This window comes from Arachis stenosperma, chromosome 3 (genome assembly GCF_014773155.1).
Source record: "Arachis stenosperma cultivar V10309 chromosome 3, arast.V10309.gnm1.PFL2, whole genome shotgun sequence".
Taxonomy (NCBI): Eukaryota; Viridiplantae; Streptophyta; class Magnoliopsida; order Fabales; family Fabaceae; genus Arachis; species Arachis stenosperma.
In genome coordinates this window covers 35,468,916-35,613,094 of record NC_080379.1, presented here as the reverse complement: position 1 = coordinate 35,613,094, position 144,179 = coordinate 35,468,916, and the positions used below count along the sequence as shown (strand labels likewise).

General features: G+C 36.7%; 9 protein-coding genes and 1 non-coding gene across 23 annotated transcripts in view; 5 read left to right on the top strand and 5 right to left on the bottom strand.

Annotated features, from left to right (window-relative positions):
* Positions 1–98, bottom strand: part of LOC130965892 (putative lipid-transfer protein DIR1) — a 315-nt gene extending 217 nt beyond the window's left edge. Inside the window, exon 1 of the mRNA XM_057890651.1 lies at positions 1–98. This exon is cut by the window's left edge and continues 217 nt beyond it. Coding sequence (XP_057746634.1) covers positions 1–98 — 98 coding nt within the window.
* A 3,300-nt stretch (positions 99–3,398) lies between these two features.
* On the bottom strand, positions 3,399–8,390 carry LOC130967236 (proton pump-interactor 1-like). 4 transcript variants are annotated; one of them, XM_057892051.1, is made up of 8 exons: positions 8,270–8,390; positions 6,938–7,351; positions 5,934–6,122; positions 5,656–5,835; positions 5,351–5,545; positions 5,001–5,099; positions 4,353–4,856; positions 3,399–3,890 (listed from the first exon to the last, which is right to left on the bottom strand). In XM_057892051.1, the coding sequence occupies exons 2-8, from the start codon at positions 7,313–7,315 to the stop codon at positions 3,579–3,581; spliced, it is 1,857 nt and encodes a 618-aa protein (XP_057748034.1). In that variant the 5' UTR covers positions 7,316–7,351; positions 8,270–8,390; the 3' UTR covers positions 3,399–3,578. The 4 variants fall into 4 exon arrangements, with proteins under 4 accessions (XP_057748034.1, XP_057748033.1, XP_057748035.1 ...); XM_057892050.1 differs by having other exon boundaries at positions 8,183–8,385; XM_057892052.1 differs by having other exon boundaries at positions 6,938–7,320; positions 8,270–8,383.
* Positions 8,391–57,660: 49,270 nt separating this feature from the next.
* On the bottom strand, positions 57,661–57,768 carry LOC130972605 (small nucleolar RNA R71). Its single transcript, XR_009083764.1, has one exon. It is a non-coding gene; the product is annotated as a small nucleolar RNA R71 (small nucleolar RNA).
* Positions 57,769–72,984: 15,216 nt separating this feature from the next.
* On the top strand, positions 72,985–84,184 carry LOC130968453 (mediator of RNA polymerase II transcription subunit 25). Its single transcript, XM_057893734.1, has 15 exons — positions 72,985–73,461; positions 75,877–75,907; positions 76,425–76,488; positions 76,840–76,970; positions 77,990–78,199; positions 78,336–78,401; positions 78,801–79,008; positions 79,515–79,582; positions 79,695–80,546; positions 81,450–81,503; positions 81,622–81,650; positions 82,335–82,403; positions 82,515–82,599; positions 82,910–82,996; positions 83,084–84,184. Exons 1-15 carry the CDS (start codon positions 73,364–73,366, stop codon positions 83,699–83,701), a joined length of 2,670 nt encoding a protein of 889 aa, XP_057749717.1. The 5' UTR covers positions 72,985–73,363; the 3' UTR covers positions 83,702–84,184.
* A 13,894-nt stretch (positions 84,185–98,078) lies between these two features.
* Positions 98,079–103,368, bottom strand: LOC130969196 (uncharacterized). 6 transcript variants are annotated; one of them, XM_057894826.1, is made up of 8 exons: positions 103,204–103,346; positions 102,768–103,052; positions 102,094–102,590; positions 101,402–101,496; positions 101,177–101,299; positions 100,151–100,957; positions 99,236–99,455; positions 98,079–98,903 (listed from the first exon to the last, which is right to left on the bottom strand). In XM_057894826.1, the coding sequence occupies exons 3-8, from the start codon at positions 102,386–102,388 to the stop codon at positions 98,452–98,454; spliced, it is 1,992 nt and encodes a 663-aa protein (XP_057750809.1). In that variant the 5' UTR covers positions 102,389–102,590; positions 102,768–103,052; positions 103,204–103,346; the 3' UTR covers positions 98,079–98,451. The 6 variants fall into 6 exon arrangements, with proteins under 6 accessions (XP_057750809.1, XP_057750813.1, XP_057750812.1 ...); XM_057894830.1 differs by having other exon boundaries at positions 102,921–103,052; XM_057894829.1 differs by lacking the exon at positions 102,768–103,052 and having other exon boundaries at positions 103,204–103,368.
* Positions 103,369–104,368: 1,000 nt separating this feature from the next.
* Positions 104,369–106,960, top strand: LOC130965891 (uncharacterized). The gene is made up of 2 exons (XM_057890650.1): positions 104,369–104,717; positions 106,749–106,960. Exons 1-2 carry the CDS (start codon positions 104,369–104,371, stop codon positions 106,958–106,960), a joined length of 561 nt encoding a protein of 186 aa, XP_057746633.1.
* A 7,379-nt stretch (positions 106,961–114,339) lies between these two features.
* On the top strand, positions 114,340–116,302 carry LOC130965890 (phytosulfokine receptor 1-like). Its single transcript, XM_057890648.1, has 4 exons — positions 114,340–114,420; positions 114,584–114,792; positions 115,827–115,925; positions 115,981–116,302. Exons 1-4 carry the CDS (start codon positions 114,340–114,342, stop codon positions 116,300–116,302), a joined length of 711 nt encoding a protein of 236 aa, XP_057746631.1.
* A 6,179-nt stretch (positions 116,303–122,481) lies between these two features.
* On the top strand, positions 122,482–128,647 carry LOC130965889 (LEAF RUST 10 DISEASE-RESISTANCE LOCUS RECEPTOR-LIKE PROTEIN KINASE-like 1.1). The gene is made up of 2 exons (XM_057890647.1): positions 122,482–122,560; positions 128,106–128,647. The coding sequence occupies exons 1-2, from the start codon at positions 122,482–122,484 to the stop codon at positions 128,645–128,647; spliced, it is 621 nt and encodes a 206-aa protein (XP_057746630.1).
* Positions 128,648–128,817: 170 nt separating this feature from the next.
* Positions 128,818–130,171, top strand: LOC130965888 (LEAF RUST 10 DISEASE-RESISTANCE LOCUS RECEPTOR-LIKE PROTEIN KINASE-like 1.2). The gene is made up of 2 exons (XM_057890646.1): positions 128,818–128,932; positions 129,831–130,171. The coding sequence occupies exons 1-2, from the start codon at positions 128,818–128,820 to the stop codon at positions 130,169–130,171; spliced, it is 456 nt and encodes a 151-aa protein (XP_057746629.1).
* LOC130970078 (LEAF RUST 10 DISEASE-RESISTANCE LOCUS RECEPTOR-LIKE PROTEIN KINASE-like 1.4) lies at positions 129,449–135,149 on the bottom strand. 6 transcript variants are annotated; one of them, XM_057896049.1, is made up of 6 exons: positions 134,730–135,149; positions 133,882–134,096; positions 132,079–132,891; positions 131,871–131,963; positions 130,987–131,626; positions 129,449–130,883 (listed from the first exon to the last, which is right to left on the bottom strand). In XM_057896049.1, exons 2-6 carry the CDS (start codon positions 134,060–134,062, stop codon positions 130,868–130,870), a joined length of 1,743 nt encoding a protein of 580 aa, XP_057752032.1. In that variant the 5' UTR covers positions 134,063–134,096; positions 134,730–135,149; the 3' UTR covers positions 129,449–130,867. The 6 variants fall into 6 exon arrangements, 5 of the variants coding, with proteins under 5 accessions (XP_057752032.1, XP_057752029.1, XP_057752030.1 ...); XR_009081999.1 differs by having other exon boundaries at positions 129,456–129,899; positions 130,032–131,626; positions 134,730–135,143; XM_057896046.1 differs by having other exon boundaries at positions 129,455–131,626; positions 134,730–135,143.
* Positions 135,150–144,179: the final 9,030 nt, after the last annotated feature.

Genomic DNA, 144,179 nt, shown 5'->3' with positions numbered 1-144,179 from the left:
TTACATACACTAATACCACTTGCACCTTTCGTCATATTAGCGCTCATCAGTAATGCCGCCACCACCATTAATCGCAGTGCGACCCAACTGCCATCCATTTTTGCTCAATGAAATGAAATGCCGATGGTGATGGTGATGGCCAGTAAATATTGATGAAAAAGCGTGAAAGTGAAAACTGTGGGTATTGTTATTTAAAGAAGAGAGGATCGGAACTTGGTAGCCTCACGTTTATGGACCCGTGAATAAATGGTTTGGCGGGACCTTAAGGTCACGGGGTGGTCGGATTCTTGTTTCTGTATGTTGTCACTTCTTCGTACGTAAAGTGGTTTGATTTTGTAGTTCATGGAATTACACGTAGTAACAATATGTACAGGAAAAAAATTTAGGAAATTCTATATGCACCAAGCAACTAACTTTTTAAAAAAGTGAGCAATTTCAATAAGATGCTTAAAACGTTTTTTTAAGTTGTTTTTTATTAATTAAAATTTAATATATATAATCAATTAAATTATATTATTTTTTATTAAAATTTGATCAGATAAATTAATTTGACCGAAAAAATGATAAATTAAATTTTTTGAATTTATCTAAATTAATATTTTTTTTATAAAAAATGACTACAATAACCTTATTATAAAAAATGACTAAAATATTTTATTATATATTTTTTTTAATTTTAAAAACCTTAAATTCTAACCCTTTAACGACACAAAGAAAAAAAATTAAAATTTAGGATTCTCAATAAATATATATATAAAGAGTATTTTAATAATTTTTTTATAATAGAGATATTATAATTATTTTTTATAAAAAATATTATTTTAAGTTGGTTTAAAGTATAATTTATCAATTTTTTTACCAAATTAATTTATCTAATTTAATTTTAATAAAAATAATATAATTTAATTAATTATATGTATTGAATTTTAATGTGTTTTTTTACTATAATTAAAAGAGTTTTTATTGTGTTCAAATTTTAGAATTTTTTTAGTTAGGTTATTTCAAAATTTTTTTATAATGACTTTACGTTTCTTTTTGTTATATTTTACATATATTTTTTTTGTTGTTAGGTTTTTAGATTTTTTTTTCTGAATGTTTCTTATTTTTAGTTCGTTTAATAATTAGCTGTTGTTGACTAATATCCCAGTTAATTAGCTAGCATGATATATGTGGCTTCGGATCAATAGTTCTTGAAGTACAAATATATCGAGTGCAATTTCTTTTTTCTTTTTCCTTTTTTTTAAATGTATACGGAGCCCAAATTTGGGCTGCCAACATTAATTAATATTTTATTTTAAAAATATTTGAAAAATAATAAAAATTATATCCAAACTTAATAGGGATGAATGCAGATCGGATTAAATATAGACAAAATTTTGATCCAATCCGCACTAAAATTATCGGAGCGGATCAGACCCAATATCTGTATTTTTTAAGGTTGGATCCGGTCCGATCCACACATTTGTAGATCGAATCGAATATCGAATATATCCGCAAAACACTAAAATATTTTTAAAAGCTTATTTTTATTAAAAAAATATCAATAAAATTCATGTTTTCTATTCTTTTAAATATGTTTATTCTTAAAATAATATTAAACATATTTTTTAAATAATAAATTAAAATAATACAACATATATAATAATTATTAGTTAAAATAAAATATAAAAAGAATATTTACTTTTTTCTTTGTTATTTTTGCAGATATGCGAATATGCGGATACCAACATAAAATCCACAATCCGATGCGGATTTGATTCGAAAATCTTGCGGATCGGATCTATATCCACAATTTTTAGGTCAGATTTAAATAAATATCGCAGATATGCAAATCGAATCCGATCCATAAACACCCAAAAAACTAACACAAAAATACCTTTAAGTCATTGTCTCCTAGCAATAGCATTACCCATTTTATTCAGATTTTCGTGCCGACTCATACGCATTGCTTTCACTCTCTTTGGCATAACATACACGATTTCCGCATCCTCACTCCTTTTCATTCATCTCTCTCAAACTTCTAATATATCATTCATTCATTTCCCGTAATTGCAATAATGCGGCCTAACCTAAGTTGAATTAATTTAAAATTAAAATTTGTATTAAAATTGACTTATTAAATAAAATGATATCATTTTAAAAATATAGTATTATTTTAATAAAAAATTAATAAAATTTTATCATTTATATAATTATATTGATAAAATAATAAAAAAATATAAAATTCTAAATGATTAAGACTAAACATTGGAGAAGCAAATTTTATTTTTAATTTTAAATCACTATTTATGACATATAATTCTACAATATTATTATAAAACTCAACGTAAATACTCAATTCGATTTTTGTCAATTTTTACGAAGGACAAAGCGATCCTGTCTAAAAAAGTGAGACACTTTGATCTTCAATCTTATTATTTTAGGACAATACGATTCCTCTGTTAAAAAAATATGTTAAATAATAACAAAAGTTAGTTTTGTAGGGATTTTATTTGTATTTTGTGGAGGTTTTAAATTTCTACAAAATTCTTTTCAACAATATAACCAATTACTACCACTACCTTCTTCATCCTCATTATTATCACTCCTACTTCGGTTATTTTTATTGTGTAACCATACTTTATCATCATCATCATTATCTCCTCTACCGTCATCATCACCAATACTAATATTATCAACATTAAAGTTCTCTTCTTTCATTTCTTATTCGATGTTATTTTTTTCTTTAAAAAGTATCTGTACTACAATTACTTTTTTTTGCAACATCATTTTCATCAATGATTTTTCTTCACTTAACCACCATTGGTGAAGGAATTTTTCAAAAACAAACTTATTAATAGTTTGTGGAGGTTTAGAACTCCCACAAAGTACAAATAAAACTTCCTACAAACCTAATTTTTGTTATTATTTAACGGATTTTTTAACAGAGAGATTGTATTGTTCCAAAATAAAAAAGTTGAGAGTCGAAATATCTCTTTTTTTTAGACAATGATTGCTTTGTCCTTCATGAAAATGAACCCGAACCGAGTTGGGTGTTTACTCTAAAACTCAAAATTAAATTAAAATTAGAACTAACATTATATTAAAAATGCTCTAAGGCATGCTTTTTCTTCTTTTTACTTTCTTATGATATTCTCATAAAAGAAATATCTGAAATATCAAGCAAAATATGCAAAACCCTAACAAAAGAACATCTGAACGGCATGCAAACATTTTTTTAATGAATTGGATACAGCATCCCGGATCTGGATAGTGAAGACTATTATTGGATATTGGCTTTGTAAGTCCCAGCTCATAAGGAGGAAGGGAGGGAGGTGAGGTTTAAGAATGCGGAGGAAGACAATGATACTTTTTTAACAAAGTTAATACGTAGTTAACAATTTGTTAATTTTGTCAAACGAATTTTATCTTTCATAGGTAATAAATTAATATTATGGTTAGTTTTGTTAACATCTAAACATTTTATGGTCAGAAACGGTGATTTACCACTTCTTATCAAAATAAAAACAAGGCAAAACAAGTTGAGTTTGATCCAACATAAAAAACTAGATCACAGGCTCCTCCTAGGCCTAAGCTTCTCAGGGTAGCTGGTTGTATGTAAGCACCAAGAAGAGAAGAACTAGCAAAGCAGAAACTGCAACCCATGCCCAGTAATTGTTTGACCTTTTCCTCTTAAGTATCGCTTTTGGAATTGCTTCAGGAACCTTTGTTTTACTCCTGTATCTAGCACTACTCTCCTTTGCCACCTTTTCCTTCACTGGCACAAGACCTTCATCGCTGTCATTAACCTTCTCCTGCACTGTAGCCTCAGCCACTTCATCTGCAGGTCCCTCAAGATTGGGAAGAGTTGCTGAGCCCCCAGCTCCCTTCTTTGCTTTCTTCTCGCGATCCTACAGTAAATCAAGTGCGACTTTCATATTTTAATACAAAATTGTATATTCATGAATCATAAGAATCTTATTCATAAGCAAGATTGTAACATTTGACTTGAATTTAAATAAACTCTTTGATAAAATATAGTATTCTGTTTTCACTTTTTTCTTACAAAATATAGGAAACAGGAAACACTAAAAATAGAAAATAGAAAATGAAACAAAAACCAAATACGTACTAGGAAAAGAATTTTATAAAAAAAATCTTTACTTCATCAAAAGATCTTATACGAAAATATCTCGTTGAAAAAGATCTTTTTGAGAAACTCATCCAAAGGAGTCCTTTGTTAAAGTTTCATTTGACTGAGAAATGTTTAATAAAGAGTTTATTTCTGATTAACTCGGTTTTGCAAAGTAGCATTAAAACTAGTTATCAAGCATTTATATTAGAAAAAACAAAGGAATTAGATCAATCATCACCTTAAGCTTCTTTTCAGCTTCCTTTTGTGCTCTGGCTGCTGCTTTGGCTGCAGCTTTCTCTGCTAACTTCCTCTTCCTTTCCAAGGCCTGCTTTGCTTTTGCAATTTCCTCTTCCCTTTTAATTTCTTTCAACTTTGCGGGATCAATTGCAGGCTCTTTGTTCTCCTTTTGTGGTATTTCAAATTCATATTCATCAGCATAATCTAAACCCTTACTGTCCGGATTAGATTTCAAATCTCTAGCTTTGTTCTTGGTTTCTTTCTGAACCTTCTGTGTGGGCAGTGTTTCATGTGGAGAAGCCTTTGGCTCCTCTTTTGGCTGCTTTAAGTTCATTTTTGCATCAATATCAGCAGCTTTAGGTTCCTCCAGCAGTGGTTTTTCATCTGGGTTCCTCATCCGTCCATCCCTACTCAACTGCCGCATATCCAACGATGGCAGAAGTCGTTTCTCATAGTCATCCCTAAAAGCTTTGTCACTGCTCCAAAGTGACATAAATTTCTCGATCTAGTAACCAGGGGAAAAAATGACATCACAACCGTCAATCATCAAAGTCATCAAAGAAGGAAAAATAATTATCAGAAAGTTAAAGTGCAATCCCATTATTAATATCAGATGGTGCTCCGAAGAATTAATACTTTGCAGACAAACCTCTGTTTGTGCAAGTTCCTCAATAGCACTGAGATCTTTCTTTGCAGCAAGCTCCCGTGCTTTGTTCAGAATTGCACGACTTTTGAAGAAATAAGAGTTCTGTAAAATAAATAAATACATAAATAAATAAATATTCGTAAGTTAAAACGCAGAAAGTATCCAGCAATTCAACATCAAAGAAATTGTAGAAGATAACAAAGTTTGGGAACAGAAAATGAATAAAAAACTGTCTAATAGCATGCCCAGACACCCTAATGAAGGAACAGCAAAGAGGATGGCAATTATTTCATGAGTCAAGATAAGGATACATATTAATACCACAACAAGAATCACACAAAAGGATAACATACCCCTTCATCCCGCTGTTTTCTTAGTTCCTGAATACTCTCATAAGCTTTCTCCCTCTTCTGAGTAACATCTGCTAGTTCTTCCTGCAAAGATTGGATATCCTTGTCTATGGCTTTCACTGAATCATCAAGTTGCTTGATTTTGGACCGAATTGCTTGTCTCTCTTTCTTGGCACCATCTAAGTCCCCACCTATAAGCTGCAATTGAAACTAATAGCTAAAGAACTGTTCCAATAAGACAATTACAAATTTATAACAATCTACAAAACAAGATGTTCTATAGAGAAATGAAAACAAAACTCTCTCACCTTAACCTGATCCTGTATGACTTCTTTCTGCCCAAGAGAATCTTGTACTTTGGCCCTCATGGCAGCATTGGCAATAACTTTCTCCCTTGTCCCCTCAAGCTGTTTGATTTCTCTAAGGATTTGTTTCTCCTCGGTTAAAGGAATGCTTTCGTGTTGCATGCGGTATTTCAAGCTATATATCTGCATCATCAAAACATATACAGCATTATACTAGGATTAATTACAATAGAAAGAACTGATCCAATATGCATTGAAAAGAACATGGACTTGTAACATACAATATCATTCAGTTCCTCCTCAGATGAGCATAATCCTCCACCTCGACCTCCATTGTTACCAGTACGCAGCTTGCCAAGCGCCTGCTGCAGAGGTTCGATCTCTTTTATTTTTTCATCCACAATACTCTGAAATTGCTTGTTTTCATCCCGTAGGGACTTAACCTGAGTAATCAACTCTGCCCGTTCCGACTGCACAAATACCAAATATACAATTATATTTAGATGTAAATCGTGACAGACCTACAATGCCTTATCAACAAAAACATAAAACATTCATGAATGAACAGCCCATTGATGTGGTACGAAATCACCATGAATTTTCGCTTACGTCAGATAAACTTCCAAACAAGAACTTATTTTAACAAATGCAGCTTTCACACTCATTAACAATGAAATCTTTTTATCAACAGAAATTGATAGAATCAATAGCTTGGAATATCATTTTTACTATAAACGTCTGTGAATCAGTACCGCTACCATATAGTAAAGGAGATTCCACCAATAGCCTTTGTTTTCATGAGGGTACTATATTCTAACAATTCAAGTATTCAACTCAGTTGAATATACAAGTCAGGTAGGGATAAATAAATATCATGCACTAATTAGGTTAGATAACAAAGGTACCAGAGAAACCGCCCATAAAGTGCTAATTAAGTTTCAAATCAAAACTTGTATATTTTAGGTTAGTCCTTTTTTCCCAAAGTAGTTTGTTTCAGTCCTCAAATTACAAAATCGTATCCATTTTTTCCCTGTATTGATCCTGGATTCAAATTAATTCGGTCAACAGTGATGTGGTGAATAGTTACTCATGCTGTGGTCTTTAAAAATCCTGATACTACAAGTCATCATTCGATAGAATGACATAAATGTAGATTCAACATCATAAAAGCTTTAATCATAATCGGACAACCGAGAGACACGAGTAAACAAATTAAAATAAAAAGGACAAAAGAGCCCGACACAAATCTTATCACGCAACCATGACGAAAGCATTCTTGACTCACCCGCTTCACCCTTAGAGTATCGGTCAGCTTAATCCGTTGTTGATTTTTCTGGTTTATCTCCTTGTCAAGCTTATCAACTTTGGATTTAATGTTGGGATCATCGTACGGCCGACACCTTGCAAAATAAAAAGAGTGTATCATCTTAGGCGCAGGCCAATCTTCAACTGCGCCTTCTGGGACACCGGAATCTAAAACACCATTCCCCCGAACTTTAGCATATTCATCTCCATTGGACCCTAATTTTACGGGGTCAGCAACTACTGAATTTTGAACTAATTTCCCATGTTCCTTGTCACCCGACACAGATTTGTCTTGTTCGGCTGCGCCGTTTGCCACTTGCCCTTGAACCACCTCAAATCCCGTGACCTCAACTACCATGTCAACTACAGGATAACCTCACAAAACACAAAGAACCTGATTCGATAAAAAATACATAAAATAAATTAAAAAAAAAAGAACTGATGAATATGCGGAATACTCAAAGAATAATGCTACACATCCAAGTCTTTTTATAAACCAAGTCTAACCAAGTTAAACAATAAGACTTGGAATAATGCTAGCCATAACTGATTTTTGTTATGTTAAACCAACTTGGTTGGACTTGGTTAACAAGAAGACTTGGATGTGTAGAATTATTCATATTGAAAATCATGAATAATCCAAGTATTCAACTGTTTGATCCACAGGCCTAATGAGCAGATACGCAAAACCCATCAACCAAAACGAAGAATCTTACAATTCTTGATCATAACTACAAATTATTCTTTTTTAGGGGGAAATTTAAAAAAAAAAAAGCAGGGCAAGCCTTAAATGAACGATGAACACCTCATTCAGTGGAAAAACACAACAGTTCTATCAACTTGATCAGCAGCAATTAAATTTCAACGGTGCATGTCAAAATAAACAAAGGAATCAACATAGCATCATCACAATCTCAAACATGCAAAATAATTAACTAAGAGAAAATGTTCAATTTTAAATGTTTAAGCAAAGATAAGACCTCGTTCTATGAACAAAACCAAGCATGCAAAAATGCAACCCAAAATAAACGAGAAAATTAACTAGAATCAAAAACACAAAAACAAAAGCGCATGATCAGTGTACCATGAATGATCACACCACCACACCTGATACGCCCCAAAAAAGGCACAATCTTTGGTCACAACAGCTTCAGAAAAATGAAAATTTCACACGAGAGGATATAAAATAGTAATAATAAAAGGGAGCTACAACGATGAAACATACCAGTGTGGTGATGGAGTGAGATATAAGCTTAAGCACCAAAAATATTTGCTAAATAACCCTAACGAAAGCGACAGAGAGAAGAAAAACCGTTTTCACAGAGAAGACCTCCAAAATCCAAACTTCAAAGTAGTCAGATCTCTCTCCAAATGTGAAAGACTTAATCGAAACCGATGTTAGAGAGAGAAAGCCTAAATATATGCAATATACACTGCCGCTATTTCTGTCAACAAAATGCGTGTTTTTTTCTTTTTAAAATATAATTTTTGTTCGGTTCAGCAGTCGATTTCGCTATCTTTAATTTCTACACGACAGTGAAAAGGTTGGACTTCCGTTTTTCTCTTTACACTATTTATTGTTTACGGTTGTTTCATTATTTTTAATCCTTCATTTATTTTAAACTATCCATTTTTATCCTATTCAGGTAATTCCAGAAGAAGGGGGAAAAAAATCTTGTACGTTTTTATCACTTTCATGATTTTGCACCATGACATGGGAAATTGAGAAGAGAACTGTTCTTTTTTTTTTATTTGTTGACAATGAATTATTATTTAATAAAATTCTTTTAAAGTCAAAATTTTAAAAAGTCAAAAAGTTAGATTTCTGTTTTTTTCAACACTAGTTTAATTATCTTATTTATCTTTGAACCAAAATAGCATAAAATAATAAGACTTATATGATAAAAAGTAAAAAATAATTCATTTCTTATCTTATTATTTTTCTAATCTTCTCGTTTAATTTTTTTTAAATTACTTATCAATATTAGAGTCAACCCAAAATGAATATGATACACTCTTTTTTTTTAATTTTTTATATGTATTCATTAAATAATATATGAATCTTTGCTTTGCTAATACATGTTTTAAAGAATATATTTAACAGCACCAAAAAAATATATTTAATATAAGGTTTGTTTTTTTATAGATGGTATATTCAAATTTTAGAAAGATTTAGTTAAAATAGAATATAAATATTTCTTAAATTTTTCATGTATTTTTTTCACAAAAGATCTATTTTTATTCTAGGAAGCAGAAACACGTTTCAAAATTATTTTGGTGTATTAGATAAATTACACATAGAATATACAAAGAGACTCATTTGACTCCTGTGTCTTTTTATCTAAAAGTGTCTTATCCAAAGAAATATATATTTATCAAACACAATTTATTAAGTTTAATTTTTTGTCTAATTTTACAAAATTTAAAATTCTGTAACGAGTAAATCGGACAGATCGATAAAAAGACTATAATCGGACAGTAAATAAAACGAACCGTCCGATTTGCGTATTGAATTTACGTGGTGCGCATGCAATGGGTTCTTGATTGGTTTCGTTGTTTCTTATGTCCCGTTCGAGTGTCACCCCCTCCTTACAGCCATCATTTTCACTCTCATACACTATTCCTCTCTGCTTGCTTCCTAACTCCACAACTATATTCATTTTTAACCATTGTTGGACCACAAAACAACAGAAAAAAAAATCAAATACAATGTTAAAAAGATCAAAAATTAATCAGCCAGAGTTTTATATTGTTAATTATCTTGGACATTTAAATTATGTAAATTTTTATTTTCTAATATTTTGATTTAATAAAAATAATAGTAAAAATATTAGATTTTAGTAGCAATATTATAATAGAACTAAGTAGAGATTAGACATGTATGTATGATATTATTATTGTAGGGGTGTTAGAAATAGAGATTAAAGTAGAATTAGTTAGTTTTTATAAAGTCTGTGAATAATTTTGATTAATAATATATTATGTTTTGATTTGGAATGAAATTTATGATTATTGATTAATATGTTTTGGAATGAAACAAATTTATAAAATCTGTAGATATTATTATTATTATTATTATTATTATTATTATTATTATTATGTGTTGGAATGAAATTTTAATTAATATATTTTTGTTTTAGTTGTATTGTACTAGAAATAGAAGTATGAATTTAGGGTAATTTAAGTTAAGTAAAATAATATGAATTTAATAAATTATTTATGATTATAATAATTGAATTTAACATAATTTAGTGTAATTTAGACAATAAATTAATAAACACTAAACCTAAAATATAAATTTAATATATTATTTTATGATTAATAATAATAATAATAGAGGTTAAAAAATATATATATATTAGTTTTATAAATAATTTATCATTACTGAAATTATTCTGATTGTTTAGTTAAGGTTAATTAATTTTTGTTATAAGCTAATAAATATGAATATAGGATTTTTGTATAACAGATTTAGTATGTATGTTTGAAATACAATTATACTGGTAGTTATAACGGAAATGTGATATTGTAGGGTTCACGGATATTGATATATGACCACTTAAAGTCATCGGATCCGTACAACTAAATTGTTGAGGGGTATTTACGGGAGATTAGTTTTTATCATATTTCCCAGAATGGAGTCATCCAATGTCAGTCAACAATGATTAATGCTCTAATCGAGAGATGGCGGCCTAAGACTCGCACATTTCATTTTCCGGTTGGTGAACATACTGTGTCGTTGGAGGATGTGGCGATAATTCTTGGTATGCCGACAAATGGTCTTCCGGTTACAGGACTGAACATGAGTAGTTTTGAGGCCTTGGAGGCCGAGTGCTTGCACCAGTTTGGGGTTACATCGAGGAAGACAAACTGTAGATGAAGCTTTATAAAGTTGACGTAGTTTAGGGATTTGAAAGATCGCATAGTCTTGACTGATGATATTCACATTCAGATGTACGTAAAGTGTCGTTGTTATTTGGGACAATTCTATTTGGAGACAAGTCAGGTGCAGCGGTGCACTGAAAATTTTTGCCTTTGCTCCACAACTTCGCTGGGATCATACAGTTTAGTTGGGAATCGGCATGTCTCGTACACTTGTATAAATCATTGTATAGAGCAACTCGTGTCGACTGCAAGGAGATGGATAGTCCACTGACACTTTTGCTTATTTGGGCTTGGATCTGTCTACTATTTCTTGCGCCGATTTTTGGCAATCTCCGAATGTTTTCGATTGCAAATAGGTAAAATGAATTAATGTATGCGTTGAAAGAAGTACTAGGAATTGTATTTTATTTTTTACAAGATAAGTATTTTATTTTATTTTTCACCTGGATCCACGATCTCATAGTTACTTTCAAATTCCTCATCGCCATCACTATTATAATCTTCCAATTCAATATTTTGGTCCGCTTCAGATTGCTCGAACTCAATATACATCTTGATGCACGACATTCGGTGACTATTTTCAATATACATTGAAAATATTTCATGCATGCCCGCTTCATCCGTCATGTATTTGGTTTGAAATTAAACGAACCCACCAAACACAGATAAAGGATACCTGTACAAAATACATGATACTCTCCTAGATATTTGAGAATTTATCTTCTTACAAATCACACATTTTAATTCCTCAAATGACAATGCGAACGGAATAATAACATCTAATGGATTTTCACATACAAATTGAACTCCCTCATATGTTTGTGATAAAATCTGTTCATAACAATATATTTTCAAAATAACTCTATCATCTATGATAATATACGTATATTAAAGACTCTCAATCTCACTATTATTTTTTCTGAAAGAATGGAGGAGAAGAACGAGAGAAGAGGAAGAACATGATATGAGATTTGAAACTCATGATGAAGAAGAAGAAGAGGTGGGGAGTTCTGTGAAATTTTGGTTTATGTATACATAAACAAATAAATCGGACGGTCCAATTGTCTGCTGTCATTTCAAATTTTTTATAGAACACAGATCGGATCGTTTGATTAGTATTCTCTCGAATTAAAAAATTTTTCAAGCCAAGCAATTGGTGGGTCCGATTTCAGTCCACACCAACTTCTGCTTCACACAAATCGGACCATCCGATTTGTGTTCCTCTCTCTCTCAACAAAAAAATCGGACGGTCCAATTTTTTCTCCCTTAATTCTAAAAAGCAATGCTGTCACAACAGTGTATATCCCCCCAAAACTCCATAACCTAGCGTAACTCACATGTATAAATCATATCAATAAAAATTAGCCTAACTTCCACGTCCTTTTTCTATTTCACCTCCAAACCTAAGAAATTTGATCGATGGTACTTTTTCATCACCTGTGGCACCTTTACAACTAGGATCGAAGGCACGATTCCATCCAAATGACGTCACTACTCTTAGGTATTGGCATTGCTCCTCTACAACAAGTATCAACTGGGTCACTGTGTGACATTGTAGCTGTTTCCAAGTTTTGCTTATAATAAATACTTTGACTAACTAGACCTTTACTTTTAGATATGGTGATAATTTGCTAGTGGCGATTTTGTTTATTGAAGTATTTCCTTGTGTTGTTGTTCTCACCCAAATAAATAGTCAGCACACATTTTATTTTGTTGATAATTGCTTCTAGTCCTCACTTGTGATATTAATTTCTCCCGTAGAAATTTTTTTTTAAATTAGTATAAGATTATGAAAGATAAGCTATACTAGTGATCAACACGATAATGAAAAAGTAAAGATAATCTCCTATGAAAAATTGTAATAAAAAAGATAAAATTAAAAGCTGTGAAAATCTTGAGTTTGAATGTAAATATTACAATGTTTCATATAATGATTCTTACACTAAAATAAAAGTATAATTATTGAAGATTTTATGTTTCGTATAATGATTCTTACACTAAAATAAAAGTATATTTATTGAAGATTTTATGGAAAAGAATTAGATTTGTACAAAAATCTCATTTTTAAAACTTGAAGAACTTTAGAAATTTGACTGTAAAAATATATTATTTCATGAAAGTAAAAAAGGCAAAAGTAATTCCACCCTTATCTACTAATAATACAAATATAAGTGAATTTGATTCAAGAAAAAGAAAGGCTACTAAACCTTTAGTGAATACTTTAATATGAATGCAAGAGAGTTTCTAGATTTATATATTGTTAGAATTTTTTTTATTTGAGTTACTTTTCCATCTAGCAAGAAGTCTTTATTTTGTCAAAACTTTTTCTTATGTTGCCACTAATTATATTGTTGGTTATGTTCCTACTAGGTACTTATGAAAAAAAAAGCAACACATGAAAAAAGTGTTAAAGTTTACTAAAAATGCATAAAATAAAAAATGAGTGAGCATTGTAAGTAATAGATAGTATGATTCCCAAAGAAAGAGTCTTCTTAATTTTATAGTTGTTCTTAAAAGTGGACTTATATTTTTAAAACCTATAGATTATTCACATGAGAACAAGGTCAAAAATTATGTTGCATAAAGAATGAGAGAAGTGATCATAAAAATTGATGTCTTAAATATGGTGCAAGTTGTGACTGACAATGCACTAGTTTGTAAAATAACTATTTAATGGACCCTTGTTCATCTTTTGATTACCCCTATGATGTGATCATATTTGTTGTCTTTGTCGCTTTTAAAGACATCCATGTTACTCTACATTAATTCTGCGATTAACTAGAAGTTATAAAATGTGCATAAGAAAGGGGTTGAATCGTGCTTTAAAATCTTTTATCTAAAATAAAAACTTAAGAAGCTTTTCAAAAGGTAGCCTTACTTAAAGTTCTTTTAAAAAATATATACCGATATTTTAAACTTTTAAAAAGCATCTTTTAAGGTTTTAAGAGACTTTAGATAACTTTTTGAAATGGTTTCTTAGGTATCTCAAATATAACTTAGATACTTCCAAATAAAAGATTAAAAAAAAGAATAAATAGACAAAAATACACATAAAAGAGTTTGTCATGAATAAAAATACACACTAAAATTTATAAATACCAAAAATACACTCCAAAGACTGATTTTGATGGATAAAGTGCCATGTTGGTAGTGGATATGTAGGACTTAGGATGTGCTTTTGTCCAACAAAAATAATCTTTGGAGAGTACTTTGATATTTATAATTTTTGGTGTGTATTTTTATCTACTCCAAATTCTTTCTTGTGTACTTTTGTCCATTTACTCAAAAAAGAACTATAAATGAAAGAGATAGTGTTTACAAGAAGTACACAAGTGATATTTACTTATTTTGTCTAAAATGTTTGTGTCAAGTCCTTATGTATCCTAAGAATTTCACTAATAGAATGAGTGTAAAAATATACTATTTCCATAAAGCCTTATAAAGCTACAGTTTTAACTCATATTGAACCGCAAACATAATCTAAGAACCTTTGATTCATGTAACGACCTAACTTCTTGCACGTCTTGATCGTACTAGAGGCAAGGCGCCACCAATTTCCTTCGCTTAAACTTTAACTTTTATTAAATATAACATATGAGCCTGATTCGCTGTTAGAGACTAGTCATTTTTGGGGGATAATTTTTAAAAAAAATAACATATGAAACATAATAAGCAATACACAAATAGAATTAAAAGCGGGATAGAACATAAAAACAACCATAACACCAGGATAATCAAACATCTCATATATATGTTAAAAGTGAACAGTCATCTACTACCCAAACATATAAACCTAAAATTATTACCTCTGTCATAACTACATAATAGTTATATACATATATGTACATATGGCATTCCAAGAATGGGTCCATTAGCATAAACCAGTGCAAGAGTTTCATCCAATAGTCCATACTAGGCGAGTAGATGATCCATAGGCTATAGACGAGGCTCCGGCCCCAGTGGAACATTCATAGTCGGTGGAGGCTTGGAAACGTATACGTCATCTAGATCAAGCTCAAGAATCACCTTATTCAACGGTCGTGAAGGGAACGGGGGCACTGGTCCTCCTAGGTGCAACCAAAGAACTCGTAAAACATGTTCGGATTGAAATCCGGACTAACCAAGGGGTATTGAGGATCGCCCCAGATCAAATAACTCTCCATATATGGCTTCTTGAAGACAAAAGTCTCTAGTGGCTCATAAAAAGAACTCCTATTTTTATCTGCGATGAAAAAAAAAGGAAGGGGTGAGAACTTGAGGATCCCAGGAGGATTTCACACAGGTAAGGTCGTGTTGCTTATTTAGATAAATTCGTAGTTAGATACATTAATTACACGTTCTTTTTTTTCGTTATTCTAATCAATTACCGAGCACATGCATTCACGATCACAACAATCAATATCAATATATATTCAAAACACATACATATTTCATAAAGTACGGAATATATGCTACAAACATGGATGACAAATGTCTAGCTCTATATAGGTCATGAGCTCATGTGTCGATTGACTACCCGCAATTCGACATTACTCAGGCACAAGTTTCAGATATGGCTTTCCAAATGCATCAGCCTATGCATATAAGTCATATGGCCAAAGTCACATGAGTTTGACTTTCAAATAGCACGAATTTGTATGGCATAGTCACATCAGTTAACTTTCACCCTGTGCTATAATTATGCGTACATTTGAAAATAGTTCTCAGTCTGTGGGCATCTCCACCTTACAATTTCGCACTATACAAGTGGAATTAAGATCCTCAACTTGCAAGGCCCAATCAAACATTTAAATCCTCATGTATATTTTTTCTTAAACATTCTTCAATTTCTTCCTCAGTTATTCTTTTAGTTGCTCGTACTCTATTCTTGTTTCCTTATATTTTCCTTTTTTCTTTATTTTTCTCATTCATATCTCAACTAATCTTTTCTCAATTTCCCACCTTACACTAAATTTTTTATGAAGACGATATTTAAATCATAAGCTTTAAATTGTCTTTCTTCATTTCTTTTATTTAAGATTATCATTATGCTCCTAAATTTTTGTTAATATTACTATTATGTCCCTAATTTTTATAATAACTACATTCATATCCCTTAAGTTTTTTGTAATTACACTTTTACCCCTTCAACTTTTGTATATGTATTTTTTATCCCTAAATTTTTACATATTTATATTTTATCCTATAAATTTTACATGATTACCTTTTTATCTCTAATTTTTTATATAATTACCTTTTTGTCCTTGAAAAATTAAAATGACATTTTTATCCTCACATATTTTATTAAAGGACCATAATGTCTTTATGTCCTTAACTTACTATTTTAACTTCAATTTTTTTATCAAAAGACAATTTTACCCTTATTAACTTTTTACCTTAATATTGGACTTCATGATTAATCAACCAAGTTATCCACAACAATGTAAAAAATCAATTATATTCAAGTCAATGTAACTAATTTAATTCACCCAATCTAATCAAACATACATACAATTAAAGTAAAAATTTTCTAGTAGGCTAACCTATATTAACTAGAAAAGTTTACCAAGTTTCTCAACCTAATTCACAAATTCGTAACCAATAATCCATAATACAATGAAAAGTAGGTTATAGTTATGTCAATTTGTCAATATAACTATTTCAATTATAATTAATTAAGTCCAATTATGTAGCTCAAGACTAACCTAGGTCATATGTCCATGTCAAACAAATAAACTACTCTAAATCTAAGTTAGGCATTTTATCAAATATTAAGGAACATATTCAAACATAAACTTGCAATTAATTAAATTCTATTCCTATCATCGTCAAAATTGTAAGAAACTTAAAATCAATATCAAGAAGAAATATTAAATAATACCCATAAAAAAATTCTTTGTCAAACTTAAATTAAAGATTTAAAGTCAAGCACAACAAAGTAAATAAGAGTACGAAAATGAAAGTGCAACACAAAAAGAACTAGAAGAAAGACAAAAATAAGATTGATTCTTGCAATCACTAACAAAAATTAAATTAAAATTAACCTAAATTAATTTAATCCTAATTCTAGAGAGAGGAGAGAGTTTCTCTCTCTAGAAACTACCCTAAAATATAAGACTACATTACAATAAAGTTTTCCTAAAACATAAAACATATGCATATTGGTGCACGAATTTGCAATCCGTACAACTAACCAGCAAGTGCACTGGGTCGTCCAAGTAATACCTTACATGAGTAAGGGTCGATCCCACGGAGATTATTGGTTTGAAGCAAGCTATGTTTATTTTATTAATCTTAGTCAGGATACCAATAGAGTTCTTTAGCCTCGTATAAAGTAAAAAGGGCATAAAATAAATAGTTGTTACTTCAATAATAGAGAATATGTTGGAGTTTTGGAGATGCTTTGTCATCTGAATTTCAACTTTTCCTTGAAATCCTTTTCCCACACGCAAGGTTCCTTCCATGGCAAGCTCTATGTAGGGTGTCACCGTTGTCAATGGCTACTTCCCATCCTCTCAGTGAAAATGGTCCAAATGCTCTGTCACAGCACGGCTAATCATCTGTCGGTTCTCAATCAGGTTGGAATAGAATCCATTGATTCTTTTGCGTCTGTCACTAACGCCCAGTCTTCAGGAGTTTGAAGCTCGTCACAGTCATTCAATCCCAGAATCCTAATCGGAATACCACAGACAAGGTTTAGACTTTTCGGATTCTCATGAATGCCGCCATCAATCCGGCTTATACCACGAAGATTCTGATTAAGGAATCTAAGAGATACTCATTCAATCTGATGTAGAACGGAGGTGGTTGTCAGGCACACGTTCATGGATTTGAGGAAGGTGATGAGTGTCACGGATCATCACCTTCTTCATGTTTAAGCGCGAATGAACATCTTAGATAGAAACAAGCGTGTTTGAATGGAAAACAAAGGTAATTGTATTAATTCATCGAGACGCTACAGAGCTCCTCACCCCCAACAATGGAGTTTAGAGACTCATGCCGTCAAAGTATATAAAATTCAGATCTGAAAAATGTCATGAGGTACAAGATAAGTCTCTAAAAGTTGTTTAAATAGTAAACTAGTAACCTAGGTTTACAGAATATGAATAAACTAAGATAATTGGTGCAGAAATCCACTTCTGGGGCCCACTTGGTGTGTGCTGGGGCTGAGACTAAAGCTATCCATGAGCTGAGACTTTTCTTGGAGTTGAACTCCAAGTTATAACGTGTTTTGGGCGTTCAACTCCGGATCATGACGTGTTTCTGGCGTTTAACTCCAGACAGCAGCATGTACTTGGCGTTCAACGCCAAGTTACGTCGTCTATCTTCGCGCAAAGTATGGACTATTATATATTGCTGGAAAGCCCTAGATGTCTACTTTCCAACGCCGTTGAGATCGCGCAATTGGACTTCTGTAGCTCCAGAAAATCCATTTCGAGTGCAGGGAGGTCAGAATCCAACAGCATCAGCAGTCCTTTTTCAGCCTAAATCAGATTTTTGCTCAGCTCCCTCAATTTCAGCCAGAAATTACCTGAAATCACAGAAAAATCACACAACTCATAGTAAAGTCCAGAAATATGATTTTTGCTTAAAAACTAATAAAATTCTATTAAAAACTAATTAAAACATACTAAAATCTACATGAAATTACCCCCAAAAAGCGTATAAAATATCCGCTCATCACAACACCAAACTTAAACTGTTGCTTGTCCTCAAGCAACTAGATAAATAAAATAGGATGAAAAGAAATTAAGAAACAATAATATCTCAGAGTTTCAAGTGAAGCTCAGATTCTAATTAGATGAGCGGGACTAGTAGCTTTTTGCTTCTGAACAGTTTTGGCATCTCACTTTATCCTTTGTAATTCAGAATGGTTGGCATCCATAGGAACTCAGAATTCAGATAGTATTATTGATTCTCCTAGTTTAGTATGTTGATTCTTGAACACAGCTACTTTATGAGTCTTGGCCGTGGCCCTAAGCACTTTGTTTTCCAGTATTACCACCGGATACATAAATGCCACAGACACATAATTGGGTGAACCTTTTCAGATTGTGACTTAGCTTTGCTAGAGTCCCCAATTAGAGGTTGATGAGCGGATAATTTGTATGCTTTTGGGCATTGTTTTTAGTATGTTTTTAGTATCTTTTAGTTAGTTTTTAGTATATTTTTATTAGTTTTTAATTAAAATTCACTTTTCTGGACTTTACTATGAGTTTGTGTGTTTTTCTGTGATTTCAGGTATTTTCTGACTGAAATTGAGGGTTCTGAGCAAAAATCTGATCCAGAGACCAAAATGGACTGCAGATGCTGTTGGATTCTGACCTCCCTGCACTCGAAGTGGATTTTCTGGAGCTACAGAAGCCCAATTGGCACGCTCTCAACGGCATTGGAAAGTAGACATCCTGGGCTTTCCAGCAATATATAATAGTCCATACTTTGCCCAAGATTTGATGGCCCAAATCGGCGCTCAAAGTCACCTACAGAAATTCCAGCGTTAAACGCCGGAACTGGCATAAAAATTGGAGTTAAACGCCCAAACTGGCATGAAAGCTGGCGTTTAACTCCAGAAAAGGTCTCTACACGAAATTCCTTCATTGCTCAGCCCAAGCACACACCAAGTGGGCCCGGAAGTGGATTTTTATGTCATTTGCTCATTTCTGTAAACCTTAGGACACTAGTTTACTATTAATAGGACCTTTTGACATTGTATCCGTACCTTATGACCTCACAACATTTTTACACGTTTCTTTCCACAGTATGAGCCTCTAAACCCCATGGTTGGGGGTGAGGAGCTCTGCTGTGTCTTGATGAATTAATGCAATTACTACTGTTTCTTATTCAATCATGCTTGCTTCGATTCTAAGATAACACTTGTTCTTAATCCGGATGAATGTGATGATCCGTGACAATCATCATCATTCTCAACTATGAACATGTGCCTGACAACCACCTCTGTTCTATCTTAGATTGAGTAGTTATCTCTTAGGTTCTTTAATCGGAATCTTCGTGGTATAAGCTAGAACTGATGGCGGCATTCAAGAGAATCCGGAAGGTCTAAACCTTGTCTGTGGTATTCTGAGTAGGATTCAATGACTGGATGACTGTGACGTGCTTCAAACTCCTGAGGGCGGGGCGTTAGTGACAGACGCAAAAGAATCACTGGATTCTATTCCGGCCTGATTGAGAACCGACAGATGATTAGCCTATGCTGTGACAGAGCATCAGGGACGTATTTTCACTGAGAGGATGGGAGGTAGCCACTGACAATGGTGAAACCCTACATACAACTTGCCATGGAGGGAGCCTTGCATGTTTGATGAAGAAGACAGTAGGAAAGCAGAGATTCAGAAGATGGAGCATCTCCAAACTCCAACCCATTCTCCATTACTGCAATACAAGTAACCATTTCATGTTCTTTTGCTTTTTACAATCAATCCTGATAATTTCTGATATCCTGACTAAGATTTACAAGATAACCATAGCTTGCTTCAAGCCGACAATCTCCGTGGGATCGACCCTTGCTCACGCAAGGTATTACTTGGACGACCCAGTGCACTTGCTGGTTAGTTGTGCGGGATTGCAAAAGTGTTATTGCAATTTCGTGCACCAAGTTTTTGGCGCCGTTGCCGGGGATTGTTCGAGTTTGGACAACTGACGGTTTATTTTGTTGCTTAGATTAGGACTATTTTATTTTTGTTGGTTTAGAGTCTTTTAGTTGAGTCTAGTTCATATTTTAAGTTTGGTGTCAATTGCATGCTTTTGTTTTTCCGTTAGTTTTTCGAATTTGCATATCCTTAGTTTCTTTTTGATCTGTAAAAGTTCTAAGTTTGGTGTCCTCTTTGTGTTTTTCTCTCAAAATTTTCGAAAATTTAGTGTTTGATTTCTAAAAATTTTAAGTTTGGTGTCTTTTTGTGTTTTTCTCTTTCATCTTTTTAAAAATCAAATCTTTTTCAAAAAAATTTTTCAATCATATCTTTTTAATTGCTGTTTTCAAAATCTTTTTTTTACTAATTGATTCAGTTCTCAATTTACTTTGATCTTATTCTCTTTTGATTTTCGAATTTTCATTTTAATTTTCCTTTATTTTATTTTATTTTTTTCGGTTTTTCAAAAAAAAAAAAAAATAAACAAAATTCATCTCTTTGCAATCATTATCATTTCCCTTTTGTCCATTATGGACTCAAGTGGAATTAATCAGTCCAAGAGGACTCTGGGGTCTTATGCTAACCCCATTACAGCTGCATATGGGAGTAGCATCTGTATACCTCCCATCAAAGCAAGCAGCTTTGAGCTAAATCCTCAACTCATTATCATAGTGCAGCAAAATTGCCAGTATTCCGGTCTTCCACAGGAAGAACCTACTGAGTTTCTGGCACAGTTCTTACAAATTGCTGACACAGTACATGATAAAGAGGTAGATCAGGATGTCTACAGACTATTACTGTTTCCATTTGCTGTAAAAGATCAAGCTAAAAGGTGGTTGAATAACCAACCTACAGCAAGCATAAAGACATGGAAACAGTTGTCAGACAAATTCCTGAATCATTTTTACCCTCCAAAGAGGATGACACAGCTAAGGCTGGACATCCAAGGCTTTAAACAAGAGGATAATGAATCCCTTTATAATGCCTGGGAGAGGTATAGAGGTATGCTAAGAAAATGTCCCTCTGAAATGTTTTCAGAGTGGGTACAGTTAGACATTTTCTACTATGGGCTTACGGAAAAAGCTCATATGGCTTTAGACCACTCAGCTGGTGGATCTATACACATGAGGAAGACAATTGAAGAAGCTCAAGAGCTTATAGACACTGTTGCTAGAAACCAATATTTGTACTATAGCAATGAGTTCTCTCCAGAAGAGGAAGTCATGACAGTAGTCACTGACTCTAATCCTCAAGAACAGATAATGGAGCTTAATCAACAACTACTCCTGATGACAGAACAGTTAGCAGAATTTAAAGGGATGCTCCATGAAACTAAAGTTGCTAATAAGAGCATAGAGCTACAGTTGAATCAAGCAAAACAGCAAATATCTAAACAGATAACAGAGGAGTGTCAAGCAGTTCAATTGAGGAGTGGGAAGACCTTGAATAACACTGCTCAAAAGAGTAAAAAGCCAAACAAGGAACAAGTGACAGAGGACAACCAAACCACTGTTCAAAATCCCTCTGAGGACAGTAAGAGCCCAGAGAGGAATATTGGCGTTCAAACGCCAGAAAGGGAAGGAAAGCTGGCGTTAAACGCCCATTCCTTGCCCAGTTCTGGCGTTCAAACGCCAGAAAAGGGGGAAAAGTTGGCGTTAAACGCCCATTTTCCACCCATTCCTGGCGTTCAAACGCCAAGGGAAGATCAGACACCTGAGAGTGCTGACAGTAATCCCTCTAAAAAGGCTTCTTCAACCACTTCTGTAAGGAATAAACCTGCAGCATCTACGGTTGAAGAATATCAAGCCAAGATGCCTTATCCTCAGAAACTCCGCAAAGCGGAACAGGATAAGCAATTTGCCCGCTTTGCAGACTACTTAAGGACTCTTGAAATAAAGATCCCATTTTCAGAGGCACTTGAGCAAATACCTTCTTATGCTAAGTTCATGAAGGAAATCTTAAGTCATAAGAAGGATTGGAGAGAAACTGAAAAAGTATTTCTCACTGAGGAATGCAGTGCAGTCATTCTAAAAAGCTTACCAGAAAAGCTTTAAGATCCTGGAAGCTTTCTGATACCATGCACATTGGAAGGCACTTGCACCAAGACAGCTCTATGTGATCTTGGAGCAAGCATCAATCTAATACCTGCATCCACTATCAGAAAGCTTGGGTTGGCTGGAGAAGTCAAACCAACCAGGATATGCCTCCAACTTGCTGATGGCTCTATTAAACACCCATCAGGCATAATAGAGGACATGATTGTCAAGGTTGGGCCATTTGCCCTTCCAACTGACTTTGTGGTGCTGGAAATGGAAGAGCACAAAAGTGCAACTCTCATTCTAGGAAGACCCTTCCTAGCAACTGGACGAACTCTCATTGATGTACACAAAGGGGAAGTAACCCTGAGAGTCAATGAGGATGAGTTCAAGTTGAATGCTGTGAAAGCTATGCAGCATCCAGACACACCAGATGATTGCATGGACGTTGACATTATTGATTCTCTGGTAGAAGAGATCAATATGGCTGAAAGCCTGGAATCAGAGCTTGAGGACATCTTCAAAGATGCTCAACCTGATCAAGAAGAACTAGAGGAAGTAAAGGAATTTTCGAAAATTCCTCAGGAGGAGGATAAACCTCCCAAACCTGAACTCAAACCTCTACCACCATCTCTGAAATATGCATTTCTGGGAGAGGGTGACACTTTTCCAGTGATTATAAGCTCTGCTTTAAATCCACAGGAAGAGGAAGCACTGATTCAAGTGCTAAGGACACACAAGACAGCTCTTGGGTGGTCCATAAGTGATCTTAAGGGCATTAGCCCAGCTAGATGCATGCACAAGATCCTATTGGAGGATAATGCCAAACCAGTGGTTCAACCACAGAGGAGGCTAAATCCAGCCATGAAGGAGGTGGTGCAGAAAGAGGTCACTAAATTACTAGAGGCTGGGATTATTTATCCTATTTCTGATAGCCCCTGGGTAAGCCCTGTCCAAGTTGTCCCCAAAAAGGGAGGCATGACAGTGGTTCATAATGAAAAAAATGAACTGGTTCCTACAAGAACAGTCACAGGGTGGCGCATGTGTATTGACTACAGAAGGCTCAATACAGCCACCAGAAAGGATCATTTTCCTTTACCATTCATAGACCAAATGCTAGAAAGACTAGCTGGTCATGATTATTACTGCTTTTTGGATGGCTATTCAGGCTACAACCAAATTGCAGTAGATCCTCAGGACCAAGAGAAGATAGCATTTACTTGCCCTTCTGGCGTGTTTGCCTACAGAAGGATGCCTTTTGGTCTGTGCAATGCACCTGCAACCTTTCAGAGGTGCATGCTCTCTATCTTCTCAGATATGGTAGAGAAATTTCTGGAAGTTTTCATGGATGACTTTTCAGTATATGGAGACTCATTCAGCTCCTGTCTTAACCACCTATCACTTGTCTTGAAAAGGTGCCAAGAGACTAACCTGGTTTTAAACTGGGAAAAATGTCACTTTATGGTGACTGAAGGAATTGTCCTTGGGCACAAAATTTCAAGCAGGGGAATAGAGGTGGATAAGGCAAAGGTAGAGGTAATTGAAAAATTACCACCACCTGCCAATGTTAAGGCAATCAGAAGCTTTCTGGGGCATGCAGGATTCTATAGAAGGTTTATCAAGGATTTTTCGAAAATTGCAAAACCTTTAAGTAACCTGCTAGCTGCTGACACGCCATTTGTGTTTGACACACAGTGTTTGCAGGCATTTGAGACCCTGAAAGCTAAGCTGGTCACAGCACCAGTCATCTCTGCACCAGATTGGGCATTACCATTTGAATTAATGTGTGATGCCAGTGATCATGCCATTGGTGCAGTGTTGGGACAGAGGCATAACAAACTTCTGCATGTCATTTATTATGCTAGCCGTGTTCTAAATGATGCACAGAAGAATTACACAACCACAGAAAAGAATTACTTGCAGTGGTCTATGCCATTGACAAGTTTAGATCCTACCTAGTGGGATCAAAGGTGATTGTGTACACTGACCATGCTGCTCTTAAATACTTACTCACAAAGCAGGATTCAAAACCCAGGCTTATAAGATGGGTGTTGCTTCTGCAAGAGTTTGATATAGAAATAAGAGACAGAAAAGGGACAGAGAATCAAGTAGCTGATCATCTGTCCAGAATAGAACCAGTAGCTGGGGCGTCCCTCCCTTCTACTGAGATCTCTGAGACTTTCCCAGATGAGCAACTCTTTGCCATCCAGGAAGCTCCATGGTTTGCAGACATTGCAAATTATAAAGTTGTAAGGTTCATACCCAAGGAGTACAGTAGTGTGCAAAGAAAGAAATTAATTTCAGATGCCAAGTATTACCTTTGGGATGAACCATATCTCTTTAAGAGATGTGCTGACGGAGTGATCCGCAGATGTGTACCCAGAGAAGAAGCACAAAGGATCCTGTGGCACTGCCATGGATCACAGTATGGGGGACATTTTGGAAGTGAGCGAACAGCCACTAAAGTTCTCCAGTGCGGCTTCTACTGGCCTACTCTCTATAAAGATTCCCGAGAGTTTGTGCGTAACTGTGACAGTTGCCAAAGAGCTGGTAACCTGCCTCACGGATATGCCATGCCTCAACAAGGGATATTAGAGATAGAATTGTTTGACGTATGGGGAATTGATTTCATGGGACCATTCCCACCATCATACTCAAACACTTATATTCTGGTGGCAGTGGACTATGTATCTAAGTGGGTAGAAGCAATTGCTACACCCACTAATGATACCAAAACCGTACTGAAATTCCTCCAGAAAAACATTTTCAGCAGGTTTGGCGTCCCCAGAGTGCTAATCAGTGATGGGGGCACTCATTTCTGCAATAAACAGCTATACTCTGCTATGGTTAGATATGGAATCAGCCATAAAGTGGCAACTCCGTATCATCCACAGACAAATGGGCAAGCTGAAGTCTCTAATAGAGAGCTAAAAAGAATCCTAGAACGGACTGTGATAGCCCGGAGAAAGGATTGGGCAAAGAGCTTGGATGATGCTCTGTGGGCATACAGAACAGCATTCAAGACTCCTATAGGAACCTCTCCATACCAACTGGTGTTTGGGAAGGCCTGTCATTTGCCTGTGGAACTAGAACACAAAGCCTACTGGGCAACCAGATTCCTAAACATGGATGCACAGTTAGCTGGTGAGAAAAGACTGCTCCAGCTAAATGAGCTAGAGGAGTTCAGACTCAATGCCTTTGAAAATGCAAAAATTTATAAGGAAAAGGCAAAGAAGTGGCATGATAAGAGATTGTCAACCAGAGTCTTTGAGCCAGGACAAAAAGTTCTGCTCTTCAACTCTAGGCTCAAATTGTTTCCAGGAAAACTCAAATCCCGGTGGAGGGGTCCGTATGTGATTACAGGAGTATCACCATATGGATATGTTGAGCTTCAGGATATGGATTCTGACAAGAAGTTCATTGTTAATGGACAGAGAATCAAGCACTATCTTGAAGGAAATTTTGAGCAGGAATGCTCAAAACTGAGGCTTGAGTGATTCTCAGTGAAAGTCCAGCTAAAGACAGTAAAGAAGCGCTTGCTGGGAGGCAACCCAGTCATTAGAAAGTTGTATGAATTGCTCTTACAGAGGCAAGTATCAAAAATGAAGGAATTCACAGAGTTACAGAAGGATTCAGCTCAAAAAGCAGAGAAAATGAGCTTACTGGCGAAAAAATGCCAGAATGGGTACCATTCTGGGCGTTTAACGCCAGGAATGGTGCCATTTTGGGCGTTAAACGCCAGAATGGGCACCATTCTGGGCGTTTAACGCCAGGTGTGCAGCATCCTGGGCGTTTTGTAAAAACGCCCAGTGACAAAGGATTTCTGGCGTTTAACGCCATCCAGGGCACCTGGCTGGGCGTTAAACGCCCAAAAGGGGTAGCAAATGGGCGTTAAACGCCAGAATGGGTGTCATTCTGGGCGTTTAACGCCAGAAAGGTGGGGGGACCACATTTTTGTTTTCAACTCAAATTTTTTCAAACTTTCCTCTTTTTAACCATACTCTTCTACATAAATGCACTTCAACCTTTCATCATTCACTTTCAAATCTTCACAAATCAAAACCATTCTTCAAATCTATTTCAAATTAATCCCAAATCTTCTTCAAAAACTCACCCTTTTCTCAATTTCTTTTCATATCTTCTCAAATCTCCTTTCAAATTCTTATTTTTTCGAAATCTCTTCTCCCCTCCCTTATAACTTCACGTTTGGAACCCCCTTTACCCACACCATTCGAATTTCCTCTTCCTCTCTCTCTCTTCTTTCTTTTCTTTTGCTTGAGGACAAGCAAACCTCTAAGTTTGGTGTGCTTTTCCGTGATCACTAAGCCAAGATTCATCAATATCATGGCCCCTAAGGGAAAACAAACCAATTTAAGAGGCAAGAAAGAGAATAATCCAAAGAATCTTTGGAATCAAGAGAAGTTCTTAACTAAAGAACATGAAGACCATTATCACAAAATAATGGGTCTGAGGTCAGTGATCCCGGAAGTTAAATTTGATCTGAAAGAAGATGAATATCCGGGGATCCAAGAGCAAATTCGAAACAGAGGATGGGAAATTCTAACCAATCCTGAGACAAAGGTTGGGAGGAACATGGTTCAGGAATTCTACTCAAATCTGTGGCTGACAGATAAGCAGAGAATGACTGGAACCGCTTACCATACCTACAGAACCATGGTCAGAGGGAAAGTCATGTACTTCCATCTGGACAAAATAAGAGAAATCTTCAAGTTACCCCAACTGCAAGATGATCCTGACTCCTTCAATAGGAGGATGGTGAAAGTAGATAAAGGGTTGGATCAAGTTCTAGAGGACATATGCCTCCCTGGAACTAAGTGGATAACCAATTCTAAGGGTGTCCCAAACCAACTCAAGAGGGGAGACCTCAAGCCAATTGCAAGAGGTTGGCTAGAATTCATTGGGCGTTCCATATTGCCCACTAGCAACCGTTCTGAGGTCACCATCAAGAGAGCAGTGATGATTCATTGCATTATGCTTGGAAAAGAGGTGGAGGTCCATCATGTGATTGCTTGTGAGATCTACACAATTTCAAATAAGAATTCCACTGAAGCCAAATTGGCTTACCCAAGCTTGATTTCCTTGCTCTGTAAAGAGGCTGGGGTGAAGATGGGAGTAGATGAGTTCATACCCATTGAACACCCAATCACCAAGAAGTCAATGGAAGGACAAGTGCAAGACAACTCCATCAAGAGGAGGGCGCAGGAATTCCTCCCTGAATTCCCAAGAATTGACTACTGGTCCAGCCTAGAAGCATCTATCACCAAGTTGCAAGAGACTATGGAGCAACTGAAGGAAGAACAGCAGAATCAGAACTGCATGCTCTGCAAATTGTTGAAGGAACAAGAGAAGCAGGGGCGTGAACTCCAAGAGTTGAAATGCCAAAAGCTCTCCTCTCAATCTGAGGGAGCATCCACTTCTCAAAATCAAGGTTGTTGAGTTCTAACTCTGTGAAAACCTCTATCATTAGGAGCCTATTTTTTTTCGTTTTTCTTATCTTATTTTCTATTTTTTTAGTCTCATCTTATATCTATATTTGAGTCTTGTTCTTAGTTCATAATTAATAAAATTTATGCCTTAAAGTTATGAATGTCCTATGAATCCATCACCTCTCTTAAAAGAAAAAAATGCTTTAATCACAAAAGAACAAGAAGTACAGGGTTTCGAAATGTATCTCTGAAACTAGTTGAATTAGTTTGATCTGGTGACAATACTTTTTGTTTTCTGAATGAATGCTTGAACAGTGCATATGTCTTTTGAATTTGTTGCTTTGAGAATGTTAAAATTGTTGGCTCTTGAAAGAATGAGGAGAAAGAGAACTGTTATTGAGGATCTGAAAAATCATCAAATTGATTCTTGAAGCAAGAAAAAGCAGTAATCAAAAAAAAAATTTCGAAAAAAAAAGAGAAAAAGAAAAAGAAAAAGAAAGAAAAAGAAGGAAATAAAGTTGTGATCCAAGGCAAAAGAGTGTGCTTAAGAACCCTGGACACCTCTAATTGGGGACTTTAGCAAAGCTGAGTCACAATCTAAAAAGGTTCACCCAATTATGTGTCTGTGGCATGTATGTATCCGGTGGTAATACTGGAAGACAGAGTGCTTTGGGCCACAGCCAAGACTCATACACTGGCTATGTTCAAGAATCAATATACTTAACTAGGAGAATCAATAACACTATCTGAGTTCTGAGTCCTTATAGATGCCAATCATTCTGAACTTCAAAGGATAGAGTGAGATGCCAAAACTGTTCGGAGGCAAAAAGCTACTAGTCCCGCTCATCTAATTGGAGCTATGTTTCTTTGATATTTTGGAGTCTATAGTATATTCTCTTCTTTTTATCCTATTTTGATTTTCAGTTGCTTGGGGACAAGCAACAATTTAAGTTTGGTGTTGTGATGAGCGGATAATTTGTATGCTTTTGGGCATTGTTTTTAGTATGTTTTTAGTATCTTTTAGTTAGTTTTTAGTATATTTTTATTAGTTTTTAATTAAAATTCACTTTTCTGGACTTTACTATGAGTTTGTGTGTTTTTCTGTGATTTCAGGTATTTTCTGACTGAAATTGAGGGTTCTGAGCAAAAATCTGATCCAGAGACCAAAATGGACTGCAGATGCTGTTAGATTCTGACCTCCCTACACTCGAAGTGGATTTTCTGGAGCTACAGAAGCCCAATTGGCACGCTCTCAACGGCATTGGAAAGTAGACATCCTGGGCTTTCCAGCAATATATAATAGTCCATACTTTGCCCAAGATTTGATGGCCCAAACCGGCGCTCAAAGTCACCTACAGAAATTCCAGCGTTAAACGCCGGAACTGGCATAAAAATTGGAGTTAAACGCCCAAACTGGTATGAAAGCTGGCGTTTAACTCCAGAAAAGGTCTCTACACGAAATTCCTTCATTGCTCAGCCCAAGCACACACCAAGTGGGCCCGGAAGTGGATTTTTATGTCATTTGCTCATTTCTGTAAACCTTAGGACACTAGTTTACTATTAATAGGACCTTTTGACATTGTATCCGTACCTTATGACCTCACAACATTTTTACACGTTTCTTTCCACAGTATGAGCCTCTAAACCCCATGGTTGGGGGTGAGGAGCTCTGCTGTGTCTTGATGAATTAATGCAATTACTACTGTTTCTTATTCAATCATGCTTGCTTCGATTCTAAGATAACACTTGTTCTTAATCCGGATGAATGTGATGATCCGTGACAATCATCATCATTCTCAACTATGAACATGTGCCTGACAACCACCTCTGTTCTATCTTAGATTGAGTAGTTATCTCTTAGGTTCTTTAATCGGAATCTTCGTGGTATAAGCTAGAACTGATGGCGGCATTCAAGAGAATCCGGAAGGTCTAAACCTTGTCTGTGGTATTCTGAGTAGGATTCAATGACTGGATGACTGTGACGTGCTTCAAACTCCTGAGGGCGGGGCGTTAGTGACAGACGCAAAAGAATCACTGGATTCTATTCCGGCCTGATTGAGAACCGACAGATGATTAGCCTATGCTGTGACAGAGCATCAGGGACGTATTTTCACTGAGAGGATGGGAGGTAGCCACTGACAATGGTGAAACCCTACATACAGCTTGCCATGGAGGGAGCCTTGCATGTTTGATGAAGAAGACAGTAGGAAAGCAGAGATTCAGAAGATGGAGCATCTCCAAACTCCAACCCATTCTCCATTACTGCAATACAAGTAACCATTTCATGTTCTTTTGCTTTTTACAATCAATCCTGATAATTTCTGATATCCTGACTAAGATTTACAAGATAACCATAGCTTGCTTCAAGCCGACAATCTCCGTGGGATCGACCCTTGCTCACGCAAGGTATTACTTGGACGACCCAGTGCACTTGCTGGTTAGTTGTGCGGGATTGCAAAAGTGTTATTGCAATTTCGTGCACCAGAGGTGTCCAGAGTTCTGAAGCACACTCTTTAGCTTTAGATCACGACTTTAACCACTCAGTCTCAAGCTTTTCACTTGGACCTGCATGCCACAAGCACATGGTTAGGGACAGCTTGATTTAGCCGCTTAGGCCTAGATTTATTTCCTTGGGCCCTCCTATCCATTAATGCTCAAAGCCTTGGATCCTTTTTACCCTTGCCTTTTGGTTTTAAGGGCTATTGGCTTTTTCTGCTTGCTTTTTCTTTCTCTCTTTTTGGCATTTTTTCTTTTTTTTTCGCAAGAATTTTTTTTTCACTGCTTTTTCTTGCTTCAAGAATCAATTTCATGATTTTTCAGATCATCAATAATATTTCTCTTGTTCATCATTCTTTCAGGAGCCAACAATTTTAACATTCATAAAATTTAATATCAAAAGTATGCACTGTTCAAGCATTCATTCAGAAGACAAAAAGTATTGCCACCACATATAAATAATTAGAATTTTCCTTATTAAGAACTCAAAAAAATTAAATTGCCTCTTTATTCTAAAAAATCTACTATTTTATTCATGTTTGATGATGATGAGAAAAATAAATTATAACTTAATTGAAAATAAAATCAAAATAGATATGCTAATTACTACTACTCCTATATAACTTCTAAGGTAAAATCCTATAATAATACTATCACAGAGTTAAAGCTAGAATTAGAACTTAACAACCTGTATTTTGGGAAGTGGATGTTCCTCTAGTCTGTGGGGTGCTTGGTCTTTCAAGGAATAGCTTCTGACACTTTAGTTCCTTCAGTTCACATCCTTGCTCTTCCTGTTCCCTTAGATGCCATGATCTTGATGAGTTTTAGCTCAGTGATCATGGAAAATCACACCAAACTTAGGGTTTGCTTGTCCTCAAGCAAAAGAAAGGAAAGGAGAGGAATAGAGGGAGAGGCAATTTCGAAATCCAAAAGATATGATGAGTTGAAAGAGATTTGAAAAAGATTTGGATTAGAAAAAGATTTGTGTTTATGAATTAAGATACATTTGATATTTTTGAAAAAGGGATTTTAGAAATTAGGGTTTTTAGAAATTAGGATTAAACTTTTTGGAATTGAAGGATGATATTTTGAAACATGTTTATGCATGAAATCATGAATTGAAACATAAAAATTAGAAAATTTGTGAAGAAAAACGAATTTTACCTCCTCCCCACCATCCTGGCGTTAAACGCCCAAATGCTGCTTGTTTTGGGCGTTTAACGCCCAATTGTTGCTTCTCCTGGGCGTTCAACGCCCAGCTGTTGCTTCTTTCTGGCGTTGAACACCAGGAAGTCCTTTGTCACTAGGCGTTTTTCTGAACGCCCAGGACACTGTCAATCTGGCGTTAAACGCCCAGATGGCTACCCTTACTGGCGTTGAACGCCCAATGGGTGCTTCTTTTGGGCGTTCAACGCCCAAAATGTTTCTTACTGGCTTTTTCACGCCAGTGAGCTTCCAAATTCCCTTGTAACTCTGTGAATCCAATCAATTGCTATTTTACCTTTTGAAGATACTTTGACATATGCCTCTAAAAATTAGCAAAAATAAATAAAATTAAATTTTGTGAATGGCTGGGTTGCCTCCCAGCAAGCACTTCTTTATTGTCCTTAGCTGGACAGTGAGCTCTCATGGAGTCTCACAGATAATCAGAGCAAGGTTGGGACCTCCCAACATCAAACTTAGAGTTTGAATGTGGGGGTTCAACACCAAACTTAGAGTTTGGTTGTGGCCTCCCAACACCAAACTTAGAGTTGGACTGTGGGGGCTTTGGTTGACTCTACAGTGAGAGAAGCTTTTCATGCTTCCTCTCCATGGTTACAAAAGGAGAACCTTGTGTCTTATAGTTTGCAATGTCTGCAAACCACAGAGCTTCCTGAACAGCAAACAATTGCTCATCCAGAAAGGTTTCAGAGATCTCAGTAGGAGGGAGGGATGCTCCTGCTACTGGTTCTATCCGGGACATGTGATCAGCTACTTGATTCTCTGTTCCTTTTCTGTCTCTTATTTCTATATCAAACTCTTGCAGAAGCAACACCCATCTTATGAGCCTGGGCTTTGAATCCTGCTTTGTGAGTAGATATTTAAGAGCAGCATGGTCAGTGTACACAATCACTTTTGATCCTACTAAGTAGGATCTAAACTTGTCAATGGCATAAACCACTGCAAGTAATTCTTTTTCTGTGGTTGTGTAATTTTTCTGGGCATCATTTAAAACACTGCTAGCATAATAAATGACATGCAGAAGCTTGTTATGCCTCTGTCCCAATACTGCACCAATGGTATGGTTACTGGCATCACACATTAGTTCAAAGGGTAATGTCCAGTCTGGTGCAGAAATAACTGGTGCTGTGACCAGCTTAGCTTTCAGGGTCTCAAACGCCTGCAGACACTTTGTGTCAAACACAAATGGCGTGTCAGCAGCTAGCAGATTGCTCAGAGGTTTTGCAATTTTTGAAAAATCCTTTATAAACCTCCTATAGAATCCTGCATGCCCCAGAAAGCTTCTGATTGCCTTAACATTGGCAGGTGGTGGTAATTTTTCAATTACTTCAACTTTAGCTTGATCCACCTCTATTCCCTTGTTTAAAATTTTATGCCCAAGGACAATCCCTTCAGTCACCATAAAGTGACATTTTTCCCAGTTTAAAACTAGGTTGGTCTCTTGGCATCTTTTCAGAACAAGTGCTAAATGGTTAAGGCAGGAGCTGAATGAGTCTCCAAATATTGAAAAGTCATCCATGAAGACTTCCAGAAACTTCTCTACCATATCAGAGAAGATAGAGAGCATGCACCTTTGAAAGGTTGCAGGTGCATTGCACAAGCCAAATGGCATCCTTCTGTATGCAAATACTCCAGATGGGCATGTGAATGCCGTTTTCTCTTGATCCTGGGGATCTACTACAATTTGATTATAACCTGAATATCCATCCAGGAAGCAGTAGTATTCATGACCTGCTAGTCTTTCTAGCATCTGGTCTATGAATGGTAAAGGAAAATGATCCTTTCTGGTGGCTGTATTGAGCCTTCTATAATCAATACACATACGCCACCCTGTAACTGTTCTTGTAGGAACCAGTTCATTTTTTTCATTATGAACCACTGTCATGCCTCCCTTCTTAGAGACGACTTGGACAAGGCTTACCCAGGGGCTGTCAGAAATAGGATAAATAATCCCAGCCTCTAGTAATTTAGTGACCTCCTTCTGCACAACTTCCTTCATGGCTGGATTCAGCCGCCTTTGTGGTTGGACCACTGGCTTGGCGTCACCCTCCAATAGGATCTTGTGCATGCATCTGGCTGGGCTAATGCCCTTAAGATCACTGATGGACCGCCCAAGAGCTGTCTTGTGTGTCCTTAGCACTCGAATTAGTGCTTCCTCTTCCTGTGGCTCTAAGGTAGAGCTTATGATTACAGGAAAGGTATCACCTTCTCCCAGAAATGCATATTTCAGGGATGGTGGTAATGGTTTGAGTTCAGGTTTGGGAGGTTTCTCCTCTTCCTGAGGGATTTTCAGAGGTTCTATTATTCTCTCTGATTCCTCCAAATCAGGCTGAACATCTTTAAAATGTCCTCTAGCTCTGATTCGAGACTCTCAGCCATATTGACCTCTCTTACCAGAGAGTCAATGATATCAACACTCATGCAGTCATCTGGGGTGTCTGGATGTTGCATGGCTTTGGCAACATTCAATTTGAACTCCTCCTCATTGACTCTCAAGGTTACTTCCCCTTTTTGGACGTCAATGAGGGTTCGACCAGTTGCTAGGAAAGGTCTTCCTAGAATGAGAGTTGCACTCTTGTGCTCCTCCATTTCCAGCACCACAAAGTCAGTAGGAAAGACAAATGGCCCAACCTTGACGATCATGTCTTCAATCATGCCTGATGGGTATTTAATGGAGCCATCAGCAAGTTGAAGACATATCCGGGTTGGTTTGACTTCTTCAGTCAAACCGAGCTTTGTGATAATAGATGCGGGTATCAGGTTGATACTTGCCCCAAGATCACATAGAGCCTGCTTGGTACAATTACCCTCTAATGTGCATGGTATCATAAAGCTCCTGGGGTCTTTAAGCTTCTCACGTAAGCTTTTCAGAATGACTGCACTGCATTCTTCAGTGAGGTAAACTTTTTCAGTTTCTCTCCAATCCTTCTTATGACTTAAGATCTCTTTCATGAACTTAGCATAAGAGGGTATTTGCTCAAGTGCTTCTGCAAACGGAATCTTTATTTCAAGAGTCCTGAGATAGTCTGCAAAGCGGGCAACTTGCTTATCCTGTTCCGCTTGGCGGTGTTTTTGAGGATAAGGCAATTTGGCTTTATATTCCTCAACCTTAGTTGCTGCAGGTTTATTACCTACAGAAGTGGGTTGGGAAGCCTTTTTAGAAGGGTTGTTATCAGCACTTGTATGTGACTGATCCCCCACTGGCATTTGAATGCCAGGGGTGGAAGCTGGAGTGGCGTTAGACGCCACCTCCTTATTTGTTACTGGCGTCTGAACGCCAGAACTATGCTCCCTTTGGGCGTTCAACGCCGGATTCATGCTTGTTTCTGGCGTTGAACGCCAGGAATGAGCATGGGCTGGGCGTTCAGCGCTAGCATTATTCCTCTCTGGGCTCTGATTGTCCTCAGAGAGATTTTGAGTAGCCATTTGTTCATTTCTTGGCTTCCTGCTGTTTTGAAGTGAAGTGTTTAATGTTTTTCCACTTCTTAATTGAACTGCTTGGTATTCTTCTGCTATTTGTTTTGACAGTTATTTTTCTGTTTGCTTTAACTGTACTTCCATATTCCTGTTGGCCATTCTTGTTTCCTGTAGTATTTCTTTGAATTCGGCTAGCTGCTGAGTTAGAAAGTCTAATTGCTGATTGAATTCATTAGCTTGATCTACAGGACTGAGCTCAGCAGTTACTGTTTTAGCTTCTTCTTTCATAGAAGATTCACTACTTATGTACAGATGCTGATTTCTGGCAACTGTATCAATAAGCTCTTGAGCTTTTTCAATTATTTTTCTCATATGTATAGATCCACCAACTGAGTGGTCTAGAGAAATCTGAGCTTTTTCTGTAAGCCCATAGTAGAAGATGTCTAATTGCACCCACTCTGAAAACATTTCAGAGGGGCATTTTCTTAGCATCTCTCTGTATCTCTCCCAGGCATCATAAAGGGATTCATTATCTCCTTGTTTGAAGCCTTGGATGCTTAGCCTTAGCTATGTCATCCGTTTTGGAGGGAAATAGTGATTCAGGAATTTTTCTGACAGCTGTTTCCATGTCTTTATGCTGTTCTTAGGTTGGTTATTTAACCACCTCTTAGCTTGATCTTTTACAGCAAATGGAAACAGTAATAATCTGTAGACATCCTGATCTACTTCCTTATCATGTACTGTGTCAGTAATTTGCAAAAATTGTGCCAGAAACTCTGTAGGTTCTTCCTGTGGAAGACCGAAATACTGGCAGTTTTGTTGCACCATGATAATGAGCTGAGGATTCAACTCAAAGCTACTAACTCCAATGGAGGGTATACAGATACTACTCCCATATGAAGCAGTAGTGGGGTTAGCATATGACCCCAGAGTCCTCCTGGACTGTTCATTTCCACTTAGTTCCATGATGGAATAAGGGAGATGATATGTATGTTGATATTATTTATTTTATAGATGTGGAATAAATAAAATGGAATATAAAAAAAATTTGAAAATATTTTGTGAAAATTTTTCGAAAAAATTTGAAATTGAAATCTGAATTTTATATAAAAATTTCGAAAATGTAGTTTTAAAATTAGTTAGAAAAGATATATATTTTTTTGAATTTTGAATTTTATGATGAAAGAGAAAAACACATAAAAGACACAAGACTTAAAATTTTTAGATCTAATGCTCCTTATTTTCGAAAATTTTTGGAGGGAAAACACCAAGGAGCATCAAACTTAAAAATTTTAAGATCAAGACACAAGAAAAACTCAAGAACACCTTGAAGATTCACAAGAACACCAAGAACAAAAGGAAGAACACCAAACTCAAAATTTTAAGAAAACTTTAATAAAATTTTCGAAAATTATGAAAAGATTAACAAGAAAACACCAAACTTAAATTTTGGCACAAGATTAAATCAAGAAAATTTATTTTTGAAAAAGATTTTCAAAAGAACTGGTGCCCAATCATCAAGAATATAAACCAATACTCTAGCCAATTGGGAGTAAATGTAACACTTGTTCTGAATAGGTATATTCCTTTTGGAAAATTAATGCTTCAAAAAGAACACAAGTGAAACAAGAAAAGACACAAAATAAGAAAAACTCAAGATCAACAAGAAAGATAAACAAGAACAACTTGAAGATCAAGGAAAAACAAGAACATGCAATTCGAAAAAAATTAAGAGACAAGAAAAAGCATGCAATTGACACCAAACTTAGAACAAGACACTAGACTCACGAAAAATTGACAATTAATTAAGAAAAATAATATTTTTGAAAAGAAAATTTTGAAAAGAAACTATCCTATCAGAATTTAATGACTCTATGACAATAAAAATAAATTATTCCTAATCTAAGAAATAAAATAAACCTTTAGTTGTTCAAACTCAAATAATTCCCGGCAACGGCGCCAAAAACTTGGTGCACGAATTTGCAATTCGTACAACTAACCAGCAAGTGCACTGGGTCGTCCAAGTAATACCTTACATGAGTAAGGGTCGATCCCACGGAGTTTATTGGTTTGAAGCAAGCTATGTTTATTTTATTAATCTTAGTCAGGATACCAATAGAGTTCTTTAGCCTCGTATAAAGTAAAAAGGGCATAAAATAAATAGTTGTTACTTCAATAATGGAGAATATGTTGGAGTTTTGGAGATGCTTTGTCATCTGAATTTCAACTTTTCCTTGAAATCCTTTTCCCACACGCAAGGTTCCTTCCATGGCAAGCTCTATGTAGGGTGTCACCGTTGTCAATGGCTACTTCCCATCCTCTCAGTGAAAATGGTCCAAATGCTCTGTCACAGCACAGCTAATCATCTGTCGGTTCTCAATCAGGTTGGAATAGAATCCATTGATTCTTTTGCGTCTGTCACTAACACCCAGCCTTCAGGAGTTTGAAGCTCGTCACAGTCATTCAATCCCAGAATCCTACTCGGAATACCACAGACAAGGCTTAGACTTTCCGGATTCTCATGAATGCCGCCATCAATCCGGCTTATACCACGAATATTCTGATTAAGGAATCTAAGAGATACTCATTCAATCTGATGTAGAACGGAGGTGGTTGTCAGGCACACGTTCATGGATTTGAGGAAGGTGATGAGTGTCACGAATCATCACCTTCTTCATGTTTAAGCGCGAATGAACATCTTAGATAGAAACAAGCGTGTTTGAATGCAAAACAAAGGTAATTGTATTAATTCATCGAGACGCTGCAGAGCTCCTCACCCCCAACAATGGAGTTTAGAGACTCATGCCGTCAAAGTGTATAAAATTCAGATCTGAAAAATGTCATGAGGTACAAGATAAGTCTCTAAAAGTTGTTTAAATAGTAAACTAGTAACCTAGGTTTACAGAATATGAATAAACTAAGATAATTGGTGCAGAAATCCACTTCTGGGGCCCACTTGGTGTGTGCTGGGGCTGAGACTAAAGCTATCCACGAGCTGAGACTTTTCTTGGAGTTGAACTCCAAGTTATAACGTGTTTTGGGCGTTCAACTCCGGATCATGACGTGTTTCTGGCGTTTAACTCCAGACAACAGCATGTACTTGGCGTTCAACGCCAAGTTACGTCGTCTATCTTCGCGCAAAGTATGGACTATTATATATTGCTGGAAAGCCCTAGATGTCTACTTTCTAACGCCGTTGAGAGCGCGCCAATTGGACTTCTGTAGCTCCAGAAAATCCATTTCGAGTGTAGGGAGGTCAGAATCCAACAGCATCAGCAGTCCTTTTTCAGCCTAAATCAGATTTTTGCTCAGCTCCCTCAATTTCAGCCAGAAATTACCTGAAATCACAGAAAAATCACACAACTCATAGTAAAGTCCAGAAATATGATTTTTGTTTAAAAACTAATAAAATTCTATTAAAAACTAATTAAAACATACTAAAATCTACATGAAATTACCCCCAAAAAGCGTATAAAATATCCGCTCATCACATATCATTTTGAAGTCCTGTATATGTTAGCTTTACAATACCACTAGAATAATTTTATTTGGACATCTGTAACTCAAGTTGTGATCAAATTAGTATGAAGAGGTCAGGACTGATAGCATTAGCAATATTTTTGGCACTAATCTTGAGTTGTGAATTACACCTAAAATCATTGAGAATTAAAAAAATGTTCAACATAAAAGTTATAGTGCTTGCATTCTTCTTTTCAATGACTCTAGATTTTCTCCAATCCGATCATTATAACTTTTTGTGATACTTTTTTTCTTTAAACAATCCCCTGCATTTTAATACAGAAACTCAAATATAACTTGTCATGGGTACTCGTTGAATATCACACCAATTATATTCAAACAAAAAGAAAAATCCATATATTTTATGTAACATCATAATTGGAGGAGAGTATTCAAAACTAATTGAAATTTTATAAAAAGAGGAAAAAAACTTAATTCAATCCTAAGTAAATGTATGCATTTTATACTCAATAAAGTGGGTTGTATCACGCTCTAACACTTCACCAATGCCTTTAGAATCACCTCTAGCTACCATTTGAGGAGAAAAACTCGAAGGAAATCTTTGGAGAATCTAAATCGCAAAGCTTGGTGGGAGAGCTTGGAATTGAGGAGTTTAGATGAGAGAACACCAAGTTGTGTTTATCAACTATTGCACCACCCGTTACCACGACTATAGGGAGAAAAGGTGAGTTTAAAGGAGTTTAGAGAGAAGTTGATCAGCAGCTGCTGCTGTTGCCAGAGATTGGCCAAAATACTTGAGCCAGCAATCACTCAGATTGTTGGCTTTAAAGAGATAAGTTAACTTGTCTTATTTGCAATTAGAAGAATGGACATGGTAGGAACTTTTATATGATCATAAAAATCTATTGTGTATGTGTATCTTTAAGTAGTTGATGTTTGATATATGGTTGTATGTGCGAAATTGATGATTGATTATGATTGAAGCTGGTTATGTATGTAATTGAAAGTTGCTGAAATTAGAGCCAGTGAGGGTAAAACAAAGAAATTATCAGCAAAACCCTAAGAAGTTTAAGTTTGACTTGTTTTTTTTGTTCACCAAATCCTAGAATCCTAATTTGAGGTTGAATGATTAGTAAAGTGCTAAAAAAATTAGAATAGATGTAAGGCTATTTGGATAACATAAATAAAATTGAGTTTTTTTTTTAAAAATGAGTGAAATGCTAAACTTGACCCATTTAAAGTACATTTTGGATAAATTTTAATTGGTGGGATGATTGTCACAAAATAGGTTGGAGTTGAAAAAAGTAGAAATATGAAAATTTGGGGTATTGAGTTGTTGATTTTCAAAATTTAGGCTCAAGCATAATTTCTACAGAAGAACGAATGACTTTCATGAATTACTATTCTCAACCCAAATTACCTTTTTGCGTAGAACCAATTTCATTTAAAAGATTTATACATCTTGTTCATTTATGAAAAATTATAATTTGAGATGATAATTATAAAATTATTTATGCTAATTTGAAGTTGAACTACTCACTAATTCAGAATGCTATTTTACTTAGATTATGCAGCAACTTCGAATGTGCAAACATAGCTCCATAGTGATCTTATGCTAGTGGAACTAAGTCTTTTTTAACGATTTACATTTTTAGTTTAACTTTGTAACATTTGATTTTGATATAAAAATTATAGAATCAGTTATGAAACTTTGAGGACAGACTACTTACTAGTTTAAATGCTATTTTTCTTAAATTATATAGCAACTTTAAATTTGCATAAATAATTCCATAGTTATTGAATTTTGATGACATAAACTTTTTGTTAAATTTATAAGTATTTATTTTGATTATGAAAATTTTAAGCTAGATATATTGGATATGGATTTTTTTTATGCAAGTTAGAAGCTAAACTTGTTGATTTAGAAACAAGTTTGTCTTTAATTATGCAATCACTTCCAATGTACTAATAAGTTGTATAAAGTCCATTTTTTTAAAGGTGTATGTGTCTAATTTGATTATAGAAATTTTGAGTTGGAAATGATCATAGTGGAATTAATTGTGTAAGTTTAAAGTTGGACTATTAATAGACTTTCGTTGAAGAAGGGCCCACTAACAGCCCAATCACGATAAAGTACCTCATGAATTTTGTCAACAAGATCACTACCTTTTCTTAGCCTACCAAAAACTCTCTGAGAAATCAATAGATAAGACTTAAGATTGTCCGTTTCACATATTTTTTCTTTTAACCCACACTCCCAACCTAGAACCAACCCACGCCAAATTCCAAAAATATCACATCATAACAACCTTTCACCCACTCTCCATCACTATTCGTTATGAGACAACTATAACTTACAAAATGAACATGCTCAAGGACTCTTGCATCACTATTAATCTTAGCAAGATGAAGTGGTGGTGGCACCCATGAAGAAGTTAAAAAAGCTGGAATTAAATTTTTTTTATTAAAAAATTTTTAATAAATCTTATCACCTTGTCAATGTTCTAATTAGGGGTGTTCAAAATCGATCAAATTCGAACAAAACTGACTAACTGAACTAAAAAAATTGATAACCGAACAAACCAAAAACCAGAAAAAATGATTTTTGCAGTTTTTTGCTGTTCGGTTTGATTTTCGGTTCTGATAGGAAAAATCCCAACCGAATCGAACCGGTGTTATTAAAAGCCCTACTATAAAAACAACTTCCCTCCACAATTCCTCCTAGACCAACCGCAACCACCCCTCCTAGGAACCCTAACTTCCCTCAAGCCCTCTTTCAGTCTCTCTAGCACCGAATCTCAGCGAAACCTCCTCCTTCTTCTCTGCCATCAACGCCGTCGGATAGCACCATCGCAGCGGCGCGGCAGCGCGGCACGTTCCTCTCCCTCTCTCTTCTACGTAGGCTCGTAGCACTTCTCACTCTCCCTCATCCTCGACAGCTCCACACACCACCTCTCCCGCAGCTGTCCCCTCCACCAACCAACACCCGCCGTCGTCTTCGATGAACCGCAGCAGCACGCACCAAATGCAGTCGAAGCCGTCGTCGTTCGTTGCCTGTCTCTCGGTCGTCGTTGATCTGTCTAGCTCTGGTCTTTGGTACGTCGCCACGCCATCTCACTATGCTGCACCTTCGTCGTCCTCTGCAATGGAGCCTAAGTCTCAGGTTATTTTTTTGTTCTGATTCTTTTTTTTAATTCTGGTTTAGTCTTATTGATTCTAATTTGTAATGAACACTAGATTGGCTTGTTCTTGATTTTATAGTTAAGTTATTGATTCTGATTTTTTTTTAATTCTGAGATTTTTGTTCTGTTTTGATTTAGGATAATTCTGATTTAGGGTTGATTCTGAATTTTTTGTTTATTCAATGATAATGCAGGAAAGCGAAAGGTGAAAGAGGAAGAATTTGTGGAATTGGTGCACCACATGAATATTTTTGGAATTAGTTTGGTTGTATTTTTTATTTAGTTTAGTTCTATTTCTTGATTTAGTTTGGAATTGGTGCACCATTTTTTGCAAAATTTTTAGAATTAGTTTGGTTGTGTTTTTTATTTTCTGATTCAGTCTAGGTTGATTATTGTTCTATCTGGTTCTACAGTTTTTGCAAGAAAATTATTAATGATTTTAATTTATTGTGCTTCTGCTAATTTATTAGTGATTTATGAGTCAAGTTTATCATTGTTCCATCTACTTTTGTTGTTTTTGCAAAATTGTTAATTATTTTAGTACCCTAGATATGATTTGATGATTAGAATATGATATGTTTTCAAATCAATTTAAAAAATGAACAAACCAAATCGAACCATACCGAATTTAATTAGTTTGATTTGGTTCGGATGGTCTTAATAAAAAAAACCAAACCAAACCGAACCGTACTATTAATATAAAATTGGATCGGATGGCTTTTCCTTAAAAAAATCAAACCAAACTGCATTGCGAACACCCCTAGTTCCAATATCCTTTACCTTTAGCTCGATGTTAGAAATGTGCACAAAAAAGACAAAATTTGCCAGAAGTTCCTCCGGATGCCATGCATCAAACCAAACGGAATGGGACAAAGTTTCAGTGCACCAAGAGAAACCTTCCTTGATGTGGGCCATGATGTTAACTATATCACACTAAACACCAGAAGCATTACTTTGGACTTTGATATTAAGACTCATATTTCTATCTAAATACTTGGCTAGCATTATATGAACCCAGAGGTTGTCCTGATTAAAAAAGAATTGTCAAATTAGCTTTCTTAATAAGGCCAAATTTACACATTGAGAATCTCTTATCTCGAGACCACCAAACTTGCAGGGAGTTATAACCGTATTCCACTTCACCAAACTAAGACATCTCACATCTATTCATCCCTTCCAAAGAAAGGTCCTTATCATAGCATCAATCTTTTTCATAAAGAAAAAATGAAAAAGCAAAACTTGCATCTGATAAATAGGTAAAGAAGAAGCTACCGATTTGATTAAGCAAAGTTTTCCTACTTTGTTGAGAAGTCTACCTTTCCAACTCGTCATTCTGTCCTTGATCTTTTTAAAAGATTCCACAAAGGCTGTTCTAGACACCCTAGAGTACCTAATATTGACCCGCAAGTATTTATCCAAATCGTGAGTGAAGCGAATTTGAGAAACACCAGCTAAAACCTCTCTTCTTCTATTAGAAACTTTCTTAGAACAAATAGCTTTAGACTTATCTATGTTCACCTTCATCCCTGATGCCTTATAGAATAAATCCAAGGACTTCATGACATTCTGAACTTGTCCCTTGCTAGCCTTATAGAACAGAAGCAATTCATTTGTAAACATGAGATGAGATACTCTTGGACCACCTTTAGAAACCGCCATGACTTCCCACTGCCTAGACTCCACTTATAAATCAATGAAGGTGGTTAGCCTCTCCATGCAAAGGACACAAAAATAGAGAGATGAGGTTCCCCTGACAGAGGCTTCTTGGCTAAAAGCTCTGTAATTTATTCTCATTTCACAAAATAGATCAATTAGAAGCCTGAACACAATTTATAATAAGTTGATTGGTTAAGGAAGGAAAGGCAAAATAAGCAAGAGTATGAGTAATAAAATTCCAATAAACTCTGTCATACGCCTTCTTCAAGTCAATTTTGAATGCCAAGGCCCCTTTCTAGACTTGTTCTTCTTCAAAAAATAAAGCATCTCTTGTGCAACGATAATTTTGTCCGGAGAGCCTCTACCATGGATGAAACCTCCCTGGATTGTTCTAACAATGTCAAGGAATTGCCTTAACCAATTCACAAGTATCTTAATCATAATCTTGTAGATCACATTGTAAAGGTTAATAGGACAAAAATTCTTCAAAGCAGCAGAAAATTTGTTCTTTGGGATAAGAACAATAAGGGATTCCACCAAAGAGTAGCTAAGGGGTTCACCCAAGAAAGCATCCTGAACCATCTTCCATACCTCCTTACCCACCACGTCCCAATATTTCTTGAAGAAAAAAAATTTGAAACCCATTTGGACCGGACACCTTCAAATGACTCATGCTATCAACAATCCTCTTCACCTTTATCTTAGATACCAGCTTAGTGAGATTAGCAAAAGCCTCTTAACTAAGGGTATGCATGGGAACCTCATTAAGACAATGCACATCAACTTGCTCAGTAGAACAAAAGAGATTCTTGTAGAATTTCAAGACCTCGTGTTATAACACATCGGGATCTGATGACCAAGTTCCATCACTAATAATAAGATCATGGCCTTATTAGCTTTCCTTCTAAATATGGTTTTCATATGAAAAAAATTAGTATTCTGATCTCCAAACCGAACCCATTGTTCTCTAGACGTCTGGAACCAAAACATCTCTATTTGCGCCAGCACTAAATTATAAACCATCTGAATCTTCTCTTTCAAGAAGAGTTAGTTGAAAAAGAAGTTCCAGAAGAGAAGAAGGAAGAAGTAGAGCACGCCCCTCCTAAGCGTGCAGACAACCCATTCCCTGATTCTCTTGACACTTATCCTACCTTGCCAAAGGCTCCTGAATACAAGCCAAAAATGCCATACTCTCAGAGGCTTCAGAAGGCTTCCAAAGAAAAGCAGTTTTCTAAATTTTTTGATGTCTTCAAGAAGCTATAGATCAATATTCCTTTTGCAGAGGCTCTTGAGCAAATGCCTCTCTATGCAAAATTTATGAAAGAATTGTTGACCCACAAGAGGAATTGGAAGGAATAAGAAACAGTGGTGTTAACCAAAGAATGCAGTGCCATTATTCAACACAACCTTCCTGAGAAGATGCCAGATCTTGGGAGCTTTGTCATTCCTTGCACCATTGGAGATGTCACCATTCAGAGAGCTTTATGTGATCTTGGAGCTAGCATCAATCTAATGCCACTTTCAGTGATGAAAAAGCTTCAGATTGAGGAGGTAAAATTCACTCGTATTTCTCTTCAACTTGCTGACCTTTCTATTAAATTATCTGTGGGTGTTGTTGAGGATTTACTTGTTAAAGTAGGACCATTTATTTTTCCTATTGATTTTGTTATATTAGACATGGAAGAGAAGGTAAAATCCTCTATTATACTTGGTAGACTCTTTTTAACTACGGGTAGAGCTCTGATTGATGTGCAAAAGGGTGAATTAACCCTGAGGGTCAATGAAGAGCAGGTGGTCCTCAATGTGTTTGAAGCCCTCAAACACCTTAATGATTCTGAAGGGTGTATGAAAATAGATGTTATTGAACCACTTGTTCAAGAGATACTGAAAGCTGAGGTACTTGATGACATTCTAGATCCTATTTCTGAGTATGAATTAGTGGAAGTTGATGATTCACCACCCCAGAAAGCTATGGTTCACACGCCTAAAGTAGAGGAGGAAGCCCCAAAGCTTGAGCTCAAACATTTACCTCCTTCTTTGAAATATGTGTTCTTGGGTGAAAATGATTCATATCCAGTGATTATTAGCTCTTCCCTGAAGCCTGAAGAGGAAGAGGCGCTTGTTTCAGTGCTCAGGAGCCATAAAATAGCTCTTGGGTGGACCATTAGTAACTTGAAGGGGATTAGTCCAACCAAGTGTATGCACAATATCCTCCTTGAAAATGATGCTAAACCAGTTGTACAACCACAAAGGAGACTTAATCCAACCATCAAAGAGGTGGTCCAAAAAGAGGTAATGAAATTATGGGAAGCAGGTATTACTTACCCTATTTCTGACAGTCCTTGGGTAAGTCCTGTGCAGGTAGTTCCCAAGAAAGGAGGGATGACAGTGATCAAGAATAAAAAGAATGAGCTTATTCCTACAAGGACAGTCACATGATGGAGAATGTGTATAGACTACAGGAGGCTCAATACTGCCACAAGGAAGGATCACTTTTCCCTCTGCCTTTCATTGATCAGATGCTTGAGAGGTTAGCTGGTCATGCTTTTTACTATTTTTTGGATGGATACTCTGGATATAATCAAATTGAAGTGGACCCTCGAGATCAAGAGAAAACAGCATTCACATGCCCCTTTGGAGTGTTTGCCTACAGGAGAATGCCATTTGGACTCTTTAATGCACCAGCAACCTTTCAGAGGTGTATGCTTTCAATTTTTTCTGATATGGTTGAAAAATTCATTGAGGTATTTATGGATGATTTCTCTGTTTTTGGTAACTCTTTTGAATCCTGCCTTAAGCATTTATCTCTTGTCTTGAAACGGTGTCAAGAATCAAACCTTGTTTTAAATTAGGAAAAATGTCATTTTATGGTTACAGAAGGTATTGTTCTTGGACACCAGATTTCAAGTAAGTGGATTGAGGTTGACAGAGCAAAGGTGGAGGTAATTGAAAAATTACCACCACCAGTTAATGTTAAGGCAGTCAGGAGTTTCTTGGGTCATGCAGGATTTTATAGAAGATTTATAAAGGATTTTTCTAAAATTGCTAAACCATTAAGCAACCTGTTGGTTGTTGATGCTCCTTTTGTCTTTGATTCTGATTGCCTGCATGCTTTTAAAACTCTGAAAGCAAACCTTACCTCTGCTCCTATTATAGCTCCCTCTGACTGGGATCTACTATTTGAATTAATATGTGATGCTAGTGACTTTGCTATAGGAGCTGTTTTAGGACAGAGGCATGGTAAGCTTATACATGTCATTTACTATACTAGCCGTGTGTTAAATGATGCCCAAAAGAATTACATAACTACAGAAAAAGAATTATTAGCTGTTGTGTATGCTGTTGATAAGTTTAGGTTCTATTTAATTGGTTCTAAGGTTATTATTTATACTGATCATGCTGCTTTGAAGTACCTTCTAACTAAGCAGGACTCTAAACCAAGATTAATCAGATGGGTGTTGCTCTTTCAGGAGTTTAATATTGAGATAAAAGATAGGAAAGGGTCAGAAAATCAAGTAGCTGACCATCTCTCCAGAATTGAGCCTGAAGCAGGAGTACAACCACCCACAGCTGTGATTGAGACGTTTTCAGATGAGCAGTTATTCTTCATTCAGCAGGCTCCATGGTTTGCAGACATTGCAAATTACAAAGCCATGAATTATATTCCAAGGGAGTACAGTAGGCAACAAGTAAAGAAGCTATTGACTGATGCAAAGTACTACATTTGAGAGGAACCATACCTTTTTAAAAGGTGTTCAGATGGTATAATCCGGAGATGTGTCTCAGATCAGGAAAAGCAGTAGATTCTTTGGCACTGTCATGGGTTTGATTATGGAGGCCACTTTAGTGGTGAAAGGACAGCTACAAAGGTCCTTCATAGTGGGTTCTACTGGCCGACTCTCTTCAGGGATTCAAGAGCATTTGTGAAACACTGTGACAGATGTGAAAAAGCAACGAATCTCCCTACCAACCATGAGATGCCACAGCAGGAGATTCTTGAGGTTGAGTTGTTTGACGTGTGGGGTATTGATTTCATAGGACCTTTTCCACCCTCACATTCAAACAACTATATTCTAGTGGCAGTTGACTATGTGTCCAAGTGGGTAGAAGTTGTAGCTCTACCCACCAATGATGCCAGGGTGGTAATGAGTTTTCTTCAAAGATATCTCTTTAGCCGGTTTAGTGTTCCAAAGACACTCATTAGTGATGGAGGAAGTCACTTCTGTAGCAGATAATTGGACTCTCTTCTGCAGAGATATGGAGTCCATCATAAAGTGGCAACCCCCTATCACCCTCAGACAAGCTGATAGATTGAAGTTTCCAATAGGGAGCTCAAGAGGATTCTAGGGAAGACCGTCAATTTTTCAAGAAAGGACTGGTCTAGGAAGCTTGATGATGCTCTCTGAGCATACCGGACAACGTACAAGACTCCCATTGGCATGTCCCCTTATCAGTTGGTCTATGGCAAAGCCTGTCACTTACAAATCGAACTAGAGCATAAAGCTTACTGGACAATTAGGTATCTGAATCTTGATTCAGAAGCTGCAGGAATTAAGTGAATGCTTCCGTTGAATGAGCTTGATGAATTTAGATATTCAGCCTATGAGAATGCCAAGCTCTATAAGGAGAGAACCAAGTTATTGTACGACAAGAAGATTGCCATCAGAGTCCTTGAGTCAGGACAAAGAGTGCTTCTGTATAATTCAAGGCTCAAACTCTTTCCCGGAAAGCTGAAATCCCGGTGGTCAGGACCGTTTGTGGTTACCAGAGCTTCACCATATGGTCATGTGGAAATACAGGAAGAAAATTCTGACAGGAAATTTACAGTGAATGGCCAGAGGTTGAAGCACTATCTTGGAGGCAAGATCGATCGCTAGAGGTCCGCTTATTTGCTGAATTAGCAGAACTAACTGTCAAGCTAGTGACGATAAAGAAGCACTTGTTGGGAGACAACTTGATAATTTCGTATCCTTAGTTATTTTTCGTAGTAGTGTTTTTCTTATTTATTTGATTTTTATTGAGTTTTTACTGTTTTTCTGTCGTTTTATGTGTGTTTTGATCATGCAGCTATTTTAGAACAGGAACCGAACACTTCGAAAATTTTTTGCCTATCTTCAAGTTCAGAGTGAAAAAAAAAGAAGGGTGTTCGATGCGCAAGCATCCCTGACACGTGCGCGTCATGTGTGAGTTTGCACCACCAGGGAATTGACCCGAGAGTTGGGCCGGAGTGGTGCTGGAAGTGTGCCATGCGCACAAGCAAGACCACGCGTCCGCGTCGCTTGCGCATTTGCCCGACCACGCGTAAGCGTCCCTGACGCGCACGCGTGACCCTGGAAATCGGAGTAAAAAGGTGTTTGGCCAGAGAGTTGTGATGGCTTGGGGCTAGAATTGTGCTAGAAGCACAATCTTTGTCACGCGTACGCATCCCTGATGCGTGCGCGTCATTTTCACTTTGTCCCCATCCACGCGTGCGCGTACCTGACGCGCACGCGTCGTCTGTCTATCTAGCCCTCATACGCATCAACCCAAAAGTTATGCGTGCACGGGGCTGCTTTCACGCGATTCGCACAAACTGAGAGCACGCGGACGCATCCCAGATGCTTATACGTCGCTTGAACCTCATGTGACTCACGCGTACGCGTGCTGTACATGTACGCATCGCTCGAGCTTCATCACTTACCCAGCGCGCCGCCCTGTTTTCATTCTCTCTCTCCCAAATCCTAATTCCCTCTTGTTCTTTTGTCCTTTTATTCTTCTTTTCTCCTACTAATTGTTTTCTTTTTCCGTGTGTCTTTTTATGTCCCTCTCTATTTCAGTTATTCTTTGCTTGAGGACAAGCAAACCTTTAAGTTTGGTGTTGACGCTGCACTTATGGCTTTTCTATTTAGCACCAAAGGGAGATGAATGTTCTTCATAGAGGAATGAGATGGCCACTAGGATAACTGAGGTGGTTAAGTTCCTTTCATTCTATATTTCCTCCTGTTCTTATTATGTTATATTCCTGTTTTCTGTTTATTTTGTTATTGCATGATCAGTTATATCTTCAATTCCTAGGTTCTAATTGAATTTACTGTCTATTTTGTTATTTAATTTGCTTTAATGCTGAAAGGTGTCTCATGTATTGCCCACTGAGCTTGAAATAAAAAAAAGAAGAAAAGAAGTAGTGCATGAGAAATTGAGTTTAATTTTAAGAGTAGTCTTATTTACTTAAATGTGGTGGTATTATTTGTAATTCTGAATGTATGATATGAACAGTGCATAGTTGAATTTGAATAAAAGGATGTTGATGTATAAGGAACAGGAATTTAGAGAACTATTATGACTTCGCTGAAATTTATAAAAGTTTAATCCTTGAAGCAGAAGAAAACAGCAAAAGAAAAAAAATAAAAGCAAGGTCCAAGACTCTGAGCATCAATGACTAGGGAGGTCAGACATGATTAAAAGCTCAAAAAGTTGTTTTCCTAGTCATATGCTTATGGTATGATTGTGTCAAGTAATCCTTGAGACAAAACACTAAGAGTCGAGATCAAATGCATTTAACAGAGTATGCCAAAGGCTTTAAGCACCACTGTCTGGGAGTAACTGAAAGAAAAATCAGAACTTAAAGAGAGTTTCCCAGTTAAGTGCTTGTGGTATTTTTGTGTCAAGTAACCCTTGAGACAAAACATTTAAAGTCACGGCTAGGCTCAAGGTGCAAAGCACCAAAGAAAAGAGAATTAAAGTAAATTTTGCTGTGTTCAAGGATTAAACTGGAGTATAAAGATCAGAGAATTTATAATATGATCCGGATTCTAATTTTGAATGACACTAACATTCCTCTGATTCAAAGGAGAGTGAAATGCCAAAACTGTTCAAAGTTACAATGAATAAACCCCATTTTAAGAATAGACTTGAGCATGACTAAACTCTCACTTCTCATGCAAATTCACATCTTAATCATGCACTTATTTTGGTTGCTTGAGGACAAGCAACAATTCAAGTTTGGTGTTGTGATGCGTGAGCATCTTTCCTATCTTGTCCTAGTGAATTTGCATTTAATTTGTTGAGTTTAATCAAGAATTAATTATCCTTTAGCCACTATGGATGCTACTTTGAGTCTTGTACAATTCTGTTTATTTTAGGTAGCATTCGGCTGGATATAATGGAGTTTCTGCAAAAAAAAAAAAGAGAAGAAGACGAGTGATGCTGTCAATCCTGACCTCTCTGCACTCAAACTTGCACAAATGGAAGGAGCACAAGAATTAAAGGAGATGACCAGCGAGGAGCGACGCGTACGCGTGACATGCGCCACGTGCAGAAAAGGCAGAAAATGCTGATTGCTTTAATTAAATTCTGATTAAACTTTAATTTTAAAAATAGGAAAAGATATTATTTAGTTTTAAAAATTATAATTTAAATTTATTTGGATTAGATATAAAAGAAAAAAAAAGAAACTTCTCTTCAAGGATTCCATCTCATTCTGTAATTACAGTTTACCTGAATCCTATTTTCTCTCTCTGAACCATGAGCAACTAAACCTCCACTGTTAAGGTTAGGAGCTTTGTCTATTTGTATGGATTGATTCTATTGTTTTTCTATTTTAATTCATGTACTGATTTATAATTTAAGAATTGTTTTCGTTCTTTATTTTATGAAATTGGGTGGAACGGAAGTATGACACTCTTTCTAATTGAGTTCTTGTATAACTTGGAAAAGCTCTTTACTTGAGCAACAACTTGAAAACATATTCTCCTAAATTCTAATTATCTTGATTTAATGGGATACGTGACATATAATCCTCTTATATTTGGATAATTAGGATTTTTTGGCATAATAACTAGAATTAAACTTCACCCCCTAATTGGAATTAATTGACCAAGGAATTGGCAGTTGATGAAAGTTAGAGGAGACTAGAAATGTCTAAGGAATTAGGGTCTAGTCACCTATAGTTTGCCATGAATTAAATATTGCATGATTAAAATAAATTAATAAGAAAAGTCAATCCGTAAAATAGATAACTCTGAAGCCTTAACTGCCTTCTTCATATTGTTTTTCCCAACTTATTTACTTGCCTGTCTTTCTAATATTCTGAATTTACTGTTAATGCTTTTGAATCTTCAAAACCATTTTCTATTTGTCTGACTAAGCTAATTACTCAATTATTGTTGCTTGATCCATCAATTCTCGTGGGATCGACCTTCACTCACCTGAGGTATTACTTGGTACGATCGAATGCACTTGCCGGTTAGTTTGTGGGTTATAAATTCCGCACCATATTCCCTAGTAACATGTCCAAAGCAGCTGCATTTGGCATATACTTTTTTTAACAAAAAGAGCTCAACACACTAAAGAGGAGCAGGTAGGACTAAAGGAACGCAAATAAAAACACAAGACAATAGACACAGTAAAACAGGTTATATTCCATTGTCATTTCTAGCATTGTTATCAACAACTAAACGGATCAACACCACACCATTCCCTGTAACTAAAAAAATGACCTATCCTTTTTTCCATCAATACCTGTCTTTGAGTTCTGAAACACTCTGCTATTCCGTTCCAACCAAATGTTCCAAGTAGCCACAAAGAACTCTATCAACCACTTCTTTTGTTCAGAGTTACGACCAGGCACTCCAATCCAACTCTCAAAAAGCTCTTTGACAGTCCCCAGAATAGCCCAAGCTTTATCAGCACATGTCTACCAAGCACACCACACCTACCATGTAAACTCACAGCCAAAAAACAAATGATGCATATATTCTATTTCTTTTTTACACTGAACACAAATATTATCACTATGATGAATAATTCCTAGCTTACTTAGTCTCTCTTTAGTATTGATCCTGCCTATTAAGACAAACTATGCAAATAGTTCAACTCTTGGGAGAACCAATCCTCTTCATATGGTACTAGTGAAGCTGCAGCTTGTGATGTCCTCCGAGAGAGTCTCTTTCTACAACACTTGCACAAATGAATTAGTAGAAAAAATATCTGTTCTGTCAAATTTCCATATAACTGTATCCTCTCTACTAGATGATAATCATACTAGCTGTAACCGAACGTGAAGTTGATTGAGCAAGTCTAACTCCCATTGGAATAAATCTCTCCTCCGCTGAAAGTTCCACACCCACTCTAACCTATCCCAGAACCCACAGTCCCCTGTGACAGATCCTTGTTGATTTGAAACAAAGGAGAGTCTCGGAAAATTATCTTTCAAAGAGCCACTTTGTAACCAATCATCCTCCCAAAATTGAATACGCATGCCGTTTCCCAACTCCATTGACAAACCACTGATCATCATATCTCTTATCTATTGCTCCTTAATATTAAGCTGGCAAATATCTTTTCACGGGCCACCTTTTGACGGTAATGGTTGTTTTGACAACATAACATTTGGGTTCAAATGATTACAAGAACATACAATCTTCTTCCACAGGCAATCCGCCTTCGAAAAGCGCCACCACCATTTGAACAGAAGTGACACATTTCTGATCAATGCATTCCCCACCCCCAATACACCTAACTTTTTCGGAGCTTGCACTACCTCCCATTTCACAAGTAGTATACCATTATTTCCATCTTCTTTACTCCAAAAAAATCTTCTCTGTAACCTAATTACCTTTTCTATAACCACCTTTGTCATTTTATACAAGCTTAAGTAGTAAACCGACAAGCTATTAAGAGCAGATTTTATGAAAACCAACTTACCAGCTTTGTTAAGAGACTTCGCTTTCCATAAACTAAGCTTAGCTTCCACCTTGTCTATGGTCAGTTTCCAGGTCTTCACTAACTGAGGATTTGCACCTAGGAAAATTCCTAAGTACCTGACAGGTAAAGCAGCTTCGGCACATCCCAACAAACTACACATATTTGTCATTCATTCCTGCTCACAGTTAACCAAAATCAAGTTAGACTTATCAAAGTTAATACTCAGGCCAGACATCAACTCAAAGCAACGTAGAAGCCTTTTATAATTCACGAGTGTTTTCATTTTCTGTGGGCAAAATAAGATTGTGTCATCTGTAAATTGGAGATGTGGCAACTCTATGTTGTCCCTTTCCACCAGTAATGGAGAAATGCGTCTATTTCTCATTGCCTCACCCACCATCCTGTGCAAGATGTCAATGACAAGAGCAAACAGAAAAAGGAGAAAGAGGATCTCCTTGTCTAAGACCTCTCTCCATCCTGAACGGCTTTGATGGTGACTGATGAGCGGATAATTTATACACTTTTTGGCATTGTTTTTAGTATGTTTTTGGTATGATCTAGTTAGTTTTTAGTATATTTTTATTAGTTTTTAGTTAAAAATCACTTTTCTGGACTTTACTATGAGTTTGTGTGTTTTTCTGTGATTTCAGGTATTTTCTGGCTGAAATTGAGGGACCTGAGCAAAAATCTGATTCAGAAACTGAAAAGGACTGCAGATGCTGTTGGATTCTGACCTCCCTGCACTCGAAGTGGATTTTCTGGAGCTACAGAAGCCCAATTGGTGCGCTCTCAACGGCGTTGGAAAGTAGACATCCTGGGCTTTCCAGCAATATATGATAGTCCATACTTTGCCCAAGATTTGATGGCCCAAACTGGCGTTCAAAGTCACCCTCAGGAATCCCAGCGTTAAACGCTGGAACTGGCACCCAAATGGGAGTTAAACGCCCAAACTGGCATAAAAGCTGGCGTTTAACTCTAGGAAGAGTCTCTACACGAAAATGCTTCATTGCTCAGCCCAAGCACACACCAAGTGGGCCCGGAAGTGGATTTTTATGTCATTTACTCATCTCTGTACACCCTAGGCTACTAGTTTTCTATAAGTAGGACCTTTTACTATTGTATTGAGATATCGGGGTAGCTATCTTCGTGTTTTATGCTATCTTAGATCATTGGGAGGCTGGCCATTCGGCCATGCCTAGACCTTATGCTTATGTATTTTCAACGGTGGAGTTTCTACACACCATAGATTAAGGTGTGGAGCTCTGCTGTACCTCGAGTATTAATGCAATTACTATTGTTCTTCCATTCAATTCCGCTTGTTCTTGTTCTAAGATATCACTTGTTCTTCAACTTGATGAATGTGATGATCCGTGACACTCATCATCATTCTCACTTATGAACAAGGTGACTGACAACCACTTTTGTTCTACAAGCAACCAAGGCTCTAGTGAATATCTCTTGGATTCCTGATTGCACGATGCATGGTTGATCGCCTGACAACCGAGTGCTCGCCTGACAAACGAGCCAACCATTCCGTGAGATCAGAGTCTTCGTGGTATAGGCGAGAACAGATGGCGGCATTCAAGAGAATCCGGAAGGTCTAAACCTTGTCTGTGGTATTCTGAGTAGGATTCAATGATTGAATGACTGTGACGTGCTTCAAACTCCTAGCAGGCGGGGCGTTAGTGACAGACGCAAAAGAATCGATGGATTCTATTCCGGCCTGACCGAGAACCGACAGCTGAATTCCGCGTGCTGTGACAGAGCATATGCAATCGTTTTCACTGAGAGGATGGGAGGTAGCCATTGACAACGGTGAAACCCTACACAAGCTTGCCATGGAAAGGAATAAGAAGGATTGGATGAAGACAGTAGGAAAGCAGAGAGATGGAAGGGAAGGCATCTTCATGCGCTTATCTGAAGCTCCTACCAATGAATTACATAAGTATCTCTATCTTTATCTTTTATGTTATTTTCGTTCATCACCATATCCATTTGAGTCTGCCTGACTAAGATTTACAAGATGATCATAGCTTGCTTCATACTAACAATCTCCGTGGGATCGACCCTTACTCGCGTAAGGTTTATTACTTGGACGACCCAGTGCACTTGCTGGTTAGTTGTGCGAAGTTGTGTAATGCCATGGAATTGAGCTACCAAGTTTTTGGAGTTCATGACCGGGGATTATGAGAGTTGTGAAAAAGTATTGTTCACAATTTCGCGCACCAAGTTTTTGGCGCCGTTGCCGGGGATTGTTCAAGTTTTGAGCAAGCTCTTTGTCTGGTAACATCAGTGCCAAAATCCGGCAACAGCACCAAGTTTTTGGCGCCGTTGCCGGGGATTGTTCAAGTTTTGAGCAAGCTCTTTGTCCGGTAACATCAGTGCCAAAATCCGGCAATAGCACCAAGTTTTTGGCGCCGTTGCCGGGGATTGTTCAGTTTGGACAACTGACGGTTTATCTTGTTGCTTAGATTAGGTATTTTTTTTTCGAAATTCTTGAAGATGAATTCTAGAGTTTCATGATGATTTGTTGAAGTCTGGCTGGCTGAGAAGCCATGTCTAATCTCATTGGACTGAGGTTTCAACTTATCATCACAAGAGCTTGTTGATTTTTATCAATCTTGCTTTTGGAGCAGTGATCTGCTAAGGCTTGGCTGGCCTTTGGCCATGTCTAGTGTTTTGGACCGAAGCTTTCTTTGAAAGCTTGGCTGGCTGTGAAGCCATGTCTAATTCCTGGACCGGAGTCTTAGACTAGCATTGCACTGATTCCTGGAATTCTCATTAAGAATTTTGATACCTTTTTCCACTTAATTTTCGAAAAACACAAAAAAATAAAAAAAAATCATAAAACCCAAAAATTTCTTGTTTGAGTCTAGTGTCTCATCTTAAGTTTGGTGTCAATTGCATGCATTCATTCATGTGTCTTAGTGATCTTCAAGATGTTCTTGATGATTTCCGTGCTCTGATCTTTGAATTCTATTGACTTGAAGTGTTTTGTGTGTCTCATATGCATTCTCATTAGTGTCAGTAGTATACAAACTACTAAGTTTGGTGTCTGGCATGCATTGTTATTTGATTTTAGTTGCATTTTGATTATTCTTTATTATTAAAAATCCAAAAATATTTTTAATTTGTGTCTTTTCAAGTCAATAATACAGAGAATTGAAGATTCAGAACATACAGCAGAGGAATTGCACAGAAAAAGCTGGGCGTTCAAAACGCCCAGTGAAGAAGGACAGACTGGCGTTTAAACGCCAGCCAGGGTGCCTGGTTGGGCGTTTAACGCCCAAAAGGGTATAGTTTTGGGCGTTAAACGCCAGAATGTGCACCATTCTGGGCGTTTAACGCCAGGATGGCACAAGGGGGAAGATTTTGTTTTCAATTCAAATTTTTTTAAGTTTTCAGAATCTTTTCAAAATCAAATCTTTTTCAAATCAATTTTTCAATCAAATCTTTTTCAAAATCAATTTCTTTCCATTTTTTAAAGATACTTGCTATCAATTAATGATTTGATTCAACATCTCAAGTATGTTGCCTTTTCTGTTGAGAAAGGTTTAATGTTTGAATCATATCTTTTCTTGATAGCCAAGTTATTAATTTCTAAAATCAAATCTTTTTAAAATTGTTTTCAAATCATATTTTCTCAATCACATTTTTTTAAAATCAATCATATCTTTTTAATCACATCTTTTTCAAAATAGCTTTCAATCAAATCTTTTTGACTTCTAATTTCAAAATCTTTTTCAAAAATCACTTGATTTCTTTCCCACTCTTATTTTCGAAAATTAATTAGTGTTTTTCAAAAATGTTTTCAAAATCTTTCACTTAATTTTCGAAAATTACTTCCCTTCTCCTCACATCCTTCTATTTATGGACTAACACTATTCCTTAATGCAAAATTCGAACTCCATCTCCTTTGATAAGTTCGAATTTTCCACTTCTGTCTTCTACTCTTCTTTTCCTCTGACACTTCAAGGAATCTCTATACTGTGACATAGAGGATTCCACATTTTCTTGTTCCCTTCTCTTTCCTATGAGCAGGAGCAAAGACAAAAGCATTCTTGTTGAGCCTGATCCTGAACCTGAAAGGACCTTGAAGAGAAAGCTAAGAGAAGCCAAAGCACAACCCTCTTTAAAGGACCTGACCGAATTCTTCAAAGAAGAATAACACATGGCAGCCGAGAACAACAATGCCAACAATGCAAGGAAGGTGCTGGGTGACTTTACTGCACCTACTCCCGACTTCTATGGGAGAAGCATCTCTATCCCTGCCATTGGAGCAAACAACTTTGAGCTTAAGCCTCAATTAGTTTCTCTAATGCAACAGAATTGCAAGTTTCATGGACTTCCACTGGAAGATTCCCATCAGTTTTTAGCTGAATTCTTGCAAATCTGTGACACTGTCAAGACTAATGGGGTTGACCCTGAGGTCTACAGACTTATGCTATTCCCTTTTGCTGTAAGAGACAGAGCTAGAACATGGTTGGACTCTCAACCTAAAGAAAGTCTGGACTCTTGGGAAAAGCTAGTCAATGCCTTCTTGGCAAAGTTTTTTCCACCTCAAAAATTGAGTAAGCTTAGAGTGGAAGTCCAAACCTTCAGACAGAAGGATGGAGAATCCCTCTATGAAGCTTGGGAAAGATACAAACAATTGATCAGAAAATGTCCTTCTGACATGCTTTCTGAATGGAGCATCATAGGTATTTTCTATGATGGTCTCTATGAACTATCCAAGATGTCTTTGGATAGCTCTGCTGGAGGATCTCTTCATTTGAAGAAGACGCCTACAGAAGCTCAAGAGCTGATTGAAATGGTTGCAAATAACCAATTCATGTACACTTCTGAAAGGAATCCTGTGAACAATGGGACTAATCAGAAGAAAGGAGTTCTTGAGATTGATGCTCTGAATGCCATTCTGGCTCAGAACAAGATATTGACTCAACAAGTCAATTTGATTTCTCAAAGCCTGTCTGGAATGCAAAATGCACCAAGCAGTACTAAGGAAGCTTCATCTGAGGAAGAAGCCTATGATCCTGAGAACCCTTCAATGGAAGAGGTGAATTACCTAGGAGAACCCTATGGAAACACCTATAATTCTTCATGGAGAAATCACCCAAATTTCTCATGGAAGGATCAACAGAGACCTCAACAAGGTTTCAACAACAATAATGGTGGAAGAAACAGGTTTAGCAATAGCAAGCCTTTTCCATCATCTTCTTAGCAACAGACAGAGAGTTCTAAGCAGAATACCTCTGACTTAGCAACCATGGTCTCTGATCTAATCAAAACCACTCAAAGTTTCATGACTGAAACAAGGTCCTCCATTAGAAACTTGGAAGGACAAGTGGGTCAGCTGAGCAAGAAAATCACTGAACTCCCTCCTAGTACTCTCCCAAGCAATACTGAAGAAAATCCAAAAGGAGAGTGCAAAGCCATTAACATGGCCGAATTCTGGGAGGAAGAAGAGGCAGTGAACACCACTGAGGAAGGCCTCACTGGACGTCCACTGGCCTCCAATGAGTTCCCCAATGAGGAACCATGGGAATCTGAGGCTCAAAATGAGACCATAGAGGTTCCATTGGAATTACTTCTGCCATTCATGAGCTCTGATGAGTATTCTTCCTCTGAAGAGGATGAGTATGTCACTGAAGAGCAAGTTGCTAAATACCTTGGAGCAATCATGAAGCTAAATGACAAGTTATTTGGAAATGAGACCTGGGAGAATGAACCTCCTTTGCTCACCAAAGAACTGGATGACTTGTCTAGGCAGAAACTGCCTCAAAAGAGGCAGGATCCTGGGAAGTTTTCAATACCTTGTACTATAGGCACCATGACCTTCAAGAAGGCCTTGTGTGACTTAGGGTCAAGTGTAAACCTCATGCCCCTCTCTGTAATGGAGAAGCTAGGGATCTTTGAGGTGCAAGCTGCAAAAATCTCACTAGAGATGGCAGACAACTCAAGAAAACAAGCCTATGGACTTGTAGAGGATGTTCTGGTTAAAGTTGAAGACCATTACATCCCTACTGATTTCATAGTCCTAGAGACTGGGAAGTGCATGGATGAATCCATCATCCTTGGTAGACCCTTCCTAGCCACAGCAAAGGCTGTGATTGATGTTGATAGAGGAGAGTTGATCATTCAAGTGAATGAAGAATCCTTGGTGTTTAAGGCCCAAGGATATCCCTCTATCACCATGGAGAAGAAGCATGAAGAGCTTCTTTCAAAGCAGAGCCAAACAGAGCCCCCACAGTCAAACTTTAAGTTTGGTGTTGGGAGGCCACAACCAAACTCTAAGTTTGGTGTTGAACCCCCACATTCAAACTCTAAGTTTGGTGTTGGGAGGTCCCAACATGGCTCTAAGTATCTGTGAGGCTCCATGAGAGTCCTCTGTCAAGCTATTGACATTAAAGAAGCGCTTGTTGGGAGGCAACCCAATGTTATCTTTTATCTATTTTCTTTTGTTATTTTATTTTATTTTGTAGGTTGATGATCATGAGAAGTCACAAAATTAATTGAAAAAGCAAAAACAGAATGAAAAACAGGAAGAAAAACAGCACACCCTGGAGGAAGAACCCACTGGCGTTTAAACGCCAGTGAGGCTAGCAGGTGGGCGTTTAACGCCCAGTCTGGCACCATTCTGGGCGTTTAACGCCAGAAAGGGGCACCAGACTGGCGTTAAACGCCAGAAAAGGGCAAGAACCTGGCGTTAAACGCCAGGAATGGGCACCAGCCCGGCGTTTAACGCCAGAAAAGGCACAAAACGTGATTTTGCATGCCATTTGGTGCAGGGATGACTTTTCCTTGACACCTCAGGATCTGTGGACCCCACAGGATCCCCACATACCCTACCACTCTCTCTCTCTTCTTCACCAATCACCTCAACACCTCTTTCCCAAAAAAACCCCTCACCTATCAAATCCCTTCTTTCTCTTCACCACTCACATCCATCCTTCATAAAACCCCACCTACCCCACCATTCAAATTCAAACCACTTTCCCACCCAAACCCACCCTCAAATGGCCGAACATCCCTCTCCCTCTCTCCTATATAAACCCTCCTTCACTCCTTCATTTTCACACACCTTAAACACCATATCTCTCCCCTTGGCCGAATACAAAGCCATTCCCTTTCTCCTCATTTCTTCTTCTTCTACTCTCTTCTTTCTTCTTTTGCTCGAGGACGAGCAAACATTTTAAGTTTGGTGTGGTAAAAGCGTTGCTTTTTCGTTTTTCTATAACCATTTATGGCATCCAAGGCCGGAGAAACCTCTAGAAAGAGGAAAGGGAAGGCAAAAGCTTCCACCTCCGAGTCATGGGAGATGGAGAGATTCATCTCAAGGGTGCATCAAGACCACTTCTACGAAGTTGTGGCCTTGAAGAAGGTGATCCCCGAGGTCCCTTTTTCACTCAAAAAGGGTGAATATCCGGAGATCTGACATGAGATCCGAAGAAGAGGTTGGGAAGTCCTTACCAACCCCATTCAACAAGTCGGAATCTTGATGGTTCAAGAGTTCTATGCCAATGCATGGATCACCAAGAACCATGACCAAAGTGTGAACCCAAATCCAAAGAATTATCTTACTATGGTTCGGGGGAAATACTTGGATTTTAGTCCGGAGAATGTGAGGTTGGCGTTCAACTTGCCTATGATGCAAGGAGATGAACATCCTTACACGAGAAGGGTCAACTTTGATCAAAGGTTGGACCAAGTCCTCACAGTCATATGTGAAGAGGGCGCCCAATGGAAGAGAGATTCAAGAAGAAAGCCGGTTCAATTGAGAAGGCATGACCTCAAGCCCGTGGCTAGAGGATGGTTAGAGTTTATACAACGCTCAATCATTCCCACTAGCAACCGGTCCGAAGTTACCATAGACCGGGCTATCATGATCCATAGCATCATGATTGGAGAAGAAATAGAGGTTCATGAGGTTATAGCCCAAGAACTCTACAAGGTGGCGGACAAGTCCTCTACCTTGGCAAGGTTAGCCTTTCCTCATCTCATTTGTCACCTCTGTTATTCAGTAGGAGTTGACATAGAGGGAGACATCCCCATTGATGAAGACAATCCCATCACTAAGAAAAGGATGGAGCACACAAGAGACCCCACTCATCATGAGATCCCTGAGATGCCTCAAGGGATGCACTTTCCTCCACAAAACTATTGGGAGCAACTAAACACCTCCCTAGGAGAGTTGAGTTCCAACATGGGACAACTAAGGGTGGAGCATCAAGAACACTCCATCATCCTTCATGAAATTAGAGAAGACCAAAGAATCATGAGGGAGGAGCAACAAAGACAAGGAAGAGATATTGAGGAGCTCAAGCACTCCATAGGATCTTCAAGAGGAAGAAAGAGCCGCCATCACTAAGGTGGACCCGTTCTTTGATTTCCTTGTTCTTTATTCTTCTGTTTTTCGAATTTTATGCTTATGTTTATCCATGTTTGTGTCTTGTGATCATTAGTGTCTTAGTGTCTATGCCTTAAAGTTATGAATGTCCTATGAATCCATCACCTTTCTTGAATAAAAACGTGCTTAATTGAAAAACAAAGAAAGAATTGCATGAATTTTGAATTTTATAATAGTTTAATTATTTTGATGTGGTGGCAATACTCTTGTTCTCTGAATGTATGCTTAAACAGTGCATATGTATCTTGAATTTGTGGTTCATGAATGTTGGCTCTTGAAAGAATGATGAAAAAGGAGACATGTTACTGAGGATCTGAAAAATCATAAAAATGATTCTTGAAGCAAGAAAAAGCAGTGAATACAAAAAAAAAAAGAGAAGCGAAAAAAAAACCGAAAAAAAAGGGAAAGAGAAAAAGAAAGAAAAAGAAAGAATAAAGTTGTGATCCAAGGCAAAAAGAGTGTGCTTAAGAACCCTGGACACCTCTAATTGGGGACTTTAGCAAAGCTGAGTCACAATCTGAAAAGGTTCACCCAATTATGTGTCTGTGGCATGTATGTATCCGGTGGTAATACTGGAAGACAGAGTGCTTTGGGCCACAGCCAAGACTCATAAAGTAGCTGTGTTCAAGAATCATCATACTTAACTAGGAGAATCAATAACACTATCTGGATTCTGAGTTCCTAAAGAAGCCAATCATTCTGAGTTGCAAAGGATAGAGTGAGATGCCAAAACTGTTCAGAGGCAAAAAGCTAAAAGCCCCGCTCATCTAATTAATACTGATCTTCATAGATGTTTTTGGAATTCATTGCATATTCTCTTCTTTTTATCTTATTTGATTTTTAGTTGCTTGAGGACAAGCAACAATTTAAGTTTGGTGTTGTGATGAGCGGATAATTTATACATTTTTTGGCATTGTTTTTAGTATGTTTTTGGTATGATCTAGTTAGTTTTTAGTATATTTTTATTAGTTTTTAGTTAAAAATCACTTTTCTGGACTTTACTATGAGTTTGTGTATTTTTCTGTGATTTCAGGTATTTTCTGGCTGAAATTGAGGGACCTGAGCAAAAATCTGATTCAGAGACTGAAAAGAACTGCAGATGCTGTTGGATTCTGACCTCCCTGCACTCGAAGTGGATTTTCTGGAGCTACAGAAGCCCAATTGGCGCGCTCTCAACGGCGTTGGAAAGTAGACATCCTGGGCTTTCCAGCAATATATGATAGTCCATACTTTGCCCAAGATTTGATGGCCCAAACCGGCGTTCAAAGTCACCCTCAGGAATCCCAGCGTTAAACGCTGGAACTGGCACCCAAATGGGAGTTAAACGCCCAAACTGGCATAAAAGCTGGCGTTTAACTCCAGGAAGAGTCTCTACACGAAAATGCTTCATTGCTCAGCCCAAGCACACACCAAGTGGGTCCGGAAGTGGATTTTTATGTCATTTACTCATCTCTGTACACCCTAGGCTACTAGTTTTCTATAAGTAGGACCTTTTACTATTGTATTGAGATATCGGGGTAGCTATCTTCGTGTTTTATGCTATCTTAGATCATTGGGAGGCTGGCCATTCGGCCATGCCTAGACCTTATGCTTATGTATTTTCAACGGTGGAGTTTCTACACACCATAGATTAAGGTGTGGAGCTCTGCTGTACCTCGAGTATTAATGCAATTACTATTGTTCTTCCATTCAATTCCGCTTGTTCTTGTTCTAAGATATCACTTGTTCTTCAACTTGATGAATGTGATGATCCGTGACACTCATCATCATTCTCACTTATGAACAAGGTGACTGACAACCACTTTTGTTCTACAAGCAACCAAGGCTCTAGTGAATATCTCTTGGATTCCTGATTGCACGATGCATGGTTGATCGCCTGACAACCGAGTGCTCGCCTGACAAACGAGCCAACCATTCTGTGAGATCAGAGTCTTCGTGGTATAGGCGAGAACAGATGGCGGCATTCAAGAGAATCCGGAAGGTCTAAACCTTGTCTGTGGTATTCTGAGTAGGATTCAATGATTGAATGACTGTGACGTGCTTCAAACTCCTAGCAGGCGGGGCGTTAGTGACAGACGCAAAAGAATCGATGGATTCTATTCCGGCCTGACCGAGAACTGACAGCTGAATTCCGCGTGCTGTGACAGAGCATATGCAATCGTTTTCACTGAGAGGATGGGAGGTAGCCATTGACAACGGTGAAACCCTACACAAGCTTGCCATGGAAAGGAATAAGAAGGATTGGATGAAGACAGTAGGAAAGCAGAGAGATGGAAGGGAAGGCATCTTCATGCGCTTATCTGAAGCTCCTACCAATGAATTACATAAGTATCTCTATCTTTATCTTTTATGTTATTTTCGTTCATCACCATATCCATTTGAGTCTGCCTGACTAAGATTTACAAGATGATCATAGCTTGCTTCATACTAACAATCTCCGTGGGATCGACCCTTACTCGCGTAAGGTTTATTACTTGGACGACCCAGTGCACTTGCTGGTTAGTTGTGCGAAGTTGTGTAATGCCATGGAATTGAGCTACCAAGTTTTTGGAGTTCATGACCGGGGATTATGAGAGTTGTGAAAAAGTATTGTTCACAATTTCGCGCACCAGTGACCATTGATCAAAACCGACATAGACGTTGTAGTCACACATTCCTTCACCCATGTCCTCCATCTAAGACCAAAACCCATCTTTTGTAGCACGATATCCACAAAGCTCTATCTCACCTTGTCGTATGCTTTCTGAAAGTCTAGTTTGATAATTGCTGCCTACTTCTTGTACAACTTCAGCCATTGGACCATCTCAGAAGTAATGAAAGCACTATCATGTATTTTGTGGCCCTTTAAAATTGCAGACTGAGTCTTCTCCACTAAACCCGGCATCACTAAACGCATTCTTTTTCACAAATACTTTGGATATCACCTTATAGACACAACCAACCATACTAATTGGCCTTATGTCTTTGATTTCCTTGGCTCCTACAAATTTTGGAGCTAGCGTCACCTATGTTATATTGGCATCCGTTGGTAGCTTCTCACTTAGGAAAAATCCCAACACAACTGTAGTAAAATCCTGATCAATCTCACCCCAACATTTTTTTATGAAGTTTATATTGTAACCATCACTACTTGGCACTTTACTGGACTCATAATCCCATACTGCTTGTCGTATTTCCTCAGGCAATGGCATCACCTCTAATAATGCTGCCTCTTTGTCATCAATCTGTTTTACCAACCCATCACAGATCTTAATCATAGAGCATATTCCTGTCGATACAGATCTTTATAAAATCCTGTAATCGCAACCTTTATTCTGACCTGGTTCCGCACCAATCTGTCATTAATTACTAGTGAATCGATTATGTTGTTCCTCCTCCTAGCCGACACTATGTTATGGAAGTACCTAGTGTTCTTGTCCATACCTTTAGCATGTTGAGATCGAGACATGTGCTTCCAATGAATCTCCTTTCTGGCATACCACTTCTCACAATAAGTCACAAGAGCCTTACGTCTAGCCTCCACTGTTTCGTCATAACTACCAGCACTAACCATGTCGTCAATCTTCTTAATTTCTTCCTTAAACTTCTTTATCCTATTGTCTATGTGTCCAAAATTGTTCTTATGCCATCTCCTGAGTGGTACCGTCAAGGTCTTTAGCTTATTAGTGAAATGAACATCACCCATGTTCCTCTACTCATCCTTCACCATCCTCAGAAATCCTTCAAGTGTAAACCAGAAATCTAAGCTTCGAAAAGGTCTTAGACCCGCACTGAGCCTTGTATCTTCTAAAATCAATGGGAATGGTCTGATAGACCTCTAGGTCCTCCTTTCAACCGAGTATCTGGAAACTCCTCTAACCACTCCAAACTGATGAGAAATGTGGCTAAAAGATCAACCTCAAAAACATGTGAACTTTAGATTAGTTAGCGGTAAATCCACTAGCTGTAAATCTTGCACCCAATCCTTAAAATCTTCCACAGTTGCTGGTAAACTAACAGCGCCTTTTCTTTCCTCCAACCGTAGTATCTCATTAAAGTCTCCCATGAAACAAAACAGAACTTGACATAAACTGACAATATAGCTCAACTTCTCCCACATCACTAGTTTTTCACTTCGCACATGAGCTCCATACACCAGGCAAAATGCATAGTAAAAGTTATTTTTTGTCAGGAAACCTTCAATGCATAGCCAACCATCTCCTTTATAACAGTTCGAACATTTAAACAACAAATCATCCCACACTAATAATAAACCGCCAGAGGCACCTACTGATTCCACATAATCCTAACCCACCGTGTCACAACCCCATACTCATGCTACATCAAACTTAGTCACTACCTCCCTCTTAGTTAAAATCAGTCCTAGCATATTCAACTTATAATTTTTCTTCAACTCTTTCACCATACTTAACTTCCCATTCCCTCATAATCTTTTAATATTCCAACAACTATAAATCATTTAAAAGTATTTCTACACTCCTCGCTTTCTGCTTTTGTTTTGCCATCCTTCTTTTTGCCGCAATAACTTCATTCTGACTTTATAAAATTGCCATAATGTATTCTTTTTCATCATAGAAAACTGCACTAGACTCCACTGCTAGCTTCCATGTTTCCTTATTTTCTGTTAACTGTGCTTCCTGCGTAGCCCTCTGATCACCATTTTGATTTACATATTCTGTTTTTGTTTCGGATCCAACATCCTTTGTGACTCGTTCTGTAACCTTCTCATGTTCCGCAACATCGTCTTCACCTTCTACCTCTGCCACGTTGTTCCCTCTTTCTTGGAATTGCTTTCGTTGGCTTCCCTGTTTATCCCAGTTCATAGAGCTCTCCAACAACCCCTCTGCTTTAGTTCCCTAGTCCTGCCCCTCCACCATGTGTCGCTCCTTCAAGCTCTCGATGATCCCGCTGCATGGACCTCGAGCTTGGCTTCTATTCCGCGCTTCCCAACCATGAGGACAAGCCACGCCTCCCCTCGGCGCTAGGGAACGCAACTCGCACTTCATAGTCGCGGTGTGATTATCCTCAATGACCTTTGAACGTGGTACGACGCAGCTCATTTTGCACAAGCACTCGCTGTTCTAGAACGGATCCACTTGCCCCGGTCTGGACCCGCTGCAGAACGCCTGACCCGATCTTGCCTTCCTTACGTGTCTTTGCACTACAAGAAAAAACAATATTTGTAACAAAAAAATTTGTTACAGAAAACTGAAATTTTGAAACAAAAAGAATTTGTAACAAAAAATACTTGTTGCAGTATGTCCCGTTACAAAAAATTTTTGTAACAAAAAATGAAACTATTACAATACAAAGTAATATGTTGTAACGAATTTTTTTGATACAAAAACTGAAATTTGTTACAAAAGTGATAATAAATTTAACAAATAAACTCTTTTTTGTAACAATTTAGATTTGTGTTATAATATTTTGTTACAAAATACTACTTACTTTTGTAACATTTTTTATTCTTTTAGTTACAAAAATAGATTCATTTTGCAATATTTATTTAAATAATTGTTAGATCAATTAATTTTCTAAACATGCTAACTCAACATTTATATAATATATAATCATATAGATAATTAATATATCTTACATATAATTAAGACTCTTTTACAATAAAATAAATTCTATAAATTTAACTAAATACAACTTTTTCCTAATATAAAATTTGTATCATGTAAAATTTATTATCCTTGACTCCTAGCATGTTTCAGTCAATATAAAGCCTAACATGTTGCCATCAATTTTGTACCCCTACAAACATAAACAACAAAAACCAAAATTAGAAATAACATATAACACTATTTTCGTCCAAATAAAAATTAAGATAGAAGTTAAAATTAACTAATTCTTTGAGAATCTATTCTCAAAGTTTAAAACCAACTAATCAAGGATACATATTATCAAGAATTGACAATTCAATATACAAAACTTTGGCTAATTAATCATGTTCAATCACAAATATACTTGACCTGTTTTTCATGCTTTTACACTAAAAAAATTTCATACAAGGTAAGTGAGATTCATGTCAAAACACAAGAATAAGAACATGCAGAACATCCAAAAGTAACCAAATTTAATCCAAATTTAAATTACTTCCGTTGAACCAAATTTTAAACTCGTTATTTCTCCTTTCATCTCGTTCAAATTTAATCTAGTTCTTTGAAATATAACTATTTCTAGCATTCCATACACCAAATTATAGCATAAAAGACAAAATATCATACTTCTTTTACTTTACTTGGCATTTTTAGTTCTAGCCATGTTTCAAGTCTAACCGACTTCTCTTTTGTACTGAGTTTTTCATGCAAAACAAAATATATATACTAGACCTTATTCAAGGTTAAAAATATGTAGATAAGTTAGGGACACAAAGTGAAAGGTAATATTACAAACTATCAGAAGAAAAATAATATGTTATTTTCAATAACAATTATTTATCATAAAGCAGCATAATATAGGGACAAGATGCAAAGTTTCATAGTACACACTTAATAAAGGAAAAAAAGCTAAGAAACACACAAGTCAACATGTTTGTAATATCAAAGTTCTTTCAAGTAAACAAATAATGTAAATCACCCCCTCCTGGGAAAAAAAGACAACATCAAACAAAAGCTTTTTATCACTTGGTGCAAAGCAACCAAGGTGGGATAATTGATAGAAATATAAATGAGAACAGGAATAAGAATAAGACAAACCACATAATTTGATTCTTTTCATATTTTCACTTCATAAAGAAACATAATCATACTATAAAGTTTCATAAGATAGATTTGACTTGTGATGATAACAAAATCTATCATCTCACCATGATAACAATATATAATATATACTGATTACTTATCCAGTAACTTAATAATAAATTTGAAGTTCAAGATTATCTATCTTCAGAATTAGGACAGAAGAAAAGAGAAACTCTAACAACAAGATAATAGCTCACTTTCTACACGCACAAATGCACTAGGCGATATCAGATCAAGCTAAATACAACATTGAATAATTAAATAAACACAATACTGAATAAAAATAACAATAACAGTTCCATAATTAAATAAAAAATACAACATCTGAACAACAAGAACAGTTCCATAATTACTATACAACAAAATTATCTAAATTACTTATAATAGAGAAACCTAAGAAAATCATTACTCATAACAATAATTGTTTAATAATCTTCAATAATATTCACTACTCATCATTTGTAATAAATTGAATCACAAAAGAAATTTCGTCCTAAAAAATTTAAAATAATGAGAAACTTGATATCAAAATGGGAAAGGAAGGGTTGTCAGGGTTTACACACTCAAAGGCTACTTCCTCTTGCTGACGCAGAGAATAGGGAAGACGAGGAGAAGCGGCTGTGACACCAAGGAGCTATCCACGACGGCGACACCAAGGAACTATCAGAGATGGCGTCAAGGCTTTGGCGACGGCGGCCGGGTGGCGGCGGAGCCTAGGCGACAATGGTCTCATCCTTCATGGTCCGGTTTTTCTGTCACGGTGTCTCCTATCTCAACGGTGCTCTCTCCCTTGGCTCGACACGATGGCGGAAAAACGAGAAGCTCTTTGCATGCGGTAGTCCGGCGGCTTGGACGGCGACGATGGTGGCTGGGCGCAACGATGACTCCTCCGACAGCGGGCTCGTGGCAGGCACGACGCGCTCTCTCTCCTTGGCCTTTACTCGATGGCGCCTTCTCTCCTCTGGGTGTGACATGATGGTGCGGCGACAGTGATGCCCGCCGGTGCCGTCCTCCACTCCTTCCTCCTCTCCTTCTCTTCTTCCTCTTTCTCTTACTTTCTTTCTTTTATTTCTCGCTGGGTGTTTTGGAAAGGGAAGGGAAGAGTTGGCGGCTACTAGGTTTAGGGGGTGGGGTGCGTGAGTTGTATTAGGATTAGGGATTGGATAATTTAGGTATTTTCAATAAAAATAAGGGTAGTATAGTAACTAAAAATTAATTTTAATTTAATAATAATTATATAAAGATATTATTTTTAAATAAATATCCTAATTTTAAGAATTAGAGTAATTAAATTAATTATTCTTAAAATACTATTTTATTGTTAATTTATAATTATTTTTAAATAAATATTAATTAAGATAAAATTGAAAATAATCAAAATAATTTTTTTATTCATAAAATTTAAAATATTAAATTCAAAAATTTCAAATATTTAAGTTAAATTATATAAAATTTTTATATTTTTTTCAAATACTAAAATTTTAAATTATAAATAAAAAAATACCCCGTTTAATATATAAATCTTTAAAAATTTATTTTGAATAAATATAATAAATCATAAATGACTTATTATTTAATTTTTTAAATAATTTTAAACTCAAAGTATCATTAATTTGACTTAAATTTTTTTAGTAAAATAAATTTTTGAATATAAAATCTTAAATAAATATAATAGATCATAAAGAACTCATTATGTTAATTTTCAAAAATTTGAAATCTTACATTTAATATGTTGAAACAAAAATTTTTATTAGTTACAAAGAATCTTTGAATTTTGTGACAAATAAATAACTTGTTACAAAAATATTGTATTTTGTGATAAATTAATTTTTTGTTACAAAATATTTAGAGCTTTTGAAACAAATAGATATTTTGTTACAAAATATTTTGAATTTTTGCAACAATATAATCTTTTATTACAAAATATTATAATATTTTGCAACAAAACAACAATTCGATACGAAAGCCAACATAATTTGTAACAAATTTTCTTGTTGTTACAAAATATTCTTATTTTGATACAATAACTAATTATTATTACGAAAAAACCATAATTTGTAACAATTTTAAATTTGATACAAATTTTTTGTTATAAATGTTTCATTTTCTTGTAGTGTTTGTTGCATCTTCTCTCCACCCAACAGTCCATCACCTCTTAGATAGTGTTTGGTGAAGAGACAGAGACGGAAAGACTGAGACTGAGAGACAGAGACTAAGAGACAGAGATTGAAATAAATCTCAGTATTCTGTTTGGTACAAAATAAAAGACAGAAATTAAAACAAGAATAAAACTCTAATTTATTTGTATAAAGGATAAAATTAAAATTAATTAATTGAAATGAGGGTATTTTAGGTATAAATGTTATTAAAGTTTCAGTCTCCATCTCTAAAAATTTTAGTCTCCTGTGTCCCTACTTTTTGGAGATACTAAAATACTGAAATTTTAGAGACAAAGACATAAATTTTAGTAATAATCTCTAAACCAACAAACATGATACTGACTTTCAATCTTTCAGTCTCTGTCTCAATACCTCAAAACAAACGCTACCTTAATGACCCATCTATTTCAAACCTTTCAAAGGCCCACCAGCTTTATGGCCCAAAAAGAGGCTATCCTTGTATTGATGTTTGTGGCCTTTCTTATTTTTTAAACCCAAACTGCTACCATACCACCCTTGTACACCAGTTTCTAATTTTTTGCCCCCCATTCCCTTTCAAAGCATTCTTCTATCACTATTCTTTCAGACTCAATTTCCACACAATCATGAAATTCCTCATAATCAGCTTCTCCATTAATTTCTTTGATTTTGAACGAAATCGTTTTTCGTTCGTTGCACATGATACGGAATTAAATTTTCTTGATTGCATTCATTCAAAAAAAATATCTGGAGTTACCATTCTACCCTTATCTTCATCACCGTCTCTAGTCCGTGTCATGATGAGCTCAGCCGCTAGATCTCACACCGCCATCATCAACAACATTCTTTCGGCATGTGAACTAAAGCTTTCACACATTGGCCTGGCGCTTGCATTTTCCAAAAAATAATTATTTCCATATATCTCACGTCCCACCTCTTTTATAAAAACATCGAAGTCTCTAGTTCCTACAGTGATATGAACCCATTCCTTAATTACGTCAAATATACAAGTGTCAATTAACACCTGACGCTCTTTCAGACCCAGAAAATACGGTATAACGGATTGATTTTGTACTGCTTAGCCCAAGAATTTTACTGTGTATGCTGCTGTGCTGGGACTTCAAAACAAACCTACTGCACTTCCTGCAAAACCAGGCTTTTATACTTACAGCATGAGATTCGGAGTATCTGGTAGGACTAATAGTATGTTAGCTTATTCGTTAGCCCATTATAGCCTTACTTAGGAAAGGAATAAAACTAATTCAACGGTTCATCACACTTGACTACTTCCTCCCATAGACTGTCTATTGTGTTGAACGTCTCCATTGACCAAACATGTAAAGGCACTCCATAACACTCTAACCAAACTCTTCTAGTCTCAGTGCGTTCTGATTCCTCCCATCTCCATACACTATGAAAGAATTGTAGAAAACTATTCATTTTGAAAGTAAAAGCTTTCTCCGCATTCTTCACACTATCAAAAACTAATAGGACTTTGTATGCTTTATGCTCCCTGACTTCAACAACCTAAAGAAAGTTCTTACTGATTGCTCTCTGTAACGATTTGAAGTCGATGGCCATCGTCGTTCCTCCAACTAAACTCCTTAACAGCCAATCAAAATTCTCTTTTGCTACTGGTACTTCAACCTTCTTCATCCAACCATTCTCATGCGGGTCTTTCATAGACGTAATCTTCTTAGTTTCTTCCATTCTTGTAGGATTTTCACCTGTCCATAGTTGGTTGCTCCCCACATCAGTTCTTGCAATGTCCCTTTTGCGTAACCTGGTGTTCTTTCCCTCCATACTTAGCCTCGCTTATGGAAATTATCTTTCCCCTTATACTTAATGGTGCATTTCTACTATAGCTTTCATGGCTCTCCCTTTCATCGTATAACGAACAGACGCGAACAGGTAAACCTTTTTATTTTTCAGCTTTTAAGTTAGGTGAATGTCGTTGATGCGTCACGTCTAATGGAACAAGTGAAATAATTCATTTTTTGAGATGTCTTGTAGCAGATTATTAACAAAAACTAGAAAAAGAATCGTTTTTTAAGCGTTAATATTCTTCTCGATTCCAAACCCTAAAATCCTTTAGCTGTAAATTTCTAATTCTACCCCACTCCGTGTTCCTCTCATCTCTCTCACTCGTTCTCTCTCCCACTTTTGAAATGCATTTGGCACATACTAGGTGCAGATTTTCATATTCAATCTCGTAGACACTTTCATCGACACCAATCTTCTTAATTATTAGCAAATCAAGATCAATTTGAAAACATGTTCTTGCGTATTTTCTTTGTTTCACCAATTTGGTAGCTAAATCTCCCTAAACAATCCTGAGCATGGCTTCCTCGTCATAGTACCAAATGTTTAGATGTATTATGTTATAATATTAAAAGATATAAATAAGTTATTATATATAAAAGATTTTTTTTTTTTGAATTGATCGATTTCTAGTTTTGTTTGACCGATTTATTCGATTTTCGAACAGTTTTTAATAAAATAATTTTTATTTAATAACCAAATCGTATAGTCAAATGGTTTTCGATCTATGTGGTCTAATTTTGAGAATATTGATTAAAACACATTTATGTTGGAAAAAAAAAGACGTTTGTCACATCCTTTGCAGATGTGAATCAAAAGATAGTGTAACTAAAGTAGACAACAATTAAAGAAAACCAATATTTTGGTGTTCTCCCTCTTCTCCTTACTTGCACCTTCCGCAACCCAAAATCTTGTTTAGTTTCAGAAATTTTTAATTTAGGCAAAATTTCCAGAGAGAGTGAGGGTCACATTGTTGAACTCGTTGCCGATAACCTATTCAGCTTGTCTTATCCGGACCTGCTAGGCCCAGACGGAGTCTCACCGAAGGAGAGCTCGTCGGCCGCCTCGCCTGTCGGATCTACTGCGACTCGGCGGACATCACTTCCATTACCAAAACCCCCTCGTTCTCTTGAATTTTTTTGACCGTTTTACCCTTCCGAAAGAATGGCAGAGAAACAGGTCATCATAGTCGTCGAAAGCACCGCTGCTTTGGGACCCTATTGGGATACGATTCTCGTGGATTACATTGACAAGATCATCAGGTTCCTTGTCTCTGTTCCTTATAATGTTTTGTTTCTCTCTCTCTATTTAATCACAATTAGGGTTTCGTATTATTGTCTGGATTTGAGTATTTTATTACCATGTCTCAGAGTTGATTCTGGTTGATTGTTAATCCCGTTTCCCGCTTTTGATTTTCTTGCTTTTTAGTTGTTGGTTAATGGATGGTTCTTTTATGTATTTGGTTCCTTTTCGAGAGTGTGAAGCTATGGGTAACTGGTTTATGAGACTGGAGTTAGTTTTGAAGTCTCACACCGAGTAAGAATGAATTAAGTGAGGCAATATGATATGGAGCGTTCAGATTAATTGCTTTAGGGTTTGTTGTCATGAGTTGGTGTCAGTTCTGAGAGAGGAGACCATGGTGGGCTTTACAATTATTGGGACTTCAAGTGTAAGTGGTGAAGTACAACATTAGCTTAAAATGAATTAAATGGGGAGTAAATGACATGGAGAAGCCCACAATCCCGTTGTCACAAGGGTGTTTTTTTTAAATATTCGTCTTCAGAGTTGTCGAGAGGTTTATGCAGTATCTTTTATTGCTTGAGGGTTTTGATCAGCTTTATCGTGCGGCAATGATGGGCTATTCCTTTGCATGTTCCTTTTACGTTTAGTTCCATGAAAGTTTACAATAGTTTGTTTGGTTGTGTCATAATATTTGGTTTGCTTGACTCCATATAGCTTTTACTGTCTAGGCGTAGAAGTTCTTTCGAATGTCTTGCAATAATTACAGTTTAGGTAATTTTCAATGGAGAATCAAATGTGGTTTCATGGTAAGAGTGGCATGAGGCAAGGAGATCCTTGATCCTATTTCTTGTTCACTTTAGTGGTGGATCTTAGTTGCTCACTTGCTTGATCTCTAGAGCAGTGACAACTGTGTCAAATTTAGTGGTGTCAATGTCAGGTTTTAAAGGTATTATAATATCTGATTTGCTGTTTACTAATGACACATGTTCTTAGAAAATGATAAGAGATAACTTTTTGAATTCCCCCCTAAATTTATGTTCTGAGTTGTCCTTTGGATCGAAGATTCAGGATTTTTCTCTTCTAAAGTGCAAAAGTAGGGGGCTAAACATCACTAGATTATTTAATGGGTTGCACTTGCAGTGGAAAGTATTGATCCAATGGTGTATAGCTTCTCACTTTTGAGCTTATGATTTTGTGCACTTTAGAGGAAATCCAACAATCTATCTGTATTAAATCGGTGTAGCTGGTATTATATTGGTCTGCTCCTACTAAGGTGCAGGCAGATTGTTTAGCCATTATCGAGGACATAGATTGATGTTGTTTCTTACCACAGTGTTTTTTTTTCCCTTGATTATTTTTTCTCTCTCCTTGTGCTTTTCTGGCTCCCTTTTGGTGCGGTTTGGGGGGTTTCTTATATCACCTGAGTTGTTATTCCCTTTCTTCTGTACCTAATAAAATTTAGTTTAACTCAAGATTTCGAAATGTTGAGACTTTTTGTTCCTCTAAAGATAGCTTAGATGCAAAAGTAGTTTTATTTTATTAGAATATGTAAGAGAATCTACAAAAGTGGTTAAGCATACTTTCTTGGAGAAAGATCTTCTAAAGTGAGGAGATTGGTAAGTGAGAAAGTGAAGAGTTAGTCAATATTGAATTTGTAACTTTTATCACATGTGAGCCACACTACTTTGATTCAAAGGGTGATTAGACCCCCACTTTTTCACTTTACCAATTTCCTCAGTTTAGAGGATCTTACCATATTTGCATATATACAAAAGTCTTAAAGGGCTTAGCCTGGAGCCGTTAAATATCAAGTCATTCTTTTCCATTCAAACAAATCAATAGGTAGCATAGGTAGATAGTATATGGGCATACCGAGCTTCCTCTTCCCCGTGTCAAAACCCAAATAAATTGTTCCAAAGTCACAAATTCATGAAATAAAATATATATATATATATATATATATTTTAGTTTATTGTTCACTTTTGAATTAGGCTTTTGGATAACCATTCAAGTAAAGGGTGTCAATGTTAGATAATTTTTCTAGTGTGGCAATACATGATTAGATATTCTTTTAGATTGATGATACATACAAATGAAATCCTTTTTATTTTATTTTAACATTTTGAGTGGAAGTGGTCGATAAATAATGCCAAAGAAAGATTGGCGGTGTCTGATCGGAACCAAATATGACTCATTTATCAGTCTTGTAGTTATTTAATGTTTTTGGAGTTGACATTTTATGTTATAACTTAAAATAGCTAGGCTTGTTCCTCGCCAGCTTAAGATTGTGATATTCAATAGAATTCACCTTTTGCCTTAGTGGTTTATAATATCATTTTCAGTATACTCCTTTGCGTGGATTTTAAGTTACTTTAAAGGTTACACATCATAGGTTACATGATTGATACATTTCGCCTGTTGTGGTTTTGTTGCAGGTCTCTTGTTGGAACTGACTCCACTGGCCAGGTATATCATTTTGGTTTGACTAAAATTTCACAATCTTTAAAAAGGGAATAAAAGAAAAAAAAAATTAAACTATGTATTATGGAGAATAAATGAACTAGCAAATGTAATTACAACAAGAAATAGCAAAGAAATAGTAAAATGTGTATGGTACTTCACGAGGCCATTTCTTTCCCACTGTTACACTTGGAGAGGCCACAACTCTAGATTATAATCTGTGATTGACACCGAATGGAATATTTATTCATTGCAAAAGCAGCAAATCGATGCTTTCATCCTTGCCACATTATTCAATGCTTTGAACAGTACTTTTAAGTTTTGTTTTGATTAAATTTTCTAAACTTATTGCTGGATTTTCGTTTATGTTCCCAGTTACCTCATAAAATTGATTTTCTCTTAATCATGTTTATATTATTGTGTGCATTTCTTCGGCCCAATGGAAGTTAAAGTATTCCTTTAATCATGGCCAATTTTGATCTTGCGGTTGGTCTATTGATTTTATTTTCCCATTCATTTGCAGAAGCCTTCTGTATCCAACGTTGAGTTTGCCCTAGCCACCTTCAATACTCACGGATGTTATTCTAGTAAGGGTTGGATAATCTTTTTTTTTTTTTTTTTGTGTTCAGTGAATAATGTCTGTTTAAAAGCTGCTTATTAACTTTCTGCCGAATTATAGAATTAATCATGATGATGATGATGATGATGATGCTTCTTCTTAACCCCATGTTACATTTTCAAATAAACACGTAGCTAACAAAAAAAGAAGAGGAAAACATGCAAGAGTCTTTAAAATTTCAGCATTTTGTTTTCTTGCCTCAATAAAAAGTTAAACTAGAAGACGGAAGTCCTTGTTTTCTTCTCATCAATCCCTGTTAGCAATGAAAATAATTGCATATGAAATGAGCAGCTGCTTACATAGGCATCATTAAATGCAGGTGTCCTCGTGCAACGGACTGGCTGGACAAGAGACCCCGATATTTTCTTCCTCTGGCTATCAGCGATACCCTTTACTGGTGGTGGTTTTAATGATGCAGCAATTGCTGAAGGGCTTGCTGAAGCTCTGATGGTACGTATGCCATATACTATAGTTTCCTTTTTGTGTTCTGTCACTTTCCATTTGATAGGTGTATATATTTCTGATCTTGATTCATCATCTTTATTGTGTTTTGTTTTACTCCTAATATGTATAAATATGTCTACATATGTATTTGTGTGAGGACATGCCGGATAACAGTTTTTAACCAATTTCTAGTAATTGATTGCACCTTGAACTAATAGTGATATTATTCAGTTTAAATGTTTAATGTACATGAAGCAGAGAGTAAAATGTAAGATAGATAAAATGAAATACAACTACAGTGAAGATAGATTATTAACTTTTAACGTGTTAGGTGAAAAATATATTGCTTTCTAAATGTATTTTATAGTCTTATTAAAATTCAATAATTCATAAAATTCGTAAAACTTGATTGCAAATATATTGATTTAAATGATTAATTATTGAATGCATATGCAGCTTTCTTATTTTATTTAGCAATAATTTCTTAAAATAAAAGAATATTGACTTCTTGAGGTTTAATATGTTATTTAGAATTATTAAATATATTCTACTTTTATCTATGGATTTTATTCTGAAAGTCAATTTAACTTTATTCATTTCAGAACAATTTTAATTAAGTTTTGAGAAAAGCGATGTAATTTCTCATTGAATAGAATCTTATGAATTGAAACATCAATTGTATGTTTGGTTTTTATGCATGAAGCTTTATTTATTGTGATGTATTTTTTGCAATTATGCAATCAAGGGTTGTCATATTTTTTCTTCTCTTTTTTGATTTCTTTTATTTATTTTTTCCTTTCCCTTCTCTCTTTAATGTTCAATTAATGCACATAGATTGATATACATCTTTGGAAGAATGCCTTGGTTGCAGATAAGTTTAATCGTAAAGGCTTCAACAATTTCAGCTTCATTTCATACCCTGTATTTTTGCAATTATATAATCAAGGGTTGTCACGATACCCTGTTATTTATGAACTTTATGGACATCTCTATTGATCCTCTTACCCCAATGTGCGAATGTCTAGATGTTCCCAAGTTCTCAAGATGGTGGGCCCAATCAGCAAAATGTGGACATGCACAAGCATTGTATCCTTATAGCAGCAAGTAATCCTTATCCACTGCAGACACCAGTTTATGTTCCAAGACTGCCCAACATAGAGCAGAGTGAAACCATTGACTCAGATGCAGGGAACCGTTTATATGATGCTGAAGCTGTAGCTAAAGCATTTCCTCAGGTACTTATTGCGTTATTTGTTTATTTACATCTACTGTTTTAGTAATACACTTCTTGTTGCTATTGTTATGATTATTTATTTATTGTCCTTCTGCTGTTAATCTTTGTTCTGATGGAATGTGATCTTCTGCATGCAGCTTTCTGTTTCTCTGTCAGTCATCTGTCCAAAACAACTTGCAAAAATTAAAGCCATCTACAATGCGGTAAGGATGACATAGCATGGGTGTACTGTAATCATAATATGTCCTTTATAAACTAAATCAGTCATGAGTCTTAACTTTAGACTAATATAAAACATCAAGATGGTCTGCTTTCTAAACTAAAATTAGAGAGAATCAATAGTATAATTACAATATCAACTAATATTTCACATTTCGAAATGCACACTTCCTTAGTTATTGTCACTGCTTTCCATTTTGAGCACCGAATTGATCTCTTACAAAAGATCCTTAGTCCAGAGCAAATACATGTGCTGATGGCTAGATTTTTTAATTTTACCAGAGTTGTCCTCTTTTTGATTTGAGCAGACCTGATTAAATTAAGAAAGTGTTTTCTCCTGTGTGAATTTGTTTGATGTTTATTTTATTTCTTTGGTATTGGAGGGGAAGCGTAACAATAGAGCAGCTGATCCACCAGTTGATGTCAAAGTTAGTCATTTCCTTGTTTTAATATCAGAAAGTTTCAAGGAAGCACGCGCTGCTTTGAGTCGATCTGGGGTAACAAGCGTGCCTTCAAATCAGAGTCCTGTTAAAGTAGATGCAGTTTCTGGCATACCTGTTACAGGCGCACCACCGACTTCTATGCCATCAGGTATTCAGGATTCAATTAGCACTGAAAACTACTTTGCTTTCTGTAGTTATATTTCTTGTCTATCATGTCACATGCATAATTTTAAAGAACAACTAGATAAATCATAATACATATATCTGAAATTTTACTCTAATTCATTGATGTGGGGGCAAGGATAAAATTAGTCAGCTAGGGATCTGTTACTCAGAGGTTTCTGAGTTAGCTTTGGATCATCACTTCTTCATATTAGCAGTACCAGTTCAATTTTATAGATCAAATGGATCTGGATACGCTTTATACATTATCTACATCTAAAGGAAAAAGATAGGTTAAATTCTCCGTCAATATAGTATGCACTGTCTTCTCTGTTTGGTCGACAAGATCAGTCTGAAAATTTCTTGCCTTATGTATGCCATGTTTAAAAAAATGGGCATCAGTTAATAACAATCTTAAGTGGCTTGGTTGTTCTTTTGGTCTTGTGGTTGAAGATCTAGTATATTTATCATGATATTTCTATGAATTTTCAGTGAATGGATCTATCCCAAACCGTCAACCAATTTCTGGTGGGAATGTGGTCCCTGCTACCGTGAAAGTGGTAAACTTAACATACCAATAAGATTATAGAATTATATCTATAGTATGGTATTGTTTTCAGTTTTTCTTGCTTGTTTTTCAAGTGATCCTAGATACATATAATACTTCTACAGGAGCCAATTCCTGTAACAACTATGGTACCTGGACCTGGATTTCCTCATAATTCATCAGCTCCTCGTGCTACTGCTAATAATCAAGGAGTACCAAGCTTGCAGACATCTTCTCCATCTTCTATGACTCAAGATATTATGACAAGTAATGAAAATGCACAGGATACAAAGCCTACCGTATCCATGTTGCAGCCCATGAGACCAGTGAATTCTGCTCAGGCAAACATGAACATTTTGAACAAAGTGTCTCAAGCACGACAGGTGATGAATTCTGCTGCATTAGGCAGTGGAACCTCTATGGGAATTCAGTCAATGGGTCAGACTCCTGTTGCCATGCATATGTCAAACATGATATCCAGTGGGATGGCTTCTTCTATACCTGCACCTCAAAATGTATTTTCATCTGGACAGTCAGGAATAACATCAATCTCAAGTTCTGGACCTCTTAATGGTCCTGCACAAGTTGCACAAAACTCAGGTCTCAGTTCGATAGCTTCAGCCACTTCTAATATGGCTGGAAGTCCAAATATTGGGATCTCACAACCAATGGGTAATGTTCAAGGTGCTGTCAGTATGGGACAGCAGGCACCAGGTATGAGCCAAGGAAACCCTTCGGGAGCGCAAATGGTGCAAGGTGGAGTCAACATGAACCAAAATATGATTAATAATGGCCTTGGTCCATCAGTTGTCTCTTCTGGAACTGGCACAATGATTCCTACTCCAGGAATGTCTCAACAAGTCCAACCAGGCATGCAGCCGCTTGTGAACAACAATGCAGCTGCTAATATGTCTTTGCCACAACAGACATCAGGTGGTATGCAATCCACACAATCCAAATATGTGAAGGTCTGGGAGGTATGGCCATTACCCCGTTTTCATTTAAGCAAGTTTTTTCCTCTTTTTTCTTGTAAATTTCAGTATATATAGTGTGGAATAAATAATTTCATTTTATTTAGAAATAACCAAAAAAAAAATTTTGCATTTTCTATGTGAAAACCATTTTCTTCTCACGATTGTTGTAATCATTATCCATATGGTGGGCATTTTGAAGATTTTAGTTTGTATCTTTCAATGCTATGGTGTTTAAGTGCAATTGAGTGTAAGACAAGTAATTCACACATCTTAATTCCTTAGTTCTTTGTAATCACCTTAATTAGCATGCAATATCTTTTCATATGTCATCAAAGATTCAGTGATATTTACAAGGTCTAAACTACTATATCGAAGTTATTATATTTATGTTGTTTCTAGTTGCGGCTGATTACCAATAGAGTAAATACCCAATACAGTCCCTCTGTCAATTTTCATAAAGGAAGATGCGGTCCGTAACCAAAAACAAATGAGTCAATGACCCCTCACCATTCGCTTTTGAGACATACCTAACCTTTTTCACCCAAGAATATATAGAATGTAAGATCAGCATGAGGAAGAGAAACACTAACATAGAAGTAAAAATTAGAAAAGACACCCTACCACAAGTAAAGAGATTTAAGTTTCTTGGATACATTATATAGGATAATAGAAAAATCGAAGAGGATGTAGACCATAGGATTCAAGCGGGTTGGTTAAAGTGGGGGAGTGTGTTTGATATTGTGACAAAAAAGTACATCTAAAACTTAGACTAGGTATGTTATTTGGATTGGAGTGTTGGGTGGCAAAGGGTGAGTTGCTTGATATCGGGCGGTGGTGGCAAGTTTTTGGATTTCACTTTAGCTTTATTGTGCTTTGGTCAAAATTTAATAAGTGAAATTTTTGCAGGGAAGCTTATCTGGGCAAAGGCAAGGGCAACCTGTATTTATCACTAAACTTGAAGTATGTTTATCCCTATAGTCTTTTCCATCTCATTGTGGCAGTTGATGTAATTTTTTGGCATCTGGCTTCTTATTCACTTCGATTTTTTAACCTGATGTATAATTTCTTTGTCATACAGGGTTACAGGAATGCTTCTGCCTCTGAGACGTAAGTTCTTGAATTTGCTCTCTCTTCCCCGAATACCATTGTCCTTCATATTTTACATCCCGGTGTTGAGTTCCTTTTGAACTTTAAACTGAATTTTTAAAGAAGTCTTTACAACTTCATCCTGCAATTTATTTCATCACAAGTATTGAGTTTATCGGGGAAATATGTGGAAGACCATATGTTTACTAATAACACCCTCAAACTGATATCAATGTAATATCAGTTTTAAGGAAGAAAAGAAAACAGAATTGGAATTGCAAAAACTGGAAGAAATCCAAATTAGAGCACTATAGAAGCTCTCTCCCTAAGCCTATTCTCAAATGGATGCCTTCCTCCTGGCTTCTTCCGTCAGCCCTCTCATTTAATTCCACAAATAGCTTCTCATGCCAACTCCGGAGATTTGGTTACAGTTCATGCACCCACTACTTCCTATCTAAATGTGATTGCCTCCATTTACCTGTTATTTCCATACACTAGTAATATGTAGGTACCTAAAATACTCCCCGCTTAGAGAATCACTTTGTTCTCAAGTATTGTAACTACAGGGAATAATACAAAAACAACAACAAATTTAAGTTTTGCTTAGAGAGTGCCATGCAAATTTAAGTTTTGCTTGTTTGATTAAATCGTCATAAAAAACTTATTTTCAATAATTTACTGACCGATCACTTTTGGTTGTCCCAGGCTTGCAGCAAACTGGCCCCCGGTAATGCAAATTGTTCGGCTTATATCCCAAGACCACATGAATAACAAGTTAGGCTTCATTTAACTTATGTTTTGCTTGCGCATGTTCACGTCTGTAGGTGTATCTTACCATTTAACATTTTCTATGCGAATTTTTTTTATTTAAAACTGTGACATTAGGCAATACGTTGGAAAGGCAGATTTCCTAGTTTTTCGGGCGATGAACCCACATGGTTTTCTTGGTCAGCTGCAGGAGAAGAAGCTGGTAAGTTTTGCTTTCAAATATTAGTGAATGTAGCGACCTTCTAAGGCCTAGGAAATCAAGAAATATCTCATAATATAATATCGTAATTGTATCTCTAAAATATTAGTGTTAATATCATGAATCATGTCTTAGGATTAGTTTCCATCATTCTTTTTATTGCATGATTTGCCTTTATTTATGATCTAGACTTTCAGATCTCATAAATTTCCAAATTTAAACCATGCCAATAGATCTAGCCCACTAATTTCATAACTTTTGGATAGGAACTTATATTTGGTTTGATTTTTCTTCCCTCTTATTTTGATTTCAGTGTGCGGTTATCCAATTGCCATCCCAGACGTTGCTGCTATCTGTTTCCGACAAAGCTTTCCGCTTGATTGGGATGCTTTTCCCTGGGGTAACATTTGTTTCCAACCAAATACAAATGGAAAAAACATTTGTTTGTTGAGCTTTGAGCCTTTATTAAGATTTCAATTGCAAACAGGATATGGTTGTATTTAAACCGCAATTAACCAGTCAGCAGCAGCAACAAATGCAGCAGCAGCAGCAGCAACAAATGCAGCAGCAGCAGCAGCAACAGCAGCACCAACAATTGCAATCAGGACAGCATCTTCCACAGTTGCAACAACAGCAGCAACTTCCTCACATGCAGCAGCAACAACTTCCTCAGCTACAACAGCAACAGCCACAGCAACAGCAACAACAACCACAGCAGCAGCAGCAACTTCCCCAGCTTCAACAGCAGCAGCAGCAACTTCCCCAGCTTCAACAGCAGCAGCAGCAGCATCAACAGCTGCAACAACAACAGCTTCCTCAGCAGGTCCAGTTGCAGCAGCAGCAGCAGCAACAGCTTCCACAAATCCAGCAACAGCAACACCCCCAACTTCAACAGCAGCAACTCTCACAGCTTCAGCCTCAGCAACAGCTTCCACAGTTACAGCAACTGCAGCAGCATCAACAACTCCCTCAGCAACAACTTGTTGGGGCTGGGATGGGACAAGCATATGTTCAAGGACCTGGGCGGTCTCAGTTGGTTTCTCAGGGACAGGTTTCATCACAAGGAGGAACAAACATGGGTGGAGGAGGGAGCTTCATAAATTAAATGGCTCGAGTTTAGGCATAATTTGTAACAGGGTAGAATGACGCTTAATGATTCATGTAGCCGACCCAAACCAAACCAAGGAAAATATCTTTTGGGGACGCTATTTATATAGGTCTGGCAAGTCTTATTCTTAACCAGATAACATGTTAATAGTATATAACGAAAATTAAGAGCACGTTAGAAAGTTATTTGGAGGGTAATGTTAGCTGCTAAGTTGACTTGAAAATCGTGTTAATTATGAACCTAATTGACAGCAAATATTAGATGAACAATCTTCACAAATAATGCACAAAATGTAAATGTCACTCTTTTTTTTTTCTTGGACATGGTGAATGTTCCGCCTTAAATTTTTGGCCTGTCTATGTGTATTATGTTAGGAAGAAAGACCGTTATTCCAAGGTCTTTTTTGAGTTTGCTACTTATTCTCTCAATTTTTACCTACTCAGTCCCAAGTTTGAATAAGAGAGATTGGTTGTGTTAGGCTCTGGATAGTAATATAAAATTTTATGGAACCTTCATGACATGAATCAAATCAAATATAATATGGTGCTAAAGCTACGTCGTCCTTTACAAGACTGTAAAGGGACATAAAAAGAAATTGATTAATCTGGCTAATCCCTTTCGCTGTGTTTGAAATGAGAACGAGACAGAGATACAAAACATATTATATGGCTTCAATACGATGTAAAATGAGTAAGGGCCATTGCATTGATGTTTGGGTGTAGTATAAAATGAGCAATAGTTATCATTTATTGGGAACAAACAAGCGTAATTAAGTTAATTCACAAAATGTAAAGATAAATGCAACAAAAAGTTGGTTTGAGACATGTGATATAAGTACTGTTCCGAGGCTTACCTAGAACCGGATGGAGGTTGGGCTTGTTTGTGAGGCCCAAGCGCTAGAGGAGGGTGGTCTCCGACTTGGTTTACGTCTGGGAGCCTCCTTCCGACTTGTGTGTGAGAGAAAATGGGGGGTGGTATCTGCAAAGACACTCTGATGCCTAAGTCAGCATGGGATTAAGCAGGTTTAGAATGTATTGGAACTTAGAGATACTTGAGGGATGTCAGTGTATTTATAGTGGTGAACCCATAACAACCGTTGGAGTAGTTCCGCCTTTTAAGGGGAATAACCGTCCCTTTATCTTAGGGAAGTTGAGATATGGCTCCTGGAAGTGGTTAGAGATATTTTAGGGGCAGTTATCCTCTTGAGTGAGGGTTTATCTGCCAGCTAATCCCTCGTTCCCGACTTCTTTAGAGCAAGTCATGGTAAGCACCGACTTCGTAGATTGAAGGTCGGTGTAGGGTGAGGCCCAATCCTTTGGATTGGGCCTTTCGTTGGGTCCTGGGCCTTATCATTGGGTCAGGGTATGAACAGTGCCCCTACTCAAGCCCAATTTCTTTTAAGATTTGGGTTCGAGTATTCTACTCGGGGTCGTAACCGACCTAGGAGGGAACCGACGTGATCATTGGTGACTTTTCGTGGCTTTTGATTTTCACAGTTACGTCTAATCAAACGTCGCGCCTGTTAGAGGTTCGCGTAGGGATTGATTACCTTGGTAACGGTGCACTCATTAATGACCGCTTTTGTTTTTACCATTATGCCCCTAACGTGTTTATAAATACTTTTCCTCTCTTTCGTTGTTTCGTTTCTGCGATTTTTCGAATTTTCTTCTTCTCATCCGTTCGTGGGGCATTCCTTGTTTGAAGGCTTTCATCTACCTTATTTCCAGATAAAGGTTAGTCTTTTCTTCTCTTCTCTTTTTACAACGTGCTTTCTGTTTGCATGCTTTTATTTTTTAGAGAGAGAGAAGTTGATTCGTAGGCTTCTGTTTGATTCCGTACCCTCCCTTAGAGACCATGTTTTTGATTTTCTTTTCTTTTTCCTTTGTAGGTTTCACCAACCTTTTGATTCCGTACCCTCCCTTAGAGACCATGTTTTTGATTTTCTTTTCTTTTTCCTTTGTAGGTTTCACCAACCTTTTTTAGGAAAAGAAATGTCTTCCGTAGAAATTCTTGCTCAGTGGGTCGATGTCACAGTCTTAGGGGAGGAACCTTGGGTTGACACTGATTTTATTACCGATCTTTGCACTCGTCACCGGCTCTGCACCTCTGATGAGGATGAGCCGAAGTATGAACTGCTTGTCCCGGGTCCAGAAGACCGGGTTTGCTTCAGGAGGGCTTCGGAGGCAGTCCCGCCTAGGTGTTTTTCTTCCTTTCTCTGATTTTGAGATTGCTGTTTTACGTCACTGTCGTGTTGCACCTACCTAGCTTCATCCCAATTCCTGGGGCTTTCTGAAAATTTATCAGTTTGTCAGCCATGCCTTAGACTTTCTGACTTCTTTGAGGATTTCCTTTTTTCTTTTCCACATGACCAAGCCCTTCAGTGGGCAAAATAACAAGCAGCAGTGGGTGTCCTTCCGAGCTATACACGGAGGGTCTTCACCCTTTTTGATGAATCTTTCCATGCTTCAAAAATTACTTTTTCAAAGTTCAAGCCGTAGAGGGTCACCACCCCTTTTTCTTGGATGAGAATTCTTCTCCTCGCTTTTCTCTGTACTGGTTAGAGGCCTCCCCCTGTGAGAAATATGGTTTGGACGACCTGGATGGGGTGGAGGCAGCCGTTGTGGGGTTCCTCCGAGAAGTGTGGGGGAGGGCCCCATATTTGGATACCAAAAAATTTCTCCAGGGGTCGCCGACCTTTGTCCAGACACAACTAGGTAGCTTTTTTATTTATCTACTTTATTTCTGACTTGTTTTTACCGACTTGTTTCGCTGACTTTTTGGCTACCAATTGTTTTCTTACAGAGATGGCTCCTCGGCTTCTTCTCAGCCGCCCCCTCCTCCCCGACCTTCTCCTGAGCCAGAGAAGAAGAAGTGTAAGACTTTAGAGTCTAGCTCTTCTTTTGAAGGTGAGGCTAAGGTGGATGCTCCTGCGTTTATCCGAAAATACATCTATCCTCATACCCGTATAGGTATGGATGATGTTTCTATCCGGAACTACCTCACCATTCTGGCTCAGGAGAATATCAGGACGGCGGTGGTGTGCACCAAATTTCTTGATATTTTTGAGAAGACTCCTCTTAGCTCTTTGGGTTCAACCTCGAGGGTTGAAGAGCTAGAGGAGAGGTTTCTCATATATCAGAAACATGAGAAGGAGTTGAAGGAGGAGGTCGCTAAGTTGAAGGAGGAGAGGGATGGCCTTCGGGAGAAGGAGAGCAAGTTACAAGCCCAATGCAATATAGAGGAGGGCTTGAGGAAGAAGGCGCAGGAGAGTTATTTGAGTTTGTTCAAGGATCTCATGGAGGTGAGGAAGGACTTGTTGAATTCTCGAAATGCTTACGCCGAGTTGGAGGACTCTATTGCTGAAGGAGCCGAGGAGGCCTGGAGGATTTTTAAGGAGCAGGTCGGGGTCCTTGCTCCCGACCTGGATCTTTCTCCTTTGGATCCTGACAAGATCGTCATTGATGGTGCCATAGTTTATCCTCCTCCCTCACCTAAGCCTGTCACCGAATCCGATCTGAAAACTTGGGGGCAGAGGATAATTGAGTCCCCTCCTCGTTCCAAGGATGCTCCGAGTTCCTCGAAGGCTCACAGAACCTCCTCTCCGTCTCCTATGGATACTTCTCTCCCTGGACCTGATGGCGCTCCGACTGCTCTTCCTGACTCTGGTGGTGATCCGACTATTCCTGGTGGTGATGTTTAAAAATTTGTTGGCTATATGGGGGTCGGCCTGTGGGTCCCCTCATTTTTAAACTGTTTTTATGTTTGTGGTGGTAGTGGTCTGTTGACATTCCTCTTGGCCTTTTAAGGCCGTAAACAAAATATTTATAAATACCCTTTTTTGGATAAGGGTTTAAGTTACCTTTGGTGTGCATGCTTTTCTTTTGATACTTTAAAGAATTTTTTCGACCTTTTTTGAAAACCTTTTTCTTTGGCTTGTCTGTCCTCTTGAGCTTTTTCGCTTTAAGGACTTAGGACAGTCTTTTGGCTTTTTAATAGGTTTTTTGATCTCTTTTCCATTATTCCTTATACTCAACTTTGTCGTTTATTGAGTTCCTATGACTTAGGTTATTTTTGCGATGCATTTTTTCTTCTACTCGGTTTTTCTTTTCGACTTATGAGTCGGAATGTCTCCGAGTTTCTCACGATAAACTTTTATAACCTCTTTACACCGACTTGTACCTCGTCGTTTTATCCTGATGACCATCTAGGTCGGTTCATGGGATTTTCACGCTTTGTCGAGCTTAAGTCAGCGCGTTTCGTAGAAAGAAAGAAAAAGCGAGAAGGAATTTATAAGAGATATTGTAAAAGATATTTATTTATTTGGGGAGGTACTTTACTGCTACTAAGGGCCTTTGGTAGTCTATTTTCCCTTAGCCTCTACTGTGATGCCTCGTTAAAAACCCTTCTTAAAAAAAACCCTTTGATTTTTGGGAAAAAATCGTGAAGTTGGGAAAAGAGTACATCAGGGAGTAGAGTTCGCTTTTAACTATAGTACCTTTTCAAGTTACAAGCAAGCCACGACCTTGGTAACTCGGTGCCGTTTAGGTCGGTCACCTTATAATAACCTTTTCCTAAGACCTCACTAATTTTGTATGGTCCCTTCCAATTAGCAGCGAGTTTTCCTTCACCCGATTTGTTGACTCCAATGTCGTTTCTGATCAAGACCAAGTCGTTTGGGGTGAAGCTTCTTCGAATGACTTTTTTGTTGTACCTGGTAGTCATCCTTTGTTTCAACGCTGCTTCTCTTATCTGGGCTTGCTCTCGAACTTCGGGGAGCAGTTCAAGCTCTTCTTTGTGCCCCTGTATGTTTCCGATCTTATCATGGATAATCACCCTTGGACTTTGTTCGCTGATTTCTACTGGTATCATGGCTTCTACGCCGTAGACGAGTCGGAAGGGCGTTTCTCCAGTGGCGGATTGTGGTGTCGTCCGGTAAGCCCATAACACTTGTGGGAGCTCCTCAGCCCAGGCTCCTTTTGCATCTTGTAGTATTTTCTTTAGTCCTGCCAGTATGACTTTGTTGGCTGCCTCGGCTTGTCTATTTGCTTGTGGATGTTCCACTGAGGTGAACTGGTGTTTGATCTTCATACTGGCCACTAGGCTTCTAAAGGTAGAGTCGGTGAACTGGATTCCATTATCTGTGGTAATGGAATATAGTATCCCATACCTTGTGATGATATTTTTGTAGAGGAACCTCCGACTTCTCTGGGCTGTGATGGTGGCTAATGGTTCTGCTTCTATCCACTTTGTGAAGTAGTCTATTCCCACAATCAAGTATTTGACTTGTCCTGGGGCCTGGGGAAAAGGGCCTAACAGATCCATCTCCCATTTTACAAAGGGCCATGGAGAAGTTATACTAATTAGCTCCTCGGGGGGAGCCACGTGGAAATTTGCGTGCATTTGACATGGTTGGCACTTTTTCACAAATTCTGTGGCATCTTTCTGTAAGGTCGACCAGTAGAATCCAGCTCAGATTACTTTCCTAGCTAGCGACCTGGCTCCGAGATGGTTTCCGCAGATCCCATTATGAACCTCCTCTAGTACTTCAATGGTCCTTGAGGTCGGTACGCACTTCAACAATGGCATTGATATTCCTCTTTTATAAAGGATATTTTTCACCAGAGTGTAATGTTGTGCTTCCCTCAGGATTTTCTTAATCTCTTTTTCCTCTTTGGGGAGGATGTCAAATTTTAGGTATTCGACCAAGGGATTCATCCATCCGAGGTTTAGCCCAGTTACTTCTAGGACATCTCGTTTGTCCTCTATTTTTACCACAGTGGGTTCTTGGAGAGTTTCCCGGATCAAGCTTCTATTATTCCCTCCTGGCTTGGTACTTGCTAACTTGGATAGGGCATTTGCTCTGTTATTGAGATCCCAGGTTATGTGCTTAACCTCGGTTTTCGCAAAGTGCCCGAGGTGCTCCAGAGTTCTTTCCAAGTATCTTTTCATGTTTGGGTCTTTAGCCTGATACTCTCCATTTATCTGGGAGGTCACCACTTGAGAGTCACTGTATATCATCACTTTTGTTGCACCGACTTCTTCTGCCAGCTTCAATCCTGCAATCAGGGCTTCATATTCTGCCTGATTATTTGAAGCTGGGAATTCAAATTTGAGGGATACCTCTATTTGGGTTCCCCTTTCGTCGGCCAGTATTATGCCTGCACCGCTTCCTGTCTTGTTTGAGGATCCATCTACGTAAAGTTCCCATGCAGTTGGCTTCTCTTGATCTCCTGCGTATTCTGCTATGAAGTCGGTGAGGCATTGGGCTTTGATTGCTGTCCGAGTTTCATACTTTAAGTCAAACTCGGAGAGCTCTATTGCCCATTGAACCATTCTCCCTGCATCATCCGTCTTATCGTATGAGCTTGAAAGTAAGGCCATAGCCTCCGTGAGGCTATTACTAAGGAGTAAGAAAATTTCTCTAATTTGTGGTACCTTAGTTCGGGGCCTTGTAGAACTTTGCTGATGAAGTACACTGGATGTTGTCCGACCTCGTCCTCCCTTATCAGGGCTGATGCGACAGCTTTGTCTACTACGGACAGATATAGGACGAGATCTTCCCCAACTAGAGGTCGGGTTAGGATTGGAGGTTGGCTCAAGAACCTTTTGAACTCCTGGAACGCTCTTTCGCATTCTGGAGTCCATTCAAACTGGCATCCCTTTCTTAATAAAAAGAATAGTGGAAGGGATTTTAATGCTGATCCTGCCAAGAACCTGGAGAGGGCTACAAGTCGGCCATTTAGTTGTTGAACCTCCCTTAAGCAAGTCGGGCTCTTCATTTCCAGTATAGCTTGACACTTATCGGGATTGGCTTCAATCCCTCTTTGCGTCAGTATAAACCCTAAGAATTTTCCAGCCTCCACTGCGAAGGTACACTTTGCGGGATTTAGCCTCATCCCGTGCAACCTTATGGTGTCGAAGACTTGCGAGAGGTCTGTCAAGAGATCAGATTCTTCCTTAGTTTTCACTAGCATGTCGTCTACGTAGACTTCCATTAAGCTCCCGAGGTGGGGGGCGAACACCTTGTTCATCAGCCTTTGGTATGTGGCCCCTGCATTTTTTAGTCCAAATGGCATGACCACGTAGCAGAAATTTGCTCGGGGCGTGATGAACGATGTTTTCTCTTGGTATGGCTCATACATAGGGATTTGATTATATCCCGAGTAGGCATCCATGAACGACAAGTATTGATACCCCGAGCTAGAGTCTACTAGAGTATCAAAACTTGGGAGTGGATAAGGGTCCTTGGGACACGCCTTATTTAAGTCGGTGTAGTCGACACACATCTTCCATTGGCCATTTTTCTTCTTGACTAGCACTACATTTGCAAGCCATGTTGGATATTTAACTTCTCTGATGAAGCCGGTTTCTAGGAGTGCCTGTATTTGCTCCTCCACCACTAGGGCTCGTTCCGGGCCGAGCTTGCGCCTTCGCTGTTGTACAGGTCGGGATCCTGGATACACCGAGAGCTTGTGGGACATAAGCTCGGGATCTATCCCAGGCATGTCGGAGGCTTTCCAGGCAAAGAGGTCAGAATTGTCTCTTAGGAGCTTAGTCAACCCTTGCTTCAGGGTTTCCCCTAGGTTGGCTCCTATGTTGGTATTTTTTCCCTCCTCTTTGCCGACTTGTATTTCCTCGATTTTTCCTCCTGGCTGTGGTCGCAACTCTTCTTTGGCCCTTGCACCGCGGAGCTCTATGGTGTGAACCTCTTTGCTTTTTCCCCTCAGGTTCAAGTTTTCATTGTAGCACTTTCTTACCAATTTCTGGTCTCCCCGCACCGTTGCTACCCCCGCTGTTGTCGGGAATTTCATGCAGAGATGGGGGGGTGGATACCACCGCTCTGAGTCGATTTAGGGTAGCTCTTCCGATTAGGGCATTATATGCTGACCCTACGTCGATGGCTATGAAGTCTATACTTAGAGTTTTAGATTTTTCCCCCTTTCCAAAGGTAGTATGAAGGGGTAAGAATCCCAGTGGCTTTATTGGCGTGTCGCCTAGCCCGTATAAGGTGTCGGGGTAGGCTCTTAGCTCCCTCTCGTCCAACCCTAGCTTGTCAAATGCGGGTTTGAAAAGGATGTCCACCGAGCTTCCTTGATCTACTAGAGTTCTGTGGAGATGGGCATTGGCCAAGATCATGGTTATCACCACTGGATCGTCGTGTTCAGGGATTACTCCTTGCCCATCCTCCTTTGTAAATGAGATGGTAGGAAGGTCGGACGATTCGCTCCCGATCTGGTAGACTCGCTTGAGGTGTCTCTTGCGAGAGGACTTGGTGAGTCCCCCTCCCGCGAATCCACCTAATATCATATGTATATGTCTCTCCGGAGTCTGCGGTGGTGGGTCTCTTCTATCTGCGTCATCTCGCTTTCTCTTCCCATGATTGTCCGACCTTTCCATGAGATATCTGTCAAGTCGGCCTTCTCTGGCCAGCTTTTCTATCACATTCTTGAGGTCGTAACAGTCATTTGTTGAGTGACCATATATTTTATGGTACTCGCAGTAATCACTGCGACTCCCCCCTTTTTTATTTTTAATGGGCCTAGGAGGCGACATCCTTTCAGTATTGCAAATTTCTCTGTATACGTCCATTATAGAAACCTTTAGAGGAGTATAAGAGTGATATTTCTTGGGTCTGTCTAGACCGAGGTCTTCTTTCTTCTTGGACTCCCTCTCCCTTTCTTTTATCGAGGGAGGGTGCCCAGATCGCCAACTCGACTCTCTCAGTCTGGCATTTTCTTCCATGTTGATGTACTTTTCCGCTCTCTCCTGTACATCACTCAAGGAGGTCGGGTGCCTTTTTAATATGGACTGTGAGAAGGGTCCTTCCCTAAGTCCATTTACTAATCCCATGATAACTGCGTCTGTGGGCAGATCTTGAATTTCCAAACACGCTTTGTTGAACCTTTCCATGTAATTACGCAGAGGTTCCCCGACCTCCTGTTTAACTCCAGGAGGCTCGGTGCGTGTTTTACTTTATCCTTCTGGATGGAGAATCGCATCAAGAATTTTCTTGAGAGGTCCTCAAAGCTGGTAACCGACCTTGGAGAGAGGCTATCGAACCACTTCATCGCCACTTTTGACAGGGTGGTCGGAAAAGTCTTGCAACGTGTTGCATCAGAAGTATCATCCAGATACATCCGACTTTTGAAGTTACTTAAATGATGCTTTGGGTCTGTGATTCCGTCATAGAGGTTCATCTCAGGGCTTTTGAAGTTTCTTGGAACCTTTGCCCTCATTATGTCCTCGCTGAACAAGTCCTCTCCTCCAAAGGGCGACTCTTCTCGGTTGCTGCGGGAGTCTCGGGCTTTAAGGGAGGATTCAAGCTTTGTGAGTTTTTTTTCCAACCTTTTTCGTCGTTCTATTTCCTCTCTGAGGTTTCGCTCTGCCTCTCGTTGTCGTTCTAGTTCCTGTTCCAGTTGCTCCAAACGACCTTGGTGGCCGTGGACCAGCCCCATTAGCTCGGTTGCATGGGGTGGCCCTTCCTTTCCGGACTTTCATCCTTCCGAGAAATTTGCCTTTGGGTTTTTTAGCCTAGAGGTGTCTTCTTTATGCTGGTCGCTGGTTCCTTGATGAAGGGTCAGGTCTGCATCATTGTTTCTGGTATCTGGATTTTCTTGCTCGGAATCAGACGCTGTATGTCCATCTTCTGGTGAGTTGTCCGCCATTACTGGTTGATCTCTCGGTTCCCCGGCAACGGCACCAATGTTTCGGGGCTTACTTAGAACCGGATGGAGGTTGGGCTTGTTTGTGAGGCCCAAGCGCTAGAGGAGGGTGGTCTCTGACTTGGTTTACGTCTGGGAGCCTCCTTCCGACTTGTGTGTGAGAGAGAATGGGGGGTGGTACCTGCAAAGACACTCCGATGCCTAAGTCAGCATGGGGTTAAGCAGGTTTAGAATGTATTGGAACTTAGAAATACCTGAGGGATGTCAGTGTATTTATAGTGGTGAACCCATAACCACCGTTGGAGTAGTTCCGCCTTTTAAGGGGAATAACCGTCTCTTTATCTTAGGGAAGTTGAGATATGGCTCCTGAAAGTGGTTAGAGAGATTTTAGGGGCAGTTATCCTCTTGAGTGAGGGTTTATCTGCCAGATAATCCCTCGTTCCCGACTTCTTTAGAGCAAGTCGTGGTAAGCACCGACTTTGTAGATTGAAGGTCGGTGTAGGGTGAGGCTCAATCCTTTGGATTGGGCCTTTCGTTGGGTCCTGGGCCTTGTCATTGGGTCAGGGTATGAACAAGTACTTAGAGGAAAATATATGGAATTGGTAGATAGTATGAGAAGGAAAAAAAATTAACATAATATGCCTATAAGAAATGAAGTGTGTGAGAGCAAACGCAAAGGAGTTGGATACCTCTAATTTTAAGTTTTGGGATAAAGAAATGATAAAAAATAGCAATAGGTAGGCATTCACATGGATAACTAGTAGAAGAAGGATGTTATGAATGCTAAAAGGATGGACAAATGCATCATCTATTTTTAATATATAAAAATAGATGGATGAGTTTACCCATATTAATTTTGAAATATCTTGCTCCTTCTACTAATGCCATATCAACAATATCGTTTGTTTGGTAAAATTTTAGAATCAACTATTAAATTTTTGCCAAATTAACTATTATTTCGTAATCAACAAAAAAAAAATTATACGAAAGAAACTAAAAAAGACATTGAATTCATATCATATCATGATATTTATTATATCTTACTATTATAAACAATACAATAAATTTATAACCCCAATAATTAATTTATTAATTTCTATAAATAACTCATTAAATATAATAAACATCTATATTACAAATGTTATAATAATATTATTAATTAATCATAATAAATTTTACGTTACAAATATTCACATTCCTTACTATTTGAACTATTTATATAAGTCTCTTATCACTATTCCTTTAAATAACATCAAATTTAGCACAAGAAATTTATTTCCGAATTACACATCTCACATTTACTCAATGGAACATTATTCTTTGGATAATATCACCAAACAAACAGACAATCGGTTTATCAAAGTTTGCGTAGTTTGTCTATGGGAAACATTAACACCCACAAATGAAGAGGAACCTCTTTGATTAGAAATGATTATATTAGATGAAAAGGTACAAAACAAACATATTTATTGTATTTTTAAATTGAATTTATGAAAAAATACTTTAATTATTTGTGTTTTTTATACTTTTTATATTATTTCACAATACTTTATATTAATTATATTTTAATATCGTTAAAATTATGCTTCTTTCAATATGCTATTTATTATTTCTATTTTAATAACTTAAAAAAATAAATATAATCAATTTTTTTACTAATCCAATACTTATTTTAGGTTCAGAATTCAATTAAAGGTTTCTATCAAAGTGTTACAATAACTTTTGTATTATTTGATGGAAAATAAAAAAATTGTTGGGTAACTACTTCAAATCAATTGCCACTCCAAAAAAGTAATGACATTGAAGCACCACCCCAATTGAATAATTTGTGCAATCTCATACTTATATTTGAAGTCAAAGTAAATGATTTTAATCTTAAAGAAAGTTTTTAACAATACACTGTTGCTAAGACATTTGTTCCAATAAAAAATACTGAACCTATAAGAAAAAAAAATTACAGCAAATAAAATAGGTAATACTAAAAAAAATTACTTATTTAAGACTTTATTTTTATTTCTAATTTAAATTATTCATTGATTATAGGAACCAATTTTGCCAACACTAATATCATAGGAAGATCTTGTACCCATCAAGAGATTAAGGAAAAAAAAAATCATACAAATTCAAGACACATTTAAAAGTCCAACAACTAAAAATTTAAAACAAATGCCAAAGTCAAACTATTAAATAAAAATGTTATTTTGTACAACTCTAATATCCAAATCTTTTATATTATAAATTATTTTAAAAAAATATCTTTTAAATTTAACTGTAATTTCCACATATTTAATTTAATTTTATAAAACATAACAAATTTTAATATTTATTATATATTATTATTAATTTATCGTTCAGCGCAATGTACGAGTCTAATTTTAATTGCAATAAAACTTATTGCGATCTTGTGGAGTGCGAGGCCTTTTATTTGACTAGGGCCTATGCCCCACAAGTTGGTTTGGAATAACACCATAAGATAAGATTTTGAGAAGACAAAAAAACATTTACTCTAAGATATGTCATAGAAAGATAAAATTTTCTATCGGGGTCATGGTTTTATAGTTGTCAACACCATGGATAAAATTATGTTGGACTCTTCAATTTTTGATCTTATAAAAAAAAACTTGGTTTAAAAAGATAAACAAACATCTCATAATTTACAAGCCTAAGGAGATAAAACTGTTAAATTGATTTTCTTTTAGGTAGATTTTATAGTGCCTTTTATTCTTGTATTTAAATTGTCTAACTTGCTTTTATAAATAAAAAATAAAATATATAAAATAAAAATAAAATATTTAAAATTTATTAAATATTATTTCTTTGCCTTTTTTAATAAGTTAGATATTATATTTTAGACACCATAGCATTTACCTTTCTTTTATTAAGGAAAGTTGACCAAAAATTTTGCACCAATTATGAAATGATTCTGGTAAGTTTGAGCTTTGGACTATGGAGTATCCTAATCGAAAGGAAGACCCTGCCAAAATTTTTGAAATACCTTATTGGCCTACACTTAAAAAATGTGAAGTATCCTCATCTTAAGGGAGACTTGCTGAATTTTTTAAAAATTAGTTAGATATAGTAAAAAAGTATTTTTCTTTTTTTTTTTAATACTCTATCAATTGAAATTGTTACTTAATTCATATTATATTATTATGCTATCATTGTTATATAACAAAAATTATTTGAATCAGGATACATATTCAAATATAGTGCCAAAGAGCCATGTGATGGAAAGAGTGTGAATCAGTTGTTAGTGGTTGTATAGGCAGGCCAAGGAAGAGTATTGGTATAGCCTTTGATCTTGGCGGACCATATCGCATGCTCCATTCACTACTACACCATGCAGCCACTACTTCGGGGTTACTCCCTCGATTTAGGGGGGAGGTGGCGGTGGCCTTTTTGCAGGGTTACCACCCATCACGATGATCGATAAACTTCTATTTTATGATGATTTTTGGATAGAAAAACGTAGAATTTATCAACTTATCTTACATTTATTTATAGAAAATGTATAATTTTATGAATTTTTTTTAGTTGTGCTTAATTGTGAAAAATATACTTTTTATATTTGAAAATTGTCAAATTTAATTCACTCTTATTCTATTTTATATCTTAATATGTTTATTTGAGTGACTCAAAGTTTAGAAGACAATGATGACTTGAAGAAATGAAGAAAAAACATGCAAAAGTGAAAATTCATGAAAACGAAGATTAGAGAATTTTATGGTTGTGCGTACGCATGGCTTGTGCTTATGCACGAGTAGCAGCATGTGATTTACTTAAGTAAACATGTGGCTCGCAATTTCAAGCTCAATTTTGGCCCAATCCAACTCATTTCTGATGTATTTGAAGGCAAGACTTAAGGGGGGTTAACTAAGTAGTTATAGTAGTACTGTAGAATCATGTTTTAGGCCAATTCTAGAGAAAGAAGTTCCAACTTTTTTCTAAAATTTAGGATTTTTAGTTTAGTTTCTTCTTAGATTTAAGTTTTAATTATTGTTTTAGTGTAGTTTTCTTTACAATTCCTTGTTTTAGTATCTTAATTTGTTGATTTTACTTGTTAGTTTCTTTATTTTTATCAATTTTAGTTTATGAACACTTGTTTGAATTTTTTTTTTCTTTAATGCAACTTCATGTTTTCATGTTTGTTGTTGCTTGGAGGTGTTGAGGAATCTTTTCTTCGACTTCTGTGCTATGAGCTCCTCGAATGTGTCTCAGGAGTGAGATTTGCAAAAATGACTCCGACGCTCAAGTCAATATTACCTCCAAGAAATATTTAATAAATTCCTGATGGTTTAAGTGAGAACGATCTTCTTTCTGTCTCCTATTTGTCGTGTGTTTTGGAGTCCTGTCGAGATTTGTGCCTTTCGTAAAGGTTATGTGTACGGTTATTGATGAGGTTGGGTTGATTATTCAAAAAGCAGTTCTGAGGTATAACGTCATTTATCCAAGTTATTAGGGTACAGATCACCATGTAATCCATGTGATCAATTGAATTTTATTTCTAACTTAAATATATTTGTTAAAACTTAAAAGGAAATTCTATAAAAAGAAAATCAAGAAATAAGAACTTTAACAAAGTACCCAAGTCTAGTTTGGCCACATGATCAATAGATTTGCCATAATGATCATACTGAATCCTTTTGGTCGCACACTTGTAACTTGTTCATGAAGCTATACATGAAGAAAAATGTTAAGATGCTGCAAGGAAATAAATGAAGGTGGTATAGCTAGTTAGACAAGAACTGAAATTAATCAACAATATCTGTTCCCTTATGAAAGAAATCTACATTCTAATACAATCAATTGAAATAGAGAAAAACAGATACTCGGAGACATTACCCCTTAACACTGTACACCTATATGGAAGGTTAAAAACGAAGAATCACCTTTCCACATTACTATTTACATTCCTATCTTAGCTATTAGACTCAACTTACAACAAAGTAAGAGATGGTTGCAATGCTCTACAATCAGCCATCAGTTCTAGCAAAACAAGAAAACGTTTATACAGCCATTTCCACGGGTTCCCCGGCTTTACCGTCCGCCACGGAAGCGCCAAACGCCTCCGTCTCCTTGTTATCGTTATCGTTTTTCGCCGTCCTTGTTATCAACTTTGTCATCATTGTCATTAGAATCATCACCATTATCTTCATTACCAATGCTATTCATCTCGATCACATTATTATCTACTTCAGTATCTTTTTCTGACAAAAGATCATTATTATTATTATTATCATTATCACCATCATCATCATTGTTATCCCCATCTTCAGCAACACCCTCAACCTTTTCTTCAGCAAAATCTGGTTCATTAATAGTCTCGTCACTTGCCGGAACTTCATCACATGAATTTGCAGCACCAACAGAGTCCCCGTCTTTAGCTGGGGACGTGGAATGCTTCGTGTTAACGCCGTTTATGTCGAATATAGTTGAGGCTATATCGAGCTTCGGCTTAATACCAATCCACTTGTCCCCGGACCAATCTCTAGATATTCTTAGATCTTTCTTGCTTACTTTCATTACCAACCGTTCACCTGATATCAGAAGAATAACTCTATTTATAAAGGGGAGACAAATAATAAAATAATTTAAATTTTTTTATCAGATCCTACATGCATTGAGAACAAATTTTGACTGAATTGAATTGAATAAATATAGTTTAGCTCACAAAATTAGATAAGAGTCTATTGAATTATATACAAGATAGTTTCATCCAAGGACTTGATCACACAATTTTATTCAATATAAGGACCTAAGTAAAAACTTTTAAATTAAAAAGGCATAAATTGAGCCATACTATAAAATACTTTACATATCATTAAACCAAAATTTAAACAAAAAAAAATAGAACAGTAATATAGCATACCAGGAAAGTATGCTTGCACATTATCATCAACATAGTTATCAGTTTCAGTTACAACTCCCTCCCACCAGCCGTCACTCCACCATGCATCAATTGCAGTTCCAACCCCAATAACCAATTCTTGATCGTCGGAAGTTGGAGGAGCTGGCCTGATTGTTGATCGGCCAGGATGTCTCATCCCAAGTTTATCTGGCATGGCCAACTTGAAAGTAGGGATCCATTCCTAAAACATGGAAAAGATTAAGGTAACAGTGTTGAATTCCAAATTAAGATGTGCAAATGTAATGCATTGAAGGAAACTATAAAACTTTTGCTTTGCAATATATCATTTACCACTTGGTTCCATGACTATTTTTTTCACATAAAATTTTAAAAGGTTTTAATCATATCATACTCTAATTGAATTTGGGATTACAATCCTTGTCATTATTGGTCATGCCATACCCATTTAGCCTCTTTTCTTCTTCCCTAAAAATTTCAAATTTCTCATACTTCTGAACTAAGAAAAATCCAATCCCTCAACAAGACAAGCCTAGATATCTTCAGTCATTCTTTCATAGCATTACTTAGCAAAAGAGATCAAGGAAACTGATTCAAATAACATCCTTAGCACAGGTACTTCCATATATGAGTATGCAGATCCTTATCACTTAGAAGATTTATAACAAGGAGTGGTTTATTTCAGTTCAATTTGGACCCATCATTAGTCTAGCATAATCCACATGAGATAAAAACTACAATTATAAAAGAACATTTCTTTCCAGTTACAAGTTGCTGTAGAAGAAATAGAGCCTTAAATGTTCCTTTTGACCATGATAACAAACAGTAAATAGGAGCCGACCTTATATATGCCAACTATTGTAAGATTTAACCAACAAAGGAAACAGAATTTGGAGAACCACAAAAGCAGGACTATACCTCAAGATTTCCACTTCCATCTTCATCCTGAATATCATCATATTGGGCTTTCATCTGTTTCCGAGATACCTGCACAACTGTACACCTGAACCAGCAGCCTCTGATACCGCTATCCTGACAGAGGACCTCTATCTTGTCATCAATCTTGTATGTGACATTATACCAAGGTTGAGATTCAACTTCCTTCTGAGAAAACAATTTCCTATCTGTCCTAGAATTATTTACACCCTGAGAGTTTTTGTATACCATCATTTGCTGACTCCTAACTAACTTCCTAACTCCTTGTCGACCCATCAAAGACTGAGGAGTTCCCCTATCCCTTCTCTTGGCTCTGAGCTTTACATTTTCACCTGCACTCAACTCTTCATCTCCTCCTGCTAGGCTATTTCCCTTGAGGTTCAGCATAGAATCAAATTGCAAGCAAGAAAGAATTGGTTGATCATAGTAGCCACGCAGTTTACTCAAGTCAAAGGGCTTGACTTTGTTGCTCCTAAATTGCCTAAAGCACATATGTATTCTATCAGATGAAGTTGGGGAAAAGCAAGGCATGCATTTTTCATAATGTTCACGACTTAAGACCGCGGCAGGACCATCAATACACTCTGCACTAATGACTTGAGAATATGGTGTGATGAAAACTTCCCGAGGATGTGGATTTCGTATGGGAATCACACCCTTGACTTCCTGATTATGGTGAAACCACCTCGCTTTGACCTTTTTCTGCCCCCTCCTATCTTCATACATATCCTCTAAATAAGCAACATAATGATTCTCTCCCTTGCCCATGACAAAAACAAATGATTGAACCTGGAAACCAGAAAGGAGGCAATGATATATGTGATGTTATTAGCAAAGAGATATGTAATATTTTCCTCTATGCTAAACTCAAAGCACCAGATCCTTCTCTGTATAAATCTATAGAATAAAATATCAAAGGATGAGCAACAATACTTGAAACCTCAGTTCAAGTCCATTTTCCAATACTTTCATGTTTGTTTAGGAGGTGGATGGATGAGGAATACTTACAATTATTTTGATGCCATTCCTGCAAAAAGCATGATAATGTTTAAGCTGCTTGCCGCACGTCCACGCCACTCCAGACCAAACAATGTCAGACTTGGATAATTTGGAGTTTCGGGTTAGAAATCCCTGAGCAAGAGACGTGTGTATACATCAAAAATATTAATTACAACTGGAATTAAATGATATAAATAAAGGAAGACAAAGAAAAAGTAAACAAGAGGGATATACCTTGCCATTCTCTATTGGGGCAGGAAGACCAGTAATTTCATTGACACTACCATTTGTGGTATCATAAGCATGTCCTGAAGAATGACTAGGTGATCCTATGATATAAAAAAATATAAGTAAATATATATAAAAGAACAGAATATTAATAATCTTAAACGAGCTTTCACTATCAGTTTTACTATATGTGAGCATCAGCAGTTTTTGTTGAAGGGGTAAAACGAGTTTTATTAGAAAAAAAAGGAAATGGCACTGGTATAATGGTCTATTATCCTATACAACAGGAATAAGTAAGAACAAAACTATATTAGAGAAAAATGGCAGTGTTAAAAAGCTTTCAAAGTTCAGACTGCACATGATAGAGACTCCATATAACTCCAGATTAAATGACATAAAAAGCATTGAAGAATATAAAAACTATGAGAAAGATACATTTACATAGATACATGAATGAGTTTTATGCACTCATGCCACAAACAACAGCTCAAAGATTTGTATTGAAAGATATGCATCGAGTTGCCTTACACAAGAAAATATATATATATACATTAGTTCATGATTTTGATTGTAACGCAAAGTTGTAACATCCTTATTTTTCATTTTGCAGCTGCACACATACATTCAACCGACAACCACTAAAAAGCATCAAAATGATAGCAATAAGATGAAGTTATAGGCAATAAGTATCAATTTACCACTTCTATCTCCTTGAAGATGCTGCTTTGAAAGTGTTGACGTCAGCCAATCAACCACCTCTCTTCTAGATCTCCATTTGAAACCGGCAGGAACAGAACCTTCCTTCCCACAAATTTCCAAAAACTCATCGGCGACAACATAGAACATGTGTCTAACACTCCTCTCAGTGCCCACAACAGCAAGTATGGATTCCCCATCAGAATCCTTCAGGTAATAGTGGACCACACGGTTGCCACGCTCTTGGGAAACAAACTGCTCTTTCCATTCCACGAAACACCGGTCGGTTACAGCCATCTCGAAAGGAACTCCAAGAGGAGTGAGCTAATGCAAAAACCAGATTTGCACTTGAATTCAAAGCAATGGCAAGGGCTCCAAACCCTTTTGTTTAACTTGTCCAATAGGACAATCTTTCAGATCCAAACTCGTAAAGTAATAACCTTCTAGCATATTATCATCTAAACAAACCCAACACCAAAACAGCTTCAATCTCCTCACTCTACATAGCAAAAGATATCAAAGATAATTACTACAGAAAACAAATAACCTTTCAGAAACACTAATTAGAAAGATTTTCCCTTTCTAATGATATCCAACAAAAACAAGCAAAAACAAAAACAAAAAATCTTCTCTCATCAATCAAGAAGGGCTATGCAGTTAGAGAAAAACGAAACACCTTGTGAACTAAATTGACCCTTTTCTCTCAATACCAGAAAGCCTCATGAAGATGCATGATCCTCAGCTGAAACTGAAAGTTCTTTGAAACTTGACATGAGCCACAAAGCATATCAATCTAATGCATCTTCACAAACAGATCAGAGAGAAAAACCTTGAGAAAAACCGATCCAGGATCTGAAAACCCCAGGAAGCAAAAGGCTATTGGGTTTTTGGCTGCTCTAGAGCTTGTTGCATAAAAGGCAAAAGGGTGTCTGAAATTGCAGAAAGGATTGAAACTTCTTTTCTACAGAAGACAGTTATCAAAGACGTTGATGAGTGATCATGGGGTCACTAGAAAGAGGATCTTGGACTAAAAGAAGCTCAGAGAGAGCACGGAAGAGAAGAGAAGAGGGAATGAGGCTTGCGATACTGATGATGAAGAAGAAAGAGGATACCTTGAAATTGCCATAGACATGGAAAGTGAGAGAGTTGCAGAGCTGAGAGATTGTGCATCCAAAATGAAGCGGCAGGTTTTGGAAACCAGAAGAAAAAAGAGTGGGGAAGTGGTGGTTGGTTTTTGGAAGAATTAAGGTGAAAATAATCGGTTAGGTGTAAGATTTTGGTAGGGCAGTTAGATACAAGATGCTAAGTTAGATGTAACTATGTCAGAGTAAGACCAACCATTTTTTATTTTGTTTTATTTTATTTTTTACAGCATATATCGTCCATATGATATAAATTGTAAAGTAACCTTCTTAAGATGAGAATATTCAATTATTATAATGTGAAAAATTTACCATCTATAGGTAAAAGAAAACCAGCATATATCCGACTTTCATTGGTACAATTTTTAACTGTTTGGAAAGTTTTTTATTCTAGAAAAAAAATTCTATTCTGTTAATAAAATAATTTAATTTTTTAGTTTGAAATGCCTTTAATATATTCGTATAATTCTTTGATTTAGCATAACTTTTTAATGAGTTAAATTTTTTTCTTGTATAATTTTACGTTTGTTAAAGTCATTTTATAAATATTCACTTATAAATAAAATTATTTTTTACTATTTTAAATATTAAGTATAGTTAATGTAGGAATTGATTTGAAAATATTTTATTTGAAATAGTTGAATAGTACTTAAATAAATATTAGAAGTTTATATTTCGTCTTATATATGCAATAACTATTTTTATTTGTTCTAAAACATACAAAAAAAATCTCAAATGAATCAAAATCATTCATTTTTATTTGTTCTAAAACATAAAAAAAATTCAATTGAGCTGTTATTATAAATATACTTTAAATTTTGATATTTTTAAAATTTTTTAAAGTTTAGATGTTTTTTTTTTCTCATTTTAAGAAATTTTTTGTCTTCAGAATTCGATGGCATAAGTAATTCTAAAAGAATATTAAAAATGTAATAACCAGAAAAAAATAGATAAGACGTGGGACCACTCCTAAGTATATTTCTTCCTTCTCTAACCCTAGCCCCACACTCACTCACCTCTCACTGCCGCACACACCCTCACTCACCTCATACCCTCTTTCTCACAGCACACATACCCAGCAACAGAAAAAGAAAAAAAAAGGGAAAGAGAGAAGAGGGGAGACCGCGAGAAGAGAATGGAGGAGGAAGGAGGGAGGAGGGAGCTGTCCGTGCCGAGCCACCACGCGAGGAGAGAGAGAGCCACGCCTCGTCACCGCCGGCCTGGAGCTCGCCATTCGTGTCCCGTCGCGCCGCCGCCAACCGCGTCCAGCTCGCTGCCGTCGTGTCGCCATCAGAGGCCAAAACCGAGAGATGCGTCCGAGAGAGGGGACGAGCGCAAGAGAGGAGACGAGGAAGGACAGCCGCCGCGCCTTGTCTCCGTTGCTGCTGAGCTTCAACCGTCGCCATGCCAAGTCGCTGTCGCCATTGTTGAGATAGAAGAGAGAGCTCGAAGAGAGAGAAACAGAATGTGCGAGAGGAGCCATTGTGAATAGAGGGTTGTTTCGTCACCAATCGCCGTTCGAGTGAACCTTGGTTTCTAATGGAACTGTTGGTACCGCTGGAGCTGAACCGTTACTGTCAATAACCCAAACTATCGCAGCTCCACCTTGTCGCTACCCTACTCCAAATCCTACGCTCATTTGTTCCATTTTACTTCAATCCTCCTCACCTTGGATTTTGGCACTCCGGGTCGGTATCTTTGGTCCCTTGGGACCAAGTTGTAAGTAGACTTTACATTTATAATTGTTTGATTGTGCATCTATAATTATTTTGACTTATAGCTAGTATGATCTTTGAATTATACTCACTATATTTGTCTTGAATGATTTTAAATTGATTAGTATAATTGATAATTGATTTATTTAAATAATTTGTTTTTATGAAGTTTATGCTTTCGGAACTATACATGAGACTATATATATTTTTTTATGAAATTTTGTATTATTCTAAAATGTTTGATTTTACTTGAAAATCTGTTTTTGAAGCATTAAAGTAATTGTTAGTACTCACTTACTTTAAAGATTGTGAAATATGTTTGAAATTTCTTATAATTGAGAAGTATGATTGGAAAGATTTCTGATGAGAAAGTATAATATGATTTGATTTGATTCGATACCTTATATATTTGAAAGATCAAGGAATTGTTGTATTTGAAATTATATGTTTTGAATTGGTTTGGGAGGCTCGTATTAGAAAACCTTAGTTAACGGCGGTTATGACGTTAACTTAGATGCATCTAACTCAGACTCTAGCTAGCAGGGGTGTTGCTAGCCTAACGTGTAGACCACACGTTAGATCTGTTTTTCTGTTAGGACACACAAGAGGAAAGGGCTACCCATAGAGGTGAAGCCGCCCAAGTGTGGACTTTTGATTTGATTTCTGTATGAGAACTCCCTTATTGATTCACTTATTATTATCAACTATTATTTTCTAATTAAAATTATTTTGATATAATGTTTATATGGTCTCATGTCGATTATAGATGTATTGTCTAGTCACTGAGTTGCAAAACTCACCCCGTTTTTCTTAAAATATTTTTCAGGAACAATTACTTGTCTATGTGAGGCTTTCGATTCAAGATGTACGATCTGCAATGAGTACTTATTTGCTGACATTTTTTAGATGTATATATGCTCCATATGACATAGACAGGATCCAACTATTTTTAATTATCTTAATTTTGTTATAAGTGTATATTTATTTTAGAACTTGTATAATATTTGTAACTTTCTTATTCAACTTATATTTGAATCGGTTAGGCTTGCTAGGGGACTATTTCCCCGAGCGCCGGTCATGGTTCATTTTAGGTTGTGACAAAAAATGAAGACCAATCATTCTAAACATAACAAAATTCTAAAAAAATATTGAAAATAAAAATAATGAATCCCTTAGCTTTTTATAAAATGATCTTTTAGTAAGCTTTAAAATTGAATGCACCAAAAACTAATTAACAAAAGACTTATGTCAACTGCATGTACACTATTTTTTATCTCTAAGAAAAAAAACTTATATATTCTGAATTTAAAATGAAAATGAAATGGTGAATTTTCGCCACTTATCATTATCATTCAACCACAATCATGGTTATGGAAAAAAGTAGCTAAATTCTTTCTTATTATATAATAGTTGTTTCGAGGGTTATCCAATGCATGAAATCGACTCCGCAATATTCGCACAGATAGACCGACAAGTACATCGGATTGTCCAAATAATACCTCAGGTAAGTGAGGGTCGATCCCATAGAGATTGTTGGTTTGAACAAACAATGACTATCTTGTAGACCTTAATCAGGTGGATAAAAAATATAGTTTGTCACGAAAACGCATAAAAGCATAATAAAACAGAATTACTTAATTGTGTGAAATCAATGATGAGAGAACGGTTGAGGTTTCGAAGATGTTTCCTCCTTCTGGATCAACTTTTCTCATTGTCTACTCCAACTTCTGCTGATTCATTCCATGGCAGGCTGTAAATGACTAACTCTAGGTCAGTGGTCATTAATCTCCTCTGCTTCAGGTCAAACGCGGGGTCAGCGGTCATCCAATCTGAACGAGGGTGAAGCTCTAGCAGTCCATTCCCTTAGTGATCCTACTCAAACCGCCACAGACAAGGTCGGATCTTCTGGATCAGAAAACGCTGCTCCAATGATTCTAGCTTATACCATAAAGGCCTTAATCGCCCCATACTTCGGCTGCACTGATGTCTCCAAGTACCCAACGAAATTGTAGATTAGCTGTCTGATAGATGTATAATCAAGCTTGTGGTTCAGTATTATCCCGTTAAGGACTCGCAAGAACCCATGTAGAATAGGGATGACGGTCAAGTTACACTCCCAATTCATTAGGACGAAGAACGAAAATACATCTTAGAATAGAATCAAGCATATATTGAAATAGAATAGTGATATTATTAATCCATAGAAATCAGCAGAGCTCCTAACCTTAACCTAGGAGGTTTAGTTGCTCATAGCTTATAGAAAAGTAATGTAAAACGTGTAGAGTGGCCAGGAGCTAAAGGTAGAAGATCCTAAACATTGGTGACTTCTCCTATTATACTAATCTGATAACTAAGGATTACAGAAATAAGATAAACTAGTCTTGTAGTGCGAAAATCCACTTTTCGGGTCCACTTGGTGAGTGTTTGGGTTGAGGTTGAGTGAATCCATGAGTTGATACTCTCTTATGGGTGTTGAGCGCCAGCTTGGGACTCCTATTTGGGCGTTGGACGCCAGCTGCTCCCTTTTGGGCGTCCAACGCCTGGAAAGGGGTAAAGAACTGGCGTTGAAAGCCAGTTTTGAACCTTCATTTCCAGAGCAAAGTATAAACTATCATATATTTATGGAAAGCCCTGGATGTTAGCTTTCTATAGCCGTTGAGAGCGCACCATTTAGACTTTTGTAGCTCGAGAAATGCTCCTTCGAGTGTACGGAGGTCAGATCCTGACAGCATTTGCAATCTTTTCTCTGTCTCTGACTCAGAATTTTGCCAAAGCTCCTCAATTTCAGCCAGAAAATACTTGAAATCATCATAAAATACACAAACTCAAAGTACAATCCAAAAATATGAATTTTGCACTAAAACCTATTAAAATAGAATAAAATTTAAACGAAACATAATGAAAATTATATGAAAAAATGATGCCAAAAAGCGTATAAATTAAAATATCCGCACAGTATTACCTGAAACGTTGATTTGAGCCTTAATGTGATGTTTAGGTCCCTTTGTGTAGCAGCATCCGACTTGTTAGTGCCAAGGTGCCGCTTGTCCGAGTTCCTCGAGAGAAAGTGGGGGGGGGGTGGTACCTACAAGAGACTCTGATGCTTAAGTTAACAAGAGCTTTAAGCAGGTTTGAACGTAAATTATACCTGAGGGGTGTCAGTGTATTTATAGTAGAGTTGATAACCACCTTTGTTGGAATAGTTCCATCTTTCATGATGGATAACCATTCCCTTTACTCGGGGAGCTTGTTAGAATTTTTCTTTTAGGAAGATAAAGATAGTTGAAGAGATTTGGAGAGGCAGTTACTTATTCAGATAAGTACAAGCGGGCCCTTTCGCTGCGTCCAACCTCTTAAAGAGGTCGGGTATTCGGTAGATCAGAGGCCATCCTTTGGGGTGGGTCTTTTGTCTTTATTGGGCCTGGCTTTGTTTATTGGGCCAAGGTATGAACAGTGCCCCTGCTTGAGCCCTGATCTTTTGTAGGTCGGGCTCAAGTGTTCTGTGACTTCTGTTTAGATGTCGGGTGCCCCTTTCTATAGAGGTTGGGTGTTCGACCTGTCTAAAATTTTAAACGTTGCCTTTATTTAAATGAGGGGCTGAATTGGTGCGGTAGTTTTCTTGATCTACGTGCATGATTTAAAGAGGAGTTAATGCGCCCGTTACCATTTGTTTCCTATAAAAGCTTCGTGGCCTTTCTTCTTCTTCCTTTCTCCATTTCTGAAGTTCTTTCCATTTCTCTTTTCTTCGTGAAGAATTTTCTCCTTTCTTGATTTTTTATTTACTTTTGTTACCAAGGTTTTGTCGCCAGAAGGGGAACGTTTGTGTTTAACTGCAGCTTGACGTGCCCCTCTTTCTTTTGATATCTTCGTTAAGGTTAGTTTCCTTCTGTCTCCTTTATGGTACTTCTTGTATCATGAAGCTACTTTTAGTAATGGTGTGGATGTTGATATACTTTATATTGTTGATTCTTTGAGGTTACTTGCTGTCTTGTTTTTTTGCTAGAAAAAGCCTTTTCTTTTTCGTTTTTGGGGCTGGTGCAGAGCGCTTGGGTCTAAGAAAAGGCTTCCTTTGTTGGATGATTGGTATCATTCTTTTGTTGGTGTTGGGTCTTTTGGTTTTTCTAATCATTGTGGAACTTTATGAGTGTCACCATTTTGTCTGTTTATACCTGTGATGCCCCCTAATGGTGTCACTACGACGTGACAATGTCACATGGGAGGGATAGCTTTTGGTTTAGAACAATTTTGAAAAAATGGCTTTCTTTGATTTTTCTATTTTGCCCGACTTCTTTTGGGTGATGTCTGAATTCTTCTAGTAACGACTTCTTTACTTTGTATTTGTAGGTGTAGGTTTTATATCTCATTCTACCGTTCTAAGCATGTCGACTAAGGTTCATTCTAGTCTCTTGGCCTAGGTGGATACCCCTATTTTTTCTTCTGTTCCTGTAGTGGATAGGGAGTATTGCGAGGCTTACTGTAGATACCATAGGATCTGTGATAGTAGAGAGGATGAGAAAAACTATGAGTTGGTAGCGCCTGACCCTGAGGAGAGAATTTGTTTTCCTCCTTTAGATAGATCGGAGTGCCCTTTCTTTTATGCTTATGACTGCTTTTTTACTAAGCTGGGCATATCTCTTCCCTTTACTGATTTCGAGACAAACGTCTTCTGGTCCTGTAATGTAGCCCCCTCCTAGCTTCACTCTAACTCTTGGGCCTTTTTGAAGATTTTTTAGCTTCTATATTGAGAAGGCTTCATGATTTTTCTTCCGCGCTGTTCACGGTAGAAGGTGTTTTCCATTTTTTATGACTCTTTCCATGATTTTAAAAATTATTTCTTCAAGGTCTGGATTGTGGAGGGTGCCCAACCTTTCTTTTTGGATGAAAATAACAAGCCAACCTTTTTCCTTTTCTAGCAAGAACACCCTGTAGTGACCAAGTACACCATAAATAGTTTAAACGAACTTGAAAAAGCATTTGTAGACGTGTTGCAAGAGTGTTGGGCTCCTCACTTGGACGAAAAGAAGTTTTTAGGGACCCCAGTCAGCTCTGGTCCGAGTTAGGTAGTTTTCTGACCTTTAACTTTGTAATTCTTTTTTAGCTACTTTTTGGTGCTCCTAACGCGTTTTCTTCCTTTGTAAAAACAATGGCTTCCAAGACCTCATCTGTGAAGTATCTTCACAAGACCAAGAAAGAGGTGGTATCTCAGAGTCTTCAGGGCCAAGAGACTGATGGTGCTTCCTCCCGACCTTCTCCCCAGAAATCGGGTTCTGGCACTGTTACTTCGAGGAAGGTTATCCCTACTCTGGCTGTTCACTTAGTTTCTGCTGACTTGACCTTGGAGATTTTGGGTAATCTGTCGCCTTAGGGACTTCCTCCTAAAAAAAGAAGACCTCCGAGGAGCCAATTATTAACAACAAAGATTTTGACAGGTTTGCCTGGAGTGAAAAGAATATCCTCCTGGTGGACGAAATTGTGATCACATCAATGTAGTACTCTTTCTTATTGTATGGAATCATTATTATGGCTCTTTGCTATGTGTGGACACAACTCCGTTCAACTTAACTAGCAAGTGTACTGGGTCATCCAAGTAATACCTTACATGAGTAAGGGTCGATCCCACAGAGATTGTTGGTATGAAGTAAGCTATGGACACCTTGTATTTGTCAGTTAGGCAGATTAAATTGGTTTATGATGAGTTCGAAAATTAATAATAAACAGAAAATAAAATAGGATAGAAATACTTATGTAAATTAATGGTGGGAATTTCAGATAGGCGTGTGGAGATGCTAGAATCCTCTCGAATCTCTACTTTCTTATCACATTCATCCAATCCTTCTTACTCCTTTCCATGGCAAGCTGTATGTAGGGCATCACCGTCTTCAATGGCTACTTTTTATCCTCTCGGGAAAATGGTCCTATGCGCTATCACTGCATGGCTAATCGTCTGGAGGCATCACCCTTGTTGATGGCTACATCCCATCCTCTCAGTGAAAATGGTCCAAATGCTCTGTCACAGCACGGCTAATCATTTGTCGGTTCTCAATCAGGCTGGAATAGAATCCCTTGATTCTTTTGCGTCTGTCACTAACGCCCAGCCTTCAGGAGTTTGAAGCTCATCACAGTCATTCAATACCGGAATCCTACTCGAAATACCACAGACAAGGTTAGACTTTCCGGATCCCCATGAATGCCGCCATCTATCTAGCTTATACCACAAAGATTCTGTTGGGGAATCTCAGAGATATGCGCCTGGCCTAAGGTAGAACGGAAGTGGTTGTCAGTCACGCGCGTTCATAGGTGAGAATGATGATGAGTGTCACGGATCATCACATTCGTCAAGTTGAAGTGCAACGTATATCTTGGAATAAGAATAAAAGAGAATTGAATATAAAGTAATGGTAATTGTATTGAAACTTGAGGTACAGCAGAGCTCCACACCCTTAATCTATGGTGTGCAGAAACTCCACCGTTGAAAATACATAAGTGAAAGGTTCAGTCATGGCCGAATGGCCAGCCCCCTGAATGATCCAAAAGACCGAATGGTCAAAAGATAAGACGTCTAATACAATAGTAACTTATCCTATTTATACTAGACTAGCTACTAGGGTTTACATGAGTAAGTAATTGATGCATAAATCCACTTCCGGGTCCCACTTGGTGTATGCTTGGGCTGAGCTTGATCTATCCACGAGCTGAGACTTTTCTTGGAATTGAACGCCGAGTTATAGAGTGTTTCTGGCGTTCACCTCCGGGTTATGACGTGTTTCTGGCGTTTAACTCCAGACAACAGCATGTACTTGGCGTTGAGCGCCACTTTACGTCGTCAATTCCCGAATAAAGTATGGACTATTATATATTTCTGGAAAGCTCTAGATGTCTACTTTCCAACGCCGTTGAGAGCGCGCCATTTGGAGTTCTGTAGCTCCAGAAAATCCATTTTGAGTGAAGGGAGGTCAGAATCCAACAGCATCAGCAGTCCTTTTGTCAGCCTTTTTCAGAGTTTTGCTCAAGTCCCTCAATTTCAGCCAGAAATTACCTGAAATCACAGAAAAATACACAAACTCATAGTAAAGTCTAGAAATATGAATTTAACATAAAAACTAATGAAAATATCCCTAAAAGTAGCTTGAACTTACTAAAAACTACCTAAAAACAATGCCAAAAAGCGTATAAATTATCCGCTCATCACCTCCCTTACAGCCAGATAGCCATGAATGACGTGGCCATCCAGAGTCACCTCAACCATATGGCACGTAATTGTATCCGTATGGTGGGGGGTGAGTATTGCTCTGGCTAAGGAGCCGAAGAAGACTCACGTTCGTGCTATTCAAGCATTCCTTGATTCCGCCCGAGCTGAGGTCGAAAGGGTGGGTAGCCTGAAGTCGGAGTTGGAGGAGGAAAATGTCAAGCTAAAGTCTGACTTGGAGACGGCTCATGCCTGAGCTGTAAAAGCTAAGGCCATGGTGCTGATGGCAAAGAAGATGAAGAAGAAGGTTGAGGAGAGTTACTCCTGAACTTACGGGGAGTTGATTGGTATTCGGGAGAAGCTGAAGGCTGCCCGGGAATAGCCGGAATGACCATGCTGACCTCTAAGAGCATGTGGTCAGGGGAATGAACGAGATGTTCGAGAACTTGAAAGCTTAAGTTCAAGTTTTTGCCCCCGACCTAGATCTTTCTCTGTTCAGCATGAATAACATTGTCATTGAGGGGAAGATCATACCGGCTCCTGATGAGGATGAGGGGCCTCCTCTCAACCTGAAGACTTCTGCTCCTCCGGCCGGCTAAACTTTAGAGGTCTAGCCCAAGGTTCAACCTAAGGTCATTGTCGTGGAGACGCCCCCTGCACCTACTGTTATCCTAGCTGTGCCAGTTTCCATGCACCCTCCATCTTCACTTGTCGAAGGAAAATATGCTGCTACGAGCGAGAGATTCAACCCGCTCGTCGGTGAAAAATCTTAATTTCTTTTTCTGTATTGGAATGACCCGACCTGTGGGTCCTTATAACACTTAATTGTTTGTAATAGTTGGTAGCTTTCTTGAACACTTTTGCTTTTTATTTTTAGTTGTTTTCACAACTTTATAAAATAATGTTCAAAGTTATTCTCTTTATATCTCAAAGAACTTTTTCGGCATTTAGAATGAAGTTATGTCTTTGTAGTTGAACATGGTTTGCTTGATTTTTAGGTCTTAGCAACTTTGTTAGATTATGAGTTATTAGTTTCCTTCTATAGTTCCGACATCGAGTAGTCGGGCTTTATTAAGTTACTTTTATAGCTCATTTTTTGTCCGATCACGCTAAGGTTGCTTTATACAAGTTGTTTATATAAGTTCTTACATTAATTTGTACCTCGTCGCTTTATCTTGCCGACTATTTTTAGGTCGGGCAATGGTTTTTGTGGTTTGTCGAGTTTAATTAATGCGTTCTAAATTGAAAACTTTTGGAGAAATGGGAGTGAAAGAAATAGGAATTTTTAGTAGAAATTAAGAAATTATTTACAAAAATCTACGTGCTAGGGGCTTGAGTACCCCTAGCCCTTGTGCTGGTGCTTCATTAAAAATCCTAAAATCAGGGAAAAAGAGTACACCTCTACGCAAGGTTTACTGTCTAGCTGTAGTACCTTCTCAGGTTACATGCATGCCAGGACTTCGGGAGCTCTCATCCTTGGAGGTTGGACACTTTGTAGTAACCTTTGCCTAAGACCTCTACTATTTTGTAGGGTCCTTTCCAATTGGCAGCCAGCTTCCCTTCTCCCAATTTCTGTACCCTGATGTCATTTTGGATCAGAATGAGGTCGTTGGTGTCGAAACTCTTCTTGAGCACCTTTTGGTTGTATCTTAGGGCAATCCTTTATTTTAGAGCTTCTTCTTTAATTCAAGTTGTTTCTCGGACTTTTGGGAGGAGGTCAAGGTCTTCTTTTTGTGCTTGGACATTGGCTCCTTTATTGTAGAATATTACTCTAGGTGAATCTTTGGTTACTTCTATGGGGATCATGGTCTCCATTCTGTAAGCGAGTCGGAAGGGTGATTCCCCTATCGTGAAATGTGGGATGGTCCGATATGTCCACAAGACCTGAGGTAGCTCGTCAACCTAAGCCCTTTTGCGTCTTGTAATCGGCGTTTCAACCTAGCCAGAATGACTTTGTTGGTAGCTTCAGCCTGTCCGTTGGCCTGGGGGTGCTTTACCAATGTGAACTGGTGCTTTATTTTTAGGTCGGCTACCAAGTTCCTAAAGGTTGAGTCGGTGAATTGGGTTCCATTGTCGGTGGTGATGGAGTGGGGGACTCCAAACCTTGTGACAATGTTCTTGTACAAGAATTTCTGACTTCTTTGAGCAATAATAGTTGCTAAGGGTTCTGCCTCGATCTATTTAGTGGAGTAGTCAATCCCTACTATGAGGTATTTGACTTGTCCTAGTGCTTGTAGAAATGGTCCGAACAGATTGAGACCCCATTTTGCAAATGGCCATGGCGAGGTAATGTTGATGACCTCCTTGGGTGGCGCGACGTGGAAGTTGATGTGTTTCTGACACGGTGGGCACTTCTTAACGAACTTGGCTGCTTCCTTTTGTAAGGTCGGCCAAAAAAAGCCGGCTCGAATCACCTTTTGTGCCTATCAAGTGTTTGATAAATGGTCAGGGGAAGAAGTCTTATGTGTTTGATGTTGGAAAGGATATTGGTCAAAGGACTTGGACTAAATCTTGTGATGCTGAGGTTACGGTGGTAGTGAAGCATGATCGGATCAAAAGTGGTGACTTGATCAATGAGTTTGGTGCAGCTATGAGTGAAGGGTTTGTTCTTGATTGGAACAGAGCTGTGGATTGTGCTGAGTGCAAGCTTTCTGATGGGTATTGTGCATATAATGGAGCTACTAGGAAAACTATGTGCATATGCGAAGATAGCAGAATTATTGCCAAAAGTTGAAAAAAAGGTACGCTATTTTCAGATTAAATTTTTAATTACATCTTAAACCCCAATAATGTCTTGAACCACAAGATCATGCAAGTGTAGCAACAAAAGTACTTTTCAAGATGTTAAGATAAGCAATGATATGTTGAGAAAAATACTAGGTATTAATCTAAATTATTTTATTTGTGAAAATCATAGAAAACTGAAATCTCTAAATAAAGTTGCCACTGAAAGAAAGTACAAAGTAGCCTTCATTCCAGTGATATACATATATTTATGGACTTAGGAAGGCATTGTGTACTTTTGTGGACTAAAAGTATTGGTGTTTACATGTGCAAAATGTTTTGCTTTGAATCTTGGAACTATTGAACGACATTAATTCGCTCTTGGTCTCACTGTTACAACGACAGGTAATCACTGGACCAGACTAAAGAAAGTCATTATTGGTAATACATCCAAGGGTTTCCTTTCATATTTTTCTTTTATGGTAGTTTCGTATTATATTGGCCAGAATATTCAGAAATCATCAACTCTTCTCCACTAAGGAATAGTAAACAAGTGCTAAGGATTAAGAACATTTCTCTTATTTTCTCAAGTATGAAAAAATTTAAATTTTTATATCCTTTACAATACTTTTTTCTTAAATTGGAGATAACATTCAAAATCGCATATCAGTTGCTTTATGCATGGCAATGGACATGACTCTTTAGTAATCTGAACATTTGTATCTTACTCTTTTACTCTTTTACTATGGCATCTGTCCACGTCAACTAGTTTTTCAATTGTTCACATTAAAGGCGTAGACCATGAAATGGTTTCTTTTAGTTTCAAGCCAAATATCATAACTTTCTTAAAGGAAGATCCCAAAAGTATAACAGATTACACTTATTTATTTTGATTTTTCTTTCATAACAAAGTTTATACAATTAAAAGCATTAGATGTTCCTCTAATTCCTTATTTGCTAACTAACAGGTGCTACAGCAGCTGCAATAATTGCAGGATTGTTGAGTATTTGTTACTTTATATACAAGATACCAAGATGACAAGAAAGATACAGCTTTCTGACAAAAGGTAACTAAGATATTGAAACTTTCATAAAAAATCATGGTGTGTTAATTATAAAAAGATATAAATTCTTTGATGTGAAGAAAATGACCAACTCCTTCAAAGTTAAACTAGGACAAGGTGGTTTTGGTGTTGTATACAAGGGAAAGTTATTCAATGGTTTTAATGTGGCCGTCAAAATGTTGAATCCATCCAAAGAAAAGAGTAAAGAGTTTATCAATGAGGTAGATAGCATTAGTAGAACTTCTCATGTTAATGTTGTCACCCTTTTTGGATTCTGCTTTGAAGGCCGCAAGAAAGTTCTTATTTATGAAATTATATCAAATGTTCCCTTGACAAGTTTATTTACAGAAATAAAGAAGTTGAAACTACTACATTGTTGAGTTGGGATAAGCTGTATCGAATTGCCAAAGGGATAGCTAGGGGGTTAGAGTACTTACATAGAGGATACAACACTCAAAATTTACATTTTGACATAAAGCTGCATAATATTCTTTTGGATGAAAATTTTTGTCCTAAGATATCAGATTTTGGACTAGCAAAACTGTCCTAGGAAGGAAAGTCTTATTTCTATGTCGGATGCTAGAGGAACAATAGGGTATATAGCTCCAGAAGTATGGAATAGACATTTCGGCAAAACTTCTCATAAATCTGATGTTTATAATTACGGAATGATTCTTTTTGATATAGTGGGAGGAAAGAAGAACATTAATGTAGAAGGGAGTAAAAAAAGTGAGATATATTTCCTTGATTGGATATACAAAAGGCTTGAGTAAGGCACTCAATTAGGACCTAAAGATGGAGAGGTGGCAATAGAGAAAAATGAATTGGTTAAGAAAATGATGATTGTGGGTTTATGGTGTATTTAAACTTGAGTTGAAGTCATCACTACATCTAAGAATTTCAAATTAATCAAGCTTCTACCAATAGGAATTAAAAATTAAAGGTCTTTGACCAATAATAGATATTGCTTAATCATTAACACAAGCCTATAAATTACTACAAAATTAGACCTTATAAACTTTTAGACTTATAGATATGATTTATTTATAACTAATTTGTAGAAATAAAATTCTCAAAATAGCAAACCTTATGCTATATATTATTTGAAAAAAATTGAAGGGATCAGAGTACCTTACAATTGGTCGTCTAACACTTAGGGGTATTCGTGGTGTGATTTGAATCGGTTGTAAATAAAAAACTCATCCGGTCCGAACACTAATTTTACTTATAGTACGATTTGGATTGGATGATATTTTTTAAAGAATCTGATCAAATTCAATCCAATTTCAAGTGGTTTGGATTAGATTAGATTTGCGATTTTGTAAATAAAAAAAATCAAATATATAATTATATGTAGCAAGTCTCAACATCAAATTTTAAAGAACCAATAATGACATAACAAGTCTCAACAATATCTTGAAAAACTGCCAATAACATATCAATAGAAATAAAATTATGGGTTAGTTAAAATAAATAAATAAATCTCATTTTGAATCCAAAATATTTATTAGATAATAATAATAATAATAATAATAATAATAATAATAATATAAAATTATAACAAATTGAACATATTATAAGTAAAATTGTAAATATAACAATAAAACAACAAAACCATAGCACATTGTATGTTTTAGATTGGACTAGATCAATTTTGATGAGTAGATCTGAAATCCAATTCGATCCATGTGTTTTGCGAAAAATAGAATCTAATCAAATCCAAATTAGTGCGGTTTTAATCAATTTTCGATTTGGATTAGATTGGATAAACGATTTAATTTGGATCGGTTTGGATTTGAACACCTCCACTAACACCAGAAGAGACTTTAACATTCACATCATAATTAGAGTGATCTTTATCATCATTAGTTTCTTCTTGTTTCTCTTCCTTCTTGTTTTTCTTCTCTTTCGACTCCTCTTCTTCTTTAGAAAAGCGAGGAGATGGATTTGTAATGAAAGCACGTGATGACGATGCCTTCTCTTTGTTCTTTTTCTTGAGATTCTCAATAATTCTTGATTTTATGCTTCAAGAATACAAAACTCACTCAAGTTTATTTAATTAAATATGACTACTCACGTGAAGATATCTTCACGTAAAAAATCATTAAATAGTTACTCAATTAATATTTCTTAAATCACATGAATTGAAATATATTTGATATATACTAGCTTTTTTTACCATACCTGGCATCAAACTCATTAACGTAATCACGCACATGTTCGAGGCTCTCCAAAGTCTCCCAAGTGTTTGATACGTCCTCCCATCCAGTCCTGTTTATATTTCACCACATACATATATGAAATATCCATTTGATCATGTGAGTCACCAAAAGCAATAAACAATAACAATCTAAAAATAGAGAAAAAGAAAAATAGGTCCTTGACATTTTATCCTGCGAATATTTAAGTCCCTAAAGATTAAAAAATATATTTAAGTCCTTGACTTTCTCAAACTTGGACACCTAGATCCCTCCGTTCATCTGGATTTACGAAATGTAATAGAGGTGTCTGACGTGGATATTGTTCTGTAGAGGTAGTCGTCACGGTGACCCACGTGAATGGTATAAAAAGGTAACAGGACAAAAAAGCCCCCAATGCTCAAATGAGGTCGTTTGAGTCTCCACCTTCTCCGAAGCTCGTTCTATTGGTTCTCTGTATTCCCTATGAACTCTAAAGTATTACTATTTCAATAAGAGAAATCACAGCAAAAGGTAACAAAACCCCAAGAATTCTAATTAGAAACTCTCCCAAGATTCTCCTAAACGAGTTCCAAAAACCAAAGCAAGAACCAATTTTCCAACCTTAATTCAAAAATTGAGAAATTGAAAATCAAGAACAGGGTAGAAGGCACAACCATAACCCAGAAATGAATGCAGAATCAACTCTAATCCCTAACTACTAACACTAATGGAGCAACTATGGAATCTGCTGAAGACAAAGGTTAGATGGTGTCCCCATCGTTGTCAGTGCCTAAAAGGCGTCCTTGTCGAAGGAAGAAGGAGTAGACGAGGTGCAACTTGCCGTTTGTAGAAAGAGAAGATGTCTCCTTCATGGAGTCTTCAATAAAGTAGAGCCAATCGAGGCATCTTCTCATCGCAGTAGAGGCAGCGACAATGAGCTCAGAAGATGGCGGCGGCAATGTTGAGGGAGAATAGTGTGGGCTGCAGTTGAAAGAAAGATGATTGCGGCAATGTGAGGAACCACGGATTGAGAGGAGGAGTGAGTGATGAGAGTGTAGTATCGTCTAGGGGGTTAAGATGGACTTCAGAGTTTTTTGTTTGTTTTGATAAATGGGGGCAGTAAAGAAGAAGCTTGGGCATTTTTTTTAGGACGAAAGTGTGAGTTTGACTTTTGATCTTTCTTTAGTATTTTTGGAATTGTGTTCAAAGGTTTAAGGCTGTATAGAGAATATATATATATATATATATAATAACCAAAAGGACAAGTTTGGGGAGGGGATACTGAGTAAAACGACGCTGTTTGACAGTTTTAGTATCTAGGGACATTTTTGTCCCTAAACTTTTTTCCTAAACTGTCCACATCATACACCGTAATAGCCACGTCTGCAGAACGGCGTCCATGTTAGACTTTTCCATTACATTTCACAGCTCTAGATGGATAGCAGGATTCAGGTGTCTAAGTTTTGAAAAAGTTAGTGATTTAAATGTATTTTTCAATTTTTAAAGACTTAAATGTCTGCGAGACAAAAAGTTGGAGACTTATTTATCCTTTACTCATATAAGTATAATAAAATAAAATAAAAGAGCATTAATAATAATCATAAGCACTAACCATTTGAGCATGTACTGTAGCTTACCCTGTATATGACATTTCCATATTCAAAGATTTTGATTAGATCATGATAAATCAATAGATAATGATAACATACACCATAGTGATGAAGAATAATATATTAATATATAATAAATTAAAATAAAAGAATAAAAAACTGTATCCATATTCATCATCAGATTCATTATTCTCAAAAAGGTGACAAAGTCTCCAATCAGTCACACATAATATTTTTTTGTAAAAAAAATATTCAATGAACACAAAATTAAAATTAGCAAAAACAAAAAACCTTAATCAGTAATCTCATACACACAAATATATGATATTTCAAGTATTTTTTTTTTCACAGAATAGTTAACTTTTAAAATAATTAAACATTCAACAGTAGAATAAGTAAATCTGTTATGATAATATAATTAATTTATTTTACAATAATATATAACCAATTTGGTTCTATAAACATCAAATATATATTCTTATATGGCAGATAATTGATAAATAATTTTTTATATTTTCATATAACATATTTGATTTTCGATTATATATATATATACCCTATTAATAAGATGAAAAGAATATGCATATACCTTATGAATTCTCTTACGGCATATGGAGTGGATTTCATAAATGCGATCATCATTATTTTTTTTTGGTGGCATTGTTGATTGTTCTCACTCACTCTTAACTCTTTAGTATAACAACTCACCGATAATGTATGAAGACACCCTTTTAATGTGTGGATTTAGGCCTTAATAAGATTAACATCTAATGCATTTTCCAAATTTGGTAATATTTATGTATAAATAGTATTTTAATAAATGCGTATCTTTTCTCATTTGTCATTTGGCAATTTGTTTAAATGTATTTCTTTACCGTCTGAGTTGTAGATATGCATAGATGCTAAATATGGAAAGATATATTTTTTCTTATTAATTTACAAATATGTCAAAATAATTTATCAAATAATTCATCGCTTAATAGGAGAAAACGCGTCCGGATTTATTTTCATGTTATTATGTTTCATATGTAACCAGATCATCTCACAAGTGTTGAATATAATACTACAAGAAAAATGTTGATTACCATTAGATTTATCAGTGGAATAACAAAAATAATTTCACCAGTAAATTGGTTACCGTTAGATTTTGTGTGGATACAATCCAAGGTATAAACCTTGTTGGTAATTGATTACCGACGGATTTATTTTTTCGATAGTAATTGGTGGCGAAATTAGCATCAAAATATGATGTTAAGGTTACGAAAATCTGATGCCAGTTACTATCGAAAATTATCCGAGGTTAAATTTTACGTCAAACGATGTGACTTCGCCCGAGTAAATTTGGCAGTGGATTTAGTTTTTTATTACATTGGATGATCATTATCGTTGAATAATTCCGACGATAAATTCGATAATAGGTTTAATGTGTTTTTTGAACCTATAATGGACCCTAATAGTTAATAATTGATAATCAACTCCCAATTAATAAAGAATAAATTAGTAATTTGTTTGAAAACAATAATTTATATATGATGGAAAATATCACATATATAGAATAAAAAAACAAAGGAATAAGATGTTGTTAAACTAATCAAAACAAAGTCTTAATGACTATGGAGCCTGATAATCATTATTGTCGTAATTAAAACAAGGCATGCTCGTGACAGGTCAACCTGTTGTCATCCCTATCTGAAACAATGTAATTATATTACAATCTAATCAAAGTTTGATAAAGAAATACAAACGATAGAACTAAGGATAGCGTGCATTATAATTATATGATCTTATTAAATAAAGTTTAAAGATACAACAAGTAGTTATGTATATTTAGGTTAACATTATTCAAATTCATCATCATCTTCGTCCTCTGATTCATTATTTTTTTCTTCACAGATAATTTTCTGATTATCGAACTTGTCTTCTTCTTCGTCTCTATCGACCCCCTCTTCTTCTTGAACATCATCATCATCATCTTCCCAAGTTTGGCGCCATCTCCCTTACTTTAACCATTTCGTCCAACTCTTTTCAATTTTAAAAAAAATCTCTTTGATTCGTTCCCCACCCATCCCCTTGACAGTTTCCCTTCCCGAAATCCCTCCCCAATCCCATCTTAACTTCCTTTTACCTTCCCCAAACTCCTGTCACTCCCATCACACGTCCCTCTCTCCTACTCCCTTCTTTGACCAAACCCTTCCACCAACCCAAATCCCCAATCGTACCTCACTCCACTCTATATATATACCCCTCACCGCTCTACATCTCATACCCACACAATTTCCTCTTTCTCTTTCTATTCACAAGAAATGCCAAGCCCCTTTTCCCCTTCTTTTCTTTTCTATTTCTTTTACTTGCGTTACAATTTTATTATTATTTTCTTAACCTCCCCCTTACATAATCCATTCCCCATTGTTCCACCCCTCTTATATTTCTTTCTTCCTCCTTGTTTCTTTCTATTTTGCTCGAGGACGAGCACACATTCAAGTTTAGTGTTGTCGATTCGCTTGTTCTCTATTTGATTTCATGACACAAAAGAGCACTGAGACCTCAAGAAAGAGGAAAGGAAAGGAATCCACCACCAGTACTTATGATTCAAGAAGATTCCACTTCAGATTACATGAGGAGTATTTTTATAAGGTCACTTCCAAGAGGACTGTGATTCCGGAAGTGAAAATTGCACTTCAACTAGACGAGTATCCGGAATGCCAATTCCGGATTCGGAGGCGAAGATGGAAATTTTTATGCAACCCGCACACTAAGGTTGGATAATTAATGGTTCAAGAATTTTATGACAACCTTTGGATCACTTATAAGGATGTCGTCGAAGTTAATGAGAAGCCACCAAAGTTTTGTAAGAGGAAGAATCTGTGACTTTAGTCCAAGGAGCATCTGACAGGCCCTTCATTTTCCACCCCCTGATCATATGGCAGAATGCTACAGTGAGAGGGTGAACAAAGATCAGCAATTAGACCAAGTAGTTACTGAGATGTGCATTTCGGAGCCCAGTGGAGAATAGGTTCGGAAGGGAGACCGTACCAACTTAGGAGTAGTGACCTTTTTCCTTTGGCTAGGGGATGGCTAGACTTCATCTGGAAGTCCATCATGCCTACTAGCCACTAGGGGTGGCAAACGGGTCTAAACCTGCCGGGTTGGCCCGCGTAACCCGCCAAAAAGTCAGACTGAAAAATCGGGGCCGCCAAATAGTAAAAGTCCGCCTAACCCGCACCGCTTAAACCGCGGGCTTTGGTGGGGCGGGGCGGGCTTTCTCGCCGAGTTAAGATTTTTTTTAGTGAGGGAATATTTTTGTAATTTTTTTGTCAAAATCTAACTTCCTCGAACCTAACTTACAAGAGTATGAAGATAAAAATTGAATGTTTTGGATTATGTTTATATTATTTTGGAGACAATATTTATAATTATGTTTTGGATTATGTTTATTTTGCTTTGGAGAGAATATTTATACTTATATTTTGGATGAAAACTTAGTTTATAATTATATTTATTAGATATTTATAATTACGAAGACTTTAATGTTTATAAATATAAAAAATATAATTTTTATGCTATTAGAAATTATAAATTTATTAATATGGTTGTGAAATTATATATATTATTTGATGAGTTTGGAAAACTCCAAATTAGTATTTGTGATGAGCAAACATTATTAATTACAAAATTATTAATTTGAATTTCATTTAACATATGTTAATTAATAATTTTGTTTTACAGGATTTTAATATGGGCCGAAAATAAAAGAAAAATCATTGCAAGCCCAAGTATACTATAAGTACATTCAGCATTGATGCAAAAATGTTTTAGTTGATGTGGCTGAATTATTATTCTTGTTATTGGGCCAGATTGAGTTATTGTTACTACAAGCCCAAATGAAAGCTTTCCTATTTGTTCAATACTTGATCCAAAATACATCAGGAAAGCAAATATTACTAGTTGGGCCAAAAAGAAATCTATTACTACCAAGCCCAACATTAATGAATGTTTCCATGCTTTATCCGAATCCATGAAGCAAAGAAAAAGCCTCAATGCTTCCAACGGATTCCATTTCACTCTTTGGAAGGATTTGAAATTTAATTCACTAGCATGGGGAACATGAGAGAGAACTTGACTTTGATTTGATGGGAATCATTATGATTAATGCTACACGCTAAACCACTAGAGAAGTAAAAGAACCTTTTCACTTGAATTGATAAACTCATTTAATTACTTTCCTTTCAAGTTGTTTATTCTCTCTCATCTCTTTCTTCTTTCTTCGGTCCTTGTCCAGGAAGCTATGGACGCTATGTTCAGCTACCAAAAAGAAAAGAAGAAGTTGCATGCATCAAGGCCATCAAGTTAATGATGGCAAGAAAAAGAAAACCAAAAGTATGTTGTGGCTGAGATAATCACCAAATGTGGTAAGATTTGGTGAGGTAATCTCGGATCCTTCATACTCAAAAAGAAGGAAGAAGATTCGGCCAGCAAGGGAGATTCTTGAAGCATGGCTTGTCTTTGATTCTGCTCAACCACCACAGGAAGTAGCTAGAGTGGCGAAGTGATGGAAGAGGCAGAGTTTGAAGCAGATGAAGTCATCATCATCATGAAGCATCAAGGACTAGAAATCCATCTTGGAGAGGAAGCCAAGGATGGAGCGCTCGGATTGATGAAGAGTGATGATCAAGAAAGGACTAGAGGTAATTGCATGTTGGGTTTTGCATGGTTATCTCTTCTCTCTCTATGTGGCCAAACCGGTTCTGTTTCTTGAAGGAGGAAGAAGTTGGTTTGGGTGTTGGCTTCAAGTGTGGAGGCTTCCCTCTTCTTTAAAAAGAGAGAACAGCCAATGTTTGGAGCAAGGAGTAAGATTTGAGAGTGCAAGGCACAGAGTTCTCAGAGCTACCTGAGCCAACATATTTTTCTTCTCCTTCAATATTTTCTGTTTAATATTTTTCTGTTTAATTTTGTCATGTCTTGAGTCTCATGGAAAAAGGCAAACAGTGAGGTTTGTATGAAAAAGCCATAGAGCGAAAAAAGGCAAAGAGTGCAAAATTAAAAGAAAAAGCCATAGATGTCTTAGAGTTCCTTTGTACATCTGTGTTGTGTTTCATGATTCTGTGGGAATTCCCTTGTAAGTTGGGTTAGCACTTTATAATTTGTAATCTGGATGATTATAGTGAAATTCCATCATTGTTGTGATGGAGACTGAATGTAGGCTGCACTGCACTTAGCAGCTGAACCAGGATATATCTGGGTGTAATCTTCTCACTCTCTTCCTACTTCAATTCTGTTTTTACTGTTCAGATGAAAAATAAAAAATATCTCGTGGCTAGGGACGAGCTAAAAACAGAAAAGTTTCCTCTAAGTCCAGCAAGTGTTAGCAAGTGAAAAAGGGGGCTAAGATTCAACCCCCCTTCTCTTAGCCACTGAAACCATCATTATTTAGTAGTTAATAGTAAAAAAAAAGAGGAGTTTTGGCGGGTTTAGCCCGCCAGTCCGCCAGCCCGCAGTTAGGCGGGGCGGGGTGGGATTCTAGGACCACCTCACTAGGCGGGGCGGGGCGGGCTTCTGGCGGGGCAGGGCGGGCTTTCCCGCTTGCCACCCCTACTAGCAACCGGTCCGAATGTACCGTGGACTGTGCTATTATGATTCACTACATTATGAAGGGAGAGGAGGTGGAAGACATCATTGCTCAGCAAATCTATAGCATTGCCTCCAACTCCTCTACACATGCTAGACTGAACTTCCCACATCTCATTTACCACTTCTATGAAGCTGATGAGTGGATATTTTATATCATTTTTGGTACTATTTTCTTAGTGTTTTTAGTTATATCTTGTTAAGTTTTATTATGTTTTAGTAGGTTTTAGTGAAAAAATCACTTTTTGGATGCTACTTTGAGTTTTTGTGTTTTTATTATGATTTCAAGTGATTTTTGGGTGAATTTAGCAAGTTTTGACAAAGTTTGATTCAGAGACAAAGAAAGGACAACAGATGTTGTCAAATCCTGACCTCCATGCATTCCAACGAGCATAGATACAAAGGTCCAATTGACGCACTCTCAACGGTGTTGGAAAGCTAACTTTCAGGGCTTTCCAAAAATATATAATGGTTTATGCGTTTTTTTGGAGAAGACTACCCAAAACGGGCGTTGAACGCCCAACTTACCCCTTTTCTGGCGTTCAACGCCCAAATAGGACCAAAGCCAATGTTGAACGCCCAAACCCAGCGTTCAAGGCCACCAACGGAGCAAGGAAACAACGTGGACACTCCCTAGTGGGTGTTCAACGCCCACTCACCCAAGTTGGACGCCAAGCTCAACCTAAACACTCACCAAGTGAGCCCAAAAGTAGATTTTTTGCATCTTTAGCTTAGTCTATTTCATTTTTTGTAATTTCTAATTATTATTAATATCTTTTTAGGTCTAGTTATTAGTATAAATAGAAGGAAGATCACTCTTGTTAAGAAGGCTTCATCTTCATCTTCTTCCAACTTATCATACATTATTTCTGTAAAGCATGAGCGGCTAAACCTCCTAGGTTAAGGATAAGAGCTATGCTCATTCTTATGGATTAATATCATTACTTTTCTACTTTAATATATGTTTGATTCTATTCTATGATGAATTTTCGTTCTTCATCCTTATGAATTTGGGGTGAAACTGGCGTATGACCCCTTATTCTACATGAGTTCTTACGAGTCCCTGGCAGGATAGTATTGAGCTGCAGCTTGAGAATGCATCACATGATCCAACAAGTTATCTGGACTAATTGGAATAAGTTACATAAAATCTCGTTAGCCATGGGTAACTGAGGTTTTTGTGGCGCTAAGGCTAGAATCATAGAGCTTCATTCTCTGATCCGGAAGATCCGACCTTGTCTGTGGCGTTTTGAGTAGGATCACCAGAGATTGAATTGCGTGAATTTCACCCTCGTTCAGATTGAATGACCACTAGTCTTGGCTTAATCACTTACAGCCTTTCCATTGACCACTAGTCTTGGCTTAATCACTCATTGTTAAGGTAGTTAATAAGAAGTATTAATCCGAAAGAACAAGCATCTCCGAGGCCTTAACTGATTTCTTACTATTGTTTCTACGTCAATTCTTTATTGCTTTCGTTATTGTTTTGTTTATGCGCCTACAACAACAACGATCAACTTTCTATTTGCTTGACTAAGATCTGCAGGATAACCACTGATTGCTCAATCCAACAATCCTCGTGGGATTGATCCTCACTCACCTGAGGTATTACTTGGACGACCCGGTGCACTTACTGGTTCAGTTGTGCGAGTTCTAATTTTGCGCACCAGAAGCCACTAGGGTCCACAGAGGAGAGCAAGTTGAAGAGGAGGCTCAGCAAGACCAGCCTCCCCTGCCACAAGGACACTATTTTTTGCCTCAGAAGTACTGGCAGCAGCTCACAGCCTCTCTTGAGCAGATGAGGATGACATAGGATAGCCGCTGGGAGCAGCTTACTTCCTCCTTCGATCAGATGAGGGCAATACAGGAGGGTTTTTCAGTTTACTTACTCCCAGCACCATGAGCTTTTTCAACTGAGGCATGACTTTGGGCGCCTGAGAGGACCATATGGACCACAGCTTGAAAGAGAAACTAGAACTCAAAGAGTTCCCCAATTAAATGCATATGGTGTTTTTATGTTAAGTAAAGTTTGAGACAAAATATTTAAAGTCACGACTAGACTCAAGGTGCAAAGCACCAAAGAAAAGAAAAGAAAAGAAAAATGTTGTGTTTAATGATTAATCTGAAGTAAAACAGCTAGAGAATTCATAATATTATCCATATTCTAATTCCGAATGACATTGACATTCCTAAGATTCAAAGGATAGTGAGATGCCAACACTATTCAGGGTTCAGTGCTGTTAACCCTACTTTGAGACAGACAGGAGCTTCATTGCATACTCAACTCTCATGCAAATTTACATCTAAAGTTTATACTATTTTCGGTTGCTTGAGGACAAGTAACAATTCAAATTTGGTGTTGTGATGCGTGAGTATCTTTCTCATCTTTTTTTAGTGAATTTGTATTTGAATTTATTAAGTTTAATCAAGAATTATGTATTTTAAGCCAATATGAATGCTACTTTGAGTTGTGTGCAATTTGGTTTATTTCAGGTAGCATTCGAGCAAATTTGACAGAGTTCAGAAGGAAGAAACGAAGCCTTGGCAGCGCAAGAAGGTGGCGCCAAACTTGGCAATCTCCAAGTTTAGCGCCATGATCATCATAAGGCTTCCATTCATGCTGGCATGGTGGCACCGAACTTGGGAAGGATCAACTTATGGACATATATATATATATATATATATATATATATATATGAAATGAACATTATGAGTAGATTTTCTTTTCTTTTCTTTTCATTTTCTTTTCTGATAGTAAGTACATGCAGGCAAACTTAGAGATGGGTGTGAGATTATAATTGAAAGAGTATCATCCAATGACAAGAGGCAAATATTTCAGCAGTTCCTCAATGAAATTTTGGTTTCCAATATCCTGCATCACAAAAATCTCGTGACATTTCGCGGTTATGCCTTTCATCATGAGGAATTCCTGGTAGCACATGAATATCTCTCCAATGGCACTCTTGCTGCTTATCTTGAATGTGAAATCCAACATAATAAATGCACATTACCTTTGCTTACTCGAATGGAAATCGCCATCGATATTGCGAATGCATTGAGCTATCTTCACAAGCATGGCATCATCCACCCTAACATAAACTCCAGCTATATTCTGCTAGATAAAAACATGTGTGCTAAAGTTGCTGGCTTGTACTTATCAAGGAAACTTCCAGAGGATGTTTCTGTCAATGCCACCAGCGTTGTTTCAATTTCAAGTGATATAGCAAAAACTTGTGTTTACATTGACCCAGAGTATGTGTGTCTCAATGCAGAGTCAGCACCAAGAATGATGTTTATAGCTTCGGAGTAGTGTTGTGCGATTTGATATCATCCGATCTTGCTGAGTATTGGGAAGGTTGTGACCGAGAAAGTATTGCTGTCCTTTTAGGCAGAAATATTGAAAATCAAGCTTTGGACAAGGTATTGGATCCAAGAACTAGCTTCCAATCAGACCATAAGATCATGCAGGTGATGACTGCAATGGCGGAGCTTGCACTTAATTGCATGGGATTTCCACAAGAACTCAGGCCAAATATGGAACAGGTGCTAGATATCCTCAATGGCAAGAGACTAGAGAGATATAAAACAATAGAAGGTGCACAACCTTTTTGACTTTTGTCCCTTTTCCCCTTCAGTGGATTCCACCCATTATGTTGGTTTAGTGCACATATTAAGGTGTACTATAATCAATGAATAATGGTCTAAAACATTCTTAATCTTGTCAACGACATGTATTGTTGAACAAAGTCATGAATAAAAAGTGACTTGTATGCAATAGACATGCACCTAACTATTTTTTCCTTTCATTCATCTTTCCCAGCTTTCAGAATCTTTGACTATGCTGATCTCAGAAAAGCTACCATGCAATTTCGTTCAGATAGGATCCTTGGAAGGGAGGGTTCGGCTGCCTATTTTATGGTAACATGCTAACACTATAAATCCTTCCCGCATATATTTAGTTTCATATTTTTGTACAATTTTATACTTATAGTAGAGATGTTTGGTTGGGGATGAAATATGAGATGGAAATTTTATGATTGATTAAATGCATAAATTTAAACATATATATGGTTTTATGAAAGTTTATTTTAACTTTGTGTTTATCCTCACCGTTTCTACTATGTCAAACATACAATGCAACATGCCAACATTCTTACAACCTTATGCTTAATTTCTGTTGTATTTTTTACCAACCCACATTCAATTTCACTACTTATCAACTTACAATTGTAATAACTCTCATATTTTTATCACAATTCACACACAACATATGAGACTTAAGAACAATAGGTATGCTGTATGCATAATTTGTTCCTTTGGCTTGCCACTGATATTAGGAATACTTCAAGATGGACTTGAAGTTGCAATAAATTCCACAACATGCGGGAAAATTCTCTTAAGCAATTCATGAATAAAATCGAGATCTTAAGACTCTTGCACCATAGAAACCTGGTTTCACTCTACGGCCGCAGCTCCGGAATATTTCCAAACAGGCAGGGTTTCCTATAGAAGTGATGTATATAGCTTTGGAGTGGTCTTGTTTGAGTTCATATCATCTAAACCTGCATTTTGGAGGGAAGTCCCACACGGTGAGGCGGTTGGCTTTGCTAAGTTTGCAATAATCAAACTGTTAAATAACACATTGAAGGAGCTAGTAGATCCAGATATTGGGTATGATTCAGATAAAGATGTACCGGAAATGGTAACAGCAGTGGCAGAGTTGGCCTTTCAGTGCATTCAGTGTCCTAAAGAGCTTAGACCTTCCATGAAACAGGTGCTGGAGACCCTTGAGGGTATAAAGAAGGGAACATGGGGATTCAACCAGATAATTTAGTCTCAATTCTCTGCTACTGCATATTTATGTCTCCAGTTACCTGATTCTTATATATTCACACTTTCTTGACATTTTGAACTCATCCTATATAGCATAATTCTATTTCTTCTGTCAAGTTTATTGAAATGTAGCATATATTTATATATCTATTTGCAATATATAATTTTGCAGACACAAGCTATGGCATATCGTGGTGCTACTACTTTGAATTATGTTAGAGTACTACATCATTCTATTGCGTTAGTTGTTATTCTCTTCTTTAATATAATGATCATTCTTCTACAAAAGTCCTATTTGAAATTGAGTGTCATTAGAAATGTATTGAAGTACTTGCATACGTTCATGACCATGGTAATATACAGTAGCCATAAAATTGGACAAGATTTTGATGGCTCATTTGACTTAAAACATTTAAATTTCATCCATTCACGGTTGAATCTTGTTTCATTGACTTTCACTGAAGAAATTTCATCCATTGAAATTGCTTCATCTTTTTAAGAGTACCCAGCTCTGCTGGTTTTTGTTGAGTGACATGTAACTCTGATTGGTTTGTCCCTAGATCTGATGGGATTATTTCTTCCTGCATGCAAGAAAATTGTGAATTATAACCATCAAGTAACTGAATAGAACTTCATGAAATCTGAAACTAAGGCTATGTTATTTGGTTGAATCTCCATGTTCCCTTCTTTATTCCTTCTAGGGTCTCCAGCACCTGTTTCATAGAAGGTCTAAGATCTTTAGGACACTGCACACACTGAAATGCTAACTCTGCCACAGCTACTATCATTTCCATCAACTTTTGGTCTGAACCAAACCTGAAAATTGGATCCACCAGCTCCTCCATTGCATTGTTTAACATCTTAGTGATTCCGAACTTGGCTAGAGTAACACTCTCTCCATCATCCAACAAGCTAGGTGGTTTCGATGATATGAGCTCAAACAAGACCACGCCAAAGCTGTAGACATCGCTTCTATCACTGACTCTTCCAGATTCATAGTAATCTGGATCTATGTAAGCGTGAGTTCCCACTGGTATGGTTAAAACATGTGTTACAGAACTCGGAAGTGACCTTGAGAGTCCAAAGTCCGCAACCTTAACAGTCAAGTTTTCATCCAAGAGAATGTTGCTTCCTTTTACATCACGATGGATGATGCCTGAATCATGAAGATATACTAATGCGGTTGCAGTTTCAATGGCAATGTTCAATCTAGTAAGCCATGATAACTTTTCACTGGAAGGTCCTTGAAGATGTTTAGAAAGGGTGCCGTTGGAGATGTACTCATATACTAGAAGATGGTTCTTGCTGTGACGAGAGCTGCAGCCATAAAGTAACACCAAATTTTTATGCTGCAATAAACTTAAGATCTCTATTTCTTTCATGAATTGCTTGATGGACTTGTCTGTCTCGTTGTGGAAACGTTTTACTGCAATTTCGCGCCCATCCTTAAGTTTTCCTAATCACAAATGCACATCATTGAAACAGAAAACTTTACAAATCAACTTCATCTATGAAAATTTTACTCCATTTTTCACAAAGGTTATTGTCTAAAGTTTGAAACAATCTCTATGCAGAGATTGAGATTTGAAACTAGTCGGGATTTTTATACAACAGTCAATAAGGGAATAAGATCCCATTGGTACACTTTTTTTTTTCTTTAAATATATGTAGAAAAAATGTGTCATTTGTTAGCATCTTACCATAGTAGACAGTGGCAAACCCTCCCTTTCCAAGGCAAGTGTCAAAATGTTTAGTTGCTTCTTCAAGTTCAGCATGGTGGAAGATTTTAAAAGCTGAGACAGATGGATTCATAATAAAGTAGTTAATCCTTTGTTAATTATGCTAACACCAAAAAGACAATGTGAAAACCATGAAGGATTAAAAGGGACAAAGAAAATGGTCTCAAACCTTTATCTGACTTTGTTTCAAATCTCTCATGTTTTATATCATTGAGGATCTCTAGCACTTGTTCCATGTTTGGCCTTAGTTCTTGTGGAGATGTCATGCACTCAAGTGCAAGCTCTGCTACAGCAATTATCATCTGCTTGATTTTATGGTCTGATTGGAAGCCAAGTCTTGGATCCAACACCTTGTTCATATCTTGGTTTCCAATTTTTTTGCTTAAAATTGTAGCGATACTCTCTTCCTCGCAACCTTCCCAATACTTAGCGAGTTTGGATGATATAAGCTCACACAAAACCACTCCAAAGCTGTAAACATCAACTGTGGCACCAACCCTGCCATGTGATACATATTCTGGGTCTATGTAACCACATGTCCCTACTACATCACTTGTAACATAGGTATCATTGATTGAAACTCCTTCTGGAAATTTCCTTGACACATGTAAGCCACCAAGTTTAGCACAAAGGTTCTTGTCTAGCAGAATATTGCGGGATTTTACATTGCGATGGACGATGCCATGATAATGAAGATAGCTCAATGCATTTGCAGCATCAATTGCAATGTCTAATCTAGTGAGCCAATGTAGTGTGCTGCTGTGTGACATTCCAAGTTGAAGATAAGAAGCAAGAGTGCCATTTGAGAGGTATTCATGTGCTAGCAGGAACTCCTTATGATGAAAGGCACAGCCATGAAATGACACCAGATTCTTATGAGGTAAGATATTTGAGATCAAATCTTCATAGAGGAACTGCTGGAATATGTACATCTCATTATTGGAATATCTTTCAATTGCAACCTCACGCCCATTCTTTTTGCCTACAAGTGTATACCACCAGAAGAAAGTAAAACTATACCCTACATTCTTTTGTATGTGTCCTTTCCCACTAACTTGGATTGACTACATAGATCAAAGAAGTCATTGTGCCGTTTCTAAGTGTTGAGTTCATTGAATAACTAACAATCTTGATGATGACAAACATTTTATATAGTCCTTATTTACTTGTATGCATCAATATGTTATTCAAGTATTGCAAGTCACGAAAAGGAAAGATCTTCTAAGACCAATAATGTAGCAAGCAATATTTCAGGCATATCAGTATTCATGGAGGAAAATCTCCTATTACCGGATTGTGACTAACAATTCTAAGCTAGGTTGAGGTTTGAACTTTTGGATTGGTGTTCGTAATATATTTGATTATAGTAAAAATTTAACCATGGTTTGTGGTGGAGACTGGATGTAGGTCTCATTGCATATGAAGACTGAACCAGGATATATGGCTGTCTCAGCTTCTTCCCTCATCTTTGTTACTGTCATTTCGGTACGAGAGAAAAACGAAAATTATCTCCTGTTTTATTGATTTACTGCTCTAACAATTTTAAAGTATTATATTTCCTTTGATTTCTTGACTCAATCCCCTTCTTATGGCTTAGGGAAACCTTCACTAAGTATTGGGATGTGACAAAGTTTTATGTTGGTTGTCTTCAGCCTAATACAACCCTACATGGATTCAAAGACAGCCTTGCATCATGGCTATATTTTGGGATGCGACAAAGTTTTATCTAAGCTGTTGGAGGCCTAACACAACTCTACAAGGATCCAAAGACATGTCGAGTTTCTTTCGTACGTGTGATGTGTATGCTACATATTGAGTGTGAGACACTGAGATGACTAGTACCCTATTAATCATTCAATGAGATGTAGACTCAACTTATATTGTATTCACATCTCATCTGATAGTGAACAACGGAGAACTGAGAATGTAAAACCATGTAGGTGCATATAACAACTATTCCTTATTCTCTTACCATGGTAAACTTTCTCCAAGCCTATCTTTCCAAGCATATTAGATTGGTCAAAATTATTTGTAACTTTTGCAAGTTCCCGGTAGGATAAGATTGGCCACTTTATCTGAATTGAATCATCTGGAGATGTGCCAGAAGAAGTTCCAGGGAAGCAGCTTTGAAAGAGATCACTACACAACCTCATAAGGTCAGTACCAAGTGAAGTATGGCCACTTATTCTGCTTAAGGATAACCATGTCACATAATTAGAAAAATAAATAAATAAATAAAAATCATTTGAATTTTTACAGAAAAAGAGTGAATAATTGCTAGATAGAAAATATTTTTCTTGATCATTTTGATAAATAAATCCAAAAACAAATTCTAACCTTCTAACATTTTTCAGGAATTAGTAACTATGGATAAATTATCCCTGGTAGTGCAGAAATTAAAATAGGAAATAAAAAACTGTCAAAGAACACATAGTCAAGGGAAATGCACAATAACATTACAACAGGACAAGAAACTACTTTGAATCGGTCGTGTAACCAAAAGCAAAATGTAATTGAATATTTCAATATATCTTTGTGTTAATTCCTTCTTTGTAAGGTCCATGAAAATTTATTCATACAAATTTTAAATTTAAGAACAAAGAAAATTCACGTTTAGTTAGATGAAATAGCAGCACTGATACAAGGAAACATATCATACTTTTCAAACCACAAAACATCAAAGAAAGTATTAAGAACAGAACATACCTCTAAAAACGTTGAGGTTGCTTAATAAAATGGTAACAACAATGATCTTCCCAAAGGAATTAAGAGCAAATAACTAAAACAAAAAGAATGCTACTTAATCCTAAGATACAGTACCTCTAAGCGATTTTTAGCTCCATAAAAAGACAAAGCAAGACCAAGACCAAGTCAGCAGTCAACATATAGACACGCTATTGCAAGTTGTCCAGTGATAATTGTTGGGCAGTCGTGGGGAACTCTCGACCACCTGAAAGATTTCAGAAGACACCACATCCAACTCAAAACCTTAAAATAATAAGTTAATGGGTCTCTCACCTTATAAACTTCTCACTCTTCCTTGCTTTCTTTGAAGTAGGACTAACTTTATACACTCCTCACACTTGCAACATTAACAATAAGGGTCTCTAGCACCTGCTTCATAGATGGCCTTAGTTCCTTAGAACATTACAGGCACTGAATGGCAACCCTGCCACACCTGTTATGGCGTCTCCTATCTCATTGTCTGATTGAAAACCAAGGCATGGATCCACCAGCTCATGAAATTCTTGGTTTTGGATTTTGCTGATGATAACACTAGACAGTTTTAACTTCATGCTGATCTCTATTCAGATCCAAAGCTTTCATGGATGTTAAGATCTCAGACTAAAACCACCCCAAAAATTTTAAGTGTCACTTTTGTCACTAACCCTGTAATACTGGAAATACAGTGTGTCCATATAGCCATTAAATAGTAAGTAGTAACCTCTTGTGAAGAAGTTGAAACAACCAACAGAAGAGCGTGCGAAAGGCCAAGGTCTGTGACCTTAATGCAGAAGTTTTAATCCAAAAGAATGTTAGCAGATTTTACGTGCATGTTTTTCAAAGAAGAACTTGTAAGGCAAAACTTAAATTGTAAAAGAAAATTGCTAAACTAAGAATTTATTTATTTTTTTGTACAAGTCACTTTTTCATATCCTACTCACATCAATAGCAAGGCAAAATACTAGGGGAAGAAATATGGAATTTTCTCTTTCTTTCTTAATACTATGGTTCTCAAGGTGAGAATTTTCTCTTTCTTTCTTAATTGGTTTCTTACCATACTTAGATCACTTAATTAATTTGCTTAACAATTCTTTTCGGTTTTCCCTTGTAAGATTAAGGTATTTCTTTGCTAAATGTGTAACTTAGGGATTTGATTATATCGGAGGCAGTGATCACAGATCATAATTCATAGGAGTGTGTGTGAGTGATGCCAATTCTCTCATTTGTATCTCAGTGTTTCTTCTTCCCTAATGGCAGTGGAAGTAAACATCACGCTTCACATCCAATTATTGGTTCTGAGGTAAAGGGGGGAAGCAAATTGGTATCAGGGTATGACAGAAAAATTAGTTACCAATGGTTTGTGACATGGTATCAGGGTATGACAGAAAAATTTAGAATACTATTCTTGTTACTCTCATTCCTCTAAATAAAAGTATAATTTTAGCATCAGACAAAATAGAGACTTATGCATTATCCACACTTTAAGCCAACGAAAGAAAAGACTCTTATGTGTGAGGCTTGTTAAATATATAAAATCATTCATGATTCATATGCCTATGCCTAATGGTCTAACCTTTTAGAAGAGATGGTTTATGACAAGATGCAGTTACATTGTCACATGTACAGCGCTGCTAGTAAGCAATGGCAAGAATGTAGCCATGTATGGCTGAGCTTTTATTTTAGCTTGGTGTTGTAGTAATTGGAATCATGTTATTAACTCTATAACAAGATTTACTAGTTTTTGTTTATATGCAGGAATACTCAAAGATGGACGTCATGTGGCAAAAAAGCAGTTGCACAAAGACATGGTGAGGAGTTTAAGGTTGCATGACGAGAATTCCGAGAGCAATGATAGACTCACCAAGTTCTCAAACGAATTTGGCATCATGAAAATCTTGTCCAGCTATATGGCTGCACCTCTCCTCAGAGCCATGAAGTACTGCTTGTGCAAGAGTACATTCCCAATGGAACCGTTGCAGATCATCTTCTCAACAGGAGCTCTCCTCCGTGGTCTACGCGACTAAACATCGCCATACAGACTGCAGAAGCGTTGGCTTATCTACATAGTTCTAGCATCATCCACCACAATGTGAAAATTAGCAACATTCTGCTTGACATAAATCTGAATGCTAAAGTTGCAGACTTTGGATTATCGCGCGTTTTCCCATAAGGTGTTACTCATGTTTCCACTGATCCTGCTGCCTGCTGGGACTCCGGGTTATGTTGATCCAGAGTACTATGAGCATGGCCATCTTTCTGATAAGAGCGATGTGTATAGCTTCGGAGTAATATTGCTTGAGCTGATAAAGAGCCTTTTCTTTCCAACTTTGCCATGGTTAGAATCAGCTGTGGGAGACTCCAGATCCAGAGTATTGTTAACCGAGATCTTGGATTTGAGTCGGATGATTGGAATACTAAAACAATTACCGCAGTGGCAGAGTTGGCATGTAAGTGTCTTCAGAGCCAAAGTAAATTGAGACCTTCCATGGAAGAGGTGTTGAATAGCCTTGTGAGAATTGAAAGTTTAGAATGCTCTTATCTGGTGTTACAATAATGTCACGATTGTTCAAATTCTCTCATGCTAGCATGGTCATTTATTTTGAGAAGAAAATAAATAGCTTAACCAAAGTAAAATATCACTTTTATATCTTATACTTCCTCTGCTGACTATAAATAAATACCATGTCTTATATATATCTTATATACTTCCTACCATAACCATTCCTGTTTTCATTTGTAAAAGATATTGTGTATTGGGACACCGATTAGATAAAAAAAAACTTCCTTGATTATCCTTATCAATATTTTATAATGGTACTTTTACCCTTAACCAAAACCTTTGTTCTTCTCCGGCAAGAAACTCTAGTGGCAACATAGATTCTACCCCCCGTGGCACGGGAAGCAGCTATTGAATCCCTGCTTTGCACCTCAGCCTTCACCACTGTCCGCCATTGGACTGTTGGTTTTATAGATCTCAGATGTAAAAGGGGGTAGGGGGAAAAATGATAACGGCAAAATGGCACTAATTTTATCATATATTTAGTTTACTGTCAAACAAGATATAAAAATGGTAATTTGTGTCTATATCTCAATGTATATTTATGAGTTTCTCCAAACCAAATGTATATATTTGTTATGAAAATAAGTTAATCAGTCAATTTCTCCTGTTAAAATAGTTTTTAGAAAATAATGTTACTATAAGCATCCTCTGAATATCATAATCAATCAAGCTACTCCCCACAGCTCCAAGAAGGATTAAATTGCACCATAGCAAGAGAATTTGACAACATACACGATTAAAGATAAATAAACAAGTTGTAGGCCAGTTAGACTATCCCAAATTTTATGAACTCAAGATACTAAAATTGTAGTTGTGGGCTTGTTTAATTAACTTGCCCAGCCCAGAAAAAATAGCAGAATGGAGTCAAGCTTGATTGCGTACCCAAAAACAACTTAAATATTCAAATTTCTAACAAACTAATGACCAAAAAACAAAATTCTAACAAACTAGATTTCTTGATTTAAATCATAAATGTCTACTAATTCATTAATTTATTAAAACAATGTTACGTTCATAGGAAAAATGACATTGTTATAAAGAAATATTATTTATATATTGAGATAAAGAATATGAGATGGATGCCCATTAATAATATGGGCGGCTGAAGTTTTTAAGAGAGAGATTTGATATTATTACGAAGACCAACCTTTAATAAAGGTTGAATTTGTATAGCTATTACGTACAACACACAGCAATAAACAAATCAATTCTCTCTCTTTTTTTGCATTGTAATTTTACCAAATACTTCTCTCTCTTTTATATATATGGTGGATTCTATGGTGTAGAAGCCAAAATATTTTTACACATGTATAAATATACGTGTCATTCAATTGAAGGAGAATAAACTTAATGTGTGACCTAAAAAGAGACAATTCATGCATATTGAGTCCTATCAAGTCTATAGGAGTTAAAATTGAAGGCTAATTTTTTTGGTGACTTATTAACCCACTTGATTAAATCATGATATTAGCTACCAGTATTTGAAGAAAAATAAATAAATACTTTTTTAAATAAATAAATATTTTATTAAAACGAGACAAACAGTTGGACTATTACTCATTAGCACATCACAAAAAAATTATAAAATATGAAATTAAAATATAATATTCTATTTGTTGAAACAAATTAATTTTTATTTTTTAATATTTACCTTGTAATAAAGTCAGTTTATTATATTTATTTTTATTAATAAAATTTTGTTGTAAATGTCTCTTGAAATGATTTCAAATTTTATAATTTATTTAAAAGTGATTACAATCACTCCAAATTTGTGTATTCATTAAGTATATTAAGACTAGAAGTGAATCAAGTTAGACCAATTTCAAACTCGACTCACAAAAATTAAGCTTGATTAATGATGCATGAGCATCATTCGTATCTTTTTTTTATTAACTTATATGGTGAATTATTAAATTTTTATAGAAAATAATTATATATAAAAAATGGCTATAAAATTTTAAATAATTAAAAACATTAATATATATGTAAAATTATATATTATTTGAGCCAGTTTGTTGAACCGAATTTGAGCTCAAATAATATATAATTATATATATATATATATTAATGTTTTTAATTATTTAAAATTTTATAGTCATTTTTTATATATAATTAATTTCTCTAGAAATTTAATAATTTACTGTACAAATTAATAAAAAAAGATACAAATGATACTTATACATCATAAATTAAGATTAATTTTTGTGAGTCGAGTTTAAACTTAATCTAACTCGACTCATTTCTAACCCTAATATACTTAATGAATATACAAATTTAAAGTGATTATAATCATTTTAAATGAATTATAAAATTTGAAATTATTTCGAGAGACATTTACAACAAAATTTTATTAATAAAAATAAATACAATAAACTGATATTATTACAAGATAAATATTAAAAGATAAAAATTAATTTGTTTCAACAAATAGAATATTATTATGTTTTAATTTCACTTTTTATAATTTTCTTGTGATATGCTAATGAGTAATAGTCCAACCATTTATCTTATTTTATACTTTATTTTTTTTTTTAAATGCTGGTAGCTAATATCATGATTTAATCAAGTGGATTAATGAGAATTTTAATTACATGTGGGGCCTTCAATTCTAGCTCCTACAGGCTTGATGAGATCCAATATACAGGAATTGTCTCCTTTAAAGGTCACACTTTAAATTTATTTTCCTTAAATGAATGACACGTATATTTCTATATGTGTAGAAATATTTTGGCATCTACACCATAGAATCCACCTATATACATATATATATATATATATATATATATATATATATATATATATATTACAACATATAATATTAGTAAATATAAATATAAATTATTATTGAACTAATTATATTAATATTAGAGTCTTTTATTTATACATCTTTATTTTATATTTAGTATATCTTTTATTTATTTTACAACACATTATCAGCACGAGACTCTAACCAAATTTTAGAAGACTCCAGGTAACAAATTTTATTATGTCGAAACTCTCTCATCTTGAATTTAATGCTCTTGATATATCTGAAAATAATTATTTATTATGGATACTAGATGCTAAAGTTCATCTTGATTCAATGGATCTTGGAGATTCTATTAAAGCTGAAAATAATACATCTCAGAAGGATAAAGCCAAAGCTATGATTTTTCTTCGTCGTCATCTTGACGTATGATTGAAAAATTAATATCTCACATTAAAAGATCCTGCAGATCTGTAGAAAGACCTTGAAAAAAAGTACAATCATCAAAAGACGGTGATACTTTCTCAAGCCTGATATGTTAGAGAAAATTTTCTCAACCTTCCATGCCTCGAATGTGCTCCTGCAGAAGCAGTATCAAGAAAAAGGGTTTAAAAAATATTTTGAATTAATTTCTTGCCTTCTTTTTGCTGAACGCAACAATAAATTACTTTTAAAGAATTACGAAGCGCACCCAGCTGGCGCCGCCCCATTTTCTGAAGTAAATGCGGCAAATTATTATCTCATAAGAGATAAATGGTAAGATTTTGGTAACAAGAAAAATGGAAGAAAGAAGAATTATATTCATAATAAAGTATCTCACCAGAAGTGGGATAAAGAATGAAATAATAATGGGCAAAATAAATCAACAGAGGATAAGTGTTTCTGTTGTGGTGGAAAGGGCCATTGGTCGCGTACCTGTCATACACCAAGGCACCTAATCGATCTTTATCAAGCATCTTTGAAAAAGGACGACAAAGGAAAGGAAACGAATTTTGTTTCAAATGATGCTGAAAATTTCACCACTCATTATGATATATCTGATTTCTTTGAGGATCCTGAAGGAAATATTGGTCATTTAATCAATGATTGAATAGTTTAATATGTGTGTTTGTTAAGTATTCATGTGAATAATTATACTGTGCATGTACTTTTACTCATTTTATTATTATTATTATTTGTCTTTGAAGAAAAATGGCAAGGACATATAGTAAAGATATTTGCCTTATGGATAGTGCAAGTTTGCACACTATTCTTAAAAGTAATATATATATTTTACCCATCTTGTGCCAAAAGAAGAATATGTTAATACTATTATTGGCTCAGGCAATGTGATAGAAGGCTCCGGAAGAACTATAATTTTGTTTCCTGGAGGAACAAAATTCATAATAAATAATGCACTATTGTCTACTAAGCCTCTAAGAAACTTGTTGAGTTTCAAAGATATTCGCAGAAATGGATATCATATTGAGACAATGAATGAGAAAAATCATGAGTACTTGTATATCACAACCCATAATTTAAATAAAAATGTTATATTAGAAAAGTTACCCTCACTTTCATCTGGGTTATATTATACCAAAATTAGTGTAATTGAATCACATGCCATTGTAAACCAGAAGTTTACTAACCCAAATGAATTCATAACTTGGCATAATCGATTGGGTCATCCGGAAATAACCATGATGTGAAGAATTATTGAAAACTCCCATGGACATTCACTAAAGAACCAGAAGATTCTTAAATCTAGTGAATTTTGTTGTGATGCATGTTCTCAAGGGAAGTTAATTTTAAGGCCATCACCAGTAAAGATTAGATTTGAGTCCCCTGAATTCCTAGAAAGGATTTAAGGTGATATACGTGGACCTATTCATCTACCATGTGGATCTTTTAGATATTTTATAGTCCTAATAGACGCATCTTCGAGATGGTCACATGTGTGCTTATTGTCTTCTCGCAACCTGGCATTTGCGAGATTACTAGCTCAAATTATTCGATTAAAAGCACAATTTCGAGAAAATCCAATCAAAGCAATTTGTCTTGATAATGCTGGTGAATTTACTTCCCAACCTTTTGATGCTTATTGTATGGCTAATGGAATAAGTGTTGAACATCCAGTAGCTTATGTTCACACACAAAATGGGTTAGCAGAATCACTTATTAAACGTCTCAAATTAATTGCTAGACCCTTACTTATGAGAACAAATCTCCCAACCTTGGTTTGAGGGCATGCTATTTTATATGCCGCAGCACTTATTCGTTTGAGACCAACGAGTTACCATCAGTTTTCGCCTATGCAATTAGTTTTTGGCCAGCAGCCAAATATTTCCCATTTAAGAATATTTTGGTGTGCGATATATGTTCCTATTGCACTACCTAATCGCACCAAAATGGGACCCCCAAAAAAAATTGAGGATATATGTTGGATATGATTCTCCCTCTATAGTGAGGTATCTTAAGATACAAACTAGAGATGTATTTAAAGTCCGGTTTACGGATTGTCATTTTGATGAATCAAAATTTTCAACATTAGGGGGAGAGAATAAGCTTCCTGAAAAGGATCTTAATTGGAATGCATCATCATTGATGCATTTAGATTCTCGATAAGGGCAATGTGAACTAGAAGTTTAAAATATTATACATTTGCAAAGAATAGCAAATGAATTGCCTGATGCATTTTTCGATACAAAGAGGATAACCAAATCTTATATACCAATGGAAAATGTCCCAATTCGAATTGATGTCCCAGTAGGACAAGTAGCCACTGAAGCAAATACACGCCAAAAGCATGACAGGCCTGTCGGTTCCAAAGACAAAAATTTTCGAAAAAGAAAAGAGGTAAATACGATTCCTATTAAAAAAGACATAGTAAAGACACATGCAGTTGTCCAAAATTCTGATATAGTTTTAACGTTAGAAGATGTTCAGGTACTTGAAAATTGTGAAAATGACGAGATCTCGATAAATTATGTCTTTACTGAAGAGAAATGGGATCGAAATAAGACAATTGTCAATGAAATATTTGCATATAATGTGGCATTAAATATCATGCATGAAAATAAGGATCTTGAGCCAAGATCAGTCAAAGAATGTCGACAAAAAAATGATTGGCCAAAATTAGAAGAAGCCATGAAGGCTGAATTAGACTCACTTGCAAAACGTGAAGTCTTTGGACTTGTAGTCCGTACACTTGAAGATGTAAAACCTGTTGGATACCGATGAGTATTTGTGAGAAAAAGAAATGAGAAAAATGAAGTTGTGCGCTACAAAGCCCGACTTGTGGCACAAGGTTTTTCACAAAGGCCCAGTATAGATTATGAAGAAACGTATTTCCATGTAGTGGATGCGATAACATTGCGTTATTTGGTCAGTTTATCTGCATATCATAAACTGCATATGCATTTAATGGATGTGGTAACAGCCTATTTATATGGCTCATTAGATCGGAATATCTATATGAAAGTTCCTGAAGGACTAAAGATGTCTAAACCATCCAATGAATATTCACAAGGGTTATACTCAGTCAAATTGTAAAGATCTTTATATGGTCTAAAGCAATCTGGACGAATGTGGTATAATCGTCTTACTGAGTATCTGACCAAAAATGGATTCAAGAATGATGATATCTGCGCTTGTATTTTCATAAAGAAAACTGCATCTGGATTCATTATAATTGCTGTGTACGTTGATGATTTAAATATCATTGGAACTCCTGAAGAGATTCCAACAATTATAAAAACTCTAAAAGAAGAGTGAGATGAAAGATCTTGGAAGGACTAAATTTTGTCTCGGTCTGCATATCGAACATACAAAAAATGAGATCTTTATTCATCAAACAACATACACAGAGAAGATCTTGAAAAGATTTTATATGGATAAATCATATCCCTTGAGTACCCCAATGATCGTAAGATCTTTAGATGTGGAAAAAGATCAATTCCGTCCTAAAGAAGAAAATGAAGATATCATTGGTCCTAAAGTACCATATCTTAGTGCCATTGGAGCGCTAATGTATCTTGCTAATAATACACGACCCGATATATAATTTGCTGTGAATTTACTAGTAAGATATAGTTCATCTCCAACTAGAAGACATTGGAGTAGAATCAAACAAATCTTTCGATATCTTCATGGAACGGTTGATATGGGATTGTTTTATCTCTATGGATCCAAGTCACAATTAGTTGGCTATGCAGATGCAGGATATTTGTCTGATCCACATAAAAGGAGATCTCAAACAGGA

Bases quoted from the DNA above. Each gene is read 5' to 3' on its own strand.
- LOC130967236 (XM_057892051.1), bottom strand. From the start codon at position 7,315: ATGGTAGTTGAGGTCACGGGATTTGAGGTGGTTCAAGGGCAAGTGGCA. The intron at 4,857-5,000 runs GTTTGTCTGCAA...CCTGGTTACTAG, and splicing joins AGGAACTTGCACAAACAGAG to ATCGAGAAATTTATGTCACT. The intron at 3,891-4,352 runs GTGATGATTGAT...GATTTACTGTAG, and splicing joins AAGCTGAAAAGAAGCTTAAG to GATCGCGAGAAGAAAGCAAA.
- LOC130968453 (XM_057893734.1), top strand. From the start codon at position 73,364: ATGGCAGAGAAACAGGTCATCATAGTCGTCGAAAGCACCGCTGCTTTG. The intron at 76,489-76,839 runs GTAAGGGTTGGA...CATTAAATGCAG, and splicing joins TACTCACGGATGTTATTCTA to GTGTCCTCGTGCAACGGACT. The intron at 81,651-82,334 runs GTAAGTTCTTGA...TGGTTGTCCCAG, and splicing joins AATGCTTCTGCCTCTGAGAC to GCTTGCAGCAAACTGGCCCC.
- LOC130969196 (XM_057894829.1), bottom strand. From the start codon at position 102,388: ATGGCTGTAACCGACCGGTGTTTCGTGGAATGGAAAGAGCAGTTTGTT. The intron at 101,497-102,093 runs GTAAATTGATAC...TTTATATCATAG, and splicing joins TCTTCAAGGAGATAGAAGTG to GATCACCTAGTCATTCTTCA. The intron at 98,904-99,235 runs GTATGCTATATT...TTCTGATATCAG, and splicing joins TGTGCAAGCATACTTTCCTG to GTGAACGGTTGGTAATGAAA.
- LOC130965891 (XM_057890650.1), top strand. From the start codon at position 104,369: ATGGAGGAGGAAGGAGGGAGGAGGGAGCTGTCCGTGCCGAGCCACCAC. The intron at 104,718-106,748 runs GTGAATAGAGGG...CCTCTGCTTCAG, and splicing joins AATGTGCGAGAGGAGCCATT to GTCAAACGCGGGGTCAGCGG.
- LOC130965890 (XM_057890648.1), top strand. From the start codon at position 114,340: ATGAGGTATTTGACTTGTCCTAGTGCTTGTAGAAATGGTCCGAACAGA. The intron at 114,793-115,826 runs GTATTGTGCATA...GCTAACTAACAG, and splicing joins GAGTGCAAGCTTTCTGATGG to GTGCTACAGCAGCTGCAATA. The intron at 115,926-115,980 runs GTAACTAAGATA...AATTATAAAAAG, and splicing joins ATACAGCTTTCTGACAAAAG to ATATAAATTCTTTGATGTGA.
- LOC130965889 (XM_057890647.1), top strand. From the start codon at position 122,482: ATGGTTCAAGAATTTTATGACAACCTTTGGATCACTTATAAGGATGTC. The intron at 122,561-128,105 runs GTAAGAGGAAGA...AAGTACATGCAG, and splicing joins TGAGAAGCCACCAAAGTTTT to GCAAACTTAGAGATGGGTGT.
- LOC130965888 (XM_057890646.1), top strand. From the start codon at position 128,818: ATGGCGGAGCTTGCACTTAATTGCATGGGATTTCCACAAGAACTCAGG. The intron at 128,933-129,830 runs GTGCACAACCTT...ATTTCCAAACAG, and splicing joins GAGATATAAAACAATAGAAG to GCAGGGTTTCCTATAGAAGT.
- LOC130970078 (XM_057896046.1), bottom strand. From the start codon at position 134,062: ATGAGGTTGTGTAGTGATCTCTTTCAAAGCTGCTTCCCTGGAACTTCT. The intron at 132,892-133,881 runs GTAAGAGAATAA...ATACACTTGTAG, and splicing joins CTTGGAGAAAGTTTACCATG to GCAAAAAGAATGGGCGTGAG. The intron at 131,964-132,078 runs GTTTGAGACCAT...CATCTGTCTCAG, and splicing joins TGAAACAAAGTCAGATAAAG to CTTTTAAAATCTTCCACCAT.